Source organism: Hemiscyllium ocellatum, chromosome 28 (assembly GCF_020745735.1).
Source record: "Hemiscyllium ocellatum isolate sHemOce1 chromosome 28, sHemOce1.pat.X.cur, whole genome shotgun sequence".
NCBI lineage: Eukaryota > Metazoa > Chordata > Chondrichthyes > Orectolobiformes > Hemiscylliidae > Hemiscyllium > Hemiscyllium ocellatum.
Genome location: NC_083428.1, coordinates 47,867,693 through 47,976,141, shown reverse-complemented (window position 1 = coordinate 47,976,141; position 108,449 = coordinate 47,867,693). Strand labels below are relative to the sequence as shown.

Below are 108,449 nucleotides of genomic sequence, written 5' to 3'. Positions count from 1 at the left end.
ACCCAGAATCCAAAATATAAACCAAAAGGAAAGCCCATGTATAGTCAATTCTGACACAAAGTTTCAGCTTGTGAATTCAAACCATTTATGACTGAACAATAAATTCAGTCATTTGCTATGCTTTTGAACAGGCACTTACCTACATGGATGGCCTACCCAATTCTAACAGCAATAATTTGGATTCATCTAGTAGTGGATAGATAGCAGCAAGGACTGTTTATCTTATCCTAGAATTGAAGCTGCTGTCAGAAAGATGACTCAGGAACACCTGTTCAAAAAAAGGACATGTGCACAAAGTACAGCAAATGTAAACTCCATGACTGAATTGCAAAGACCTGGGGTGAACCTGAGCTGTCACAGCTGAAGATTTTTTTACAAACATTGCTTCTTTTTTCCCCCACTCAATGAAGAGAAAATGCTGACAACACTTCAGCAGAAATCTGGGGAATTATATGCTAAACATCAGTCCTTTGTCAGCATTGGGGGCTAGGGCAGAGCATACTGTGAAAACTAAGCCATTAAAACAATCCTGAACTGCAGATCAAGACCAACCTTTGCTTAGTGCAGAGAGCCAGACATGTCAGTGCAATCCCTGTCAAACAACATAGGATCAGAGCTAGGATAAGCTAAACATAAAACAAAGAATCCCACTCTATAATTCACTATCAACATTAGTATCATCTAAAAGTAACTGCCATAATGTTCCACTATTACTCTTCACTGAGCAGAAACATTGATAGCTTAATTTGTTTCCAGGATTTAAGCTAGTAAGGTAGGGGTTGGGACCCAGGGAGTGAGGAGAGATCAACTGGAGACTAGTTTTATTTGGGAAAGGAGTCAGTCAAACAGGTAGGATCAAAACAGAACAAGGTAGGATGAATAAATTAAAAGCAAGAGGCCTAACATGAAGGCAGATGAACTCAGGAGTGGGATGTCTCTAATTGCTAATGATATGACTCAGGTATGGACAGGACTGACAGCTTAATATTCCAAGATACAAATACTACAGAAGGATAGATGAGGGTGGAGGGGGCAAAAAGGAGGGGGCAGTGGCATTTTTGGTAAGGGATAGCATTATGGCTCTATTTAGGGAGGATATTCTGGGAATATATCCAGGGAAGTTATTTGGGTGGAACTGAGCAATAAAGGAAGGGATTTTATGTACCACCACCCCCCCCCATAGTCAGCAATTGAGAAACAAATCTCCTTACAAATTTTAGTTATCTCTAAGAATAATAGGTGGTTATGGCAAGGGATTTTGACTTTGCAAACAGACTGGGACTGCCACAGTGTTAAGTGTTTAGATGGAGAGGAATTTGTTCTGTGTACACAAGAAAATTTTCTGATTCAATGTGGATGTACTGACTAGAGGTGGTGCAATACTTGTCCCACTCTTGGGAAATAAGGCAGGGCAGGTGACTGAGGTGTCAGTGGGGGAGCACTTTGGGGCCAGTGACCATAATTCTATTAGTTTTGAAATAACAATGGAAAGGATAGACCAGATCTAAGCTGAAGTTTTAAATTGGAGGAAGGCTAATTTTGACAGTATTGGGCAAGATTTTCAAAAGCTGATGGGGAGGGAGTTGTGGCAGGTACTTGCAGGTAAAGAGACAGCTGGAAAATGGGAAGCCTTCAAAAATGAGATTGAGATTCCAGAGATAGTATATTCCTGTTAAGTTGAAAGGCAAAGCTGGTGGGTGCAGGGAATGCTGGATGACTAAAGAAATTGAGGGTCTGGTTAAGAAAAAAGTAGCAAGTGCCAGCTATAGACAGAGATCAAATGAATCCTTAGAAGTGTAAAACGGTAAGAGTATACTTAAGGGATAATTGGAGTGCTAAAAGGATAGCTTGGGGAAAAATAGGGTTAAGGAGAATCCAATGGGTTTTACAAATACATTAAGGGAGAGAATAGGGCCCTTCAAAAACAAAAAAAATCAGCAAAACAAATTGTGGAGAACTACAGATGGGAGAGACACTAAATGAGTATTTTGCATCATTGTCTACTGTGGAGGAGAACAAAAATATAGAAAGATGGTGACATCATGGAAAATGTCCCTATTACAGAGGGGGTCAAAAAAAAACAATGGTGGATAAATCCTCAGGACTGATCAGGTGGACCTTAGAGCACTGGAAACCTCAGCAAGTGATTGATCGGCCACTTAATGCTACAAATGTCAGCAATAGTTACAGGTGAGGTGTTAGAGGTTGGCTAACATTATTTAAGAAATAGCATCATAAGTAAAAGCCTGGAAACTACAGACTGGGGAGCTGGAGAAGAGTAGAGAAATGACATCAACTCAGGAAACCTAAACAAAGAGGTCATAATACCAGTGCTTCACCAGAGAGTCACTGTGACCTAGCACAGTGATAAAACATCTAAAACAAACCAAGTTCTGCAAGCAAACTTCTATCCAGAACCTCAACTTAAGCTACAAATCTTCAAAACTCACTGTTGGCCAAGTTGTCAGAGGGAATCCTGAGGGATAGGATTTACATGTATTTCAAAAGGCAATGACTGATTAGGAATAGTCAACATTGCCTTGTTCATGTGAAATCATGTCTCACTAACTTGATTGAGTTTTAGTAGTAACAAAGAGGATTTATGAGGACAGCACAATGGACATGACCTATGTAGAGTTCAGGGAGGCATTCAACAAAGTTCCTATGGTAGGCTTTTAACAAGATTAGATCTTATGGAATATAATGAGAACTAGTCATTTGGATTCAAAACTGGCTTGAAGGTCGAAGACATAGGGTGGGTGGTGGTGGAAGGTTGCCTTTCAGACTGCAGGCCTGTGACCAGTGGAGTGCCAAAACACTTTTGGTTCTACTATTTCATTTATTTTGATTGTGAACATATGGAGGTATAGTTTGTAAGTTTGCAGATGACACCAAAATTGGAGGTGTTGTGGACAGTGAAGAATGTTACCTCAAATACAATAGGATCTTGATCAACAGGGCCAATGGGCTGAGAAGTTAAGATGGAGTTTAATTCAGATAGATTGGAGGTGCTACATTTTGGAAAGGCAAATCGGAACAGGATTTATACACTTAGTGGTAAGGTCCTGGGGAATGTTGTTGAAGACCTTGGAGTGCAGGTTCTAGTTCCTTCAAAGCAGAGTTGCAGGTACATAGAATAAAAGGTGACATTTGGTATGCTTTCCTTTGTTGTTTCAAGCACAGTAAAGGAATGGAGAGGTCATGTTGCAGCTGTACAAGACATTGGTTAAACCATTTTTGGAGTAATGTGCATAATTCTGGTCTTCCTCTAATCAGAAGGATGTTGTGAAACTTAAAGGTTCAGATGAGATTTACAAGGATGTTGCCAGGATTGGAGGGTTTGAACTATAGGGCAGGGCTGTTTTCCCTGGAATGTCAGAGGCTCACAGGTGATCTTAAGGTTTATTAAGTCAGGAAGGGTATGGTTAAGGTAAATAGACAAGTCCTTTTCCCTGGGTTGGGGGAAAGCAAAGAGTCCAGAACTAGTAGATATTGGTTTAGGGCGAGAGGCAAAAGATGTAAAAGGGAGTAAGGGGCAACTTTTCCATGGAGGTGGTGCATGTAAGGAATGGGCTGCCAGAGGCAGTGATGGAAACTGGTACAATTACATTTAAAAGACATCTGGATGGGTATATGAACAGGAAAGTTTAAGAGGGGTATGGACCAAATGCTGACAAGTGGGACTACATTAAGCTCGGATATCTGGTCAGCACAGATAAATTGGACTAAAAGCTGCTTCTATGCTGTAGATCTATGCATTTTATGTAGGAGTTATTTTTAATCTAAGAATGAAAACCACACCCTCTCCAACTCAGCCTGGTTCAGTTTGACTCAAGTACATTTCGACTGGGATACACAGTCTCCATAAGAGAAGGGATCTTTCCTAATTTGTGTTACAAAAATGAACTGGAGGTGGGAAGTGAGTAAAGATGGGGAAACAATCTTCTCACCCAGGAGGGTAATCATGTGGAGGTTTCATTTCAATTTCTAGCCAATTGTCATTCTTGACTGAAGACTGATCACAATGGTGCTTTACAAGCTTGAATGCTGTTTCAAACTAGTCACTTATCTGGAACACCCAATATCAGTGTATCAAGGCTCCAGCTAGTCCAGTAAAGCTCCAAGTCATTAATATCAAGATTTTGGACATGTTGTGATAATGGAGGACAAAAGTGATGGCTGTGCTTTTCATGTATTGGAGTTGACTCTGTTGACCATGGTAGTAGAAACATGATCTTATATTCAACCACATTGCCAGATGTTCACAAAATAGAGACTTCAACTCTACCTAAAAGCTCAGTCAGCAAGTAGTCCTTTATGAGTAAAGGAGAAGTGTAGATAAGTCAGCCTAAAAACTAGGTGGGGCAGGGACATTTTGTTGAAGAATGCTTTGCTGACTTGTGACAATCGAACCCCCAAACCCAAGTAACCATATCCACCTGCAGATTTTTTTTATCTGAACTTTTTCAGAGAGGCCATGATACCTCTGGAGCTCATGGGATTTGAAAGTGGGCTTTCTGACCCAGATAGAAAACATCCCCATGAAGGCCTCAGTATCTAGTGCAACCTAGATCCAACAGATCAAGCACTGTCACTAATATCAGGCATCTTTTGGTTCTGCTGAGGCAATAATGACAGGTCTTAGAAAGCTGGCCACTAGATAAAGAGCTTATGCTGAAAATGTCAACTCCCCTGTGCCTCTGATGCTGCCTGACCTATTGTACCATACTTTGACAGATCTAACAACTGGAGTCCTCAATCTGATTGGATAACCTCATGTTAGTTGGCTAATAGCTCACTAAAATTAATCAATTGTCCACATTTAGGCATGTCAAAGCAGTATGACAAAGACCCATTCTATACTGTTATTCTAGACACCAAGAGATGAAAACTCAACCAAGTCCAAGTCCTGGGCCAATGGTAAGCCAGTGCCACACCACCTTATTGGATTAGCAAAACATGGTTAAACCTTCTGAGAGACAGGTAAGACATGAACTTGTGCATTATTACCGCATCTACCCAACCAGACCCCCATGTCTATTCTGCAAGGCATTTCTAGTGTATTTTGGTTTCAAACTTCAGTTATCCTAACTGCAGCTGGGAATAAGGCGAACGTTTGAGGATGTGATGCCAATCAAGAGTAATTTTGTCCTGGATGGTGTCAAGCTTCTTGGAGCTACACCATCCAGGCAAGTATTCCATCACACTCCTGATGTGTGTAATGCAGATCAGGGACAGGCTTTGAAAGAACAATGAGATGGAGAGTCATTTACTATTTGATCTCTATTCTGACCTGCTCTGGTTTAAATAGTGAGCCCAATTCAGTTTCTGGTCAATGTTGTAATTTTGAGGGGGGGGGGGGGGGGGGGGGGGGGGGGGAAAAGGAGGAGGAAAAAGGGGACTCTGCTGTAAGTGAATAGAGGGACAACAGTTGGATTCTCTTGCTGGCAGTAGTGATTACCAACTAAGTGTTCATTTCTACTCAGTCCAAACTTGGATATCACCCATGTCCTGTTGTATTTATGCTTATTCCTTCAGTGTTGAAGGCAACAAAATGTACAACCACCCCAACTCAGACTGAAGGGAAGGCTGTTGAAAAAGCAGTGAAGATGGTTGAATTTTGGACACTACCCAGAGGAACTGAGCTCTTGTGGCAGTGTCCCTTTCTCTGAATATGCCACTCCTGGTCCAATCACTATTTCTGAACAGATTAATATTAACTAAAATCCATTGTACGTTACCAATACTCACCTAGTTCTTTTTGGGTGGGGGTGGGAAGAAAGGATTTCCCAACAGAGCTCTCTGGAGAGAGATTCAACCAAAAAGGAAGGGATCTAAATGGCACAGTAATGTTATTACTCACTCCTATATTCTAGGCAGATTTCCTGGGTACATGATATTTCATCTGCCATGCTAAGATTTAAATCTGAATTCCATTTCAAGGCTCCTACAGCACAGCAGTGGTGTCCTCACTTCTAGACTAAGTAGTCATTCAGACATGGGTAATGATATCTGAACAGGTTGAATTGTGAGCAACTCCTGCAGAGATGTTAACACGCAAGAGAGCTTGTCTGAAACAATTGCCTAAGCATATGAGCTAGGGATGACTTCAAATGTTCAAAAAGGGTCTCCCTTCCAATTCTGAAGGACTTCAGTTTCACTATGGCTCCTTGGTGCTACCCCTGTCCCAACATTTAAACGAAGGCTGTAATAAGGGTCAGGAGCAGAGTTGCTGTGGTAGAACCCAAACTGGGCATCACTGATTAGGTTACTACTGAGCAGGTGCTGCTTCATAGCACTGTTGATGACATCTTCCATCACTTTACTGATGGAAGATTAAACTGATGGGGTGGTAATAAGCTGGGTTGGATTTGTCCTGCTTTGTATGCACAGGACATATCTGGGCAGTTTCCCACATGGCTAGTGTTGGAGTTGTACTGAAACTAATCATCTAGCTTTGACTTTCCAAAGGTTGTATCAAGATAGATTTACTCCAACTACCAAATTAAAATCTAGTCCTACACTAATCAGGTCATCCATTAGACTCTTACATCCAAAGGGACTGCAAGACTAGACAATGCAACCTGTTCTCAATTAAGTTCAATTAGCCAAGGCACAATTCTGAATGCAGTTACTCTGCTGCTTCTTAAAATGGTCATTACATTCTGAAGGAGCTCAGAAGTGAGCTTAGTACAGAGTCAGCTGTACAGCACAGAAACAGACCCTTCAGTCCAAGCTAACCAACGTTCGAGAGAAGATTTGTAGCTCGGGTGCTCGTTGTTGGCCGAGCTGGGAATTTATGTTGCAGACATATGTTTCATCCCCTGTCTAGGTGACATCCTCAGTGCTTGGGAGCCTCCTGTGAAGCACTTCTGTGATCTTCCTCTGGCATTTATAGTGGTTTGTCTCTGCCACTTCCAGTTGTCAGTTCCAGCTGTCTGCTGCAGTGGCCGGTATATTGAGTCCAGGTTGATGTGCTTATTGATTGAATCTGTGGATGAGTGCCATGCCTTTAGGAATTCCCTGGCTGTTCTGTTTGCATGAAATCCCATGCAAGGATTGCACAAAGCACTACATAGGACAAACAGGAAGACAGCTAACAGCCCACATCCATGAACATCAACTAGCCATGAAATGACAACCAGCTATCCTTAGTAGCCACACATGCAGATGACAAGCAACATGAATTTGACTGGGACAACACTACTATTGTAGGACAAGCCAAACAGAACCGCCAGGGAATTCCTAGAGGCATGGCACTCATCCACAGATTCAAATCAATAAGCACATCCCAATATACCGACCACTGCAGTGGACAGCTGCAACTGACAACCGGAAGCGGCAGATTCAAACTAATACAAATGCTGGAGGAAAGATCACAAAAAGGAGACTCCCTAGCACTGAGGATGTCACCTAGACAGGGGACAAACAGTCTGCAAATTCCCAGCTCGGCAAACAGAACCACAACAAGCTAGCCAAATATCCTAAATTAATCTAGTCCTATTTTGCCCATATCCTTTTCAACCCTTCCTATTCATGTACCCAGCCAGATGCCTTTTAAGTGTTTTAACAGTACTTCGAATGGTTGTTTAAACTAAGACTATTTTAGTCCTTTGTGAAATTTCCTTGTTAGAAAACAAGGAGAAAGTGCGATCAGTCAGTCCATTCCATTTTTACAGCATTAGTTTGGTGTGATTTATTAAAATCAAGTCAGCTTCTGTATAGGGGCAAAAAGACTGATCTGAAGGCCAAGTTTCTGTATATGACAGAGTGTGTCAAACAGTATGCAGTTTATAACAGAATATCCACTACAATACAATCCAGTTCAAGACTCAGAAGGTTAACAGACTAACTATTTAGCACAGAGATTCAAAGCACATCATAAGGAGCATCAGTAAAATTGAGCACAACCACAGGAGGGAAAAAAAAAGTCAGACACAAAAAGGTTGGTTAAAGCACCATCAAGGAGCATTTTAGAATGAGTAGAGACAGGCATAGGCAGCTGAAGGCAATGCTTTATATTAACAAAAAAGACAAAATAGGAAGAATTTGAGCAGATATAATGGGGGTCATAGGAAGTCAAAAATAAAGAGACAAGGGACATTTGCACTCCACTTTCATTGGAACGGAAGGGACATAGTCAGCAATTAGGGAGTTGAACCAATTGCAGAAGTCTTCAGCTGTCCCAATATTTAGTTCACATTTCTGGTCAGGTAGTTTGTTGGAATGCATGCCAGACTCCAAAGACAGAACCCAAGAGCAGCAGCACTGAGGTAGAACAAAATATTTTTAGCACATTTAGAATCCAACATAGTTCACAAATTTAAACAAAACATTGAGCACTTTCCAAAATATTAGCAACATTCAATAGAGTCAATGATACTGAATGAAAGTCAACTCCAGATTATCAGGCCTGTTGAACTTCACTTCTAATAAAAAAATTCATGAAATTTCAAAGTAGCCAGTGGATAAGGGACCCAGTTCCTCAATAGTTCAGAACTAGCATTGTCCAGTAGAATTACACATTAAAGAACTTTAAGACAAAACAGAAGTAGGACTTCAAACTAAAAGTCTCTTGATTGTGGTAGTGTCCATACATCTGGACCAGGAAGCCCAGGTCAAGTCATCTGCACCAAGTGGTATGTAACAACATCTGAAAATGTTGCTTAGAAAATACAGCAAAAATTTCAGGGGCAGTATGAATATTTTGTAACCAACACTTCACAGATGTTGCAATTTATTCAGAGAGAGCCACACCCAAAAGTGTGGAATTACATCAAAACTAATTAAATAGTATCCCAAACAGTGGAACAAACCACTAAAACAGAGACAAATATACTTACAGAAAGACCTGCCTTTTAAGAAGCACCTGCAAACACCACCCACTCCCAAAATGCACAATAATCCACACCTAATCAAACCTGAATTTCCACAGGCCTACTGTTGCAGCTTTTATATCAACTTTCAGACTCAGGTACTCAGGCTCCTTCTAGAGGCGGAGCCAAGACGATTGACTTCCAATGGGATTGTTTGGATCTTCAGTGTCTCATTGATGGGGTTAAAAACTACTGACGAGGTAACGGCGGGAGCGGGACGGCAGGAACTGGATGGGTGAGTGGCTGAAGTGAGAGTAGTGGAACACAATGACTGCCCTTGGTTCCATCTCTATTCACTCACACTCTCGACAATACAGCAGTGGAGTAGGCGACTGATAGCTGAGGATTATTCGTATATGGGAAAGTAGACCAATTCACCCAGGGAAAGTTTCCCGTCCCCCCGCAGCCGCCTGTGGAGTCAATTTCAGGAGTGGGATCCTCAGTGTCTTCCCTCTCGTCATGTGTGGGCGGAGCCGCATTACAGCTCCTACCCCTCGGAAGGTCGTGGGGAAACAAAGTTTGATCAAGCTGAGCACCCTACAAAGAAAATCAAACAGCAGACGGATCAAAGGTGATTGTGGTAGTGTCCATACATCTGGACCAGGAAGCCCAGGTCAAGCCATATCTGCACCAAGTGGTATGTAACAACATCTGAAAACATTGCTTAGAAAATACAGCAAATATTTTAGAGACAGTATGAATATTTTGTAACAAACTCCTCACAGATGTTGTAATTTATTCCCTTTAAATCCCTTTACTCCCCTCAGATGAAAGTGACCTGTGTGATCCACATTCAGAGGCACCGTGGCTCAGTAGTTAGTCCTGCGGCCTCACAGCACAAGGTATTTGGGTTCGATTCTAGTCTCGGCTGTGTGAAATTTGCACATTCTCCCTATCTTTGGGTGGGCTTTCTCCCACTGTCCAAAGATGTGCAGGTTTGGTGAGTTGGACATGTGAAATTGCCCATATATTCAGGGATGTCTAGGTTAGCTGCGTTAGTTAGGGTAGTGGACTTGTTGGGCCTGTTCCCACACTATATGGATTCTGTGATTTGATTTGTTTTGCAGTTTAATGTGGATAAATGTATGCTTATCCACTTTGGTGGCAAGAACAGGAAGGCAGATTACTACCTAACTGGAATCAATTTAGGTAAAGGGGCAGTACAGAGAGATCTAGGTGTTCTTGTACACCAGTCAATGAAAGTAAGCATGCAGGTGCAGCAGGTAGTGAAGAAGGCTAATAGCATGCTGGCCTTCATAGCAAGAGGGATTGAGTATAGAAGCAAAGAGGTTCTTCTGCAGCTGTACAGGGCCCCGGTGAGACCACACCTGGAGTACTGTGTGCAGTTCTGGTCTTCAAATTTGAGGAAAGACATTCTGGCTATTGAGGGAGTGCAGCGTAGGTTCACGAGGTCAATTCCTGGAATGTCGGGATTACCTTACACTGAAAGACTGGAGCGACTGGGCTTGTATACCCTTTAAGTTTAGAGGACTGAGAGGGGATCTGATTGAGGCATATAAGATTATTAAAGGATTGGACACTCTGGAGGCAGGAAACATGTTTCAACTGATGGATGAGTGCCAAACCAGAGGACAGAGCTTAAAGATACGGGGTAGACCATTTAGGACAGAGATGAGGAGAAACTTCTTCACCCAGAGAGTGGTGGCTGTGTGGAATGCTCTGCCCCAGAGGACAGTGGAGGCCAGTCTCTGGATTCATTTAAGAAAGAGTTGGATAGAGCTCTCAAGGATAGTGGAATCAAGGGTTATGGAGATAAGGCAGGAACAGGATACTGATTAAGGATGATCAGCCATGATCATATTGAATGGTGGTGCAGGCTCGAAGGGCAGAATGGTCTACTCCTGCACCTATTGTCTATTGACCAGTGACAAAATAATAGTGAAATTATCAATAGTGGAATGATGGTGACAAATTTGGAAATGTTAGGTTTCTAGCCCAACTCCCTCCATGTAGTTTGGTATCTGTGTGAATCTGGACTTCAAGCCATGAACCTCAGGCCGGTTTCAGGAAGGCTGAAACCATTCCTTTTGTCCTGCCCATGATTTCTACTTCCACTCCAGCAACAGGTATACCTTCAATCCACATCCACCTTCTCGGCCCAGGACAATCTCCATAGCTTTGTACCTTATTTGCTCAGGGACTCTCTGTGATAAATTACACCATCAATCCAACCAAACACATCTACTGCTCAAATGCCCCACATGAATCAGAAACTCAAGACTCATACTCCCACATTGCTCTGTTCAATCTCCTATTTGTTACCTTCTTCAGGGCGGCATGGTTTGCCAATAGTTAGCACTGCTGCCTCACAGCTCCAGAAACCTGGGTTTGAGTCCAGCCTCAGGTGACTGTCTGTGTGGAATTTGCTAATTCTCCCCGTGTCTGTGTGGGTTTCCTACAAGTGCTCCAGTTTCCTCCTGCAGTCCAAAGATGTGCATGTTAGGTCGATTGACCATCCTGTTCAGGCTAGGTGGGCTGAATGGCCTGCTTCCACACTGTAGGGATTCTATGAAACTTCTATAAGCTGTGTCCATGGAAGCTCACAGCCTGGAGAGATTGTAACGTTCAAGATACACAATTGTTACTGTGTTTGATATTACCTGGGAGCTGGACCAGAACCATTTTAGAGTGTTGAATAGGTCAATCAGATAAATTCAAGGGTCAGTAAATTCACAGCTAGTTTTGGAAAGATGGAAAGGGACAGCTGAAGACGGTTGCCCTCTCCATTCAGTTGGAGTACCGTCAGCGCTGAGGGATTGGCGACTCGGTGAAACTCCAGGAGAGCTAAAATTGTGCTAATGATTGGAATGCTGGAATGCAGTCTTGCGAAGCACAGAAGAATGTTGACACAGAGAAGAGATTGAATATTTGGGAGGTGGTTGTCTGCAGCATAGCTGCGGGGCTGAGGACCATGTTTCGACACTGCAGTATAAACTCATCACAAAGTCTTGGCAGTAGGTCAGCTCAGCTAGGAAGGAGGACCATGAAGATTGGTTATGATTGCAGACCTTAGGGAGATCTGGGATAGTGTACCTTTTGGGTGGGATTCAGACCCATGGAGCAGCTCTACTCCAGCAGAGCTATCAGCTAGAACTCAGCCTCGCCCTAGCTAAGAGAAGCTGAGATTTATTATTAGCACTGCTGCCTCACAGTGCCAGGTACCCAGGTTCAATTCCAGCTACAGGTAACTGTCTGTTTGGGGTCTGCACGTTCTCCTTGTGTATATGTGGGTTTATTTTGGGTGCTGTGGTTTCCTCCCACAGTTCAAAGGTGTGCAGTTTAGATGGATTAGCCATGGACATGCAAGGTTACAGGGGTCAGGGGTTGGTCTAGCTGGGATGAGTTTCGAAGAGTCCGTGTGGACTTGGTGGGCCGAATGGCCGGCTTCCACACTAAGGGTTCTATGATTCTTATGAGGGAGAAAGAGGTTTGAAAGTTTTTTGTGACTCAAGTGGTCATTTTCATCTGAGGAGTTACAGACAAATCCGAGATTAGATTAGATTAGATTAGATTACTTACAGTGTGGAACAGGCCCTTCAGCCCAACGCGTCCACACCGACCCCATGAAGCGCAACCCACCCACACCCATTCCCCTACATTTACCCCTTCATCTAACACTACGGGCAATTTAGCATGGCCAATTCACCTAACCTGCACATTTTTGGATTGTGGGAGGAAACCGGAGCACCCGGAGGAAACCCAGATCTGATTTAACTCTTGTTAATTCTGGTCAAGTTTATTTTATTTTAGGAAAACTTGTGAAATCCTGAGGCTTTACCCTCTTAATAAATACCTGGGATTTCAAACTTCCTTTATTTTGAACAAAAGTGTGACTGGTCTTTTATTAGATGCTAAAATAAATTTGGTGGGATCATCCAGAATCGTAACAAGGCTCCAATCTGTTGGTTTCAATCCTATCTCTCACCAAGTCCTATTGACTGAATGCTGATCTACAATGACTCCTGACCAGCTTCAAAATTGATCAAGAGGTAGGATAATTAGATTAGATGTGTGGAAACAGTCCCTTCAGCCCAACAAGTCCACACCGACCCTCCGAAGAGCAACTCACCCAGAGTCATTCCCCTACACCTAACACTACAGGCAACTTAGCGTGGCCAATTCACCTGACCTGCACATCTTTGGACTGTGGGAGGAAACTGGAGCACCCGGAGGAAACCCACGCAGACACTGGGAGAATGTGCAAACTCCACACAGACAGTTGCCCGAGGCAGGAATTGAACCCGGGTCTCTGGCGCTGTGAGGGAAGCAGTGCTAACCAGTGTGCCGCCCATATAGTGGTGCTATTAATTCATCAGGAGAAGAATTGATTTCAGGAGGAAGATTATTGATCCAAAGATAAGATTAGGCATTTGGTTAGGCCACACTTGGGAGTATCATGTTCAGATTTGGTTGCCATATTACAGGAAAGATGTGGAGTCTTCAGAGAGAGCGCAGTTTACTGGGATGCTGTCTGGATTAGAGGATTTGAGCTATAAAGAGAGGCAAGAAAAACTCAGGTTGTTTTCTCTGAAGAGGTGGAGGCTGAGGGGAGACTTGACAGAAGTCTGTAAAATTATGAGATGCATAGATATGTCACAATCTTTTTCCCAGAGTTGAAATGTCTAATACTCGGGGTGGGGGGAGGGGGGGGGGGGGGGGGGAGGGTTGTATTTAAGGTGAGAGGGGAAGTTCAAAATAGATGTAAAGTGGAGAGATTTTACACAAAGTGGTAGGAATGATGAACGCACTGCCAGGTTGGTGGTGGAGGCAGATCTGATGGAAGATTTTTTTTTAAGATAAGCAAAGAAGGAGGGATATGGACCAAGAGCGGGCAGAAGGGATTAGTTTAATTTGGCATCATGTTTAACATAACATTTGTGGGCTGGAGGGTCCGTTCCAGTGCTGTACTGTTCTATGTTCACTGTTATGTTATATTTCTGTGTATGATTTTTGATCAGTGTTCGGAGTTGGGTGAGTGATGGGCATCTTAGTATCTTTCTAAGAATCTAATCTTGCTTGTAAATTTACCATTTAAATCATAAATTTTATCTCAGGTTGAGCAGAACAATCATTCTCTCCAGCAGAGAGTAACTGGTTTGTTAATTAAGAAAATTTGCTCACCTTGTTTTTTCTGTACTGAGTATAAATAAACTCAAGAGTATGTAAAAATAGGCATCTCATTATGAGCGGTACAGTGATTAGCATTGCTGCATCACAGTGCTAGAGGCCTGGGTTCAATTCTACCCTCAGGTGATTGTGTAGAGGTTTGCGCATTCTCCTCAAGTCTGTGCGGGTTTTCTTCTGCAGTCCAAAGACGTGCAGTTTATGTGGATTGACCGTCCCAAATTGCCTATCGTGTCCAAGTTAGGTGAGTTAGCCATAGGAAATATGTGGGGTAGGGCTGGTTGGAGAGTCAGTGTGGACTTGGTGGGCCAAATGACCTGCTCCCACACTGTAGGGATTCCATAACGTGCATACAACTTTAACCATAGTACAGGCAGTTGGGTGAGTGAGGGGAATTGTCATCTCAGTCAAAAAGTTTAATTTTGTTTGCCTTTCATAATTAAGATTGAACTGAAATAGACTGCTCACATGCTAAATTTCATGCTGCAGAGAACTTTAAGTTAATTAGCTAAGGAAACTAGGTAAAACTGCTCTTTTTTCTCTACCTGTGGCCAAGTTGATTTGAAGCATTTAAATACTGACATCTGGTGGTACTATCACTGGACTATTAATCCAGAAATTCGGCTCATATTCTGGGGACCTGGGTTTGAATCTTGCCACAACAGGATGGTGGAATTTGAATTCAATAAAAAACTTGAATTACAAGTCTAATGATGACCATGAATCAATTTTTCCATTGGTGGAAAAACCAATGTCCTTTAGGGATGGAAATTGCCAGCCTTACCTGGTCTAGTCTACATGTGACTCCTGACCAACAGCAATGTGGTTGATTCTTAACTGCCCTCTGGGCTATTAGGGATGGACAATAAATGCTGGCTCTAGCCAGTGATGTCCACATCCCATGAATGAATTTTAAATAAACTTTGCTTTCTTTATTCCTTATTCCTTATTCCTGCCAACCTTGCCCTTGACCCTCGCAGGAACACACAGATCTTGAACTCTAGCTATCTCATTTTTAAAAGCCTCCCACTTGCCAGGGGTCCCTTTGCCTGCAATCAACCTCTGAGAACTCCTGTCTAATTCTACCAAAATTCACCTTGTCCCAATTTAGAACTTGAACCTGTGGACAAATTTTGTCCCGCTCCATAGCTGTTTTAAAATTAATAGAACTATGGTCACTGGTCCCAAAGTGCTCCCTCATTATCACCTCAGTCACCTGTCCTCTCTATTTCCCAAGAGTAGATCAAGGTTTGAAAAATGTGGTGCTGGAAGAACACAGCAGGCCAGGCAGCATCAGAGGAGCAGGAGAATCGACGTTTCGGGCATAAGCCCTTCTTCAGGAATCAAGGTTTGCCCTTTCCCAAGTAGGACCTTCTATATACTACTTGAGGAAACTTTCTTGAACGCAGTTAACAAATTCCACCCTATCTAAGCCGTTAATACTCTGACAGTTCCAGTTTAGGTTAAGAAAATTAAAATCCCCGACAATGACAACCTATTGCTCCTGCAAGTCTCCCGTCTCCCTGCATATTTATTACTCTAATTCTTATTGACTATTTAGGGGCCTCTAGTAGAACCCCAATAATTCTCTTCTTATTTCATAGCTCTACCCATAAAACCTTACTGGATGATCCTTCAGTTACTTTATCTCTGATGACTGCTTGATACTTACCTAAATCAAAAATGCATATCCCTCTCCCCTCTTTTCACCATCTCTGTCTCACCTGAAGTACCCGTACCCTGGCCTATTAAGCTGCCAGTCCTGTCACTCCCCTAAGTCATGTTTCTGTAATAGCTATAATATCCCAGTTCCACATACCTATCCACGCCCTGAGTTCATCAGCCTTACCTGTCAGCCCTCTCGTATTGAAATAAATGCAATTTAATCCAGTAGGCATTCCTTACTCCCTGTCGTGTTCCAGCCTGACCTGTCTCTTCAGCTTACCAGTTTTGATTACTGTATCTCTTTCAAGCCTCGCAATTGCCTCCCTGCTGTTGAGGTTCCCATCCCCTTGTGGATCTAGTTTAAACACTCCCTTGCAGCACTAGCAAACCTGGCCACCAAGGTAACTTATTCAGCCTCTCCCTTTAGGTCAAACCCTCCAACCCTGGCAACATCCTTGTAAATCTTTTCTGAAACCTTTCAAGTTTAGTAACATCTTGCCTGTAGAAGAGAGATGTTTGCAGTATTCCAAAATTGACTGTAGTCCTTAGAGGCACCAAGCACAAAGGCAAGAAATGGAAAGAGGTTTGTATCATCAGTATGAGGAGCGAGGTGCCAAATGAAGAAACAGAATCTCAAATGCTATGATCTCTGCATTGTTATCAGAGCCCTGTGCAAATTGGCATAGGGCAAATAATATTAGAGGAATGAATGTGTGGCTGAAAGACCGGTGTGGGAGAATTGTTTCCTGGTTCATAGAGCATTGGCACCATATTGGGGAAAATGAGAGCATCAATATTGGGAAGCACCTGAACCAAGAGTTCTAATGAGCCACCATAAAGGGAAGTAGAGAGGGTTTTAAACTAAATAGTGTGGCAGTGGTACAAATTTATAATGATGATGTAATAAATCGAAGAGTAGAGTGAAGGCAAGAGAGGATGGTATTAATATGGGAGAATGACAAGCAGAACATGACAAGATTAGATTAGATTAGACTTACAGTGTGGAAACAGGCCCTTCGGCCCAACAAGTCCACACCGACCCGCCGAAGTGCAACCCACCCATACCCCTACATTTACCCCTTACCTAACACTACGGGCAATTTAGCATGGCCAATTCACCTGACCCGCACATCTTTGGACTGTGGGAGGAAACCGGAGCACCCGGAGGAAACCCACGCAGACACGGGGAGAACATGCAAACTCCACACAGTCAGTCGCCTGAGTCGGGAATTGAACCGGGTCTCAGGCGCTGTGAGGCAGCAGTGCTAACCGCTGTGCCACCGTGCCGCCCACTAAATAATCAACAGGTAAGGATAATGGGTTCAAAAATAATAAAAGGACAAAATGAAAGTTTCTGTATCTGAATCCACAGAGCATTCAAAACAAAACTGAGAGCACAAATCGAAACAAGTGCAATTTGGTAGACGTTACAGAGAGGATACAGGTTGGGACCTGAGTATTAAGTCATTGATTTCAAGTTGATGCCGACACAGGCTGACTCTTTGCGAGCTCTTTGCAGAAGATCTTATTCTCACATTTCTCACAATCGTTCAATCACCCTATGTGATCTTTGTATGTTATAATCTGTCTATACTGCATGTAAAACAAAATTTCACACACTGTACTCCGGTGTATGTGACAATAATAAACCAAATCAAATATGACATTTCGGAAGGACAGAAAGCAGGAAAAGATTGGCTGTGTTCATTAATTCTGGTTTTATTACAGTAGAGAAGGAGAATCTTACCTCAGGAAATCAGGGTGTAGAGTTAGTTTGGGTGAAATGAAAAATGATAAAGGTAAGAAGCTATTTGTGGGAATGAGGCTGTAACCACTTAGTGGAATAGAATATACAGGAAGAAATAATAGGAGCTTGACAACAATGTACAGAGAGAGTCATGGAGTGGGGCAGTGGGGTGGAGGGGAAGTTAATCTACTTAAATGAGGAATTCACAGAATATTCTTGCAATAGTTTCTAAGAAAAGCACATTGCAATGCCAACCCAGTGCAATAAGATGGATTGATAAATGATATTATTGTGAAGGTGCTTCAAACAGCAGTGAGCAGACAATTGTGAGGACATGAAAAAAGAGCCAGTAAAGTGAGCTTTTTATGTCATAGAATCCCTATAGTGCCCTACACTAACCCTCTGAAGAGTAACCCACCCAGACCCATTCCCCTACATTTACCCCTGACTATTACACCTAACCTCCACTGGGCACTTTAACATAGCCAATTCACCTAACCTACACATCTTTGGATTGTGGGAAGAAACCAGAGCAAATCCACATAGACACAGGGAGAATGTGCAATCTTCACACAGACAGTCACCCAAGGCTAGAATTGAACCCAGGTCCCTGGTGCTGTGAGGCAGCATTGCTAACCACTGAGCCATCATGCTGTCTCAACTGATGTAGTGGAAGTGGTATTTAAGAGGATATTTCTGAATACACAGAACAGGCCCACTCAAACAAGAAAAAAATCAAAGGAGGGCCCTCCATCTGTGGTTCACAAAAAAAAATGACAGTATCAAACTAAAAGATACAGCATATAATCGTATAAATTACAATTTATACAACTGTAATTCACTTAAGAAAGAGTTGGATAGAGCTCTCAAAGATAGTGGAATCAAGGGTTATGGAGATAAGGCAGGAAGAGGATACTAATTAGGAATGATCAGCCATGATCATATTGAATGGCGGTACAGGCTCAAAGGGCTGAATGGCCTACTCCTGCACCTATTGTTGTCTAAATGTCAGTGGCAGGTTAGAATATTCAACAGCATATAAAATATAGGAAATAATTGTGAAAATATTAATGATGATTGAAAATTTAGCGTGTGAGAAAAAGCTAGCTAGTAATATTAAAACAGACTGCAAGTTTCTATATTTATGAAGAAAAAATGTTAACAAAATGACCATTGGACATGTGAGTCTGGTGAATGAATAATGTAAAATAAGCAGATGGCAAATCGACTGAATGGTGCATTCATCTTTATTGTAAAAGATACAAATAGCATGCTGAAATAGCTGCAAGTCAGTAATTGGAAGGGATGGAAGAGCTCAAGAAAATGACAATCATAAGAAAGTGGGACTGATGAAGTTCTTGGAACTGCAGTCTGATAAATGCCTGGGTCATGTTAGACTTTAGGTAAAAAACAATGACTGTAGATGCTGGAAACCAGATTTTGGATTAGTGGTGCTGGAAGAGCACAGCAGTTCAGGCAGCATCCGAGGAGCAGCAAAATCGACGTTTCGGGCAAAAGCCCTTCATCAGGAATAAAGGCAGAGAGCCTAAAGCGTGGAGAGATAAGCTAGAGGAGGGTGGGGGTAGGGAGAAAGTAGCATGGAGTACAATAGGTGAGTGGGGGAGGGGATGAAGGTGATAGGTCAGGGAGGAGGGTGGAGTAGATAGGTGGAAAAGAAGATAGGCAGGTAGGACAAGTCATGGGGACAGTGCTGAGCTGGAAGTTTGGAACTAGGGTGAGGTGGGGGAAGGGGAAATGAGGAAACTGTTGAAGTCCACATTGATGCCCTAGGGTTGAAGTATTCCGAGGCGGATGATGAGGCGTTCTTCCTCCAGGTGTGGTGAGGGAGTGGCGGTGAAGGAGGCCCAGGACCTCCATGACTTCAACAGTTTCCTCATTTCCCCTTCCCCCACCTCACCCTAGTTCCAAACTTCCAGCTCAGCACTGTCCCCATGACTTGTCCTGCCTGCCTATGGGCGCAGTGGTATTTTCTTTTCCACCCATCCACTCCACCCTCCTCCCTAACCTATCACCTTCATCCCCTCCCCCACTCTCCTATTGTACTCCATGCTATTTTCTCCCCACCCCCACCCTCCTCTAGCTTATCTCTCCATGCTTCAGGCTCACTGCCTTTATTTCTGATGAAGGGCTTTTGCCCGAAACGTTGATTTTGCTGCTCCTCGCATGTTAGGCTTTATCCTAGGGTCAGAAAGGAAGTGGCCAGTGTGATCCTTGATGCATTTGTTTTAATTTTTCAAAAGTCCCTAGAATTAGGAAGGTTCTATTAAAGTGGAAAATAACTTTTTTTACTTATTCATTCATGGGTTCTGGCATTGTTGGTCAGGTTAGCAGTTATTGCCTGCCTCTACTTACTGATGACAAGGTGGTGGAGAGCTGCCTTCCTGAACCTGTGCAGTCCATGTACTGTAGGTAGAACAACAATACAAGTAGGGAGGGAATTCCAGGAGTTTTACTCAGTCACAGTGAAGGCTTGGAGGGGAACTGGCAGATGTGGTGTTCCCTTGTCCTTCCAGGTGGAAGCGATTGTGGGTTTGGAAGGTGCTGTCTAAGGATCTTTGGTGAATTTCTGCCATGCATCGTGTAGTTACTACACCGCTGCTACTAAATGTTCATGGTGGAGGGAGTGGTGCCAATCAAGTGGTCTTCTTTGTTCTGGATGGTGTCATGCTTTTTGAATGTTGCTGGAACTGCACTCATCCAGGCAAGTGGGGAGTATTCCATCCCTTTACCTGTGAACATCTGCCCTCAATCAACTTTTGAAAGTTCTTGCCTAATACCATCAAAATGAGCCTTCCTCCAATTTAGAACTTTAAGTTTTAGATCCTGACTATTCTTTTCCATCACTATTTTAAAACTAGTAGAATTATGATCACTGGCCCCAAAGTGCTCCCCCACTGATACATCAATCACGTGCCCTGCCTTATTTCTCAAGAGTAGGTCAAGTTTTGCACCGTCTCTAGTAGGTGATTCACATACTGAATCAGAAAATTTTCTTGTACATACTTAACAAATTCCTCTCCATCTAAACCCTGAACATTATGTCTATGTTTGGAAAGTTAAAATCCCCTACCAGAGCCACTCTATTATTCTTACAGATAACAGATCTCCTTACAAACTTGTTTCTCAGATTACCGCTGACTATTAGTTAATCATCCCTTTCTTATTTCTCAGTTCCACACAAATAACTTCCTTGGACATATTCCCAGGAATATCCTCCCTCAATACAGCCATAATGTTATCCCTTATCAAAGTACCACTCCCCCTCCTCTTTTGCCCCCACTTTCCATCCTTCCTAGAGCACTTGTATGTTCCAGGATACAAGTCCTGCCAGTCCTGTCCATCCCCGAACCACATCTCTGTAATTGCTATGATATCCCAGTCCCATGTTCCTAACCATTCTGAGTTCATCTGCCTTCACTGTTAGGCCTTGTCATTGAAACAAATGCACTTTAAATATACCTCGTCTCTGCTTTGTTCCTGCCTGCCCTGAATATTTGACTTGTTCTTTTTCCCAACTGTAGCAGTTTCAGAACGATCTCTTTCCTCACAATTTCCATGGGTCTCACTCACCACCACCATCATCACCACCACCACCACCTTACTAGTTTAAATCCTCCTGATCAGCTCTTGAAAATCTCCCTAGCAGTACATTAGTCCCCTTCTAACTGAGGTGCAATCCATCCTTCTTGTACAATGATCTAAAAAACATGAACCCTTCTCCCCTGCACCAGCTCCTCAGCCATGCATTCATCTGTTCCTACTATTCTTGTATTCCTACTCTCACTAGCTCCAAACACCAGGCATAATCCAGATATTATGCCCCTCGGGGACCTCCTTTTTAAATTCCTGCCTAACTTTCTATATTCTCCCTTCAGAATCTCATTCTTGTCTATTTCTATGTCATTAGTTCCAATGCCCTCCTACTGGTCCCTCTTCACTTTGAGAACATTCTGCATTCTCTCTGAAATATCCTTGATATTGGCACCAGGGAGGCAACACACCATTTGGATTTCACATAGTTGGCTTCAGAAATGTCCGTCTGTACCTCTGACTAGAGAGTACCCTATCACAATTGATCACTTGGAACCTGACATAAGCCTCGTTATATTTGAGCCAGTCTCGGTATCAGAAACTTGGCTGTTTGTGCTATATTCCATTGAGAGTCCATTACCTCCTACATTTTCCATAACAGCATCCTTGTTTGAGAGGGGGAGAACAACAGAAGACTTCTGCACTATCTGCCTCCCTTTCCTACCGTTCTTGGCGGTAACCCATCTACTTGACTGTATCTGCAGTTTTTTCCCCTTCCTATAAGTGTCATCCATCACACACCCTAGCTACTATAAGTTCCTCATTGCCTCTAACTACCACTCCAACCAATCCATGCAATCTGATAGGATTAACAACCAAACACACTTCCTGAACACATAATCATCAGTAATATAGAAATTCTCTCAAATCTCTGATGTCTGACAGGAAGAGCACATCACTTTATGAAAGGCCATCTTTACATCTTAACAACATACAGAAAATAGCACAGTTTTACTGCTCTACAAAAATATTGTTCCAGGCCAACATAGTACCTATGTTTTATATTTTTAAATGTTAATCAAGAGACAGTTGTTAAGGACATTTTTTTAACAGGTTATTTCGAGTGAGATGGTTTGTGAAGTGATTTTTTTGTATGACTGATTCATTGGAGTTCTTTGAGTATTGTGAATTAATGTATTGGTCTCCTTACTTAAAGAAGGATCTAAATACATTGAAGGTAGTTCAGAGAAGGTTAGGACTAATACCTGGGATGGCCAGGTTGACTTGTAAGATCGGTTTGGACAGGCTATGCTATGCTGGAGGTTAGAAGAATAATGGGTTCTGCGGAGGCTTAATGTCGACAGGGTATTTCTCCTTATGGAAGAATCTGAAACTAGGAGTCGCTATTTAGAAATAAGGTATTGCCTTTCAAAGCAGATGAGAATTTCTCTCTCACTTGCTGCCCTCAAATAAAGGATCTCCTGTTAAGACAGATATTAGGACAATTTTTTTTTAGTAGATCACTAATCATTGTTAATCTCTACATCAGACAACAGTGGGGATTGCATTATCTAATATACTCAAAACAGAGTTGCATTGATTTTAATCTACAAAGAGAATCAAAGGTTATTGGAACAGTCAGGAGAGTGGTGTTAATGTCATAGTCATATCAGCCATGATCTTAGTGACTGGCAGAGAAGGCACCTGGGGTGAAATGGCTATCCCACTTCTATTTTTATTTGTTACAAATCTCTAATTGACAGACGGTGCTGAGCTACCTTTTTGAACCATTGTAGTCCATGTTGTAGTCCAAAGTGCCATTTCAGAAGGGAGTTCAAGTACTTTGACCCAAGAATACTAAAAGAAAATGGCATTATATTTTGAAGCTGAGTGCCTTGAAGGGGGATCCATAGGTGGTAGTGTTCCCATGTATCTCCTGCCTTTGTTCTTCTAAATGGTAGTGGTCATCGGTTTGGAAAGTGCTGTCAAAGGCATTTTGGTGAGATCCTGCAGTATGCCTTGTAAATGTGTAACCACTGCTACCACTGCTTAAGAATATGGATGAGGTGCCATTCAAGCAGGTAGCTTTGGCCTTGTCTGTGTTATACCTCTCTAGTGTTACAATAGCTATTAAAACTGGGAGAAAGTAGCAATCAGGAAAGATTTTGGTGGCCAGAGCTGTTTACTCTGGAAGGGAAATTAGGAGATAAAAGACTTTAAAATGAAGATGTTCAATGAGGTGATTGTGGAGAAAGAAAGGCCGACTTGAAATAATGAGGCAACATTCAGTGATTTCAAGAAATCCTAAAGTGCTCTGCAGCCAGTGAAATCATTTGAGGTGGTGTCACTGTTGTAATATAACAACATGAGAAATATGGCCAAATTGCATGCAGTACATCCCAAAATATAGTTATCCATTTTGGTAGGATGAACAGAAAAATAGACTATTATTTAAATGGTGAAAAATTGCAGCTTGCTGCTGTGCAGAGGGCAAATGGAATATTGTCCTTCATTGCTAGAGGGATGGAATTTAAAAATAGGGAGGTTGTACTGCAGCTGCACAAGGTGCTGGTGAGAATACACCTGGAGTACTGCGTACAGTTTTTGCCTCCTTACTTGAGAGAGAATGTACTGGTGTGGAGGAGATTCACAAGGTTGATTCTGGAGTTCAGAGGATTGACTTATGAGGAGAGATTGAGTAGACTTGGACTATACTCATTGGAATTTTCAAATAATGAGGGGTTATCTTATAGAAACATATAGAATTCTGAAGGTAATAGATAAGATTGTGGGCGGCACGGTGGCACAGTGGTTAGCACTGCTGTCTCACAGCGCCTGAGACCAGGGTTCAATTCCCGACTCAGGCGACTGACTGTGTGGAGTTTGCACGTTCTCCCCGTGTCTGCGTGGGTTTCCTCCGGGTGCTCCGGTTTCCTCCCACAGTCCAAAGATGTGCAGGCCAGGTGAATTGCCCATAGTGTTAGGTAAGGGGTAAATGTAGGGGTATGGGTGGGTTTCGCTTCGGCGGGTCGGTGTGGACTTGTTGGCCCGAAGGGCCTGTTTCCACATTGTAAGTAATCTAATCTAAAAAAAAAGATAGAAGCATGGAGGTTGTTTGCACTGGCAGGTGAAACTAGAACTAGGGGACGTAGCCTGAAAATAAGAGGGAGCAGATTAAGGACTGAGTTGAGGAGAAACTTGTTTGAACAGTGAATTTGTGGCATTCCCTACCCAATGATGCGGTTGAGACTACCTTGTTGAATGTTTTTAATGCAAAGGTATATAGTAAAGAAATTAAGGTGACCGGGCAGTTAAATGGAACTGAGTCCATGGAAACATCAGCCATGATCTTATTGAATGGTGGAGCAGGCTATCATCAGATAATATCTGTTATTGTGTTGATTGAGGGAGAAGTGTTGACTGGACAGAGGGGTGGGGGGGGAGATCTTGATGTGGTGCCATGCAATAATTGCTGTTGATTGTGGAAAATGGACGTGGGAACTACGGAATAACATTTCTTCTGAAAGTGGAATCAATTGCAGCAGTTAGCCTGTTACCTTGTGTACAAGTCATTGGCATGGAATTTGAATCCACAATTCTTGAGGAAAATGTTAGCAAAATCCAAAATTGCTGGAGAAACTCAGCAGGTCTGGTGGCATCTGTGGAGAGAAAGCAGAGTTAATGTAAAGTCACAGAATGTCTACTGTGGAAGTAGGCCATTCAACCCTTTAGGTCTACATCAGCCCTCCAAATCGTATCCCATCCAATCCATCCCCGTAACCCCACTTTAACAATGGATAATTCCTGGACACTATGGGAAATTTGGCACAGCCAATCCACCTAATCTGCACATCTTTGGAATGTGGGAGGAAATCCAAGCAGACATCAGGAGAATGTGCAAACTCCACACAGGTGGATTTGAACCCAGATCCCTGGCATTATGAAACAGCAGTGCTAACCACTGAGCCACCGTTCTGCCCCATTTCAGGCCCAGTGATCCTTCTTCTGAACTGAAGAAAGCAGCTTTACCCAGAGGGTGGTGACGATCTGGCATGCACTGCCTGGGCCGATTGTAGAGAGTCCTATTTGGATCAGCATGCAAAGGAGTCACAACACTCAAGGCTGGAGCTGGAACATGGGCCTAGTGTAGGTAGTGGTGTATTTTGAGCAGTATAGACTTGATGGGACAAAAGACCTCTTCTGTATGATTCTGTGACTGAGCAAACAATTACCTAAAAACTCAAAGAACTGCAGATGTTGTAATTCAGAAACAGGAACAAATTTTGCTGGAAAAGCTCAGCAGGTCTGGCAACATCTGTAGAGAGAAGACAGGGTTAACGTTTGGGCTGGAGTGACCCTCCTTCAGAAGAATAATCTTTTCATCTCAGTTCTGAGTACCCTTCCCCTGGTCTTTGGAGTCCTAGAACTGACTGGAACCTCCATGTGAGTTACTGGTCTGTGGGTGGGCTGTGTATACTCAGGGGGAGCGAATACCCCACCCATGAGCTCCTGGGAAGGAGATGCTGGCGCAGTGAGGTGCGGTTTGGAGACAGGACAGCCCGTTAACACGGAAAACGTGCAAGTTTGGTCCCTGTGGAAGTCTGAGATACCGATCGCTGATGTTTACCATTTATAATCGGCTGCCTTGCAGCAGGAGCTCCGAGATGCCTCAGTCTGGATGAGGTGTGTATGAGAGAGAGAGACTTTTCCTCTGCTTTCTGCTGTGTTCGGGGCTCCACCATGGCAACAGCCTCATCCCAGTCATGGTTAGACGAGGAGTTGACCTGCTCCATTTGCCTGCAGGTCTACACCGACCCAGTGACCCTGGCGTGCCAGCACAGTTACTGCCGTTCCTGCATCGAGGAGTCCTCTCCCCAGAGCTGCCCCGAGTGCCGGGCCGAGGTGCCCGGGTTTAGGAGGCTCCGCTTGGGCAAGGGAGCTGGGGATTACCTGGCCGTGGCCCCAGCGGCAGCAGCTTCAGCAGCGGCGGCTCCGAACAACATCCTGTGCAGCTACTGCAGCCGCAGCCGGCGGCAGGCTGTGAAAACCTGCCTGAAGTGTGAAGCCTCCATGTGCCCCATTCACCTAAAACTGCACACTGCCAACGGGGTCTTCCAAACCCACCCCCTCGTGGATACAGCGGCTGATCTGTCCGCCTGGAGATGCGCTGAACACGAGAAGCTCCTGGATATTTACTGTAAGGAGGACAAGGTGTGTGTGTGCACCCTCTGTACCCTGATCGGCAAACACAAGGGCCACAACTGTGGCAGCATCAGCGAGGGCGAGCAGGAGCTCAGGGTAAGTGGCTGACAATTGCTCGCCTCTGACCCCTTTCATTGCTGGGCAGGCCAGCAGACTGACTTGGTTATCTGTCTGTTGCTATTGTTAGGATAACTTAGAGCATCATCTGAAGAGCATCCGGAGAAATGTCGCTTCCATCCAGTCTTCCCTCCAGGACCTTCACACACAGAAGCTGACTACTCAGGTGGGTTTGGATACTGAATTTTAACCTGTTGTCATCATCCCCCTTTCCCACAGGATTGTTCTGCCTTCCCGACTAGGATGCCCTCATGGGGCGGCACGGTGGCACAGTGGTTAGCACTGCTGCCTCACAGCACCGGAGACCTGGGTTCAATTCCCGCCTTGGGTATCACACTGTGTGGAGTTTGCACATGTTCCCTGTGTCTGCGTGGGTTTCCTCCGGGTGCTCCATTTCTTCCCACAGTCCAAAGATGAGCAGGTTAGGTGAATTGGCCACGCTAAAAGGGGTAAATGTAGGGCTATGGGTGGGTTGCTCTTCGGAGGGTCAATGTGGACTTGTTGGGCCGAAGGGCCTGTTTCCACACTGTAAGTAATCTAAATCTTGCACAGTTTCAGTTTCCCCACCAGCTTCTGCCATTTCCAAAACCTGTCCATCCCCACCTCCCCCCCCCCAAAAAAAAGTGAGAAGCTCAATGTTTTTCTCTTCCAGCTGTTTCTGTCCCTTGAGCCCCTTGCCCTCTCTGGAAGCTCTGACTCCCTAGGAATGCTGAAAGGCAACATTAAAAAATGTAAAATCTTTAAGATGAGTTCCAATCGTGTTAAGCTTTACTCCAGACCATTCCCGGAAGTGGTCTCCAGTTCGACACGTGAACTTTCTACTCTGTATCTTTTAGAAGGTTCCTCACTGACCTCAGTCTATCTGCAATCTCGATCTTTGTCATTTCCACTGTTGATAACTCTAGTGCTGTCCTCTGTGTCTCCCTCCTACAATTTCCACTCATCTGATTATGCTCCTCCAAATGTATGAAATATTCACCTGTTTGTTTAAAACCTTATCAAGCTCCAGCCCCTCTTCTTAGCCTTTCTTACAACTCTATTCACACACCAGGGTCACACTTAGTGAAAGTCCCTCCTGATGCACCTTTCACGGAATCCCTACAGTGCAGAAAGAGGACATTGGCCCATCAGGTTGGCACTGACCCTCTGAAGAGCATGCCCTCCAGCCCCAGCCCCAGCCCCAGCCCCAGCCCCAGCACTCTATCCGATTCCCATAACACCTGCACACTCCTGAACATGATTTGCAGTTTAGCATGGCCAATCTGCACATCTTTGGATTGTGGGAGGAAGCTCACGCAGATACATGGAGAATGTGCAAGCTTCACAAAAACGATCACCCGAGGCTGGAATTGTACCTGATGCTCCCCATTGAGTCCTTTCGTTCTTTGATTCCCCTTTCTTAACTCTCCCACTTGGGCTCTGCATTTATTTTTCCTTATGTCTTTAAGAAGTGAGCTCGGAACCTTAAAGTCTGTTGTCATGGCTACCAAGGTTAAGTTTCTGATTTGTCATAGTCTCGCAAATTCTATCTGATGATTCATCCTGAGTACAGGTCCATTAGCTCAAATTATTTTCAGCTGGGGTTGGTTGTGATGCTTGTTCAAGTCAAATAGCCTAGTAGCTGTGCCAAGGTTTACACGTGAAGGATGGCTGTTTGTGCTTGGTAATTTGGAATAAGCCAGCAAGTTGGAAAAGAAAGATTAAACTTTCAGATGAGAACCATCAGATATGCCCCTTTCATTAAAAGGTCTGGTACTTGCAGTAGGGCTAAGTGGTTTATTATTGACATGTACTGACCACTAAATAACGAAATATATAATCTGTTAGTGAGTTTTGAGAGGACTTGTAGCTCAGGTTGAAGTTCTAGATGTACATTTGCCCACTGAACTGGAAGATTCGTTTTCAGTCATTTTATCACCATACTAGATAAGATCATCAGTGAGCTTCCGAATGAAGCACTGGTGGTGTAGCCTTCTTTCTAATCTGTCTCTTTAGAGTCTGATAACAGAAACAAAGAGAGAAGTGAAGGAGAAGTATGATGCATTGAGGAAACACATTGAAAATGAAGAGCGGGATGTTTTCCACTGTCTGGATAAGGAGCAGAGCCGTGTGACAGCTGCTATTGATAGCCACATCCGAAAGCTGGAAAAGGAAATTAAATTCTTTGAGATGTGCCTGGTTAATCTCACTGACCTTTCACAGAAGAGGGAGAAGCTTGCATTTATACAGGTAAGAGATACTGCTATTTTTTTCTTTAATGGGACAATGGTAACATTTATTGTCCATCCTTAATTGCCCATGAATGGAGGCTATAAGTGGTGAGAGGGGCTTCAGAAAAAGGTAAAAGACTTTACTAATAGAGAGAGGGCCTGCAGCGAAGAGACTCCACAACGGAGAGCACTTTTAAATCATTCAACGAAGGAATTTTTAGCTAAGTGCAAAACCAAGAGAACTAAGGTGCTGAACTACTTTAAAGTGAATGTGGAGGCTCCAGCTTAAGGCTGCAGGAGTTCAGGAACTACTCCAAGAGGGGAAATGCTATGGATGTTATTGTAATGAATTCGGTCTCACTGAAATAATGTAATGTTGAAGTTTTATTTCTTAAAGATTTGAATTAATGTGTTAACTCAAAACATCTCACATATTGTGAATTATTTGAGGGTCAGTGACTGTATTAGAGATAAGAATGCAACAGTTTAGTTGTGACCTTAACACTCTGTTTGGCTAGGATCATGGTATAGAAGTGTATTAGTTCTTTAAAAACATTGCCTGATGTCTTGTGCAAGTTTCAATACTGTGACATCTGGGAAATGAATGCTTCCCTTATGTGTTGTAGTTTCAAGTTTATTGGAATTTATTGATTATTGAAGATCTTGATGAATTCTTCTAATTCTGCCACAGTGTGAGTCTTAAACCCCTACACCTGTCAAAACCAGCACAGAAGTTATTGTCAATACGAAACTGTGGCACCTAATGATGAAGTTAGTAAGAATGAGAAAGAAACCCCAGCAAAACCAAAAGGTGGTCCCTGAATTGAGAAAGTAGCCTTCAAAAGAAACTCAAGACCTCAGAGCAGAGTCGGATATATTTTGACTCCTGCTCCACATGCATTAGAAGACAGAGACTATAGTGGCATGGTGGCTCAGTGGTTAGCATTGCTACCTCACAGCTCCAGGGACATGGGTTGGATCCCTCCTTCAGGCGACTGTGTGGAGATTGCACATTCTCTCTGTGTCTGTGTGGGTTTCCTCTGGGTGTTCATGTTTCTTCCCACAGTCCAAAGATATGCCAGTTAGTGGACTGGCCATGCTAAATTGCTGTGTGGTGTGCAGGCTAGATGGATTAACCAAGGAGAATGCAGGTTTGTTGGGTCTGGGTTGATGGTCTTCAGAAGGTCAGTGTAGACTCGATGGGCTGAATGGCCTGCTTCTGCAATATGGGGAATCTATGATTCTAACAGTTTTGACCCTTTCATGGCCTGTCAGTAAGAATCTGATAGGTATTGTGCCTCACCTTGTCTCCTTTTGGACCCCTGTGTTGTAATACGGTGTCCTTTATGAAGCAAGTAGGTCTCTGATAATCACTGTGATATGCTACCACCAGCCTGTATTGATGCAGGTCAGTGGTTGTTCCACAGGGAACCACTGTCCCTGTTTTAAAGCAATCATCATCCGCACCTTTAAAGGGAGGAAAGCTCTTGGGAGATGAAATATTGATTCATAGATAGAAACAGAATGAAGATGTGACAAACTTATGCTGCAAGCAGAATAAGTATTAAACATACATTGCTTGTGCTTTAAGTATCGTGGGATGTGTTTTTTTTTGTTCATTCTTGGAATGTGAGCTAGGCTGGTAACACCAGAATTTGATATCCATCAGTAGTATAAGCTGTAGGAGCAGAATTAAACTATTAAGTCCAACAGGTCTGCTGCACCATTCAATCATGGCTGATATGTTTCTCAACCCCATTTTTCTGCCTACTCCATAACCTTTGATCCCATGTCTTTTTTGTTTTACTCTTAACAAGGTGGCAGTGAGCAGCCTCCTTGAGCTACTGCAGTCCATGTGGTGTAGATCTATCCACAGTACTGTCAGAAAGGCAGTTCCTGGACCTTGACCAAACAACAGTAAAACAACCATGATATCATTTCAAATCCGAATGGTAAGTGATTTGCAAGGGAGTCTTCAGATGTCGGTGATATCTCATGGGAATATTTCAACACACTCCTAGCTTGTGCCTTGAAAATGGTTGAAAAGCTGATGGGGTGTTAGGAGGTGAGTTACACACACGGAATTCCCAGTGTTGGGCGTGCTTTAGTAACCATAGTATTTATTCGGCTGGTTTGGTTAGATTTCTAGTCAGTGATACTTCAGAATGATGGTGATGAATGCCAATTGAAGATGGTTAGATGCTCTTATTTGAGTTGATGTTTGTCCAGATGTGTAGGATGAATATAATTTGTCAATTGTCAGCCCAAACATGAGGTTTTGCTACACATGGGCACAGTCTGTTTCAATGTCTGGGGAGTTGGGAAGTATCCCTACTTCTGTCTTTATGATGGGGAGAAGGTTATTTGATGAATTAGCTAAAGATGCTTTGGACTAGGACATTAAGAAGACATATGCGATGCTTACCTTTAATAGTTGAGGCATAGAATTTAAGAGCAGGGAGGTTATGCTGGAACTGTATAAAATGCTGGTTAGCTATTGTGTGCAGTGCCGGAAACCACATTGGAGGAGGGGTGTGATTGCACTGGAGAGGCCATTGAGGAAATTTACCAGCATATTTCCGGCACTGAAGAGTTTCAATTATGAAGAGTGATTGAACATATTGAGGTTGTTTTCCTTGGTTCAGATGAGATTGAGGAAGATATAGATGGACAGGAAGGAGCTTTTCTCCTTGATGGATCAATGACTAGGGCGCAAAGATTTAAAGTAAGGAACAGGAAGAGGAGATATAAGGGAAAACATTATCACCCAGAGGGTAGTGTGAATCTGGAGTGCACTGCCTGTAAGGACGGTGGAGGCAGATTTCCTTTGAACATGTTTAGCTGTATATTTCTTATGCCAAGCAATATAAGGCCATGGGTCAAGTTCTGGACTGTGGGATTAGAATAGGAGCTGGTTGTTTTTGACTGGCATGAACGCAGTGGGCTGAAGGGCCTTTCTTCTGTGCTATAAATCTCTCTGTGACTCCAGAGCCCCGAGGAACTCCTGGAACAATGCCCTTGGTCTGACATGGTGTGTCTCCAATGACTGCCACTGTTTTATTTCATGTTCGTTATGATTCCACCAAGTAAGTGCTGCTGGACAGCTCTGTTGATGACACCTTGCATCACTTTACTCATGTTTAAGAATAGGCAGATGAGACGGTATTTGGCTGGGATGGATTTATCCTGTTTTTTTTTGTGTGTACATGATGCGCCCAGCAATTGTCCACATTGTTGGGTCAAGTGTACTGGTTGGACAGGAAGGGACATAGCTAGTTCTAGGGCACAAGCCTTAAGAACTGCAGCCATAATGTTGTCAAGGCCCATTGCTTTTGACATTGTTCCCGAGAGGTTGTGAAGATTTCGCAGGATTGACTGCTCAGAATGTGTTGTTGCTGTTACCAATGCCTAGGTTGATGCTGAGCGTTCCAAGGTCCATATATGGACCTTGCTAATGCATGGGGAATGCCAATTGGCATGATTGCAAACTCTGAACACCCGTGTCGTTGGAGTATGTACAGTGAGGTTTCATTGCTTCCTTTCCCCCTACTCTATGCCAAGTCCTCAATCTTTGAGGCAGAAATGGCCTCCCTGGAGCTCTGATCCAGATATTCAAAGCTGCCCAATCATCTTCCTGCTGTCTCAGGTCTCACTAAGTGAATGTGACAATATTCAAGCCTCAAAAATGGGGTCACAGTGGACAAAGGTTTGCCTGATGGTTTGTCACAATTCTGGACAGCTGGAAGTGAGTGAGAAAATGATTTTCATCTCACCAGAATGTCCATGAGATTAATCTTTAATTTGCAGAGTATCACTGGCACATTCCTGAGGGTTGGTACCAGTGCTGGAGTAGACTAGTGTTCATTCTCTGTTTGGACAAAGTCAGATCATGAGTTGTGCTGCGGTCCTCCCCAGAACCAGTCTGCATGACCGCATATTCAGCTCTAGCAGAGATCCCTGGCTGCAAGTAGGTCCTGGGGGGTGACAGTGCCTCAGTATTGCAGCATGACTCCCTGCCAGTAAGTGCCTGTCTTAGAACAGTGAGCAACACTCACTGATCGACAGGAGCACACAGTGACTCACTGCTGTACCACTGCTTTTTAACCTATTTCCATTCTCTGTGCTGCAGCTAGGCTGACATGCTTATTATGACACAGGCGGCTGAAAGCAGATATTCTCTTTATCATGTGCTGCAATACAGGAGTGAACAATATTTCAAATTGATGCCTTGGCCACCCACATATCTCCACAATACACTAGCTGACTTGCCTCTGCCCTAGTGTGTATCGTGTGGCAGTACCTTTGTAGGGAGGCATTACAGGGTGACTGCACAGACCACAGTCTAACACCACACTCAACTGAGCAAGTTGGGTCAGAGAGTGAAGCAATGATGGATTCAAGGTTTCCTGTTCCAGGTTATCAACAGATGTGGCTGTATTGTTTGGCACATAAAGGCTCAGCACCACTCTGTGAGCCTGGACATTGTGGTGTGGACCATGAGTTCTGAATATTCTTGCCATCCTCCAACCCTTCCCCCTGCTCTCAGGCTTTCTCCAATAAGGTCAGGGCACATGTACTGGGATATTTCCCTTTTGTTACATTACATTCTAAAAGAAAGATCTGTATTTCTATGGCACCATCCACATCCTTCAATTATCCCAAAGGGCTCTACAACAAGTTGAGCTTTTGCTGCTTTTATTCCAGTACAAGCTACTAATGTGTGCACAGAAAAGACAGGCATTTACAAGTGGTTAATCTGCATTTGTTGCTTTGCTTTTATTCATTCAAGCTATGTAGATATTTATTGTCCATCCCGAAATGCCCAGAGGGAGTTAATCACATTACTATGGGTTTGGAATCACATGGAGGCCAGACTTTGATTTGATTTACTGGAGTCACACCTACCTAAGTACAGTGAAAGGCTTTGTGTGCATGCAGTCCAGGCAGATCATAGTAAGCAAGAACATACAGATCATAAGGTGCTTAGACAGAGTGAGGCAGACACTGCACAGGAGGTGTGCGAAGCAAGATCAACATTAACAAGACCAGCATTATTTGAAGTTAAACAATCCATTCATCAGTCTAATAACACAGGGAGGAAGCTGTTCTTGAACCTGTTGGTGCGTGTGTTCAAGCTTCTGTATCTTTTTCCTGGAAGAAGTTGTAGAAAAGCATTACCAAGTTGGGAAGGCTCTTTGATGATGTTGGCAGCCTCTCCACAGCAACAAGAAGTGTAAGTGAAGTCCATGGATGGGAGGTTGGCTTTTGCAATGGTCTGAGCTGTGCACACAACCTTCCGTAGTTTCTTGCGATCTTGGGCAGAGCAGTTGCCATACCAGGCCATTATGCACCTGGATATATTGCTTTCAGTGGTGCATCTGTTGAAGTTGCTGAGGGTCCTTATGGCCAAATTTCTTGAGCCACTTGAGGACAAAGAGGCATGGTTGTGCCTTCTTGACCACTGCATCTACATGGGGGGAGGTCCAGGACAGGTTGTCGGTTATCATCACTCCAAGGAACTTGACGCTGTCAACTCTCAACCTCCGCTCCATTGATGTAGATGGGGGCACTGTTCTCCTTTGTTTTTGAAGTCAATGATCATTTCTTTCATTTTGCTGACATTGAGAGAGAGGTTGTTCTCACTGCATCACATCACTAAGCTTTCTATCTCCTTTCCGTGTTCTGACTCATCATTGTTTGATATTCATCCAGCTACAGTTGTGTCATTAGCAAATGTATAGATGGTGTTCATTTGGAATTTGGCTACACAGTTAGTGTACAGGGGGCTGAGGACACATTCTAGGGAAGTTCTAGTATTGAGAGTTATCGTGGAGGAGGTGTAGTTGTCTATCTTCACTGAATGTGACCTGTGGGTCAGGAAGCTGAGGATCCAGTTCCAGAGAATTTGGGATCAGTTAGGAGGGGATAATGATGTTGAACGCAGACCTGTAGTCACTGAACAGGAGTCTGATAAAGATGGCACATCTGACATCTTATTGTTCAGATGTTCCAGGGATGAGTGCGGGGCAAGGGAAATGGCATCCACTGTGGACCTGTTACATCAGTAGGCAAATTGCAGGGGATTGAGTCAGGTTGGGAGACTGGAGTTGATGTGGGCCATGACCAGCCTGTCAAAGCACTTCATAATTATTGAGGTCAGAGCCACTGGTCATTAAGGTGGTCATTAAGCCACATTGTATGTGCTTTCTGAGGTTGGGGGATGATGGTGGTCTTCTTGAAGTAGGTGGGGACTTCGGCTTATAGGAGGGAGAGGTTGAAGATGTCAGTGAATACCTCCATTGGTTGGTCTATATAGGATCTCAGTGCTCAGCCAGGGACACCATCTGGGCCGGTCAATTTCCTTGGGTTGACTCCCAAGAGGGCAGATCTGATGTCAGCACCAGTGACTGAGGGAACAGGTGTGTCTGGGGCTGTCTTGGTAGGTGACATCACGCCGCTGGCATTCTGCGTAAACCAAACAGGGACGGATGTGTCTTTGTCCACTATCTTGCTCTGCTTCATTTTGTAAAGACAGCAATTTTGTTCTTTGAAGAACGTTAGTGAACCAGGTGAGTTTTCCTGAAAATTGACAATGGTTTCATGGTCATCTTTAGACTTCTAATTTCAGATTTGTTTTATTGGAATTCAAATTCCACCATCTGCCGTGCCAAGATCCAAACTTGGGTCCCCAGAATGTTATTTGGGTCTCATGATCTAGTGATATGTTGCTTTGGAAAATCAAGGATTAAATATTGGCTGGGTGAAGGTGGAGTATTTACATGGACTCTGTGGCACATAAACAGGCCATTCTGTCCTATTCTATGTTTGTGGAACCTGATCCTGAACCTGTAGCCATCTGATTCAGGAATGAGAATGCTGCCGCTGAAGACCAGATGACTCCTACACTTTGCAGTAACATTGCTGATGTATCAGCTGCACTGGGATTCCATACACTAAATATTTTATGACCAGTCAGTAGGACGTACAAGGTTAATTCTCAAAGAATACCCTTCAAATTTGTGGATATCTTTCTCCCAGGACAAAGAAATTGTTTTTAAAAATCCTAATTTATCTAGGCTTTCTTGAGTTAATAAAAGAATGAGTTTATTCATTAGTAAGTGCACGAGGAAATAACGCAACACGCATGCAAGCAGATTAAAGTGAGAGATGAGTCAAAAGAAAAATATATATGGTTTAGTCACTGGATAATTTATGAGGAGAAGATTGTGGAACATTGATTGTTAAACAGTCAACTTTGGAATTTTTAACCTGACAGGTAAATAGAAATTAATTTGTCCTGTTTCATTTTGATTGGCTAGTTGGCTTCAAGCATCTGGGGGTGAGAGACTTCTTAACCTGCAATACAGGGATAAATAGTGGGTGATTCTCTGACTGTGATCTTTGCAGCACACTAGCATTCAAACACAGTTGACTGCACATGAGCACCTCCATTAACTACAACACTACCTTCCAACCAGCACACACAGACCAGAGTTGGTATGGCTTGTTAACCCCTTGTATATCTTAAAGGGAGAGACACAGAGCATGTCTCTTGCTCTGAGTTGTTTCTCTTCCAACATGTCCACAGTCTGAAGTAATGCCCAGGAGATTACAATTCATTTTTTAGTGCATTTGTCCCTTAAGAAGCTCATTGTTTTGAAATTTCCCTGACACCCACATGAGGTGCAACAGTACAGGATCTTTCTTTCAGTTGCTCTCTCCAGACAGCTACTGAACTTACATCACACTAACCTGTTGGCTATGTGACCATTTTTATAAAACATCTAATATAACTAAATAAAGAAAGAAACATGGCTCAGGAATGGACAGGACTGGCAGCTAAATGTTCCAGGGTACAAATGCTATCGGAAGGATGGAAAGAGAGGCAAAGCAGGAGGAGAAGTGGCACTTTTGATCAGGGATAGCATTACAGCTATACTTAGGGAGGATATAACCAGAAATACATCCAGACAAGTTATTTGGGTAGAACTGAGGATTAAGAAAGGGATGATCACCTAATTAGGATTGTATTATAGACCCCCTAATAGTTAGTGGGAGATTGAGTAACAAATTTGTAAGGAGATTTAATTTATTTATTAGAATAATAAGGTGGTTATGGTAGAGGATTCAACTTTCCAAATATAGACTGGGACTAGTGTTAAGGGTTTAGATGGAGAGGAATTTGTTCAGTGTGTACAAGAACGTTTTCTGATTCAGTATGTGGATGTACCTATGAGAGAAGGTGCAAACTTGACCTACTCTTGAGAAATAAAACTTGACCTACTCAGGACAGGTGACTGAGGTATCAGTGGGGAAGCACTTTGGGGCCAGCAACCATAATTCTATTAGTTTTAAAATAGTGGTAGAAAAGGATAGACCAGATCAAATAGTTGAAGTTCTAAATTGGAGAAAGGCCAACTTTGACAGTATTAGACAAGATACTAGTTTTGAGGATATTAGGCAAGAAATGACAAAAGCTTATTCGGGGCAGATGTTCACAGGTAAAGGGATGGCTCGAAAATGGGAAGCCTTCAGAAATGAGATAACGAGAGTCCAGAGACCGTATATTCCTGTTAGGGTGAAAGGAAAGGCTGGTAGTATAGGGAATGCTGGATGACTAGAGAAATTGAGGGTTTGGTTAAGAAAAAGAAGGAAGCATATGTCAGGTATAGACAGGATAGATGGAATGAATCGTTAGAACAGTATAAAGGCAGTAGGAGTACACTTAAGAGGGAAATCAGGAGGGCAAAAAGGGGACATGAGATAGCTTCGGCAAATAGGGTTAAGGAGAATCTAAAGGGCTTTTACAAATGCATTAAAGACAAAGGGTAACTAGGGAGCGATTTGGGCCCCTCAAAGATCAGCAAGGCAGCCTTTGTGTGAAGCCGCAGGAGATGGAGGAGATACTAAATGAGTATTTTGCAACAGTGTTTACTGTGGAGAAGGACAAGGAAGATGTAAGATGTGGGGAAATAGATGATGACATCTTGGAAAATGTCCATATTACAGAGAAGGAAGTGCTGAATGTCTTGAAAAGCATAAAGATGGATAAATCCCCAGGACCTGATCGGGTGTACCCGAGAAATCTGTGGAAAGCTAAGGAAGTGATTGCTGGACCCCTTGCAGAGATATTTGTATCATCGATAGTCACAGGTGAGGTACCAGAAAAGTGGAGGTTGGCTAACATGGTGCCACTGTTTAAGAAAGGTGGTGAGGACAAGCCAGGGAACTATAGACCAGTGAGCCTGATGTCAGTGGTAGGCACGTTGTTGGAGGGAATCCTGAGGGACAGGATGTATGTGTATTTGGAAAGGCAAAGACTGATTAGGGATAGTCAACATGGTTTTGTGCGTGGGAAATCATGTCTCACAAACTTGATTTGAGTTTTTTGAAAAAGTAGCAAAGAGGATTGATGAGGGCAGAGCAGTGGATATGATCTATATGGACTTCTTTCAGGCACTCGACAAGATTCCCCATGGGAGATTGGTTAGCAAGGTTAGATCTCATGGAATAAAGGGAGAACTAGCCATTTAGATACAGAACTGGCTCAAAGGTAGAAGACAGAGGGTGGTGGTGGAGGGTTGTTTTTCAGACTGGAGGCCCATGGTCAGTGGAGTGCCACAAGGATCGGTGCTGGGTCCTCTATTTTTTGCCATTTACATAAATGATTTGGATATGAGCATAAGCGATATAGTTGTCAGTTTGCAGATGGACAGTGAAGAAGATTACCTCAGATTACAACAGGATCAGGACCAGATGGGCCAATGGGCTGAGAAGTGGCAGATGGAGTTTAATTCAGATAAATGCGAGGTGCTGCATTTTGGAAAAGCAAATCTTAGCAGGACTTATACACTTAATGGTAAAGTCCTAGGGAGTGTTGCTGAACAAAGAGACGTTGGAGTGCAGGTTCGTAGCTCCTTGAAAGTAGAGTCGCAGGTAGATAGGATAGTGAAGAAGGCAGTTGGTATGCTTTCCTTTATTGGTCAGAGCATAGAATATAGGAGTTGAGAGGTCATGTTGCAACTGTACAGGATGTTGGTTAGGCCACTTTTGGAATATTGCATGCAATTCTGGTCTCCTTCGAATCTGAAGGATGTTGTGAAACTTGAAAGGAATCAGAAAAGATTTGCAAGGATGTTGCCAGGGTTGGAGGATTTGAGCTAAAGTGAGAGGCTCAACAGGCTGGGGCTGTTTTCCCTGGATCGTCAAAGGCAGAGGAGTGACCTGATGGAGGTTTATAAAATCATGAGGAGCATGGATAGGATAAATAGACAAAGTCTTTTCCTTAGGGTGGGGGAGTCCAGAACTAGAGGGCATAGGTTTAGGGTGAGAGGGGAAAGATATATAGGGCACCTAAGGAGCAACGTTTTCACACAGAGGGTGGTGTGTGTATGGAATGAGCTGCCAGAGGAAGTGGTGGAGGGTAGTATAATTACAACATTTAAAAGGCATCTGGATGGGTATATGAATAGGAAAGGTTTGGAAGGATGTGGACCAAGTGCTTGTTAGATTAGGTTGGGATATGTGGTCGGCACGGACGATTAGACTGAAGGGTCTGTTTCAGTGCAGTACATCTCTGTGACTGTATGAATCTAAACATTCAATGTTGCTGTAAGTACCTCAAGGTTCCTCCACCATCATGGCAATTGATCTTCTTGATCACTTGGATGGCTTATGGTCCTCAGAGGTAGGATTTCCCTTTCAGTCTGGGACTCTCCCCAGGGGAGCAATCCAGTTTACAAAAACTTATAATCCTGGGAAGCGAGAGTACTGGTCACGGATGCACTCCATTTTGAGGAATATAAGATGCACTATCAGGCCACAATGCCTCATTCAGCTCTTTTACCGATTTCTGCTTCTGGATAATGGGATTAAGTGTAGCTATGAATTCTGAGGAGCAGCCTGAATCAGTTTTGCTTGGATTGGAAATTAGTGGCCAGGAACAAAAACACAAACTGTTGGAGAAATTCAACAGGTCTGGCAGCATCTTTGGAGAGAAAAACAGAGTTAACCCTTACAGTCTAGTGACTCTCCTTCAGAACTGACAGGAGCTCTGAAAAGGTGGTATATATGTGCTGATGATGGGTGAAGGGGATAAGGAATAAGCTGGTAGGTGGGTATAGAGTCCAGAGAGAAAGAAAGAAAATTTGCCAGATAAAGGGATAATTTATAGTAAGCTAGGGAAGGAGAAAAGCTGATAATTGGGACCATGAGTAGGTGACTCTGGCTGTGCTGAAAATACTGCATGCCATGACAGGGCCATGGGTGTTGTGGGGAGTTGGGGGCAAGGACACAGATAAACAGAAGGAAAAGAATTATTGAACTGTACATTGAGACCTGAAGGCTGCAGGGTCCCCAAGTGGAAAAATGAGGTGCTGTGCTTCTGGCTTGTGCTGAGCTTCCCTGGAGCACTGCAGCAAGCCCCCAAGACAGCGAGCTTGGCCAGGGAACAGGATGGCATGTTAAAGTGGCAGGCAACTGGAAACTCAGGGTCATTTTTACAGACAGAATGTAGGTGTTCTGTAAAGCGGTCACCTAGTCTGCATTTCGTCTCTCTAACATAGAGGAGGCCACATTGTGAGCAGTGAATATAGTAAACTAGATGGTGTGAAGTGCAGATAAATCACTGCTTCAACTAGAAGGTGAGTCTGGGGCTTTGGATGGTGAGGAGGGAGGAGGTAAATGGACTGGTGGTACACCTTCTGCATGGGTAGTTGCCATGTTGGGGGGGGGGGGGAAGTTGGGAGTGGAAGAGGAATGGACCCGTGTGTCCCAGAAGGAATGGTCTCTATGGAACTCTGATCAGAACGGGAGTGGAATATGTGTCTGGTGCTGGCATCCCACTGGAAGTGGCAGTGATAGCAACTAATGGTCCTCAAGGCCAGAAGGTGCACTTGATTCAGCTGCAGGACCTGTCAGAGAATCTAGGGCTGTTGTAGTGCAGTAGTAGTGTCTCTACCTATGAACTAGAAGGGGTGACTTCAACCCCTATCTGTCCCAGACACCTAACATAATATCTGAGTTTGTTAATTAAAAATATCTAAAGGTGGTCAGTGGCAGTGTCGCTGTCTCTGGGCAAGAAGCACCAGGCATCAATGCCACCGACTCCAGATATGTGTGAAAATATCTCCAAACAGGTTAATTATCTATCAGGCAATCTCCGGCCTGCTGTTTCAGAGAAAAGAGAGAGAGATAGGGGTCTCGCCACCTTCAAAATACTTGAAATATAAACTGGCCAGACCTGATGGACCAATCCCTCTCTGGGTCAGCTGGCAGATGAATCCCATAGAATTTCTGAAGAAGGGCTCATGCCCGAAACGTTGATTCTCCTGTTCCTTGGATGCTGCCTGACCTGCTGCGCTTTTCCAGCAACACATTTTCAGACGAATCCCATAACCAGGAAGACAACTTAGGCCTCAAAGCCTGCTTAGAGCACTGGCCTCTTCGTGTCACACACAAGAAAGGATGTGAAGGCTTTGGAAAAGGTGCAGAAGAGGTTTACCAGGACGCTGCCGGGATTAGAGGATATGAGCTATAAAGAGAGGCTAGAAAACCTTGGGTTGTTTTCTCTGGAGTGGTGGAGGCTGAGGGGAGACCTGATAGAAGTTTATAAAATTATGAGATACATAGCTAGGATTGACAGTCAGAATTTTTTTCCCAGAGTTGAAATGTCTAAAATTAGAGGGCATGCATTTTAAGGTGAGAGGGGAAAGTTCAAAGACAATATGAGGGGCAAGGTTTTTATACAGAGAGTGGTAGATATGGGGCTTTTGTCCGAAACGTTGATTTCGCTGCTCCTTGGATGCTGCCTGAACTGCTGTGCTCTTCCAGCACCACTAATCCAGAGTATGGAATGTGCTGCCAGGGTTAGTGGAGGCTGGTATGATAGGGGCTTTTAAGGGGCTTTTAGATAAACACCTGAATACGCAAGGAAAAGAGGGATATGGGCTAAGGGCAGACAGAAGAGACCAGTTTAATTTGGCATCATGTTCGGCACAATTGTGGACTGAAGGGTCCATTTCTATGCTATACTGTGCTATGTTATACCGCCTGCTGTAGTTCTCACAACACTGCAGAGATGTGCCGGTCGAGTGAACACCACTAGTTGGCCTCTGATTGTCGGTTTTGATTGAAGTTTTAATTACTTCAACTCAGCGTCAGATCCAAAAAATGGCATCATTCTGCCCTTGAGCCAACGAACCAGGATGTCAGCACTTACAAACCTCAGTGTCTCCCTTTCGCTGTTCACCAATGGGAGTAGTACAGGCCAGGAGAGCAGTCAAGCCATGGAGTCAGGGGGATCCTTGACAATGAAGAGTCATCTCCACTCGCTTAACAATTTCTTGGTTGACCTGACCTGCTGTGCTTTTTTTCAGCTTCATTTCTTTTTCTTCTTTTTTTTTAAATTAACCCCCACACTACCGCCTAACTGCGGTAGTGCTTATTTTTTCCCCAGTATCCATGGTGTGAACTCCTGTTGTTTTTTTTTCTGACACTGAGAGGCTCCTGTACCACACACTATGTTAGAATCACATTGGAATTTGTTATTCAATTTGCGTTTTGGCTTTTCCTGTTTTTTTTTCTTTTTTTGTAAAAGACATGGAGTGCACAAGTCTTTATTCAATTTCCACCACCAGGAAGATAGGAAAACACCCGAGTGGCCAGTGACAAGCAGTGCCCTTCACATCAAAAAGGGCAATGCTGTGTGATCAAACAGTGAAGGGGAGGGCAGGGACCTAATCAAAATAGAGTTGGAGGGGGAAGTGATGCACTCCACTCCCTGCGGCACCCACCTCTCCCTGAACAACTCCAGGGTGTTGGTGGACATCGCGTGCTCCTTCTCCAAGGACACCCAGGTCCTAACGTAACCGCGGAAGAGGGGCAGGCAGTCGGCCCTAACGACCCCCTCCACAGCCCGCTGCCTGGACCTGTTTTAGATTAGATTACTTCTAAAATAGGTCCAGGCAGCGGGCCGTGGAGGGGGTCGTTAAGGCCGACTGCCTGCCCCTCTTCCGCGGTTACGTTAGGACCTGGGTGTCCTTGGAGAAGGAGTACTCCACTCCCTGCGGCACCCACCTCTCCCTGAACAACTCCAGGGTGTTGGTGGACACTGCGTGCTCCTTCTCCAAGGACACCCAGGTCCTAACGTAACCGCGGAAGAGGGGCAGGCAGTCGGCCCTAACGACCCCCTCCACAGCCCGCTGCCTGGACCTATTTATGGCCAGTTTGGCCAGACCCAGGAGCAGACCCAAGAGGAGGTCTCCAGACCTGCCCTCCCTCCTCCGTACTGGGTGCCCAAAGATCAGGAGCGTGGGACTGAAGTGCAACCAAAAGCAGAGGAGGAGGTTTTTGAGGAAATCAAAGAGGGAGTGCAAACGCCCACACCCAATATACACATGGTCCACGGACTCCACAGCACCACAGAACAAGCAGTTGGGCTGGGAGTCCGTGAACCACTGCAATCTGTGGTTGCAGGGGACTGCTGCATGCAGCACCGTCCACCTCAGATCCCCTTTTTTTCAGCTTCATACTTTTTGACTCCAATTTCTAGGTTAGGACTTTCAAAGTTGCCAATTAACTAAACAGAGAGATACTAATTAAATCAGTTAGGAGAATAGACAATCCCAAGATTTGGGAAGCTGGGGTTGTTAATTATGAGGATTTGAACACATATTACATGAAGGCTGTTGTGGCAAGATGGTAGTGTCCCCACCTCTAAGCCAGGAGGTTCAGGTTCAAGTCCCACTGCTCCAGAGGTGTGCAATAACAGTTTTATTAAAAATATTTATATTTGTATGATCTCCTTGATTGTTTCTTTTGCACACTATACTGTCAAAAATACCTACAACTCTAATTTTTAGTTGTTAATGCAGACTATGTCAATCCTTAAGGTTTGACACAATGTGGTACCCACTAATTTGACATGTTTGGACAGCACCAATGATCGAGCTCAGATTCCAGATTGCTTTATCACTTTCTGACAAACTCAAATTTCTAGTTTGTGTTTCCTGTCTATTTATTTTATCTCTTTTCTCAGACCTTCATCCTTTGCAAAGAGCTATCAGTGGGATGAAAAATCTAGAAGCTATGAATAATTGGCAAATTAACAGCAAATCATATGTATTAACTGCTGCCAGCCTGGTTGGGTTGTGTCAGATTTCAATCATCCAGAACTGGGTTGTATAGAAATCAACAAAAATTGATTTCCTACTGTCTTCATCAGCCTTACATTCCAAGCCAACATGAAAACTGCTCATAACTTTTGCAAATACATGAGCAGGAGCTTCAAAGCCGGAATGGGACACATGCATCAAACAACCCCACTACCTTATGGCTGATCACTTCAACTCCCCCAAGGACATGCAAGTCCTGGGCCACCTCCACCGCCAAATCAATGCCACCTGCCCACTTGAGGAAGAACGCCTCATCTTCTGCCTTGGGACCCATTAACTACACAGCATCAACATCAAATTCTCTAGTTTAAACATCTTCCACCCCCCCCCCCCCCCCCCCCCCCCCACCACTTCACCTCATCCCAGATCCAACCTTTCAACTCAGCACTGCCCTCTTGACCTGTCCTACCTGTCCATCTTCCTTCCCACTTAACTGCTCCACCCTCCTCATCGACCCATCACAATTACCCCCCAATCTGCATCCATCTATTGCCTTCCCAGTTACCTTACCCCACATCCCCACTCCCTTATTTATCTCTTATCTCCCTTCCCCCTCCACATTCCTGATGAAGGGACATCGACTCTTCTGCCTCTCGGATGCTGCCTGATCTGCTGTGCTTTTCCGAGGACACTTTTTGTGACTCTGTCATTTTTGGCATCTACAGTCCTCACTTACTCCCAGGAACTTCAAATCCAGTTGTATTAAAGAGAAGTGTCCTCTTTTGTTTTCTGTTACTTATAGCCAAGCTTGTTCTATCACAACCTCATGAAGCCTGGGTAATTACTGTACCATCCTATTGCTTTCCAGAAGATGCTGCAACTAACCATCTGAAAGGAGATGCTAACCCTGCAACTTCCAAATTCTCTCATTCCCCACATCCTCAATTCTAATCTCTGATCTCGATAAAGACCTGTCTCCATTGTTGCGAGGTGTTAACTCTTTCTGGCCAACACATGGTATCCCTAGAAACTCTGAATCATTTGCTTACAAACCCTAATCTCTTCTCACCCATCACCCTTAAGGCCATCAAATCAGGGCAGGACTTATACACTTAATGGTAGGGTGGGGAGTGTTACTGAACAAAGAGACCTTGGAGTGCAGGTTCATAGTTCCTTGAAAGTGGAATCTAAGGTAGATAGGATAGTGAAGAAAAACGGTCAGTTAGACTCAAAACGCCATCTCTTTTCTCTCCTTACAGATGCTTCCAGACCTGCTGAGATTTTCCAGCATTTTTTCTTTTGGTTTCAGATTCCAGCATCCGCAGTAATTTGCTTTTATCCAGGGTAGTGAAGAAGTGTTTGGTACACTTGCCTTTATTGGTCAGTGCATTGAGTATAGGAGCTGGAAGGTCATGTTGCAGATGTGCAGTATATTTGTTAGGTCACTTTTGGAATATTGCGTGAAATTCTGGTTATCCTCTGTATGAAGAATTTGTTAAACTTGAAAAGATTTGAAAGGATGTTGCCGGGGTTGGAGGGTTTGAGCTGTAGGGAAAGGCTGAATAGGCTGGGATTATTTTCCCCAGAGCTTCAGAGGCTGAGGTGTGACCTTATAGAGGTTAATAAAATCATGAGGGGCATGGATAGAGTAAATTGACAAGGTCTTCTCCCCAGGTAGAGGAGTCCAAAAGTAGAGAGCATGGTTTAAGGTGAGAGGGGAAAGATTTAAAAGGGATCTAAAGAGCAACTTTTTTAGTGCAGAGGGTGGGTGTGTGTCTGGAATGAATTGCCAGAGGATGTGGTGGAGGCTGGCACAATTGCAACATTTAAAAGGCAGCTGGATGGGTATCTGAAGGGAAGCATTTAGAAGTATATGGGCCAAATGCTGGCAAATGGGACTGGATCAGGTTAGGATACTTGGTCAGCATAGACAAGTTGGAGCGAAAGGTCTGTTTTCGTGCTGTGTGCTCCCATAACTTCTGTAAATCCACCAGCAGGAGCTTCAAATCCAATTATATGAAAGACTTACTTTGACTTGGCTTTGGCATTTACACAGTCCCAATTCCATACAATGAAATCATTATTTAGAACACAGAACATAGAACATAGAGCAGTACAGCACAATACAAGCCCTTCGACCCACAATGTTGTGCCAAGTATCTATGACTCTATTGAAACCCATAGCAACATCTGTCCCCATGGTACAGCTATAGGTTGGGAATTCTAGATCCGGAAACCCCAGGGTCAACAGTATTTCAGCCAAAGGATATTTTTGGAAGTTAGATACACTTACTGTTGTAGGTCATTTTGGGTCCCTTTGGATATATACTTTGTATTTAGGTCCAGTTGTGTCCTTTTGGGTTGCTTTCAAAGATTTTTGGTTTTTTGGTTTTTTTGATTTTTGGTCTTAACCTGTAAGCTTATGTCACTGGCAAGGTACATATATGGAGGACATTTGAAGCAACCTTTCAATGCAGTAAGTAGCCAACACAAACAGGCTAACGCAAATTGTTCAGGTTCATTGATAGCTAAAAGGCTGTACAGAAATAAAATTTATATGGAAGAAATTACGTTGGTACAATATTCAAAAACAACAAAAAGTTTGAAAAAAAGCCAAGTTCAGAAACAGAAATCCATATTTCCATAATATACTGTTTACCTCTGTTCTATATCAAAATGTAACCAAAACCAAAATTGTTAATGTGATTTCCAGGTTTCTTTTCATTATTCTTTCATGGGACATGGGCATTCACAGCATTATTGTCCATCCCTAATTGTACTTGATCAGAGTGGCTTACAAGGCCATTTTAGGAGGGTAGTTGTTGAGTCAATAACATTATCATGGATGTGGTGTCACATAGATGCCAAATAGTAAACTTTCTTCATGAACCAGATGGGTTTTTAAAAAGAATCTCTTGTTGGATTAGCTTTTACTTCCAGATTTATTAATTTGAAGTTAAATTTGATCACTATCACAGTGGGATTTAACCCACTGTCCTCAGAATTTTAACCTAAGCCTCTGGATTACTCATGTACAGACAATAGTACTGTTGTGTTTTCAAGAAGAGGGTAGCTATAGTTCTTTGGGCTAAAGGAATCAAAGGGTACAGGGAAATAGCAGGAATATGCTACATGTTGGATGATCAGCCATGATCCTATTGAATGGTGGAGCAGGTTTGAGGAGCTGAATGGCCTACTCCTGCTTCTAATTTCACCATCTCGTTTTGGTAATTTGTTTTTTTCTGAATCCGTCAGTTCTATTCTTGAACAAATTGCTGTCTAAACGTCACAATTTAACATAAAAAAGCTTCAATCAGTGTAACCTTTGGTTTCTAGGTGTCGTCAAATCAGTCATTATATCATAAGTCTCACGTCTTCACTTCTGCTCTTGGCAGATTCAGAGCTGAGCTCCCTGACAGGAGGAATTAGCATGTCACATCAGAATTGTCATTTATACTTGAACTAGTGTAAATGCTTACGTTTTATTGCAGGTAGACAGGCAAATGAGGTTAATGCAGTTCTAATTTGCATTTTACATCCTTAGGCAGAGAACTTATTTGACATGATGATCTATTTGCCTGAATTCTTGATGTTTTTGCAAGGATTTTGCAAGCCCTGATCTTATACCCTGCAAATATACTGATCTAATTTTGTCTTTTACAGGGATTCAATACAATGGTAACCAGGTAAGTGGCAATAACATCCAAAATCTTATTTATCCAAACATTATGTTGGACCGAACGGTCTGTTTCCATGCTGTACATCTCTATGACTCTATGACTATATCTGGTATTCATGAAAATTGATTTCCTGGTGTCTTCATCAGTTTTACATTCCAAGTCAATATGAAACCTGCTCATAACTTCTGTAAATCCAGCAGCAGGAGTTTCAAACCAAATTATATGAAAGACTTACTTTGACTAGGCTTTGGCATTTATACAGTCCCAAGTCCGTATGATTAAATCATTATTTAGAACACAGAACATAGAACATAGAGCAGTACAGCACAGTACAAGTTCTTCGACCCAAAATGTTGTACCGAGTATTTATCTTAATCAAAGATCAACTTAACCTACACACCCTCAATTTACTGCCGCCCATGTGCTTGTCTGGTAGTTGCTTAAATGACCCTAATGTCTCTGACTCTACTACTACCGCTGGCAGTGCATTCCACACACCCACCACTCTCTGTGCAAAGAACCTACCTCTGACATCTCTATAGCTTCCTCCAATCACCTTAAAACTATGACCCCTCATGACAACCATTTCTGCCCTGCGGAAAAGTGTCTGGCTATCTAATCTATGTCTCTCATTACCTTGTACACCTCTACCAAGTCACCTCTCTTCCTTCTTCTCTCCAGTGTGAAAAGTCTTCACTCACTCAACCTCTCTTCATAAGGCATGCCCTCCAATCCAGGCAGCATCCTGGTAAATCTCCTGTGCATTCTCTCGAAAGCATCTATATCCTTCCTATAATGAGGCGACCAGAAGCGGACACAATATTCCAAGTGTGGTCTAACCTTGTTTGACTCCTTATTTTTATTTGAATACACAATACAACCAAGAATCAAGTTCTCTTCCAATTTTTTAATATTTATTCATGGGATGAGTAATTTTATGGTCATCATTAGACTCTGAATTCTAGATTTTTAATATATTCACACTTAACCATATGCCATGGTGGTAGTCGTACCTAGGTTTGTTTTATTCTTTCCAGTATATGGGGGTCAATGGCTAGGCTAACCATCCCTAATTGCCCAGAGGGCAGTTCAGAGCCAACCACATCTGGGCCTGAAGTTACATGCAGGCCAGACCAAGTAAAGATGGCAGTTTCCTTCTCTGAAGGGTATGAGTGAACCAGATGGTTTTCTGTCAATCGGCAGTGGATTCATCATTAGATATTTGTTGAATTCAAATTCCACCACCTGCCAGGGCAGGTTTTAGATTCTTCTAGACAGGATTGTCTTGTCAAGAGGAAGAAGAATGCTTATGTAAAGATGAAGCATGAAGGCTCAGCAAGGCCTTGAGGGATACATGTTAGCCAGGTAGGACCTAAAGAGAGAGCCAAGAAGAGCCAGGAAGGGACATGAGAAGTCTTTGGCAGGTAGGCTGAAGGAAAACCCTAAAGATTGTTATAGCTATATCAGGAATAAAAGAATGACTAGAGTAGGATTAGGGACAGTCAAGGACAGTAATGGGAAGTTGTGCATGGAGTACAAAGAGCTAGGAGAGATGCTAAATGAATATTTTTCATCAGTATTCACACAGGAAAAAGACAATGTTGTCAGGGAGAATACTGAGGTGCAGGCTACTAGACTAGATGGGATTGAGATTTATCAGGAGGAGGTATTAACAATTCTGGAAATTGTCGAAGTAGATAAGTCCCCTGGGCCAGATGGGATTTATCTTCAGATTCTCAGGGATGCTAGAGAGGAGATTGCAGACTCTTTGGCTTTGATCTTCATTTCAAAGTTGTCTACAGGAATAGTGCTAGAAGATTGGAGGATATCAAATGTTGTCTCCTTGTTCAAGAAGGGGAGTAGAGACAACCCTGGTAATTACAGACCAGTGAGCCTTAGTTCAGCTGTGGGTAAAATGTTGTAAAGGATTATAAGATATAGGATTTATAATCATCTAGAAAGGAATAATTTGATTAGGGATAGTCAACACTGGTTTCTGAAGGGTGGGTTATGCCTCACAAACATTATTGAGTCATTTAAGAAGGTGACCAAAGAGGTGCATGAGAGTAAAGTGGTTGATGTGGTGTATATGGATTTCAGTAAAACGTTGATAAGGTTCCTCATGGTAGGCTATTGCAGAAAATACAGAGACATGGGACTGAGGGTGATTTAGTGGTTTGGATCAGAAATTGGCTAGCTGAAAGAAGGTGGTGGTTGATGGGAAATGTTCATCCTGGAGCTCAGTTACGAGTGGTGTACCACAAGGATCTGTTTTGGGGCCACTGCTATTTGTCATTTTTAAAACTGACCTGCACGAGGGTATAGAAGGATGGGTTAGTAAATTTGCGGATGACACTAAAGTCGGTGGAGTTGTGGGTACAGTGTCGAAGGATGTTGCAGGTCACAGAGGGATATAGACAAACTGTAGAGTTGGACTGAGAAATGGCAATTGGAGTTTAATGCAGAAAGGTGTGAGGTGATTCACTTTGGAAGGATTAACAGGAATACAGAGTACTGGGCGAATAGTAAGATTCTTAGTAGTGTGGATGAGCAGAGAAATCTTGGTGTCCATGTACATAGACCCCTGAAAGTTGCTACCCAGGTTGATTGGGTTGTTAAGAAGGCATACGATGTGCTAGCTTTTATTGGTAGAGAGATTGAGTTTTGGAGCTATAAGGAGAGGAGAGGTGTAGAGGAGATTTACTAGGATGTTGCCTGGTATGGAGGAAATGCTTATGAGGAAAAGATGAGGGCCTTGAGGCTGTTTTCGTTAGAGAAGAAGGTTAGGAGATGACTTAATAGAGACATACAAGATGATCAGAGGATGATATTGGGTGGACAGTGAGAGCCTTTTAGCCCGAATGGTGATGGCCAGCACAAGGGGACATATCTATCACCCCTCAGTTTAAAGCTATAAGACAGATGTCAGAGGTAGGCTCTTTACTCAGGGAGTAGTAAGGACGTGGAATGCCTTGCATGCAACAGTAGTAGACTTGTCAACTTTAAGGGCATTTAAATAGTCATTGGATAAACATGGGGATGACAATGGAATAGTATAAGATAGATAAACCTCAGATTGGTTTCACACGTTGGTGCCAAAGGGCCTGTACTGCGCTGTAATGATCTATATTCAATCTAGCCTATGAATCTGTCCATGCAGCACCTGTTATATCAGCTGCTGCACTGTCTCCTGTCCGACAATATGGTGGGAATGCAATACACAATTGTTACAGATCAGAACTGCGCTGACTACTGGTAAATAATGAAACAATAATATTCTCGGGGTGACCATGCTTACACCTGCAGAAGGCATCAAACACTTTGGACCTAAGAATAAGAAGTCTCAAACCTGATGGAGATCTCTGCTGTAAGATTTGCGTGATGTGAGGCAGCTGGGATGGGTTTCTTGAATTTCCACGCATTTGTGTTTGAAATGACACAATTGGGCCTGTAAATGTTTAATGTTAGTGCTGATTTGGTGGTTTAAAATGTTCCATATTTAATGATAAATTCCAATACATTATTCAGATGTATTTCTTTTCACTTGTGATGGATCAGAATAGATCTTGGAGTGATTCCTTATCACCTGGACCAGCCAATATTTGAAGTAATAAATCTGGCAGGCTTCATGTTAGAATGTTCTTCAGAACAATCCAGAGCGACAGTGCTGCAGCTATATGTAACATGCGATGCGTTATATAACAACCCCTCGAGTTCCATCTCTCAGGAATAGAGTGTGTGATATGCAGAAGACTTCCAACAGTGTGCTCTTACATAATATATTCACAAGGTCTGCAGTTGCCCTAGTAACAGAAACAAAGTTAGCACTTTGACAAAATGATGCTTTCAGACTAGATCATGTGATGTGAACTATCATTTTTACCACGCACAAATATGAAAGGGAATAATTGTTTAAAGTCTACCTTCACAGAGCTCATGTATTTTTAAAGAAAGAAAGTGAATTGATTTTCACGCAAAGGCCGTAATTAACAGATCTCCGGTCTCCCACTCCCATAGTAACACCCACCTAACACACTCACATCTCAAATTAATCCACCCACCAGTCCTGCATTGATTAGGGTACAAATAAGAATAAAAGACCTGGAGAAGACCACTCAGCCCCTCAGACCTGTTCTATTCCTGTTTGATTATTGTCTTATAAGTGCGTTATCATGGGCATCTTCCATATTAATTGTTCATATCTGCATAGCACACCCCTGACTGTCTGGGGAGGGACAAAGCTTCACTTGTTTAAGCAAGAGGGTTGTCGTCCTGACACTATTATTCAATGTGTCCTTCCACACCCCAACACTCCTGGTACTACTCTTTCATTCTTACAATTGCCTACACTACTCTGTGCCTGCCCACCTCTCCCCCCCCCGCCCCCCCCCCACCGTTCCTGATGTTACAAATCTCAGGACCATCATCAACCAACCACATTCCCATAGTTTCCAGGGATGTGCAGGGTAGGTGGATTAGGCATGGGAAATGTAAGATTACAGGCTAGAGGAAGTGGGGCTAGGTGGGATGCTCTTTGGAGGGTTGGTGTGAACTTGATGGGCTGAATAGCCTGTTTCCACATTGCAGAGATTCTATGATTCCTTGTGTTATGTTAAAGGTCTTTGTCTTATTCAATAGATCTTGGAGTGATTCCTTATCACCTGGACCAGCCAGTATTTGAAGTAATAAATCTGGCAGGCTTCATGTTAGAATGTTCTTCAGAACAATCCAGAGCGACAGTGCTGCAGCTATATGTAACATGCGATGCGTTATATAACAACCCCTCGAGTTCCATCTCTCAGGAATAGAGTGTGTGATATGCAGAAGACTTGCAGTTGTACACATTATAAGGAATTCTATCTGCTCACCACTATGGATAAAGAAGTTTCATTTGAATTCCCTACTAGATTTATTAATTGAGATGTTATTTTGGCCTCTTGTTTTATTTGCTATGTACAGCTGCCGATTTCAGATTGGCCTGCTGCCATACTGTAAGAATTCTATGATTCTATAATCTTTGATATCTAGAAATCCATTCCCACTTTCTGACCTGCACATTTTCAATTTCCTCCTGGGCCTAAACGAAGGAACTCCCTCTCTTCCTTTTAAGCAGCTTTATCAAAATGTGAATTCAAGTTCTGAGGAAGGGTCACTTGACCCTAAAATGTTTACTGTGATTTCTCTTCACAGATGCTACCAAACCTGCAGAGATTTTCCAGCAATTTCTGTTTTCGTTTCTGTTGTCTTTTCTGTTGTAATGTGCATTTATATTTCAGGATAAAGAATGCATCTGAGCAGTTAACATCCTCTCAACCTGGGCCTTGCCTGGATAAAATAAAACTGGATAGAATAAAGAACCATACGCAGAAAAACTTGGAGCTGGTTTCCCAGGTGAAGAGGGACCGAGATCGGTTAATTTCTCTGTGTAAGTCGGACTACTTGAGGGCAAATGAGTCAAATGCAACAGTTTGTTCTCTTTCTTTGTAATAATACCACTTCACAATACTGAAGGAGATCATTTGGATCATCGTGTCTGTGCTGGTTCTTTGAAAGAGCTATCCAGAGAGTCGCATTCCTTCACTCTTTCCCCATTTGTTAGCCCTGCAAATATTTATTCAATTCTTTGAGAATATATTCAATTCTTTGGAAGAAATTCTTTGAAAAAATTTGTTTACTTGTTACTTGAAACTTGTTTCAACATCAAATACTATCAGGGAGAAAGCAGGAGAATGGGTAGAGAAACTTATCAGCCATGATTGAATGGTGGAGCAGACTTGATGGGCTGAATGGGCTAATTTCTGCTCCTATGTTTTATGGTCTTATTTTTTTTAAATTACGGCATGGAAGCGGGAACCAGAATGGCAGATCAGCATGTGAAGAGAAGGTAGAGGTGAATAGGATGAACAAACAGGGCCAATTATTTTTTATTCATTCTCAGGATGAGGGCGTCCCCAGCTAGGTCAACACTTGTTGCCTACTTCCAATTGGGAATATAAGGTCAACCACATTGCTGTGATTCTGGAGACACATGTAGGCCAGAGCGGGTAAGGGTGGCAGTTTCCTTCCCTAAAGGACATTAGTGAATCAGATGGGTTTTTCTAACAATTGACAATGCATTCACCATTAGACTCTTAACTCCAGGTTTTTATTATTTTCAAATTCTACCATCTACCATGGTGGGATTTGAACCCAGGACCCCGAAATCTGGACTTCTGGATTAATAGGCTAGTGATAATAACACTAGGCTGTTGCCTCCCATAATGAAGAAGGGGATGGTTATAAAGAAGTTGTCTTGAGTAAGACAGGAAAGAGAAATAATAAAAAGATGCTGAAGAACAGGACAGAGTGTACAGCCAAGATTAAGAGTTCTTTATACAAATGCATGGAGCATAAGTAACAAATTAGGCACAGATTACAACCGGAAACCATGATATAGTAGCCATTCTGGAGACCTGGCTGCAGGATGGTCAGGTCTGGGAAGTACACTTACCAGATTATAAGATTTCCAAAAGGGATAGAGAAAACATAGGGGGGGTGCAGTGGCATTACAAATTAGAAACCGATTCACTTGTCTAGTGAGGGAGGGTGGATGAGGGGAATCACCCAGTAGAGATCTTATGGGTTGAACTGATGCACCATAAAGGAAATAAAACTACAAATAGGTGTCATGTATAAGCCATCTGATAGTAGCTCAGAAGTGCCATATTGTATAAATATTGAAATTAGGCAACTCTGTAGCAAAGGCAGTGCAATATTAATGGGGGATTTTAATCTTAACATAGATGTGGGGAGTGCACTTGCCAGAAAGTTTGTGAATTTCTAGAGTGTTTCCCACAGCAATGTCTTGGATGTGACAAGAGAACCAGCAATATTGGATCTAGTAATGAGCATTGAGCCTGATTTAGTTAGTGACCTAGTTGTGTGAGCATTTGTCAAAGAGCGATCATTATGTGATCAACTTTCATGTAGCATTTGTAAGAGAGAAGCAAAGATCGGTTACTAGAATTTTGGATTTAAGCAAGGCAGACTTTTTATGGGATGAGGCAGAGACTGTCCACTGCAAACTGGGAAGCTCTGCTAATGGGTAAAACCACTGAGGAGGTTGTTGAAAGAAATATTTAATGCTATTCAGAATCAGTTTGTACCCACGAGAAGAAAAAATTACATCTCACAGAAAAGAACATCCATGGACATCTAAGGAGGTAAGGGACAGCATAACATGACAAGAAAGGGCTTGTAAAATTGCAAAGAACAATAGAGATCCCACAGCATGGGATAAATATAAAGTCTAACATTAGTCACAAAGTGGCTGATAGTAGCGGCTAAAAAGGACAATGAAAGAGAATTTGCAAGGAACACAAAAGACAGTAAGAAGAGATTTTACAGTTATATAAAGGGAAAGTGACTCATTAGCCCACTGAAGGCTGAGACTGGAGGCATGTTTGTCAATGATCATGGAGAACTGGCAGGCATGGTAAGCAATTACTTTGTTTCAGTATTCACAATAGAAAAGGAGGATAGCTTGCCGGAAATCACAAAGAAATTAACAGAGAGGCAGGGATGGTATAAACAAAATTAGCTAGAGTAAATCATCTATATTGGCAAAATTAATGGAACTGAAGAGTTACAAATGCCTAGGACCTGATGGTTTCCATCCGTGGGGTGTTAAGAGAGGTAAGAGAGCACATTGCCAATGCCCTAACCATAATTTTAGAATTAGAATTAGATTTTATTGTGACATGTACCCAAGTGCAGGGATACAGGAGTACAGGGGAGGTTTACAATATCACCATCCATGGCGCCATCTTAGGTACAAGGTATCTTGGTACAAAATCTTGGGTAAGAATTTAAAAAGTAAAGAAATAAGTTAAAAGTTCAACATTACAGTTCTTCTCAGTATAAAGTAGTAAATAGAAATAAAATTAGAAGCTCCAAATTACAGCCTTTCCCTGGATTCAAGTATCTCTGGGTTGGAAAGTTAATCATGTCATTCCACTCTTTCAGAAGGGAAACAAGGGATTTACAGAGCAGTAAGCCTAACATCTGTGTTGGGGAAGTTATTGGAGTGTACAATAAAGTATACGGTAACTGATCACCTTGAAAACTGACAGTTAATCAGGAAGAGTCAGTGTGGATTCATGCCTGACCAACCTGAATTTTTGAAGAGAGGAAAAAGGTAGAGGTAAGTCAATGGATGTTGTTTTTCTATGCCCATTCAGGACGCTTTTAATAAAGTCCCAGACAAGGTGGAAATCTATGGAATTGAGGGCAAATTACTAACATGGGTGGGAAATTGGTTGAGTGGCAGGAAACCGAGAGTTGAAATAATGGGTAAGTACTCAAATAGGCAGCATGTGACTAGTGGTGACGCTCAGGGATTTATGTTGGGGCCTCAGATATTCACAATATTTATTAACGACTTGGATAATGGCATAAAATATCAAATATACAAATTTACTGACAACATAAAATTGGATAGCATTGTAGATAGTGGTAAGACAGCATAAAGTTATGACAGGATATTGATAGATTAGATGATAGCTATGGCAGATGGATTTTAACATAAGCAACTAGAGGTTATCGATTATGAATCAACAAGGGATAGATCAGGGTATGTTTTTAGAAAGCTCAAAGATAAATGCAGCAGATGTCCAATGGGATTTGGGGGTTCAGGTGCAGAGCTCTTTAACATGCCACAAGGAGGTACCGAACATAGTCAAGAAGGCTAATGGAATGCTGGTCTTCATATTTAAAGGGCTGGAATATAGAGGGAGACATTATGCTGCAGTCATACAAAACCATAGCTACACCCCACTTAGAGTACTGTGAGCAGAACTGGGCATCACACCTTCGGAAGAATTCAAGGTTCCCACATATCCCCTCATGCCACAACTATACAAAATGCTGGTGCGACCACACTTGGAATATTGTGTACAGTTCTGGTCGCCCCATTACAGGAAGGATATGGAAACATTGAAGAGGAGATTTACCTGGATATTGCCTGGTCTGGAGGGAAGGTCTTATGAGGAAAGGCTGAGAAACTTGGGTCTGTTTTCATTGGAGAGAAGAAGGCTAAGAGGAGATTTAATAGAGACATACGAGATGATCAGAGGATTAGATAGGATGGACAGTGAGAATCTTTTTCCTAGAATGATGATGTCAGCTTATACAAGGGGGCATAGCTGTAAATTGAGAGGTGATAGATTTATGACAAATGTCAGAGGCAGGTTCTTTATTCAGTGAATAGTAAAGGCATGGAATGCCCTGCCTGCCAATGTAGTTAATTCAGCTACATGAGGCGCATTTAAACATGGATGATGATGGGATAGTGTAGGGAGATGGGCTTAGATTAGTTCGCAGGTTGGTGCAACATTGAGGGCCGAAGGGTCTGTTCTGCCCGATGTTCTATGTTGGTGTAAAGATTTGTGGCTTAGATGGCTGTTGCAGTTATTGTGTTTGCCAACTGGGAATCTGATTTGCAGACATTTCATCCTTTTTCTAGGTGACATCCTCAATGCTGCGGGGCCTCTTGTGATGCACTGCTGTACTGTGTTGGTTGGAATTTATTTGATTTTGTTCACACTGCTTCCAGTTGCCAGTTCTGGTTGTTCATTACAGTGGTCAGAATATTGGGTCTAGAAGAAAGTGAGGACTGCAGATGCTGGAGATCAACAGCTGCTGGACAGTATATTGGGTCTCGGTCAATGTGATGAATGAGTGTCAAGCTTCTAGGAATTCTCTGGTTGTACTCTGTTTGACTTGTTTCATTATTGTTGTAGTGTACCAGTCAAATTTGTGGTCCTTGTTGTCAATGGGCATAGCTAGTAGGGATATCTGGTTGTAGCATTTAGGAGCTAGTTGATGTTCATGAATGCAGATTGTTAGTTATCTGCCTGTTTATCCTGTATAGTGTTGTATGCAGTCTCTGCATGGAGTCTTGTACGCCACGTTTGTCTTGCGCATGATGGGTATTCGGTCTTTTGTTCTGGTGAGTTGTCTGAGCTTGGCTATCGGTTTATGTGCTGTCATAAATCCGAGTGGTCGGAGGAGTCTGGCTATCAGTACCAAGATGTTTTTTAATTTCAGGTAGGGCGATTTAATGTGTTAGGTCGTGACAGGCATCTACGGATGAAGTTGCAGGGATATCCATTTTTGTAGAGGTGTTCTTCTCTTTGCAGGTTGGGAGTGCTGCAGTGTGCTGTAGCCCTTTTCAACAGGGTCCTAATGCAGCTTCTCTCATGTGTGTTTGAGTGGTTGCTGTTATAGTTCAGGATCTGCTCCGTGTGTATGGCTTTTCTATACACTGTAGTGGTTCTGTTCGCCGAACTGGAAGTTTTTGTTGCAAACGTTTCGTCCCCTGGCTAGGAGACATCATCAGTGCTGTGGAGCCTCCTGCGAAGCGCTTCTTTGATGTTTCTTCCGGCATTTATAGTGGTCTGTCCTTGCCGCTTCCGGGTGTCAGTTTCAGCTGTCCGCTGTAGTGATTGGTATATTGGGTCCAGGTCGATGTGTCTGTTGATGGAATTTGTGGATGAATGCCATGCCTCTAGGAATTCCCTGGCTGTTCTCTGTCTGGCTTGCCCTATGATAGTAGTGTTTTCCCAGTCGAATTCATGTTGCTTGTTGTCTGAGTGTGTGGCTACTAGGGATAGCTGGTCGTGTTGTTTCGTGGCTAGTTGGTGTTCATGTATGCGGATTGTTAGCTGTCTTCCTGTTCGTCCTATATAGTGTTTTGTGCAGTCCTTGCATGGTATTTTATAAACTACATTAGTTTTGCTCATGTTGGGTATTGGCTCCTTTGTTCTAGTAAGTTGTCTGAGCGTGGCTGTTGGTTTGTGTGCCGTTATGAGTCCTAGGGGTCGCAGTAGTCTGGCTGTCAGTTCTGAAACGCTCCTGATGTATGGTAGTGTGGCTAGTCCTTTTGGTTGTGGCATGTCCTCGTTTCGTGGTCTATCTCTTAGGCATCTGTTGATAAAGTTGCGCGGGTATCCGTTTTTGGCGAATACCTTGTATAGGTGTTCCTCTTCCTCTTTTTGCAGTTCTGGTGTACTGCAGTGTGTTGTAGCTCTTTTGAATAGTGTCCTGATGCAGCTTCGTTTGTGTGTGTTGGGGTGGTTACTTTCATAGTTTAGGACTTGGTCTGTGTGTGTTGTTTTCCTGTGTACCCTTGTGGTGAATTCTCCGTTCGGTGTTTTCTGTACTATCATATCTAGGAATGGGAGTTGGCTATCCTTTTCTACTTCTCTCGTGAATCGGATGCCTGTGAGTGTGGCGTTGATGATCCGGTGTGTTTTTTCTATTTCCGTGTTTTTGATGATTACGAAAGTGTCATCGACATATCTGACCCAGAGTTTGGGTCAGATTTGTGGTAGGGCTGTTTGTTCTTGTCTTTGCATCACTGCTTCTGCTATGAGTATGGATATGGCTGAGCCCATAGGTGTCCTATTGATTTGTTCATATACCTTGCTGTTGAATATTAAGTGCGTCATCAAGTACAGGTCCAGTAGTTTGAGTATGCAGTCCTTTGTACCTCGTTACCTTTGTACTTAAAATGGTGCCATGTGAGGCAACACTGTACACTTTGCACTGTACTCCTGTACCTCTGTACTTATATACACGTGATAAGAAAATCTAAATCTAAAAACAAAGTTAAGACTGTATAGTCAAGGTAATTATGGGAGTCGATGGATTTATAGTTGATATTGATGGCCAGCCTATTGCCAAAAATAGAAACCGAGATGTCAAGGAAGTGAAGGGAGAAGTCAGAGATTGGCCAAGTGAAGGTGAGGAAAGTGGAAATGAAATTGATACATTTTTCCAATTCTAAATGAGAGAGAGAAGCAACACCGATTATGTCATTGATGTACTGGAGGAAGAGTTGGTTGGGGCTCGAGTAGGATTGGAACAAAGAATGTTCCAAATATCCTATAAAGAGGCGGGCATAACTGGGCTTAATTTAATTGGCTACCCACTACCTGCAAGAATGGATCTGGAGGTAGAGTGGAACCAGCAATCTGGCATGCTCAGACCACCCACCTCCACAGAATGGCCAATTGGAACCTAAGCAACGTGTCCCATTACTCAACTGGAAATAAAAACTGTTCAAACAGCTGCCCGAAAATACCTTCAAAACCAGAATGTTAAAACTTGGCAAAGGGGTATTTCACCATTTTCAGGAGCTGGTAGGAATGATGGCAAATTGGAAAGTGCTTCTTCACATCAAAGAATGAACTTTGAGCTTTCTTCCACAACCAACAGCTATCGAATGTCGCTTAATGATTGGTAGATTTTTGTTATCCAAATGCATTAAAGGATATGGAGAAAAGGCAAGGTACACTTCAACATTGTTTTATGAAATAGACACAAAGACAATAGACAATAGGTGCAGGAGTAGGCCATTCTGCCCTTCGAGCCTGCACCACTATCCTTAATCAGTATCCTGTTCCTGCCTTATCTCCTTAACCCTTGATTCCACTATCCTTGAGAGCTCTATCCAACTCTTTTTCTTAAATGAATCTAGAGACTGGGCCTCCAGTGCCCTCTGGGGCAGAGCATTCCACACAGCCACCACTCTCTAGGTGAAGAAGTTTCTCCTCATCTCTGTCCTAAATGGTCTACCCCGTATTTTTAAGCTGTGTCCTCTGGTTCGGCACTCACCCATCAGCGAAAACATGTTTCCTGCCTCCAGAGTGTCCAATCCTTTAATAATCTTTAGTGTCTCAATCAGAACCCCACTCAGTCTTCTAAACTCAAGGGTATACAAGCCCAATTGCTCCAGTCTTTCAGTGTAAGGTAGTCCCGCCATTCCAGGAATTGATCTTGTGAACCTACGCTGCACTCCCTCAATAGCCAGAATGTTTTTCCTCAAATTTGGAGATCAGAACTGCACACAGTACTCCAGGTATGGTCTCACCAAGGCCCTGTACAGCTGCAGAAGAACCTCTTTGCTTCTATACTCAATCCCTCTTGTTATGAAGGCCAGCATGCTATTAGCCTTCTTCACTACCTGCTGTACCTGAATGCTTACCTTCATTGACTGGCGTTCAAGAACACCCAGATCTCTTTGTACTGCCCCTTTACCTAAATTGATTCCATTTAGGTGGTAATCTGCCTTCCTGTTCTTGCCACCAAAGTGGATAACCATACATTTATCCACATTAAACTGCATCTGCCATGCATCTGACCACTCACCTAACCTGTCCAGATCGCCCTGTAATTTCCTAACATCCTCCTCACATTTCACCCTGTCACCCATCAGCAAATTTGCTCATTGTATTAGTAATAACATCTATATCATTAACATATATTGTAAAAAGCTGCGGTCCCAGCAGTAATCCCTGTGGTACCCCACTGGTCACTGCCTGCCATTCCGAAATTGAGCCGTTTATCACTACTCATTATTTCCTATCAGCCAACCAACTTTCAATCCAAGTTAGTACTTTGCCCCCAATACCATGTGCCCTAATTTTGCTCACTAACCTCCTATGTGGGACTTTATCAAAAGCTTTCTGAAAGTCCAGGTACACTACATCTACTGGATCTCCCTTGTCCATCTTCAGAGTTACATCACGGTGGCACAGTGGTTAGCACTGCTGCCTCACAGCACCAGAGACCCGGGTTCAATTCCCGACTCAGGCGACTGACTGTGTGGAGTTTGCACATTCTCCCCGTGCCTGCGTGGGTTTCCTCCGGGTGCTCCGGTTTCCTCCCACATTCCAAAGATGTGCGATTCAGGTGAATTGGCCATGCTAAATTGCCCATAGTGTTAGGTAAGGGGTATGGGTGGGTTGCGCTTCGGCGGGTCGGTGTGGACTTGTTGGGCCGAATGGCCTGTTTCCACACTGTAAGTAATCTAATCTAATCCTCAAAAAATTCCAGCAGATTAATCAAGCATGATTTCCCCTTCATAAATCCATGCTGACTCTGACCTATCCTGTTACTACTATCCAGATGTGTCCTAATTTCATCCTTTATAATAGACTCCAGCATCTTTCCCACCACTGAGGTCAGACTAACTGGTCTATAATTTCCTGCTTTCTCTCTCCCATCTTTCTTAAAAAGTGGTACAATATTAACCACCCTCCAATCCGCAGGAACTGATGCCAAATCTGTCGAACTCTGGAAAATAATCACCAATGCATTCATGATTTCTCGAGCCACCTCCTTCAGTACCCTGGGATGTAGACCATCAGGCCCTGGGGACTTATCAACCTTCAGACCTAACAGTCTCTCCAACACCAATTCCCTGCAAATATAAATATAAATTCCCTTAAGTTCAGGTCCTTCAGGCACTGTTACCTCCGGGAGATTGCTTGTGTCTTCCCCAGTGAACACAGATCTGAAGTACCAATTCAATTCTTCTGCCATTTCTTTGTTCCCCGTAATATATTCCCCTGCTTCTGTCTTCAAGGGCCCAATTTTAGTCTTAACCACTTTTTTGCCTTTCACAAACCTAAAATAAGCCTTTACTATCCTCCTTTAATTGGCGTCCTTCTTTTCCTATGATGTTGAAACAGCTCAAATTTATTTTAAAAATATTAAATGTATATTAAAAATAAAATATATCCACATATATTTTTGTTAAAAGTGATTAACTAATACAGACGAAACATTAACAAAGTTTAGAAAAACAATCTACTGGCTGGTAGGAGCTGGAGAATGTAACTCAATGGACAGCTCTTTCAAAGAACAAGCATGGGGAAAATTGGCCAACTGGCCTCCTTCCATCCTGGAAGATTCCAGGATTCTAATACACAACAAATAGAAAACTATCTCATTCTGCTTGCAGTCTTTGGAGACTATATAGACGAGAGACATGAGACTAACCCCTCGTGTTGGGTTTAGGTTGTATTGAAAGGTGAGAGACTTTCCTCTGTAGCCCCTGGGTAGAAGGCAACAAGTGCAAAAGTTGAATACAGAATATTATTTGTATTAAAAGGATAAAAGTAGACAAGATATCATCCAGTATTATAAATGTAACATGGCAACACAGCCTCCAAGCCCTCTGTAGCAATGGTGCCTTGAGCTAAAGTGAAAACTTCATACAAGACTGAGATACGTGTTTTGGGAAATGGTTCTTTGTCAAAATTTTTGAAGTTATCAGGATAAACAAGTTTCTGTGAATATTCAATTCCCTCCAAAAACTATATTGGATAGAGTTTTTAACAACAGAGAATTAAAATATGAATGGTCTGATTAGAACTTAACAGAAGTGGTAGGTAAAATAATTAATTCCCAATGAAAGGAGAAAATGGATAGAGTCATAGTCATAGAGGTGTACAGCATGGAAACAGACCCTTCGGTCAACAGCGAAGTCACCAGATTCTCATCTTCTCTTCGATAGGTGGTGGTTTAATCTGAGGGTCACCATGTCTCAGGTAACAGGAGAAGTTAAGAAGCAGAGTCCCTCATGGTAACAGAGGATGATGAGAAGGAAAAAGAGAAAGGAAAAAGATGGAAAAGGAGAGACACAGAGAGAGAAGAATGTGGCTGGCTCAGGACCGCTATCATGACCTACCATGCCAGCACCATCACTTTTTAATATTTTTAATGTGGCAATATCTGCCATGGTCAGATTTAAACATATGTCATACAGTCATAGAGATATATAGCACAGACCAACTCCTCCATGGCAATCAAATATCCTAAATTAATCTTGTCCTGTTTGCCAGTATTTGGCCCATATCCCTCCAAACCCTTCATATACATATCAAGATGCCTTTTAAATGTTGTAATTTTACCAATCCGCTCCACTTCCTCTGGCAGTTCATTCCATATACTCATCACCTTCTGTGTGAAAACATTGCACCTTAGGTCTCTTTTATATCTTTCCCTTCTCACCCTAAACCTATGCCCTCTAGTTCTGGACTCCCCCACCCCAGGGAAAAGACTTTCTCGATATACCTGATCCGTGTCCCTCATGATTTTTGCCTTTGGCTGAATGACGTATTTCTGTGCCATATATCTAACCTAATCCTCATTTCATTTCAGATTTCAAATTCATTCAGATTAAGAAGTACATCGGAGATTAGATAAATAAATTAATGCAGAACAGGTTGGCTCCAGCTTGGTTCAGATATATTTACATAACTTCACCTAAGCAGGATTAGTGAAATATTTCTTTATGTTCACAGATGGACAGAGACTGACCCCGGATCTCAACACAGCCCATGCCCAGTTCATCCTATCTGATGGAAACAGGATTCTGACGCTCTCACCCAAGAGGCAGTCCCTACCCAAGAACACTGAGAGGTTTGACTGCTGCCAGCAGTTGCTGTGTGCCGAGGGAGTGAAAGCTGGCCGTTCCTACTGGGAGGTGGAGGTGCTAGGAGACAGTGGTGTGTGGAAAATTGGCCTCTGTTACAGGAGCATCAGCCGCAAAGGCAAAGGAACAGAGTGTTTGCTGGGGAGGAACCGCAATTCCTGGTGTCTCTATTCATTGGTGGGCTCTGTTTTAGCCCTTCATGATGACAATGATACAAAGCTGACTGTGGGAAACATTTCCAGGGTGGGAGTGTATGTGGATTTTGAGGCTGGGACCATCTTGTTTTACAGTGTCTGTGACAGGAAACTCACCCTCGTACACACCTTCCAAGAGCAAACCTTCACCGAGGCTCTCTACCCTGCCCTGCAGATTGGTGACTTCACCACATCACTCTCTCTATGTACACTCAAATAATTTCCAAGCTGAAATTGGTATGACACATTCAGGAGGCCATCCAGATTGAGCCGGCTCTCTGAAAGTGCCATCCCATTAAACCCACCTGTTTCTTTTAACCAATAGCCCGGCACATTTTACCCATCAAATATTTATCAAAGTTTTTATTGGACCTGGGAATTTCTATCTTAAACCCCTCCTTTACTTTCCTCGTATAAAGTACTTCCCATTTAAACAGCCTCAATGAGAGCTGTGGGTACATTATTCCTTTCAACTTAGTGTCCTTCAAGCTGAGCATCTCTTATGACAGTTCTGAGGAAGAGTCACTGGATCTACAATGTTAACTCTGATTTCTCTCCACAGATGTTGCCAGATCTGCTGAGCTTTTCCAGCAATTTCTGTTTTTGTCCCTAGTGACAGGGCAAGTTGAGTTTGCAGGGGTGGCTGTTTGCAGGACTAACAGAGGATGGGCCCAGGCTGTGATTGAGGATGACATGATGATAAAGGATGTGGCTTTTGAAAAGAGCCTTACAAGGACATTGTGATGCTCTGCTGCCCTGTGCTCTAGTTCTTGGGTTTATGGGGTCCCCAGATATCTTGGTGCACCCTATGGGGGTATTAGGATTGCATTCCACAACATCTATCCCATCCTAGTTCTTTCTTCAGTCAGTGAAATATCCATGGATAGACTGGAGAGTCTAGGGTCACTTTTTGCTGCTTCAGCCGGTTCCCACTTTTTCATTGCATCTGGAATTTATTGTCACTCAGATATTGTGGTTCTTGGCTTCCAGAAAGTTGCAGCTCCACTTTCAAGAACTGCAGAAACAATTCAGCATCCTTCTCTGAGCAGCACTGTCCCACCTACCAATTAGGAACCTCTGAGGAAAAAGTGGTAGGTTTCTGGAGTTATGGTGAGCCTGGACAGAGGACATGCTAACCTACCAATCAAAGGGAAGCCCAGTCCTGTCAGCGCCCACATTCCAAATCCATATTCCTACAGTCTCCTCGAAGTTTTGATTTCCTATCTCTGGTTGACCACCCCACCCCGTTTAATATTTGACCATTTTGCTTTGATTATGACAAGTGCCACTCAGCTTTCTGTTCTGTATTCCTGTTGTGGCTTACCTTAGTTCCAAAATTGGTTACTGTTTTGCTGCTGATCTTGTGCTGGAGTCTGCAAAATCCAAAAATAGTGTTGATACTTTCTGCAATCTCTTGGTGCCTGTGGAACAGTTTGTTTAGCAATTCCTTGGATTCCAGTGTTGGTGCCTGTTAGCTGTTTATTCTGTGGTAGAATGACTTGAATGCCAACGTTAATCTGGGGTATTGTTGCTAATGGACAAAGAAGCTGCTAAAATGTTAAACATTTTGCAATGTTGAAACATAAAGCATCTGTTGTATTTAGAAGCTTGATTGTCAACATGCTTTGAAAGATTTGCATCATGTCAGCCCCTCAGGACATCTCAATATACTTAGCAACCAATAAAGTACTTTTGAATTGTAGTCACTGTTATAATGTTGGCAATGTGGTTGTCAGTTTTCACACAATAAGATGTGACAAAGCAATAACATATCAAACTCATAAACTGACAATAGGGTGTAGCATTTAGACAAAATGATTAGGAAAATGTAATCTTTGATTTTTGATTCAATCATCTTGATTATTTCTAATCACACAAAGGAACAAAATACCTAACTTTTGATCATTGTCCAGTGATCCTGGACAAAATAGTGAGGATACAGAATCATAGAGCTGTACAGAACAGAATCAGACCCTTCAGTCCAATTCATCCATGCTGACCAAATATTCTAAATTAATCTAGTCCCATTGGGCAGCACTTGGCCCATATCCTTCTAAACCTTTCCTATTCATGTACCCACCCAGATACCTTGTAAATGTTGTAATTGTACCAGCCTTCACCACTTCCTCTGACAGTTCATTCCACACACACATCACCCTGAACATGACAAGGTTGCCCCTATAGGCCCCTTTATATCCCCTCTCACCCTAAACCTATGTCCTCTATTTCTGGACTCCCCCACCCCAGGGAAAAGACCTTGTCTATTTTCCCTATCCATGCCTCTCATGATTTTATAAACCCTTATAAGGTCACCCCTCAGCCTCCAACACTCCAGGGAAAACAGCCCCAGCCAATCCAGCCTCTCCCTGTAGCTCAACTCCTCCAACCCTGGCAACATACTTGTAAATCTTTTCTGAACCCTTTCAAGTTTCACAACATCCTATAGCGGGGAAAATGGGGAAGCACTAATCCCAAATTCTCTGTCCCTTCAATTAATCTGCATGTCAATGGGAACATAGATATAAAAGTAGATCAACTAGTCCCTTTGTGTAATGCCTGAAACACAAAAGACTTTCAATCTCAGACTTAACATTAATGATTAAGACATTCCCTCAGAGTGAGTAGGATATTTGTCCAGAGTACAAGAATAAAGAGAGCAGGAGAGGTCCTGTAAGAGTTAGAGGTGACGTCAGTGAAAGGTAGAGTAGATGGAAGAAGAATAGTATAAGGCTAAAGGAGAAAATAGTATTGTAAGAACAAACATTTTCCACATCGGCTGTTGATCGTTTAGCAGTGTGCTTGTCATTGGTGGTAGTTGGTGCCCTGGCGAAAATGTAGAGTCACAGGGAGGTCTTCAAGAAGTAGGTCTTCTATTTGCAAACAAAAAACTGTGAAAGTCAGAACGCAGATTCTCGAATGCTCCCGAACCCTCAGGGTCAGTGGTTTTTATATTTTTTTTAATCATGTTTCTGTTAGCTTATCAGCATGTGTTAATCAGAATTACCTCACTCCAGCTATACAATAAACCAATGATGTTAGTTCCCATTATCTCTTTAGTTCTGCCACTATGGTATTTTCTACATTGTACTTAATGTTATTCTAGTGTTACGATTAGACACTTTATTATCAATTCTGCAACAATGGTTTTTACTCTTTCATTCCTGATCCTACTTAATATTTTCCTAATGTCCTGATTAGATATTTATTATCACCTCTGCCACAGCGATCTTCCATTCCAGACTAATCTGTCATGATTAGATATCTAGCTCTTCCACCTATTACAATAGTCTCCTGTCTCAAGCTGACTCTACTAACTATTAATTAGATATTTAATGTCATGTCCCAAATATTTATTGTCCAAATCTTGCCATAATGATATTTAGCAGGCGAGGCTAACTTTACTAACATATCTCATCTCGCTATCGTGACCTTTCAGCTTCAACCTTACTCTGCTAATTAGTGAAAAAGAATTCCACAGACTCCTTGCAACAGATCACCAGTGAACTTCATGCTTTAACCCTTCCCATGCTTTCATGCTCTTTACTTTCCATATTCCCCCCTTTGAAATCGACTGGTCTCATCTGGAGAAAGAAGACAATAGGCTCAGTCCCTCTTGTGCCCAATTCAAACAATGTAGGTCCCAACACAGACTAAATAATTTTTGGATTCTGAGACTTAAAGGGTTCTTTCTCCATCCCTGGCATCCCTTGGGCCAAAAACCTGTCCTCCAATAATCAGAGCAGGAAAAAAGACCCAAGATCCTTCACAATCTAGGACCCGCACGTTCTTCAGAAGTATCATCGATGTCCCCACATGGCGATATTCCTCGCAGCATGACAGTCGTCAGGTCATAATAGTAGAGCTTAGTTCAGCACAAAGCTGACTATGACATAGCATCAAGCTGTGCGTATGACAATATAACTACCTCGTGTAGGAGCATTACACAGGCACAGCTGCCACTCCAGGCAGCGGGCAGTGTTGGGCGCAACCCTCCTTTCTTACCACACAGCCACCACATATCTGCCAGTGGGATGTGTTGAGAATTTAAGATATCCCCAAGTGTGGTGTCCACCTCTAGTTCAATCGTATTCCTGCAAAGACCCTTAAAATAGCCGACTGGTATGGAGCCATTTCGCTTAAAGCATTCAAAACTCAAATCTTCCTGTGTCCTGAAAGCAACCATGGGGAATGTGTAATTAGTCTTACTGGTGGACCCCGGGTTACTTAGCCACACCACCGTTAGAGTTGCTGTCTGCCCACATCATCCTGCTGATAGAACGTAGAGGCCTGAAGTAGGAAGCACCAAAAGGGGTAATGGGATTGCCTGTAAGTTGATGAATCATACTGAATAAGACGTCGGCTAGAGTGCTGCAAACACCATTGAGTACAGGTGGTCGAGTTGTAAGGCATAGGGACAACATAGTATGATGGGGTCACCTTAGTACACAAGAAACAGTCCTGTTTAGCCATCATTACAGCCATGTAGTTTGTTCATTGATATTAGTGATTGTCACGGCCGTGTACCCATGTTAGGGCAGCAAGGTCTGCACTTCTAATACATCTTTGCCTCCTAGCCTGAGTGATCCTGTCCAGGTTTGCCAAGTTAATGATCTCCAAGTCTGCGTATGCAGGCCTGGCATCAGAGAGGGTGATATTAGCAGCGTCCCCCATATTTTCCCCATTCCCGCTGCCAGGAGAAGAGCTATGCTCCACATCTCCATTTCTATTATTTCTGAAATGATCAGTATCCCCAAGAACTGCACCTGTACCATGTTCAGAACCCTGCTGAGGGGTACTAGCCTCCTGTGTGCCCTGCCTGTGTCCAAGTTCCTCAGCCTCAGCTCCACTTACCTCAGTGTTCGACTCAGTTTGTGCTGGTGGGAGAGCTTTAGTATAATGATTAAGGTAGTACCATATGTGCCATCCTTCCACTTGGATGGCGGTAGGTGATGCCTTAGCCACTACGAAAGGTCCCTCTCTCCTCGGCTCATTCCAGCGTCTTCGAAAGACTCACACGTGCACCCAATCCCTAGGTTTAATAGGTCCTTCCTCGTTCCCTTTGTGTTTCCCGCAGGTGGATAATCTCAAGTATCAGAGTTAGTTGCTGCATATATTGCTTAAGTTCTCAGCTTAACCACTCCAAGCTAGGCCCTTTGTATGGGCCTCTCCACCTGGGCGTAAGTCTACCTGTGAGCAGCTCATGTGGTATTAGATTGGTTATGCAATTAGTCTGCATGCGATAACTCATTAGAGCCAGCGGCAGCGCATCAACCCAGTTAAGGTTGGTGCTTGTGCAGATTTTGTTTAATTTGGCTTTCAATGTCCCATTAATCCTTTCCACCATACCCTGTGACTGGGGATGATACACGCACCCAACCTCTGTTTGATCCTCAAAGACTGCAGCACCAACTTAACTACTTTCTGAATGAAGGCAGACCCATTGTCTGAACTAATTTCCAATGGGATACCAAACCTTGGGATAACTTCATTTGTCAGAATTTTTACTACTGTCCCAGCTCCTGCATCTTTAGAAGGTACAGCTTTTACCCATCGGCTAAACCGATCTGTCACCACTAACGTACCTTTTCCCTCTCACCTCTTTTATCATGTTCATGTAGTCAATTACTAAATGCTTAAATGGCCCTTCAGGCACTGGTATGTGTCCTATAGGGGTTGTTATCCCTTTCTTAATAATATATTGCACACACACCTCACATTGTGACAATAAATAGTCCACTGAAACCTGCAGGTATGGTGACCAGAAACCATCCCGTTTTATCTTCCTTAGCACTTCCCCTCACACACACACCAATCCATGCGCCTCTGAAATAAGAATTGAAAACAATGGGGTGTGTGCTACCCATAAACCTTCCTATGTGGATAATAAACCTTCTTGATGCTGCCTAGCGCCCCTCTGCTTCCATAGTGTTTGCTCAGTCAAGGTAGCCCTCCCCTGTATTTCAATAAAGTCCTCTAACGTCGGTTCTGGATCTATCCGCACCTGAGGCGCAATAACAGATGAAGAACTAACCAGAGCTATCTTAGCCACTTCATCTGCTGCCTGATTACTTCTTGTCACCACATCACTGCCTTTTCTGTGTGCTTGGCAGTTAATGATATCTAGTGCCTTTGGCTTCATCATTGCAGTCGTCAATTCTACATTCTGCTGGCAGTGTTGTATGGGATCCCCATTACTCTACTTAAAGCCTCTTTGCTTCCACACTGCCCCAAACAAGTGGCATACCCCATGTGCATAAGCCAAATCAGTATAAATGTCAGCTTTATTACCCTCCAACATTTCACAGGCTGCCGTAAATGCCTTAAGTTCAGCCAACTGAGTTGAACATGGCTGTGGGCAAGTTTCCAGTTTGATTGTCCTATGCTGGGACTCATCCTGCATGATTCCCGTCACAATCCCTATAGTGGAGGGAGAGAGAGAGAGAGGGAGGAGAGAGAGGGGAGGGAGGGAGGGGGGGAAGACGGGGGGGGGAGATAGGGGTGAGGAGAGGAGAGAGGGGGGAGAGGGGGTTGGGGGGGGGGGGGGAGATGCCCCAAATGAATCTGCTTTGTTTACTTGCTTTGAGTTAACTTTTGGACATGAAGTGAAATTAATTAAAGAGAAATTGACAGGACCAAAATTGGCGGTGTCACACTTGGATTATGTATCAGAGGTGAGGAGAGATTAAATTGAGCAGGTGATTCAGCTAAACAGCATCTGAAAAGGGCACAGCATAGAATGAAGCAGGTGGCAGATAAGAACTCTGAAATGCAGACATTTTCCCATGGAGATGACATATTAGTATTGTTACCAGTGATAGAAGGCCCTTTCAAAGCCAGGTTTAGTGGTCTCTGCCAAATTGGGAAAAGTTGAGTCAGATGAACTATCTGGTAAAGATTCCAGATAGGAAAAAACTGTATCAGGTATGTCATGTGAATATGTTGAAACCTGATTATAATAGGGAAAAAGAACTGGGGAAAAAGGTGTTAGTTACTGCCCTGCAGAGTGAAAAATCAAATCCAGGTGTTGTGGAATTTGATGTGCCTCCAAATACGTTAAACAATGAGGAAGTCCTTGAGGTATGGGATAGGTTAGAACATTATCTGTCTGAGGAGCAAAGAACGCAGTTGAATAGTTTGTTACAGCAGTATGAGGACATATGCAGGAGGAAGATGGGGAGGATTAATGCTGTTGTGCATAAGGTAGACATAGGGAATGCTGTTCCGATAAAACAACACACCATAGGCTTAATCCGTTCAAAGCCAGACAAGTCAAGGAAGTGGAGGTGATGCTCGACGAAGATATCATTGAGCCGAGTCAGAGTGAATGGAGTTCTCCAATTGTCTTAGTTCCCAAACCTGACAAGACTCAACAATTTGTGTGGACCATCAGAGGGTCAACACCATAACAAAATTGGACTCATTCCCAAAACTGAGATTGGAGGACTGTGTCAAGAAAGTTGGTCAAACCAGTTACGTCACAAAGTTATACTTACTGCAGAGTTACTGGGAGGTACTTTTATCAGAAAAAGCAAAATAAATTTCTGTATTTGTAACCTCAAGTGGGCTATATCAATTCAAAGTGATGCCTTTTGGAATGAAGAACACACCCACCACATTCCAAAGACTCATGAACAGAGTTGTTGTTGGGTTAACAAACTATGCAGTCTATTTGGACAATGTAGTGATCTTTAGTGAGTCCTGGAAAGATCAGGTTGTACAGTTGGCAGAGCTGTTTGAACAATTAAGAGAAGCAAACTTACAGAAACCTGAATTCGCAAAAGCAGAGGTGACTTTCTTGGGACATAACATCGGTCATGGAAGGTGACTCCAAGGAACGCAAAGATGAAGGCAATCGAGGAATTTCCAAAGCCAACCTCGAAGAAAGTGGTGCTTCAAGTTTTGGGACTAAGCAGATTCTACGGAAATGTGTTCCAAACTTCAGCAGCATCGTGGCACCGTTAAATGATTTGCTGGAGAAGAACACAAAATTTCGGTGGACAGAACAATGCCTGCAGGCATTTGACAATTTAAAAGCAATATTAACCACCGCACCAGTTTTGGTTATGCCAAACTTTTTGAAACCCTTCAAAGTTGCAATTGATGCTAGTGAAATAGGAGTTGGAATTGTGTTGCTGCAGGAAGATGCTAATGGAATTGAACTGCCAGTTGGTTACCTTTCAAAGAAACACAACACATATCAGAGAAAATATTCTATGATCAAAAAAAAGTTATTGAGTTTGGTACTGGGCTTACAATATTTTAATGTTTATGTCACAAACAATGTATTGGAGACTGTTGTGGACACAGATCACATTCCTGTTACATTCTTGGAATGCTTTAAAGACAAGAATGTGAGACTATTTCATTGGACTCTTATGTTATACACTTTTAATTTACAAATCGTACATGTTGCGGGTCATAAGAATGTGATAGCAGATGCGTTATCGTGACTTTAACGAATAAAGTATCGATGAGATTGAATAGATTCCAATGTTATATATGTGTGTGTGTGCAGAAGTTAATATGAACTCAGATTAATGTCCTATGTATGTCATGGTAATAGAGTTAAGAATTAGAAAAATAATGAAGCCATCTTTTCATTATGATGGTCCATTTTCACTTCAGGGTCAGTATATTGTTATAAAGTGGGAGGTAAGACAAAGGAGACTCACAGTGTAGATTGTTGTTTAATATTCACTTTTGGAGTTAAAAATAAATTGTTAATTTTATATAGTGGAATTTGGGTAGTTCTCTGTCAATCATACTTTAACAGATTACAAGTCGAGGTGAGCTTTTCTGTGTGTTTGGTTTTAAATTAGCAGAAAGGTTTACATCGTGTCGGAACAATGTGGATTTCAGTAAGGCCTTTGATGAGGTTCCACGTGGTGGGCCACTCTGGAGGGTTAGATTGCATGGAATCCAGGGTGAGCTGGCAAATTGGATATATAATTGGCTGGAAGATAGGAAGCAGAGGGTAATAGTGGAACTGTTGAACTGGAGGCCTGTGACTAGTGGAGTGCCTCAGGGGTCACTACTGGGCCAATTGCTGTTTCTAATCTATATCAGTGATTAGGATAATCGTGTAAAAGGCCTGATTAGTAAGTTTGCTGACGACACTAAAATAGGCAGTATCGTGGACAGTGAGGAAGGTTATCAGAATTTGCAGCAGGACGTTGATCAGCTGGGGTTGTGGGCTGAGAAGTGGCAAATAGAATTTAATATAGGTAATTGTGAGGTCTTGTATGTTGGAAAGTCAAGTCAACGTAGAAGTTTCATCATGAATGGTAGGGCCTTAAAGGAATCCAGTGGAACAGAGGGACCTTGGAGTTCAGGTGCACAGTTCTCTGAAAGTGGAGTCACAGGTGGACAGGGCAGTGAAGAAGGCTGTTGGCACACTGGCCTTCATCAGTAAGGGCTTCTCATATAGAAGTTGGGAAGTTATGTTGCAGTTGTACAGGATATTGGTGAGACCACACTTGGAGTATTGTGTTTTATTTTGGTCACCTTGCTATAAGAAGGATTTCAATGCAGGAATCAACAGGAATGCTTCATCCAAAGGCTCACTGAAGATATTATTTAGTAAGGTGACAAAACATCTGAACACGAACCTTCCAGCTCAATGTGCAAACCTACACCCACATCCATAGGAAGGATGTTATTAAACTGGAAAGAATGCAGAAAAAATTTACAAGGATGTTGCCAGGATTCAAGTATCTGAGTTATAGGATGAAGTTGGACAAGCAAGGACTTTTTCTTCAAGTGTAGGCAATTGAAGGGGGGGGGGGGGGGGGAACGGGAATCTTATAGAGGTGTTTAAGATCATGAAAGGTATGGATAGGGGGAAGTGCACTCAGTCTTTTTCCCAGGGTTGGGGAATCAAGGGCTAGCAGGTATCAGTTTAAATTTAGAGGCAAAAGAATTAAAGGGAACCTGAGGGGCAACATTTTCACATAGTGAGTGGTATGTATAAGCTTCTAATAGAAGTGGTTGAGGCAGGTACATCAAAAACATTTAAAAGGCATTTGGACAAATACATGGATAGTAAAGGTTTGGAAGGATATGGGCTAAGTGCTGGGAAATGGTGTTAGTGTGGATGGACAGTTTGTTCGGCTTGGACCAGTTCGAGCCAAAGGGCCTGTCTCCTTGCTGTAGAATTCTATGACTCTAAGAAGAGGAGATGTTTATTATTTCTCTCTCTGAGAGAATTCTCACAATCTAAAGGTAGATACCCTGAAGGTACACTGTCTGTGTATTTATCTTTCTGGAGCATTTTTCTTTTTCCTCTCAGGGTGATTATCTCACTAACTCTGTATATTTCTCGTTCTCTCTTTATTTCTATTTATTTCTCTCCCCCCCCCCCCCCGTCATTATTTCTCCCCCCCCATTATTTCTCTCCCCCCTCCCCCATTATTTCTCCCCCCCCCCCATTATTTCTCTCCCCCCTCCCCCGCACTCTCTGTGTCCCTCCCCGGGTGAGGAGGGTGTGTTGGGCCTCCGCCCCATCTCCCTCTCCCTGACGGTGTGTGCCGGCGGTCAGTCTCTCCTCTCTCTGTCAGTCTGGTTGCGGGAGGCCGATGGCTGAGTACCAGGCGGTGCAGGGCGGCGCGCTCAAGCTCAAAGGAGTCTCCGACCTGGGCGTCAAAAGGTGAGACCGCGGGCGGAGGGAGCGGCAAGGCGGCCCGGGGCCCAACTCCGACCCGGGGCTCGGGGCCCAACTCCGTCGCGGGGCCCAGCGCCAGACTCCCGGGAATTTCACAGGAAAGGCCTCGGTCTCGAAGAAATTGCTTCCAGGGACATTGTCAGATTCTGGAACTGTATCCCGAGGGAATGCGGCACTGTCGGAGGGTCAGTGCTGAGGGTGTGCCGCACTGTCGGAGGGTCAGTGCTGAGGGAGTGCGGCACTGTCGGAGGGTCAGTGCTGAGGGAGTGCCGCTCTGTCGGAGGGTCAGTGCTGAGGGTGTGCCGCACTGTCGGAGGGTCAGTGCTGAGGGAGTGCGGCACTGTCGGAGGGTCTGTGCTGAGGGAGTGCGGCACTGTCGGAGGGTCAGTGCTGAGGGAGTGCCGCTCTGTCGGAGGGTCTGTGCTGAGGGAGTGCGGCACTGTCGGAGGGTCAGTGCTGAGGGAGTGGTGCACATTCGGAGGGTCTGTGCTGAGGGAGTGCTGCTCTGCCTGAGTGGCAGTGCTGAGGAAGTGCCGCACTGTCGGAGGGTCAGTGCCGAGGTGTTGCCGCACTGTCGGAGGGTCAGTGCCGAGGTGGTGCCGCACTGTCGGATGGTCAGTTTGAGGGAGTATCACATTGTCGGAGGGTCAGTGCTGAGGGAGTGCCACTCTGTCAGAGGGGCAGTGCTGAGGGAATGGGCAGTGTCGGAGGGTCAGTGCTGAGGACGTGCCGCATTGTCAGAGGGGCAGTGGTAAGCGAGTGCCACACTGTCGGAGGGTCAGTGCTGAGGGAATATCACGCTGTCGGAGGGTCAGTGCTGAGGTATTGCCACGCTGTTAGAGGGTCAGTACTGAGGGAGTGTCGGAGGGTCAACGCTGAGGGAGTGGGCACTGTCGGAAGGTCAGTACTGAGGGAGTGCAGTCCTGTCGGATGGTCAGCATTGAGGGACTTCAGCACTGTCGGAGGGTCAGTGCTGTGGGAGTGCCACACTGTCGGAGGGTTGATGCTGAGCAAGTGTCACACTGTCGGAGGGCCAGCGCTCGGGATGTGCCGCACTGTCGGAGAGTCAGTGCTTAGGGAGTGGGCACTGTCGGCAGTTCAGCGCTGAGGGAGTGGGCACTGTCGGGAGGTCAGTACTGAGGGAGTGCAGCACTGTCGGAGGATCAGTGCTGAGGAATTGTCACACTGTCAGAGGATCAGTGCTGAGGGAGCTCTGCACTGTCGGAGGGTCAGTGCCGAGGTGGTGCCGCACTGTCGGAGGGTCAGTGCCGAGGTGGTGCCGCACTGTCGAAGGGTCAGTGCCGAGGTGGTGCCGCACTGTCGAAGGGTCAGTGCCGAGGTGGTGCCGCACTGTCGGAGGGTCAGTGCTGAGGTGGTGCCGCACTGTCGAAGGTTCAGTGCTGAGGACGTGTCACACTGTTGGAGGGTCAGTGCTGAGGGAATGCCACACTGTCAGAGGGTCAGTACTGAGGGAGTGGGCACTGTCGGAAGGTCAGTACAGAGGGAGTGCAGTCCTGTCGGACGGTCAGCGTTGAGGGACTGCAGCACTGTCGGAGGGTCAGTGCTGTGGGAGTGCCCCACTGTCGGAGGGTTGGTGCTGAGCAAGTGTCACACTGTCAGAGGGCCAGCGCTCGGGATGTGCCGCACTGTCGGCGAGTCAGCGCTGAGGGAGTGGGCACTGTCGGCGAGTCAGCGCTGAGGGAGTGGGCACTGTCGGCGAGTCAGCGCTGAGGGAGTGGGCACTGTCGGCGAGTCAGCGCTGAGGGAGTGGGCACAGTCAGCACGTCAGCGCTGAGGGAGTGGGCACAGTCGGCACGTCAGCGCTGAGGGAGTGCAGCACCGTCGGAGGATCAGCGCTGAGGAAGTGTCACACTGTCAGAGGATCAGCGCTGAGAGAGTGCCGTACTGTCAGAGGGCCAGTGCTGAGGGAGCTCTGCACTGTTGGAGGGTCAGTACCGAGGTGGTGCTGCACTGTCGGAGGTTCAGTGCTGAGGACGTGTCACACTGTTGGAGGGTCAGTACTGAGGGAGTGCCGCACTGTCGGATGGTCAATATGAGGGAGTACCACATTGTCGGAGGGTCAGTGCTGAGGAAGTGCCGCACTGTCGGATGGTCAGCACTGAGGGAGTGGGCACTGTCGGAAGATCAGTACTGAGGGAGTGCCGCACTGTTGGAGGGTCAGCGCTGAGGGAGTGCCGCGCTGTTGGAGCACTGCATTGTCGGAGGGTCAGTACTGAGGGAGTGCCACACTGTCAGTTGGTCACTGCTGAGGGAGCGGCACTGTCGGAGGGTCAGCGCTGAGGGGGTGCTGTGTTGTCGGAGGTACAGCTGTATTTATTAAATCCAAAAGTCTTTAAAAGTACTTGCAATGTGGTTTAATGCATTTTTAATGTCCCAATCTGTCTTCCCTTTACACACTTCTGTTAAATCAATGTTTCCTTTCTAGATTGTATTCTGCCAAAACTCTTTGCTGGATATTTTGTTCTTCTAAAATTCCATCTGTTAATCATCTGTCCAGTCTTCTCACCTGTCTGTTTCCTGGTGGAAATGTTTGAGATTGTCTTACTGGTTTTCTCTCCTCCAAATATAGGGCAGCACATAAATAACAAATCTCGTTAGTGATCTAGAACCAAACTACACCAATGCAGTGTTCAAATTATCTAGGCATGTTACTTAGTTTACTGAATTACAAAATAGTTGTAGCACATTGTTTTTTTTTTAAAAAGTCCTCGTTTCAGGCAGCACTGTTTTTGTTCAGCCAGATTTCAGACACTGCCTATTTTCCAATATCCATGTCGTTTGTGTATACCAGAACCAACATCACTTTAACTGATCCTAAACACCATTATCATCCTTGTCAATGAAATATAATCATTTTACACAAGTTGTTGTTTTTGAACCAATGTTTTTATCCAAACTGATGCTGACTCCCTCTCACCCGAAGCTTTGTGACTTGGATGTGACGGATACTTGTTAATCTGAAATTAAAATAGTAACTTCTGGAGATTTGCAGCAACTATTGCAGGGAAGAACAGAATGAAGTCATTAAGCTGTAATCGGAATTGTTGAATGAAGAATTCAGTGTAAACCCCAGAAAAAGCAATACATTTCATGAGATTGTTATCTGTACTGATATAAAATTCATTGCTGTTCATACAAACACAAATGTTTAATAGTTTCTCCCATTACCTGGACCTGGACATAAATAAATAAAACGGAATTGTTGCTGGGTTTGACATCTCATAGCATGGATCATGAGACATGCCTTTGTACATTTAGATTTTCTTTATTCTTTTGCAGAAAGAGGGAGCTTTAATGTTTCAGAAGCCAAGCAGGGCATCTTGAGTAAATACAGCAAGCATCTATATATATCTTAACCAATCAAATTGGACTTTTGAGGAATTAACATTCAGAAGGAAAAATTCTCAAGTGAGTGAAATTGTTGTTAAATGAGATACAGAAAGAAACTAATGCGAACAAATAAACAATAAGATTGAGAGAGGAGGGAAAGGAGTAGATTGGAAAAATGTAAAAGGCAATCATCAGAAGTTAGAGATTCAATTTTGCCAATCAAAACACAGTGTGTTGCAACTTTTGAGAGTTGTGTTAACTGTTTGCTTTAGCTGTCCTCTGCTTTGGTAACACGTGCGCATTATTTACAGAGGATAGTATTAACCCTGGCATTTTGACAGGATAATGTGACCCATAATATTTTGTCCTCTATTTTTGTTCTTTTTTGTACATCTATATTAGTTTAATTGAGATTTTACAAATATTTGGCAGATAGAAAGCCAGATTTGCGGTTAGTCCGTTTACCGCATCTGGACCTTGAATTGCTAGCTGGAATGCTGCTCAGAAATTTTGTAAACAGTTGATGCAGTCTTCCTAAAAGTACACGTTCAAATTTACTGTGTCCACAGGAAATCTGCTCAGATTGGAATGGGATCCTGGGGCTGAAGATATTTAAGATGGAGATGAGAGGCCCTTCCTGTGGCACTGAGGTAGAGTCCCTATCCCTGAACCAGGAGGCCTGGGTTCAAGTCCCATCTGCACCACAGATGTGTTATAGCGTCTCTGAACAGGTTGATGAGGAAAATTGGTTAATTTTTTTTAAAGGTTTTTTTTAACCTTTTGACATCATAAATCTTTGGAACAATTTTTCCCAGAGAATGGTTGCAAATTGGCAAATTGGTTGAGTATTTTTAAGGTATAGTTAGGTTTCTGACTAACAAGGGAGGCAAGGTTTTGGGGGTAGGTGGGAATGTGGAGTTGATTTTATTGGATGGTCGAGTAGACTCAAGGGCTAAATGACCTACTCCAGCTCCTAATTCAAATGCATGTTTGTCTATCCTTCTGCTCTTTTCTTTAAATGATATGTTTTAGCCCTCATTGTTTTCTATAGAGTCATAGAGATGTACAGCACAGAAACAGACTCTCTGATCCAACCCGTCCATGCCAACTCAATCTAGTCCTACCTGCCAGCACCCGGCCCTTTTCCCTCCAAACTCTTCCTATTCATATACCCATCCAAATGCCTCTTAAATGTTGCAATTGTACCAGCCTCCACCACTTCCTCTGGCAGCTCATTCCATACACGTACCACCCTCTGCGTGAAAAAGGTCTCTTTTATATCTTTCCCCTCTCACCCTAAACCTATGCCCTCTAGTTCTGGACTCCCCGACCCCAGGGAAAAGACTTTTTCTATTTATCCTATCCATGTCCCTCATAATTTTGTAAACCTTTTATAAGGTCACCCGTCAGCCTCCGATGCTCCAGGGAAAACAGCCCCAGCCTGTTCAGCCTCTTTTTATAGCTCAAATCCTCCAACCTTGGCAACATCTTTGTAAATCTTTTCTGAACCTTTTCAAGTTTCACAACATTTTTCCGATAGGAAGAAGACCAGAATGGCACACCATATTCCAACAGTGGCCTAACCAATGTCCTGTACAGCCGCAACATGACCTACCAACTCCTGTACTCAATACCACGACCAATAAAGGAAAGCATACCAAACGTCGTCTTCACTGTCCTATCTACCTGCAACTCCACTTTCAAGGAGCTATGAACCTGCACTCCAAGGTCTCTTTGTTCAGCAACACTCCCTAGGACCTTGCCATTAAGTGTATAATTCCTGCTAAGGTTTGCTTTCCCAACATGCAGCACCTCGCATTTATCTGAATTAAACTCAATTTGCCACTTCTCAGCCTATTGGCCCATCTGGTCCAGATCCTGTTGTAATCTGAGGTAACCCTCTTTGCTGTCCACTACACCTCCAATTTTGGTGTCATCTGCAAACTTACTAACTGTACCTCTTATAGAGTCATAGTCTGAATCATTTATATAAATGACAAAAAGTAGACACACTGTAAGTCTAATCTAATCTAATCTAGAGGACCCAGGAGAGGATTTGTTTCTGGAGCTTCACCTGAAGCCATAGAGTTGTACAACATGGAAACAGACCTTTTGGCCCACCTTGTCTATCCCAACCATCATAGAATCAAAGATCCCCACAGTGTGGAAACAGGCCATTCGGCCCAACAAGTCCACATAAGCCCTCTGACCAGCATCCCAACCAGACCCATTCCTCTACTCGATCCCTGTAACCTTACATTTCCCTTGGCTAATGCACCTAACCTACACATCCTTGAACACTGTAGGCAATTCAGCATGGCCAATGCACTTACCTTGCACATCTTTCGAGTGTGGGAAGAAACTGATGCACTTGGAGGAAAACTATGCCAGATGAACTAAATTAATCTAGTCCTATCGGTCAGCACTTGGCGCATATCCCTCCGATTCATGTACCCTCCAGCTGCCTTTTAAATGTTGTCATTGTACCAGCCTCCACCATGTACAGAATGAGCTGACAGAGGACATGCACCACCCTTTGCAAGAATAGGATCCTTTTAAAGTGTTTCCCCATCATTTTAAATCTATGCCCTTTAGCTTTGGACTCCCCTACCCTTGGAAAAAGACCTTTGCTGTTTGAAGTCAGAGCTCCTTCCCCTTTCTCTCTTCCCCCAACCCTGTCCTCTATGCATCTACCACTCTTATTTCATTGGAATATCACTTCCCTTATTACTAATCTGTGCACCTTGTTTCCCTCATAATCCTCAATTTTCAAGACAAGTGCTAAAAATCTGGATTTTTTGTGTGTGTTTTTTTTAATAACAGGAAGAAAAAGAAAAGTAAAGAAAGTAAAAAAATGCTGCAACAGATCATCTCAAATCAGAAACAGCACATGGTGAGAGAGGAGGCAGGAGAACATAAGCGAGTAGCTGTGGATAAAAGAACTCCAGCGCAGAAGGCGTTTGATAAGATGCAGGAGAAGCGGGTGAGTTGTTGCACCTGATAAGTATAGGGAAATTTATTGACAGTTCACAGCTCTTCATTGTATGTCTACAACATTAGTGTTTCAGTTCTGAGCCATTTGAACATGCATGAAAAAAGTGACCATGTCAATTGCGTCAACTTGTCTCCTGAAAGAATCATTTTATTTCAGGATATGGATGTTGCTGGTATGGTCAGCATTCTTAATTTCCTTGAACTGAATGGCTTATTTGGATACTTTTGAGGGCAGTTCAGAATCAATCATGTTAAAGTTGGTCTGGAATGACATGCTGGCCAGACCAGATTCGAGAGGCAGATTCCCTTCCTGTGAAGACACTAATGAACTTGGGATTTTGATGACAGTTCAGTAATTTCAGATTCTGGCTTTATTCATCCCAGATTTATTTATTTCATAGAAATCCGTACAGTGTGGAAGCAGGCTACTCAGTCCATCAAGTCCACACCACCCCATCCAAAGAGCATCCCACCAAGATGAATAAACTGATCAAAGTTTGGGAGAAGATTTGTAGCTCGGGTGCTCGTTGTTGTGGTTCTGTTCGCCGAGCTGGGAGTTTTTGTTGCAAACGTTTCGTTCCCTTTCTAGGTGACATCCTCAGTGCTTGGGCACCTCCTGTGAAGCGCTTCTGTCATGTTTCCTTCGGCATTTATAGTGGCTTGTCTCTGCTGCTTCCAGTTGTCAGTTGCTGTCCGCTGCAGTGGCCGGTATATTGGGTCCAGGTTGATGTGTTTGTTGATAGAATCAGTGGATGAGTGCCATGCCTCTAGGAAATCCCTGGCTGTTCTCTGTTTGTTTGGCTTGTGCTATAATAGTAGTGTTGTCCCAGTCAAATTCATGTTGTTTGTCGTCTGTGTGTGTGGCTACTAAGGATAGCTGGTCGTGTCGTTTCGTGGCTAGTTGGTGTTCGTCGATGCGGGTTGTTAGCTGTCTTCCTGTTTGTCCTATGTAGTGTTTTGTGCAGTCCTTGCATGGGATTTTGTATACTACGTTGGTTTTGCTCATGCTGGGTATTGGGTCCTTTGTCCTGGTGAGTTGTTGTCTGAGAGTGGCTGTTGGTCTGTGTGCTGTTATGAGTCCTAGTGGTCGCAGCAGTCTGGCTGTCAGTTCGGAAATGCTCCTGATGTATGGTAATGTGGCTAGTCCTTTGGGTTGCGGCATGTCCTCGTTCCGTTGTCTTTCCCTTAGGCATCTGTTGATGAAATTGTGTGGGTATCCGTTTTTGGTGAATACCCTGTATAGGTGTTCTTCTTCCTCTTTTTGCAGTTCTGGTGTACTGCAGTGTGTTGTGGCCCGTTTGAATAGTATCCTGATGCAACTTCGTTTGTGTGTGTTGGGGTAGTTGCTTTCATAGTTCAGGACTTGGTCTGTGTGGGTGGCTTTTCAGTATACCTCCATGCTGAATTCTCCATTCGGTGTTCTCTGTACCATCACGTCTAGGAATGGGAGCTGGTTGTCCTTTTCTTCCTCTCTCGTGAATCGGATTCCTGTGAGCGTGGCGTTGATGATCCGGTGTGTGTTCTCTATTTCTGTGTTTTTAATGATTACAAAGGTGTCGTCCACATATCTGACCCAGAGTTTGGGTTGTATTTGCAGTAAGAGTGTTTGTTCTAACCTTTGTATTACTGCTTCTGCTATGAATCCAGAGATCGGTGAGCCCATGAGTCATCAATGCCACACTCACAGGAATCCGATTCACGAGAGAGGAAGAAAAGGGCAACCAGCTCCCATTCCTAGACGTGATGGTACAGAGAACACCGAATGGAGAATTCAGCATGGAGTTATACAGAAAAGCCACACACACAGACCAAGTCCTGAGCTATGAAAGTAACCACCCCAACACACACAAACGAAGTTGCATCAGGACACTATTCAAAAGGGCCACAACACACTGCAGTACACCAGAACTGCAAAAAGAGGAAGAAGAACACCTATACAAGGTATTCACCCAAAACAGATACCCCCGCAATTTCACCAACAGATGCCTAAGGGAAAGACAACGGAACGAGGACATGCTGCAACCCAAAGGACTAGCCACATTACCATACATCAGGAGCATTTCCAAACTGACAGCCAGACTGCTGCGACCACTAGGACTCATAACAGCACACAAACCAACAGCCACTCTCAGATAACAACTCACCAGGACAAAGGACCCGATACCTAGCATGAGCAAAACCAACGTAGTGTACAAAATCCCATGCAAGGACTGCACAAAACACTACATAGGACAAACAGGAAGACAGCTAACAACCCGCATCGACGAACACCAACTAGCCACGAAACGACACGACCAGCTATCCTTAGTAGCCACACACACAGACGACAAACAACATGAATTTGACTGGGACAACACTACTATTATAGCACAAGCCAAATAGAGAACAGCCAGGGATTTCCTAGAGGCATGGCACTCATCCACTGATTCTATCAACAAACACATCAACCTGGACCCAATATACCGGCCACTGCAGCGGACAGCAACTGACAACTGGAAGCGGCAGAGACAAGTCACTATAAATGCCGAAGGAAACATGACAGAAGCGCTTCACAGGAGGCTCCCAAGCACTGAGGATGCCACCTAGAAAGGGGATGAAACGTTTGCAACAAAAACTCCCAGCTCGGCGAACAGAACCACAACAATGAATAAACTGAATTTAACTTTGATTAACTGACTTTAATTAGCTGGATTTAAAAGTTCCAGCTGAAGTGAGAGAATGGGAGTACCAAGCTTTGTTGGTCCAAGTCCCTGGATTCCTTGCCTAGTTGCAGAACCATTTTGCTTTTGTACCCCTAAAATGGAAAGACGCAAATGTGGAAAAGAGAAACTGGAGCAGGGAAACATGTTCAGAAGGAGGAAGCTGCAAACTGATGCAATCTGAAATTAACAGAAAAAGCTAGAAGCAGCTAGTAAACTAATTTAAAAGGTAAGCCAGAACTGCAGGTGACTGCTGATCCCTCCGTTGGTTCGAACTCTGAGGGAGTACTGTGAGCCCTCTAGCCTGCTGGCTGCACCTGACCCCTATCTGCACTGCCACTTTGTTCCTTATCCTAACAAAGTGACTGATCTAGTTTGTGTTTGAAGCTGTTGCAGTTGGTGCTTGTCATTTCTTGTGTGGTCCCATTTCCTGTTGCTGTTCAGTCTGTTTTGTATGTAAAGGTTGCGTTTTCATATCTGCAAAGTGTGGAAATTGAATTAAGTATCAGTAATTTCAACAATGAAGTTTCCAGTGTTTAACATAAAGCATTATTTATTCTCACATACTCAAAACATGATATCACACACACTGTATTTGTAACTTTTGTGAACGGTGTTACAAGTTATGGTTAGCTCTGTCTTTGGTTTATGATCTCTGTCTCCTGTATCACAGGCCTGGTTTTTTGATTGAAGTGAATTCTTTAAAGTTGAAGTGAGGATCTTAGCAGACTGGGAGGTTCATTGTCATTAATTCTTGGTGATGGGATCTCAAGTGGTGGGGGAGTTCCTTCTGTTGGCACCTTCACTTGCAGTTGCTAGGTGATATCAAAAGTGAACAGCAGCATGGACCTTTTAAAAAAATCATTCATGGGAAATGGCTACTTCCGGTATGTCAGCATTTAATAACTGTCACTAGTTGTTCTGGAGAGGGTGGTGGTGAGCTGCCTGGTTGAACTGCTGCAGACATTGGGTGTAGGGACACTAGAGTCCTGTTAGAAAAGGAATTATAGAGTCATAGGTAACTGACAGAACAGCAATGTATTTTCAAATCAAGGATGAAGTATGAACTTGCAGGTGGTGGAACCCTGTACAGCTGTTACCTCTGTCCTTCTAAGTGATAGAGGTTGTGGGTTTGGACTATGCAAGGTAAGTTTACTGCCGTGTATCTTGAACATGGTGCCTGAGAGAACAAGAAGTGAATTACACGCTGCAAGATTCCTAGCTTTTGATCTCCCTTTGTAGCTGTGAACTGTACAGAAATGGATATTTTACCACCTCTAACCTCGTGATGGAGGGAAGAACATTGATAAAGCAGCAGAAGATAAGGTAGTATCCTCGGTCCAACCAACAAAGAGTTCTTGTTGTGGCAGCGTCCCTACCTTTGAGCCAGGAGGTCATGGTTCAGGTCCCTGTGTCAGAGGTGAATTATAACATCTCTAAATGGGTAGATTTTTAAAAAACGTTTACCCAAGGGAAATCCTGGAATGATATCCTGGAGTTGAGTTACTAATCTCCAACAACGACAGCTATCTTTCCTAATACAAAATATGACAGTACCCAGTGGGGGGTTTGCTCCCTGAATCTCATTGACTTTGGTTAGAACTCCTGACGTCACGCTATTTGGTCAAAAGCTGTCTTTCGCTTCATGTCACTATCATGCTAACCTCACATAGAAAGCACAGTTCTTTGGCCTATATCTGGACCAAGACTGTAAGGATGTCAGGAACCAAATGACCACGGCAGAACGCTAACTGTTGATGACTTTCTTCATTACTTTGCTGGTGATCAAGAGTAGAGTAATAGGACAGTAATTGGCCATACTTGGATAATATTCCACATTGTTGGTTAGCAGCACTGGCCCCCGATCATGTGAATCTGGCAGCATCTATCAAGAGAAAATTTCTTTAGCCCATAATGACTCTTCTTCAAAGCCAAGGCATACTGGTCATCAAATGTTAACTCTGTTTCTGTATCCAAAGTTGATGCCAAACATGCTGTGTTTCGCCAGCATTGTCTGTGTTGTTTCGGATTTCCAGCAGGATTTTGCTTTTACGAATTCACAGTCCTTTCCAAATGTCGGGTAGTGTGTGTTGCTTCTAAAATACCGTGTTGTTGTTTAATGCTCTGAGAGTATGAGACTGTCTTTATTTTTAATGACCCAGTTAATTTGACAGGTGGGTCTGCCATACAAGGAGCATGGCACAAGGCTAATACTGGTACAGGAGGAAAGGGAGATCTGATTAAAACATATACAATTTGAATAAGGGCTAGGCTAGATGCAGAGAATTTTGTTTTCCCCTGGTTAGAACTGGATTACAATTTCAGAATATGGGGTAGACCATGTAGGACTAAGATGAGGAAATATCTCTTTATAGAGTCATATAGATGTACAGCACGTAAGCAGACCCTTCGGTCCAACTTGTAAATGCCGACCAAATATCCCAACCCTATCTAGTCATTATCTGCCAGCACCCGGCCCATATTCCTCCAAACCCTTCCTACTCGTTTACTCAGAGGGTAGTGACCCTGTGGAATTTGCACCCACAAAAAGACCAACTCATGAAGTGCATTCATTAAAGTTTTTGCTACTTATTTTGACAAGGGGTTTTGGAGAGCAAAATGGTCATATGGTCTTGAGATAGACACTCAGCCATGATCATGTTGAATAGCAGAGCAGGCTCGAAGAGTAGAATGGCCTACACCTGCTCCTAGTTTTGATAAAATCCCTTCTGAATTGATTAAGGAAAGGGCATTGATTCACATTCATTTGAAATGTTCCTTGGAGTGGTTTTAATCCACAAAAGCAGATGTGAGAACCCCAGGCAATCATGTTTTCTGGGCTTTTCTGTGCAGTTTTTAAAATGTAAAAGTCTTGGTTCAAATGCAGCATATGCTAGACTACTATAAACTGTCAAAACGTAAAACCTGAAAGGGAACGTAATGTTGCCTGTGATCTAAACGAACCTGGTACCGAGCATGTTTGTGATCTGAGGACATAACCAGACTCGATTTTAAGAAAAGAACATGCTAGCCGTCGTCTTTTGAACAAAACATGGCGAGCACCGAAATCTCTGAAATCATGTCCATCAATCACGAAGGTCCTGGGCAGCTTGGGACTCCCTAAAAGGGAGAACAATTCAGGAGATCTTGGAACTGTGAATCAAAACTAGAAAAAAATTGGATATGCTCAAAAGACCAGCAAGCATCTGTGAATGTTTCATGTGTAAATCCTCAGTTATAACAGGAGTAAGTATGGATGAATGACATTTGAAAAGGAGGAAGACACTCCCTTTCCTTCTGCCTTGCGCGTGTTCTCACATATAAAATATTTAACGGGGAACAAGAAAACATTAGATGGCAGAATGATGATGGACAAAGTGTAAACATCATATCTACAGTTTCATTGTCTTCTGTTGTCCTCTAAAATACTTTCTGTCTTCCTGCCGCATCCCGTCCTTTCTCTCTGCCACCTGTAATGAGAGCATTCAATCTTTGAGAGAAGATGGGGAATGCATCATCAACAATTTAAAATGAATTTTACAGGTGGATGTTGAGAAGATGTTTCCCTTTTGGGAGAGACTGGAACTATGAAACAAATAAAGTGAGGGACCTGCAATTTAAGATCTGATAAAGGGTTTTTTTTTCCACTTGGAAGCTCGTGAACTCACGAGCTCTTTGGGACTCACTTGCCCAGACAGCATTACAACTGGGTCTTGAATATTTTAGAACAGAGATTCTCGACGCATGGCAGAATCAAATGACATCAAAGCTGGATAGGAAGTGGTTCTGAGGCCAGATCAGCCATGGTCATATTCAGTGCTTTGTATCATGGCTGATCTTCTGTTTCAACTCCACCCTCCCACACCATCTCTTTACTCCTTAGTTTTATTTTGATACAAGAGGCGTTGTCAGCTGCAGACATGAATATATTCAAAGAGTGAACATTCATAGCTGATTGAGATAGAGAATTCCAAAGATTCACAATTGTCCAAGTGAAGAAATTGCAAAATGATCAGCCCCTCAGTCACTGACTATGACCCTCTGTTCTAGATTCCCAGCCAGGGAAACATTTTCTCAACATCTGAGAATTTTGTATGTTTCAAGTAGATCACCACTCTGTCTATTAAACACCTGAGAACAAAGGCCTAATCCTATATACCCCATGAAACACCTTAAGACATGTTAAAAATGTTATTTAGTTTGGGAATATGCTGAGCTTGGACTGAAGGGTCTCTTTCTGTGCTGTATGACTCTATACAAATATGAGGATAAAGGGATCTTGCCAAACTTACAGTAGGTCTTTGATTAGACCGGTCTGCCTATAGATTTGCTCTCCTTACTGAAGGCAGTGTGGTTGCTTAGCTCAATGAGTACAGTCCTGTTCACTCATTTCCTGCTTTTGCATTTTTCCAGCAAATTGAAAGGATTCTGAAGAAAGCATCAAAAACTCACAAACAGAGTGTGGAGGTAAGATGTTAAGGTTTTTTTCATCTTTAATGTAAATGTTTTATTGATATTTCAATATTGATATTGAAATTCATATTACCTTTGAGATTTTTGCAGAATGCTTACAAATAGTCAATTTTTGTTTTGTCTAAAAATCTCCGAAAGAGAAGCCATTTCTAAGTTTTGAAATAGAAAATGAAACAGCAAAAGTAATAGAAGTAAGAATAGGAGAACATCAAGGTAATAGTGTTACCAGTGTTAAAATACATACTATTTGAGACCAAAATTGGACCAAGACCAAAGCAATAGATTGCAAAATGCTGATTTGGAAGGAATGACAAAACAATAAAGTGGGAAATAAACTGACAGGAGAGCTTTAGGAGAATGTATTAAAGACACTTCTTCAAATGAGTAAAATAAAGATGTGTAAAAATATTCTACAAGCACGTTGCCTAATGAAAAGTCAGGATTAGAGTCTGACCGTCAAGAAACATGTGGAAAACTCACAGATATTGAGTGAACTGCATTGCCTTACTGTTTACCGGGAAGACGAACATAATGGATCTGCTGTTGAAGAGGAGATCGAAGTAGACGCATGTAAGATAAATGAGAAATGGATCAAATTTAAGCAAGGATCCAGATATATTACATCCAGGCAACATATTAAAAGTAGTTGGGGAAGAGATAATGGGGATACTGTTTTATGTTTATCTACACTAATTATGAAAGGGAATAATGCCACCCAGAAGACCTACAAACAGATAATTTGATTCCTGCATTTAATCAGAATCATAGAATTCCTATAGTGTGGAAGCAGGCCATTTGGCACAATGAGTCCACCTCAACCCTCTGAGGAACATCTCACCTAGATCGACCCCTCCCACCACCACGCCCCCAACTTCCCCTACCCTATAATCCTATTTTTCCCATGGCTAATCCACCCAGCCATGCACATCCCTGGATACTATGAGCAATTTGGCATGGCCAGTTTACTTGACCAATCCAGCTAACATCTTTGGACTGTGGGAGGAAACCAGAGCACCTGGTGGAGACCCAAGCTGTCACAAATTGAATGTGTAAACTCCACGCAGACAGTTGCCTGAGGGTGAAATGGAACCCGGTTCCTGATGCTGTGAGGCATCAGTGCTAACTTGAGTCACTGTGCCACCCAGAAGATAGAACAAGTCCAGGGAACTGCAGACTCATGTGCTTAATGCTGGTGATGGGAAGGACAATGGAACCTTACCCAAAGATTAAATAGAAAAACACCTAGAAACTTAAATTATTAAACAATAGTTCATGTGGATTGCAAAAGGTAAGGACATGAATGACCAAGCTTTGTGAATTTTATAGAGAAAGAACAGAAATAGGAGGTAAACGGTAAGGTATCATACAGTAAACTCATGACCTGTAATTGCTGTGACTTATTGTGTATGTAGCAGAATGGATAGCAGTCTGGATATAAAACAGTAGTAAAGTGAGAGGTAACTGCGAAGTAATATTCCACAGATTCTGGGATGACTCTCTACCATTTATGTTAATGATTTGGATTAGGAAATAGAGTGCATTTTCAAAATATCTAGGTGCTAAATTTGGCTTGTGATTAATACCAAGGAAGACTGACAAATTACACAATTACATTAATAAACCTGGATAATGGACATACATTTGGTAAATCAATTTCTGAATTGTATGTGAGCTGATGCATTTTTATAAGGATATGGATTTCCTATTGCTGCAAAAAAAATCGAACTGAAATAGAGCAGCAAAGGGGGATTTATGTGTAGAGATAAACAAATCACATTAAGTAATAGCACAGGTTAATAGCCCAACACATCAACTTCTTCCTGTCTCTCTGTTGGCATCCTGTGTATGGCTCAGCGAAATATTCATTGCTGACCCTTTCTGGGCCACAGACCCAACCAGCTCATTCGCTTTCCATGAGAACTTTCCCATATAGTGATTCCACTAAGTGCTAACCTTTTCCACCTCATTTCCATCTGTCTCACCCTTCTTAATGCTGAAGCTTAAATGTAATAGCAACCTGCTTCTTCATTTTCAAACCAGGTTTAATGAAGGTGAATTTTGAGGTGTCGGTTGGCAAAATGCCCAATGAGGTTTTGCTTGGCATAGGGTAGCAAAACTCCAGCACTGGGGCCACTGTACAAATGTCTTATTGATATGTGGAGAAACACAAACAATACATATCACTGGGGAGTGTCACCGCTTAGAGACTAATCACCCAAACTCAACAGGTAAGGAAATTGTTCCTTGGGTTTGGGGATTTGCACTCATTTTATCAGTAAAAATGCTGATCCTGTGGTCTCTGTCACCAATCAGTTATTGGCCCGTTATCAACTTTATTTCATGGGTGCTGACCTGATGTGTATTTCCAGCCTTTGCTGATTTCATTTCCGATCTCCAGCATCCACAATGTTTGCTTTTGAGTTGGAATGGTATGCAAGCTCTTGTGGGTGACTTGTATTGACTCCAAGTTAAAAAACACCCAGGTCTTAAAATTCTGATTTGTGTTTTCAAATCCTACAATGGGGTTGATGCTGTCAATATTTATCTCCTCCATCCCCAGAATCCACTGTAATGTATTCATTCTGATTTCTCGAGCATCGACGGCTTCAAATGTCGCACCAAAACAGGCTGTGCATTCAGTTATCAACAGATGAAGTACTGGAACGGTTTCCATAAACCCCTCCACTTCTCTTTCCTCCTTTTTAGGCCCTCCTTGAAACCTACCTGTTGACTGAGATCATCTGCCCTAATTCTTCCTCATGTGGCTTGGTGCCAGATTTGTATTTTAATAATTCTATGAAGCACCTTGAGACTTTTTAATGTTTTCCAGGCAAATGTGAGGTGATGCATTTTGGGAAGTCTAATTCTAGAGCAAACTATACTGTAAATGGAAGAGCCTTGGGAAAAGTTGAAGAGCAGAGAGATCTGGGATTTCAGGTCCATTGTACCCTGAAGTGGCTGCACAGGTGGATAGAGTAGTTAAGAAGGCATATAGTATGCTTGCCTTCATTGGACAAAGTATTGAGTGTAAGAGCTGGCAGGTCATGATAAAATTGTGCAAGATTTTGGTTCAGCCACATTTAGAATACGCGTACAGTTCTGGTCGCCACATTACCAAAAAGATGTGGACACTTTAGAGAGGGTGCAGAGAAGGTTTACGAGGATGTTGTTTGGCATGGAAGGTGCTAGCTCTGAAGAGAGGTTGAATAGGTTAGGTTTGTTTTCATTAGAAAAAGATTTATGGGGGGGACCTGATCGAGGTTTACAAAATCATGAAGGGTATAGACAGGGTAAACAGAAATAAGCTTTTTCCCAGGGTGAGGGATTCAATAACACAGTCATGTGTTCAAGGTGAGAGGTGAAAGGTTTAAGGGGATACAGGCGGAAAGTACTTTATACAGAGGGTGGTAGGTACTGGAATGCATTGCCAGCAGAGTTAGTAGAGGCAGGCACAGTAGATTCATTTATGATGGATTTGGACTGATGCATGAGTAGGTGGGGAGCAGATGGATACAGATACTTAGGAATTGGGCAATAGGTTTAGACAGTGGATCAGTTCAGGCTTGGAGGACCGAAGGGCCTGTGAATTTTCTTTGTTCTTTAAAGATGTTGTCAAATACAAGAGTAAAAGGGTCTTGCTAAGGTTATGTAGGTCTTTGATTAGACTGGGACTGAAAATGTGTTGCTGGAAAAGCGCAGCAGGTCAGGCAGCATCCAAGGAGCAGGAGAATCGATGTTTCAGGCATGAGCCCTTCAGCCCTTCCTGAAGAAGGGCTCATGCCCGAAACGTCGATTCTCCTGCTCCTTGGATGCTGCCTGACCTGCGCTTTTCCAGCAACACATTTTCAGCTCTGATCTCCAGCATCTGCAGTCCTCGCTTTCTCCTTTGATTAGACTGGACGGGTGTACAGTTTTAGTATACTTACTAAAGGCAATATTAATCAAAGAAAACATTCAAGACCAATATTGACTTTTTGAGTACAAAGGGAATATAGGTAAGTGAAGGGTTAACAGCAACAGCGTTAGTGAATGGTTTGAGGGAGCCAAAGGATATCGAGCATTGTGTTTCTATTTGATAGGATGAACTAAGAATGCTTCCAATTAAGACCATAAGACATAGAAGTGGAAGTAAGGCCATTCGACCCATTGAGTCCACTCCGCCATTCAATCATGGCTGATGGGCATTTCAACTCCACATTCTCCACGTAGCCCTTAATTCCTTGTGACATCAAGAATTTATCAATCTCTGCCTTGAAGACATTTAGCGTCCTGACCTCCACTGCACTCTGCGGCAATGAATTCCACAGGCCCACCACTCTCTGGCTGAAGAAATGTCTCCATGTTTCTGTTCTGAATTTACCCCCTCTAATTCTAAGGCTGTGTTCACGGGTCCTAGTCTCCTTGCCTAACAGAACCAATTTCCTAGCGTCCACCCTTTCCAAGCCACGTATTGTTTGGTCGTTACCTTAGTGACTAACAAGTAAATTCAAGAAAGGTTCTTCACCCAGAGAATGTGTAACGTGCTGCTGCAGGAACAGCTGAGCTGGAAGAGCATAGATACATTTATGTTGCCTCTCGACAAGCACAAGGGACAAAAAATAGGAGCAGTGTTCCCTCTGAATTGCAGTTGCACGGAGGTACCACACGTCAGTCAGCGTGCTGACAGATTGACTTCCAATTCCAGACGTTACTGCTGCAAAGAAACCTCAGAAATCTGTATAACAAGGATGCAGATTTGGAGGATGGGGGTGATGATGTTGAAGAGAAGAGGCTGATAGGATGAGGTGAGGTGAAGGTGACAGAGAAGAAACATGTATAGATCATAAACCAGTTGATCCAGTTGGCCTAGGTCTGTCCTCCCCTATATCCAGGGCCCCAAACAGTCCTTCCAGGTGAGATCTGCATCTCCTCCAACCTAGTCTGCTGCTTCTGGTGTTCCTGTTGTTGTCTTCTCCACATCGGTGAGACCCAATGTAGACTAGGTGTCTGTTTTGCCAAGCATCTACATCTGGCCTGAAAGGGCCAGCCTGATCTCCCGGTCATCGCCCATTTCAATTCCCCTTCCCACTCCTACTCTGACATATCCATCCTTGGCTTCCTCCATTGCCACTGTGAATCAGACCACAAATTGGAGGAACAACACCTTGTTTTCTGCCTGGGCAGCCTACAGCCTGGAGGTCTCAATATTGAATGCTCCAATTTCAAATAACCTTCCCACCCATCCCCTGGCTCTCTTTCCACCCCCGACACCCCCCTTCCCTTCCAGCTACCAACCAGATTCATCCCTCCCATCGACCAACCAGGTCATGCCTGTCGAAGCCTCCCCGAGAATTTTAATGGGTAAGGGAGGTCTTCCTACTGGAGTCTACTCAACCTTCTCTGGTTCTTTTCCTGAGAGATCGTTCAATTGCCAGGAATAAAAGTCTTACAATCAGTCCACTAAAGGTTTAGCACATTTATTTAAATATTTATTACAGTGTCACGGTTACAGATTAACAATACACTAAGCCCTAGTTGAAGCAGAGGTTCTAAAACCTCAGCAGAGTAGCGGTATCAGCACTTACCACCTCGTGCTCTCAGAGACTACTCCAAAAATGGCGCACTCAATCTTTTGTGTTTATATGATTTTTGTCCACTAAACATGTCAATCAAACTCATGCTGACGAACACAATGTCCTCCCCACATTTCTGCTGTGATGAACTGTTAGTCTTTTGATTACATTACTAGAATAGCGATGATGAAACTGCCCTTGTACTGACTTGGGCGATGACATTAAGTGTTGATATCCTCTCAGGTTTGGTCACATACTCATTACCTCATGTCCTTGTTTAAATCTGATCACTGACTTTTTTTATGTCTTAAACGCATTCCTCATTGTTTTCCACCACACCACACATGATTGGTCAAACCCCTATTGTCATTCCTTGTAAGTACTTGAAGTGATCTGTTAAAGGCTTTTGCTCCTCCTTAATGACTAATTGTTAAGTTTCATAGCTGCCTAAATTTGTTCTTGTACAGAGCTGGACTACTTGCTTTTCCCAGCGAAGTTGTCTTTCTTAATACGTTTTCCTTTTGCTTTATTTCTAATATTCTTTGGGTTCTTTAATTTTATGCTTTCCCTTTGTGTCCTTCCTCATACCCAGCATTTGTGGTCACCTCACCATTCTGTTCCCCCACTGCCCTCCCTCTGTCGTTCCCTCTGCCCCCATATCCAATCCTGAAGAAGGGTTATACGCAAACAGTTGACTTCACCTCCTGATGCTGCCTTCTTCCAGCCTCCTGTTTGTCTACTTAGATCTGTCTTGTAGACATTGTGTAATCTCCTATCAGATCCTTTATTGGTCAGCGTATTGAGTACAGGGGTTGGGAGGGAGGTCATGTTGCGGCTGTACAGGACATTGGTCAGGCCACTGTTGGAATATTGCGTGCAATTCTAGTCTCCTTCGTATCGGAAAGATGTTGTGAAACTTGAAAAGGTTCAGAAAAGATTTACAAGGATGTTGCTCGGGTTGGAGGATCTGAGCTACAGGGAGAGGCTGAACAGGCTGGGGCTGTTTTCCGTGGAGCGTCATGGGCTGAGGGGTGACCTTATTGAGGTTTACAAAATCATGAGGGACATGGGCAGGATAAATAGGCAAAGTCTTTTCCCTGGGGTCAGGGAGTCCAGAACTAGAGGGCATAGGTTTAGGGTGAGAGGGGCAAGATATAAAAGAGACCTAAGGGGCAACTTTTTCATGCAGAGGGTGGTACGTGTATGGAATGAGCTGCCAGAGGATGTGGTGGAGGCTGGTACAATTGCAACATTTAAGAGGCATTTGGATATATATATGAATAGGAAGGGTTTGGAGGGATATGGGCCAGGTGCTGGCAAGTGGGACTAGATTGAGTTGGGATATCTGGTCAGCATTTGTGGTCACCTACAGGTGACCAGTTAGTCGCGGTTAAGTTTTTTTTAACGGTTTAAATTTAAAAGTTTTTTTTAAAAGCGCGGAGCAGACCCGGAAGCTGGTGTAGCGCAAGCTTACCTGGGTAGGTTTTCCCAATAAAGGCGCGCAGGAGAGGAACCCGAGGCACTACAGGGGTAGTGCCTCCCACCTGCCCTCCTCTAATCCTCTAACCTAATAATAAAACTCGTTGTGGTAAGCAGGTAAGAGCTGCATTTTGCTTGTTTTATTCTTTAGACCTAGTTTTTTTTAAGGTTACTTTTAGAGGGATGGGAGTGAAGGCAGTGCAATGTTCCTCTTGCAACGTGTTTGAGGTGAGGGATGCCATAGTCGTCCCTGCTGATTACACTTGCAGGAAGTGCACCCATCTCCAGCTCCTCCAAGACCGTGTTAAGGAACTGGAGCTGGAGTTGGATGAACTTAGGATCATTCGGGAGGCAGAGGGGGTCATAGATCGGAGCTTTAGGGAAGTAGTAACTCCAAAGATTGCAGACAGATCGGTGACAGTTAGGGGGACTGGGAGGAAGCAGCCAGTGCAGGGACCCCCTGCGGTTGTTCCCCTCAAGAACAAATATACCGTTTTGGATACTTGTGGGGGGGGGGACTTACCAGGGGTAAGCAATGGGGTTCAGGCCTCTGGCACGGAGCCTGTCCCGGTTGCTCAGAAGGGAAGGGTGGAGAAGAGCAGAGCAATAGTTATTGGGGACTCAATAGTTTGGGGCACAGATAGGCGGTTTTGCGGGGGCGAGAGAGACTCACGTTTGCTATGTTGCCTCCCAGGTGCAAGGGTACGTGACGTCTCTGATCGTATTTTCCGGGTCCTTAAGGGGAAGGGGGAGCAGCCCGAAGTCGTGGTCCACATTGGGACCAAAGACCTAGGTAGGAAGAGGGATGAGGATGTTAGGCAGTCTTTCAGGGAGCTAGGTTGGAAGCTCAGAGTTAGAACAAACAGAGTTGTTGTCTCTGGTTTGTTATCTGTGCCACGTGATAGAGAGTCGAGGAATAGGGAGAGAGAACAGTTAAATGCGTGGCTACAGGGATGGTGTGGGAGGGAGGGATTCCGATATCTGGATAACTGGGGTTCTTTCTGGGGAAGGTGAGACCTCTATAAACAGGATGGTCTACACCTGAACCTGAGGGGCACCAGTATCCTTGGGGGGAGGTTTGCTAGTGCTCTTTGGGGGGGTTTAAACTAACTCTGCAGGGGCATGGGAACCTAGACTGTAGCATTAGGGTGCAGGACCTGGAGTGTAGGGAGGTTAGGAACATGGCATCAATCTCGAAGAAGGGTGCCTATAAACAGGAAGGTGGCTTGAAGTGTGTATACCTCAATGCAAGAAGTATACGAAATAAAGTAGGTGAACTTGCAGCGTGGGTTGGTACCTGGGATTTTGATGTTGTGGCTATTACAGAGACATGGGTAGAACAGGGACAGGATTGGCTGTTGCACGTTCCAGGGTTTAAATGTTTTAGTAGTGTCAGAGGTGGGGGTAAAAGAGGGGGAGGTGTGGCATTGCTTGTCAAGGATAGTTTTACAGCGGTGGAAAGGACGATGGATGAAGACTCGCCATTTGAGGTAGTTTGGGCTGAGGTTAGAAATAGGAAAGGTGAGGTCACCCTGTTAGGAGTTTTCTACAGGCCTGCTAATAGTCCTAGAGACGTAGAAGAAAGGATTGCGAGGATGATTCAGGAGAAGAGTGAAAGTAATAGGGTGGTTGTTATGGGGGACTTTAACTTTCCAGATATTGACTGGGAAAGCTGTAGCTCGAGTGCGTTAGATGGGTCGGTGTTTGTCCAATGTGTGCAGGAGGGTTTCCTGACACAATATGTAGACAGGCCAACAAGAGGTGAGGCCATACTGGATTTGGTTCTGGGTAACGAACCAGGCCAGGTGTTAGAATTGGAGGTAGGTGAGCACTTTGAGGACAGTGACCACAATTGGTGACTTTTACTCTAGTGATGGAGAGGGATAGGTGTGCTCTGCAGGGCAAGAGTTATAGCTGGGGACAGGGAAATTATGATGCGGTGAGGCATGACTTAGGATGCGTGGCTTGGAAAAGTAGGCTTCATGGGAAGAACACAAATGATATGTGGAGATTGTTCAAGGAACAGCTAATGGGTGTCCTTGATAAGTATGTACCTGTGAGGCAGGGAGGAAAGGGTCGTGTGAGGGAGCCATGATTTAATTAGGAATTGGAATCCCTTGTAAAAGGGAAGAGGGCGGCCTATGTAAAGATGAGGCGTGAAGGTTCAAGGGCGATTGAGAGTTATAAGGTAGCCAGGAAGGATCTGAAGAGAGAGCTAAGAGCATCAAGGAGGGGACATGAAAAGTCCTTGGTTGGTAGGATTAGGGAAAACCCAAAGGCTTTTTATAGGTATGTCAGGAATAAAAGAATGACTAGGGTAGGAATAGGTCCAGTCAAGGATAGTAGTGGGAAGTTGTGCGTGGAGGCTGAAGAGATTGGAGAGACACTGAATGAATACTTTTCGTCCGTATTCATTCAGGAACAGGACATTGTTGCCGATGTGAATATTAAGTCACAATTAATTAGAATGGATGGCTTTGAGGTATGTAGGGAAGAAGTGTTGGAAATTTGTAAAAGGGTGAAAATAGATAAGTCTCCTGGGCCTGATGGCATTTATCCTAGGATTCTCTGGGAAGCAAGGGAGGAGATTGCGGAGCCATTGGCCTTGATGTTTATGTCCTCGTTGTCTACAAGAATAGTGCCAGAAGACTGGAGGATAGCAAATGTGGTCCCCTTGTTCAAGAAGGGGAGCAGGGATAACTCTAGTAACTATAGGCAGGTGAGTCATACTTCTGTTGTGGGCAAAGTCTTAGAGAGAATTGTAAGTGATAGGATTTATGAACATCTGGACAGGAATAATGTGATCAAGGATAGTCAGCATGGTTTTGTGAAGGGCAGATCATGCCTCACAAACCTTATTGAATTCTTTGAGAAGGTGACTAAGGAGGTGGACGAGGGTAAAGCGGTAGATGTGGTGTATATGGATTTTAGTAAGGCATTTGATAAGGTTCCCCATGGTAGGCTACTGCAAAAAATACGGAGGTTAGATTAGATTAGATTACTTACAGTGTGGAAACAGGCCCTTCGGCCCAACAAGTCCACACCGACCCGCCGAAGCGCAACCCACCCATACCCCTACATTTACCCCTTACCTAACACTACGGGCAATTTAGCATGGCCAATTCACCTGACCTGCACATCTTTGGACTGTAGGAGGAAACCAGAGCACCCGGAGGAAACCCATGCAGACATGGGGAGAACGTGCAAACTCCACACAGTCAGTCGCCTGAGTCGGGAGGTATGGCATTGAGGGGGAGTTGGAGGTTTGGATTAGGAATTGGCTGGCTGGAAGGAGACGGGGGTAGTAGTTGATGGTAAAGGTTCATCTTAGAGTGCAGTTAGTGGCGGTGTTCCGCAAGAATCTGTTTTGGGACCATTGCTGTTGGTCATTTTGGGCTAGAAGGTTGGGTGAGCAAGTTTGCGGATGATATGAAAGTCGGTGGAGTTGTTGACAGTGAGGAAGGATGTGGCAGGTTACAGCGGGATATAGATAAGCTGCAGAGCTGGGCAGAAAGGTGGCAAATGGAGTTCAATGTAGCTAAGTGTGAAGTGATTCACTTTGGTAAGAGTAACAAGATGGAGTACTGGGCTAATGGTCGGATACTTGGTAGTGTGGATGAGCAGAGGGATCTTGGTGTCCATGTACACAGATCTCTGAAAGTTACCACCCAGGTAAATAGTGCAGTGAAGAAGGCATATGGCGTACTGGCTTTTATTGGTAGAGGAATTGAGTTCCAGAGTCCTGAGGTCATGTTGCAGTTGTATAAGACTCTGGTGCGGCCGCATCTGGAGTATTGTGTGCAGTTTTGGTCGCCGTACTATAGGAAGGATGTGGAGGCACTGGAACAGGTGCAGAGGAGATTTCCCAGGATGTTGCCTGGCATGGTAGGAAGATCGTATGAGGAAAGGCTGAGGCACTTGGGGCTGTTTTCATTGGAGAAAAGAAGGTTTAGGGGTGACTTGATAGAGTGTACAAGATGATTAGGGGTTTAGATAGGGTTGACCATGAGAACCTTTTTCCACGTATGGAGTCAGCTATTACGGGGGGCATAGCTTTAAATTAAGGGGAGGTAGGTATAGGACAGATGTCAGGGTTAGATTCTTTACTCAGCAAGTCGTGAGTTCATGGAATGCCCTGCCAGTAACAGTGGTGTACTCTCCCTCTTTATGGGCATTTAAATGGGCATTGGATAGGCATATGGAGGATAGTGGGCTAGTGTAGGTTAGGTGGGCTTGGGTCGGCGCAACATCGAGGGCCGAAGGGCCTGTACTGCGCTGTATTTTTCTATATTCTATGTTCTATGGATGGTTTGGACCGAAGGGTCTGTTTCTGTGCTGTACATCTCTATAATGTTACGGGGTTCTCTGCAATTGTTGTAGTGTCTGTTTTCTACCCCTGCATGGCGCTGTATAGCTGGAAAGAGTTGGAATAAGGCTGGTTCAGTTGGTGGTTAGAGCCCCATGCTGTGGGGTGGCTGTGACAGTACACTTCTGAGCTGTTCTACATCATCTGACATTTCCCTTGCACATGTGGCTAAACCAAACAACTAAAAACTAAAAGGAAATGACCTGCTGCTTCATGTAATGTATGACCATCTACTGTGTCTTCTCCCTCTGTCGTGCAGTCTCTGGAGTGGGGAAATAAACAACAGTCTGGTTATTATAGAATCTATTCTTAAACTGATGAGACTTACAAGTTTTTCAGAGAACTTCAAGAGGATTTAACATTTTGTGCACGGTCAAGTGACGAAGGAGCTTGTGATTTCAAATAAACCTGTTGGACTATTACCTGGTGTCGTTTGACTTCTGACTTTATTAAAGTATTCATCACCTGAAACCATCTCCTGTGATTTTGAGTACCTGTGAATGGGAAGGTCTCGAGGTTGCTCTATGAATGCTTGAGTATGTCTCCCAACATCAGGTGTTTGATGTGAGGTTACTGTATTTTAGTCTAACTAATATCTGAGAACCTACAGTAAACTCTGTTATCCTACATCGTACTGACCAGAATGAACGCTTAACAGAAATTTCCAACGTCTCCCAATTCCTTCCAATTTCAATTTTATTCTCCCCTTTTAGTAAAAAGCCATTTGGAAACTCAGTTGCCCCCAGTTACTGCTTGGAGCAGTTGTCAGTGATATTGACATTTGGATTTTGTTATTTTCCAAAGTTGATCTGGAGGTACATAATAAAGAATCAAATCTCTAGTGTTCAGTATCCATTTTCAGTGGAAGTTTCTCATCCCTGGGCATGTTGTCCTGATATAACATGCATTTTATAATTTATTGATAAAAATATATTGTTCAATCGCTGTACAGTTAAATCTGTTCAGAGTAGAGCTGATTATCTAAACAAGTGAAAGTTTCCATTTAGGTTGGTGTTCAGTTACAATGGTTTGTTTACTTCTGGTTTTATAGTAATCCCATACTGTCCCTCACCCCCCCCCCCCCCCCCCCCAACAACTCGGAAATAGAAGAGCAGCTTCACACTAACTAGCAATTTTAATTAGTTAACCATAACCAGCTACTTACTGAACATGCTGATTAACACAACTGTTCCTGTCATTTGAAAATGACCGTAATTAAAAGTAGGCGAAGGTGAGGACTGCAGATGCTGGAGATTAGAGTAAAGAGTGTGGGGTGGAAATACACAGCAGGTCAGGCAGCATCCAAGGAGCAGGAGAGTTGATGGTTCGAATTCCTGATGAAGGGCCTTTGCCCGAAATGTCGTCTCTCCTGCTCCTGTAAATAAAATTAGTTTCTTTGAAGGCAAATGCAGAATTTTGAAGTAACTAGTGTTTGAAGATTTCATTCTTGAGATATGGGAGTTGGCGATGAGGTCACCCATTCTTAATTGTCCCTGCAAAGTGCTTGATTGGCCTCTATCTGGAACTGTGTCAGTGTGTGGGGTGAAGCTAATCGCATAATGCTGTTAGGGATGGTGCTCCAGGGTTTTGACCCAATAACAGTGAAAGAAAGGCCAATGCATCTCAAGGATAGTCAGTTGACTTGATGACAAATTTTGAGGCAGTTGTTGAAACTAGTTTAAGTAGAATCACAGACTCCCAGGAGTGTTAACAACGCAGAAGGAGGCATTTTTGCACATTGTACCTGCACCATAAACGGCAAAACATTAGCCAAGAGAATGGCTGCTGGTATTTTATTTTTAAAAAAACCAAGTAAAAGTTTTCTTCAGCTCCATCCCAAATTGTAGCTTTCCTTTTACCTAAAAGGAAATTTCAGTTTAGCATCACTTTGAACAATTATACTTTATGATAACTGATTGTTTTGAGCTTTTGCTTTCCATTTTAATCTTTTGAGTAAGTAGTTCGTGGATGGCAATTAGCTCAGTGCAGAGTTGTCTTGATAGTATCTGTGCACATTGACTGCATTTCTGTTGTATTGTTAAGGATGAGGAGAGAAAATATTGTGTTTTGGATGAAGAGGAGTATGTGTTGCAGTTTGACCTTCAATGAGCTGCCACAGGAAGTACTGGAGGCTGGTACAATTACAATATTTAAAAGGCATCTGGATGGGTATATGAATAGGAAGGGTTCAGAGGGATATGGGGCAAATACTGGAAAATGGGATTCGATTAATTTAGGATATCTGTCCACATAGATGAATTGGACCGAAGGGTCTGTTTCCACGCTGTCCAAAGATGTGCAGGTTAGGTGGATTGGTCATGCTAAATTGTCCACTGTTCAAGGATTTTGTAGGTTGGGTGCATTAGTCAGGGGTAAAGTATAGGGGAATCGGTCTGGGTGTGTTACTCTTCAGAGGGTCGATGTGGACTTGTTGGGCCGAAGGGCCTGTTTCCACACTATAGGGATTCTATGATGATCTCTACGACTCTATGACTCTTGGGTTTTGGGTCTGGATGGGGTATGAGGGTGAGTCTGCTTGGCATCTACTGCCTACAAGAGTCCAAAAAGCTGGTCAAAACCAGCTCAGTTCCGAGTCGTGGGTTGATTGAGAGTCTGGCTCTGTCCAGAAGCAGGGGTGCCCTTTTGAAGACTCTTGTATATTCCAGATTTACTCCCTTTAGCATCCCCTCCACCAGCACTGCCATCCACTGTCCCTGAATCTCCACATCATACCCCAGCCCAGCCAGACTCTGAGTGGCTCCTCTGGGCACGAGTTGGTTTGTTTTGTTATCCAAAACACTAACTTGTCACTTTGCTTTTCTTGCAGGAATTTAACCGACATCTGGATACGCTCACAGAACATTATGATATTCCCAAAGTCAGCTGGACGAAATGAGATGCAGAAATCTTTTGGGCATCTTTTTATTGGGATTTTTTTGTTTTCTGAACTCATTGTATTTGCAGTAAATTAAAATGGATTTGCTGTCTGTATCAGTTGGTCTGTGAGGAAGAGACCTGAGCCGTTGCAGATTAATCTCTCATTCGACAGTTTAACAGTAAATATAATGTTTCTGTTGACCTGATTCTTGTGGTTACATATTCTCTAACTTTAGAACAGTTTGCAATGCTGTGAAAAAAAACAATAGCTGATCATGTGACTTCGAGTGAGGCGTCAACTATTCTGTGGCAGAATTGCTTTATTTCTCTCTAATTTATGCATAGTTGTGTCTTTCTGCAGTAATGTATCACAACATTCAGATCTGAAGCTAACCAGCTTGCTGATCCTTGCATAAATGGTGGGTATAGATTTTTTTTGTTTTAAACACACAATCCCTTTCAACCATAGTCAACATTGAATTAGTTTTGAATTTGTTTTTGAGTATGACTGAAAGGAAACTCATGGGCAGAGGGAGGGAAGTGGTGATTGTTGAATTTCTGTGATGTCACAGAAATTTTATAAAGGAGCTCATTGATATACCTTCTATTGTTGGGAGTCTGACCAAAGTTGATGCCATTCTATAACATGATTGGACTGTCAGCTGTACCTTTGAACTACATTCCTTCACATATTTCTATCAGTTGAGCTCTTGCCCTGTGGCTGAGCCAGATTCATTGGTTGCTGTTCATTAGGGTGCCTTCCTCCTGATGTTCAAAATCTGGCTAAATAAAACCTCTTAACATTCACTCCTGCCTTAGAAAAATATTTGTACTTTATGTAAAGCACTGATAATTTCCAGGAAAAGATTTTGCACACACAATTGTCCTTTAGCACACTCTGATATCTAGCTCTTTATTATACTTCTTTAAGGTTGGGCTGTGAGGATGAGGATTAGTTTGACATGATCAAAACAGGAGCTGAAAAGTGTGGCGCTGGGAAAGCACAGCAGGTCAGGCACCAGCCGAGGAGCAGGAGCATAAGCCCTTCATCAGGAATGAGTGCCTGCAATATCAGAATGAGAATGGAACATGAGGGGATATGCAATGTTTGATCATCACGTGAATGTAGAGTGCTGCCAGCTCCTCAAGCAGTTATTCCTGCTCGCTGGCAAGAGACCTTATCTTAAACCAATGATGTGTGCACGCAAAGTAACACACCACCTAAAACCATCGACTTTGGAACCCTTGGAAAATTCTGCCTATAAGTAATCATTTGAAAGAAAGAACCTGTTTTTATGTAGTCTGAGGTGTTCCCAAATCAGCTGCTGTTGTGAAAGCAGATCCCACAAACAAACCATGAAATACATGATATCATCTTCTTCCCATAACGAAGTCTGGATGGACCATCCAATATCAGACAGAGAACAGAAAATGACATTGAAATGACAAACCTGGTCTTATAGGGATATAACTGCTTGACTGGATCTGTGACAGGTGGAGGTGGAATCAGCAAGAGAGAAGTACTTGATCCTGTCGTCACCAGTCTTTCAGAGGCAGATGTTTGTCTAGTATTGGTAAAAGTGGCCACTGCACGGTCCTTCTGGGGGCAAGGTTCCATCTTCACATTGAGGATACCCTCCATGATGTGTGGCCAATGTGCTAAACAGCACAAATTTTGAACAGATCTAGCCACTCATCGCTTTTTAAGCTATTAGTAGCAGCAAAGTTTTTTTCTAACCACCATCTGTAAGCTCCCCTAGTCTATCATCACCCTGGTTCCAGGAGACATGTAGAAAGACACGTCAGACATACCTAAAAATGAGGTGTCAACCTGGTCAACAAACCACATTTGATGATTTGTATGGCAATTGATGAGCTAAGTTATCCTACAACCAACTGATCTGATCTAAGCTCTGCAGTCCTGCCACATCAAGTCATGAATGGTGATGGGTAAATGATTAAAGGAGGAGAAGGCTCTAAAAATATCTCCATCAATAAAGGGAGAGCCCAGGACATCAACGCAAAAGAAAGGCTGAGGAGTTTGCATCCGTTTTCAGCCAGATGTACTGGGTAAATGGCTGTCTTGGCCTCCTCCTGAGTTCTTCAGCATCACAATAGTCAAACAATTCAATTCAATTTGTGTGATATTGAGAAGCAGCTGAAGGAACTAGAAACTCTGACCTAACGATGTTCAGGCAATAATACTGAAGACCAGCATCCATGGAGAGAAAGCTGAGTTAATGTTTTGGGTCCAGTAACCCTTCTTCAGAATTGATTTTTAGCTAGGAAAAGCTTGTATTTATGCTGAAGGTGGGGCAAAGGGAAGAGTAAATGATAGGTGAAGATGGAGTCCAGAGAAAGAGAGAGAGCGAAACAGTTGATAAAGGATGGATAAAGATTAGCTTGAGAGAATCGATAGCTGCTATTGGGGATTGTTAGTGGCTGACAATGGGTTGTTTGTGGTGGATGGGGATGGTTCAGGCCTTTTTTTCCAGGAAGAAGTGGAGGGTCCTGAGAACATCACATGGGGGGATGGACATGTTTATGCTCTCTGACTCTCCAGTATCTGCACTATCTCAGTGTAAAGGGATTGCACATCCATGATGAAGAGGAGGCGGCTGGAGCCTGTGAACTGACAATTCTGAAACAGACATGAAGCATTAGAAGAATTGTGGATGTAAGTGTGGATGTAAGACAAGGGGGAGAAAAAAATCAATTTGAGGTAGGAAGAGATGGCTTCTGTGGGGCAGGAGCAGGCAGAAACAAGGGTAGTCCTATTCTGCCTGGATAGTCCTATTTCGGGAAGGAGGGAGAAACAGGCTATGTGGGGTTAGGGGATGATAAACTTGGACGCATTATGGAGGTCATCACCAAATGAAATGAGGTTAGTGACTTTTGTGGACAGATAGTCCAATGTTTGATGATGGGCTTATTGTCCGGGGGGGATAGGAGGAGGTAACAGAGAGCTGGCACTCAGCTTCTGCAGTGTACAGGTCGGTAAGTTGTTTTCATAAAGGTGAAAGGTGGGACCAACAAAATCAGAGAACCACGGATGTCGGGGAATGTATAGACTTGGGAGATAGGGAAGCTTTTGGTAGATACTGAGGATAGATACACTGGAGGCCCTAGAGGGCGTTTCTTAAAAAAAACAAATTAAGGAAGTGAATAAGAGGCATGAGAAAGCATTGGTGGGTTAAATAAAGGAAGATCTAAAGATATTTTATAATTATATATTGGGCAAGATAGTGACCAGGGAAGGAATGAGGCTCATTAGGGATCAAAGTAGCAAACTGTGTGTGGAGCTGGAAGATGTAGCTGAGGTTTTAAACGAATACTTTGCTACAGGGAAGCATGGTGAATGCATTGAAATCAGGGAGGAGGACTGTTGTATATTTGAACAAATTACAATCGAGAGGGTGGAGGCAATGTGAGTTTTAATGGGCTTAAAATTGGATAAATCCCCAAGCCAAAGTGAGATATATCCCAGGCTGCTGTGGGAGGACAAGGAGGTTGCAGGACCCTGACACTTAATTTTTGAAGAGGGGTTCCAGAAGATCGGAGGACTGCTCATGTTCCATTATTCAAGAATAGTAGTTGGGATAATCACAGCCTAGTAAGTCCAGTATCTGGTGTAGGGAGCTTTTGAAAAAGTTCTGAAGAATGTAAATTAGTCTCACTTACAGATGCAAAGCATCAAATTCAAGAATAAGGAGTTTATGATGGAGCTGTATACAACATTAGTTAGGTCACAGCTGGAGTACTGTGTGTAGTTCTAGTTGCCACATTATGGGAAAGTTATGATTGTGTCAGAGAGAGCGCCAAAGAGATTCACCAGGACATTATTTGGGCTTGAGCAATTCAGCTATGAAGAGAGATTCGGGCTGTTTTTGCAGCAAAGAGAAGACTGAAGTTATGAGGGGCATAGGCAAAGTAGATGGGGGAAAATTGGCCTTTAAATGGAAGGGTGAATAACTGAGGGGGGAGGAGTTATGGCACAGATTTAAAGTGAGGGGTGGAAGGTTGAGAGGCAATTTAAGAAAATCCTAAGGGGATGAGATCTGGAACCGACTGCATGAAAAGAGTGGTAGAGGTAGGAAACCTCAAGATATGGAGGAAGTATTTAGATGAGCACTTTAAATGCCGTAGCATACAATGCTGTGGGCCAAGTGCTGGAAAATGGGGTTGGAGTAGTTAGGTACTTGATGACAGGTGTGGACACGATGAGCCAAAGGGTGTCTTTCTGTTCTGTAAGACTATATAACTCTAAGAAAATAAATCCTTTCATGGATTTCCTTTACAATGTTAATCAATCTTATCCTGTGATTGGAGATATTGGAGCAGAATTGATCTCAATATGCCTGTAACATCTTTTGAAGTGTATTCCCTGATATAATGTCAGAGAACACAGCTGTCAGGTTGTGCAAACAGTATTCCCATGAACAGTAATCAGGATTTAGAAGATCGAAATATGACATACAAATCATTGAGACAAACACAATTCTGAAGAAGTTTGATGGAATGGTGCTGAGGAATTGTTTCTAAAACACATCGGCACAGCTTTAGGGTAGGATTGAGCTAAGGAGAAATGTCTTCGCTCAAAGGCCTGTGAATCTATGGAATGTGAGAGAGTTGTGGATGCTCCACCTGGCTGGGTTGTGTAGATTTCAATCTCTTAGCAAATTGAGGAATTTGAGGAATGGGCAGGAAAGTGGAGTTGAATCCCAAGGTCAGCCAAGATCAAGTTGAAAGATAGCACAGGCTTGATGAGCCAGATGGCTTACTTCTCTTGTGGTGAAATAGTTAGCAATGATGGTCTATTTTTTAGTGATAGTAAAAAATGAGGTCTGCAGATGCTGGAGATCACAGCTGCAAATGTGTTGCTGGTCAAAGCACAGCAGGCCAGGCAGCATCTCAGGAATAGAGAATTCGACGTTTCGAGCATAAGCCCTTCATCAGGAATCAGGCAGCATCTTAGGAATAGAGAATTCGACGTTTCGAGCATAAGCCCTTATTTTTTAGTGATGTTGAGTTAGAACTATAGGTGAATCTCCTTGCTTTTGGAAGAGCACTGTGAGATATTGAACATCCATTTGTGAGATCAAGAGGCTTCTATACCTTATGACTCATGTTTAAGATGGTACTCCTGACAAGACAGTACTGGAGTATACTGGAGCAAGTAATATACTGGAATGTTAGTCTGCATTATGAACTCAAGATCTTGGAATGGCACTGGAATCAATAATCTTCTGAATCTCAACTGGAAATACTATCAGGGAGATATGATGACCATGGTGTTGGGGAGTCTATAAATAGCTATTCTGCACTGACATGTAATGTCTGACAGATGACATGTCAAACAAAGGCTGGCCAACCTTCTTGATGGGCTTTGAAGATCGCACAGTTCTATTCAAAGCAAGGTTTCATTCCTGATGTTCTAGCCAAAACTCTCTGAATAAACATAATCAAAAAAAGTCAGACAATGTTTGTCATTTATCTCATTACTGTCTATGGCAGTTTCCAATGCACAAATTGACTGTCCTATCATCCTATGGCATGTTCTGGGATAAGATTCAAATAAGTCTAAGTGGAGTTGAAGCCATGATCAGATCAATTCTTATTGAATGATGGAGCACAATTAAGAAATTGAGCGGCCTATTTGGTATTGGAGAAATGGCTTTGCAGAATTGGAAATCTGTAGTTTTGTGGACACTCAGTCATTGAGCATATTCATGATACAGATCGATTGAATTATTGGACACAAAGGAAAGCAATGCAGAGGGAAAGTGAGGTAGATAGTCAGCATGTTCCACTGTAATCAACCATATTAAACATTTCTTTGGATAATACTAGTGTACAGAAATGTAGGGGAAAGGCAGGAGACTGACACTAGATAATAGATCCACTGCAGGCATGATGCGCCTATTGGCCTCCTCCTGCCCTGTAACAATTCTTTGATTTTGTGATTCTTTATTGTTGAAAGGCTCAGTTTGCCAAATGGCTGACTCCTGCAGCTGTTTATTGCATTATGACATCAATAGGAGCTACCTCACAGATTGGAGAGCCACAATTTGGGCAGCACGGTAACTCAGTGGTTACTACTGCTGCCTCACATCACCAGTGATCTGAGCTTGATTCCAGCCTCTGGTGACTGTCTGTGTGGAGTTTGCACGTTCTCCCTGTGTCGGCGTGGGTTTCTTCTGGGTGTTCCAAAGATGTGCAGATTAGGAGGATTG

The 108,449-nt window shown here is 43.4% G+C and overlaps 2 protein-coding genes across 2 annotated transcripts; both read left to right on the top strand.

The window, feature by feature from the left end:
* Positions 1–25,725: 25,725 nt before the first annotated feature.
* On the top strand, positions 25,726–64,509 carry LOC132829046 (E3 ubiquitin/ISG15 ligase TRIM25-like). Its single transcript, XM_060846333.1, has 7 exons — positions 25,726–26,283; positions 26,375–26,470; positions 28,300–28,533; positions 47,291–47,313; positions 52,584–52,732; positions 63,441–63,944; positions 64,379–64,509. The coding sequence occupies exons 1-7, from the start codon at positions 25,726–25,728 to the stop codon at positions 64,507–64,509; spliced, it is 1,695 nt and encodes a 564-aa protein (XP_060702316.1).
* Positions 64,510–74,218: 9,709 nt separating this feature from the next.
* Positions 74,219–103,023, top strand: fam32a (family with sequence similarity 32 member A). Its single transcript, XM_060846221.1, has 4 exons — positions 74,219–74,410; positions 80,600–80,759; positions 87,883–87,936; positions 102,167–103,023. The coding sequence occupies exons 1-4, from the start codon at positions 74,340–74,342 to the stop codon at positions 102,233–102,235; spliced, it is 354 nt and encodes a 117-aa protein (XP_060702204.1). The 5' UTR covers positions 74,219–74,339; the 3' UTR covers positions 102,236–103,023.
* The last annotated feature ends 5,426 nt before the right edge of the window (positions 103,024–108,449 follow it).

Coding starts and splice junctions, on each gene's coding strand:
- LOC132829046 (XM_060846333.1), top strand. CDS start 25,726: ATGGCAACAGCCTCATCCCAGTCATGGTTAGACGAGGAGTTGACCTGC. Junction 26,471..28,299: donor CACAGAAGCTGACTACTCAG/GTGGGTTTGGAT, acceptor CTGTCTCTTTAG/AGTCTGATAACAGAAACAAA. Junction 28,534..47,290: donor AGAAGCTTGCATTTATACAG/GTAAGAGATACT, acceptor TGTCTTTTACAG/GGATTCAATACAATGGTAAC.
- fam32a (XM_060846221.1), top strand. CDS start 74,340: ATGGCTGAGTACCAGGCGGTGCAGGGCGGCGCGCTCAAGCTCAAAGGA. Junction 74,411..80,599: donor TCCGACCTGGGCGTCAAAAG/GTGAGACCGCGG, acceptor TTTTAATAACAG/GAAGAAAAAGAAAAGTAAAG. Junction 80,760..87,882: donor ATAAGATGCAGGAGAAGCGG/GTGAGTTGTTGC, acceptor GCATTTTTCCAG/CAAATTGAAAGGATTCTGAA.